At 37.0% G+C, this 123,070-nt stretch overlaps 2 protein-coding genes across 6 annotated transcripts; one reads left to right on the top strand and one right to left on the bottom strand.

Moving 5' to 3' along the window:
* Nucleotides 1–4,716: 4,716 nt before the first annotated feature.
* On the bottom strand, nucleotides 4,717–104,583 carry asic1c (acid-sensing (proton-gated) ion channel 1c). 5 transcript variants are annotated; one of them, XM_067434998.1, is made up of 13 exons: nucleotides 30,518–30,699; nucleotides 29,352–30,056; nucleotides 22,798–22,948; nucleotides 20,808–20,935; nucleotides 17,700–17,850; nucleotides 15,643–15,699; nucleotides 15,328–15,481; nucleotides 15,145–15,236; nucleotides 14,949–15,028; nucleotides 14,774–14,845; nucleotides 11,800–11,852; nucleotides 11,588–11,623; nucleotides 4,717–7,117 (listed from the first exon to the last, which is right to left on the bottom strand). In XM_067434998.1, exons 2-13 carry the CDS (start codon nucleotides 29,997–29,999, stop codon nucleotides 7,039–7,041), a joined length of 1,701 nt encoding a protein of 566 aa, XP_067291099.1. In that variant the 5' UTR covers nucleotides 30,000–30,056; nucleotides 30,518–30,699; the 3' UTR covers nucleotides 4,717–7,038. The 5 variants fall into 5 exon arrangements, with proteins under 5 accessions (XP_067291099.1, XP_067291101.1, XP_067291102.1 ...); XM_067435000.1 differs by lacking the exons at nucleotides 29,352–30,056; nucleotides 30,518–30,699 and adding an exon at nucleotides 103,215–104,583; XM_067435001.1 differs by lacking the exons at nucleotides 29,352–30,056; nucleotides 30,518–30,699 and adding an exon at nucleotides 50,102–50,646.
* A 13,175-nt stretch (nucleotides 104,584–117,758) lies between these two features.
* On the top strand, nucleotides 117,759–119,631 carry zgc:92591 (uncharacterized protein LOC436997 homolog). Its single transcript, XM_067435003.1, has 2 exons — nucleotides 117,759–118,030; nucleotides 119,292–119,631. Exons 1-2 carry the CDS (start codon nucleotides 117,914–117,916, stop codon nucleotides 119,526–119,528), a joined length of 354 nt encoding a protein of 117 aa, XP_067291104.1. The 5' UTR covers nucleotides 117,759–117,913; the 3' UTR covers nucleotides 119,529–119,631.
* Nucleotides 119,632–123,070: the final 3,439 nt, after the last annotated feature.

Here is a 123,070-nt window from a genome sequence, read left to right as displayed (position 1 = left end):
AAACTCGATCAGTTTTAAAACTCGAATCCGCCGTAGAACAAATAGTTTTTAATTAACGTGCTCTCAGTGCAGGAAGGTTTGCCTCTGTAATATATCACTATGATGAGAGCCTGAGGGCTTTTTGACAGTTTACACATGGCACATGAAGCTCTGTCCCAAACGCCGCGCAGTCCTTCCTGTGGCCAGAGTGTCAGAAGCTTTCAGAAATCATCTACTTGAAATACTGCAGTAAATGGATGTTAGAGAGTAGCTTAAAGCATAGTTAATAAGGGTGACGGCATTAATATCATACCCACCGGAATACCTCCTAGTGTACCTTAAGACCGCATATGTACAGTATTTATTTGTGTGGGTGTGACGTTATTGAACGAACACGATCAGGATGTTGTTGTCATGACGCAGTTTGCAGTGTTACGGGATTCTGTTTTTTTTCCACACAAGACTGAACTGCGCGAGTGAAACACTTTGTTTTACAGCTGTTATCTTAAAGTTCTGTTCAAACAGTCTGGGGTCGGACTGTGCCAGGTGCTATATATTTGTATATTTAATTTGTTTCGATATTTGTCCTCTTTTTGTTGGATTTTGACTTTTGTCGGATCGAAATAACACTATCAAAAAATAAACCATACCAAAACCCGTATTTGTTGTCTTGATTTATCTTTTCAGGCACCAGAGCTATTTTAGTATCCCTTTTATATAATTAGTATTTATTATTTTCCAATTCACTTTTATTTTTATATTTTCAGTTTTTAAATCTATTTAGACTTTTTTTTTAATGTGCTTAGGGTTAGATTGTCACTTTTAGTAGTTTTTATGTAGAATTGTATTTAGCTTTTATTTGGAAATAAACTATTTAATATTTATATATGAATATTATTGTATTTCCTAATATTTTCAATTAGCTTTTATGTTTTTTTTTAATGGTTATACATTTTTATTTTTATTTGTATGTAGCTTTTTTGGCAATAAACAAAAATAACTTTTTCCCCATCTAAATATTTATATATTATAGTATATTTTCAAATTTAAATTAAGTTGGTAATTTTCTTATGTGCTTAGGGTAAGTTAGTCATTTTTATTATCATGCTTATTATTTTGGATTTCTATTGAGCGTTTATGTTTATTTCAGTTTTAGTAATTTACAACAACAAAAATGTCAAAATACTTAAATTGCCTTGGCTATGAACTGAAAAAAGTTTAAGTTTTTCATCTAATATTTATATTTTAGCTTTATGTCAATTACCGGAAATGATTTTTAATATTTTTAGCTGTTAGTGCACAATTGCCATCGCACACCTGTAACTAATAGATGGGTGCGGAGGACGAAGGATAGCCAGATCCAAAATTCGAAATAACCAAACACACGGAAATCCCGCACACTATCAATACTTGCAAAAATCAGAAACTTTTTATTAGCAACGTTTCGGTCTCATGACCTTCATCAGGCATGTATGATAATATTTTTAGCTGACAGTATCATCACTGTCAGGCTAAGACAGCAGAACATCAACATATAAACAGATATAATAGAGAATCAGCAGACAGACAACATGTTAAGAGATGGTTAAATATATTGTTTATTATACTGGATCATTTACAAGTCACAACTCTCCATTTTAAAATTGTGATATCTGTACTAGAAATCCCATTGTAGTTTATATAAAATAATACAATAATACCTTGTTACTGAGTGCAGAAAACATGATGGAAGATGATATCTTGCCTTTTACCATATTGCAATGCACTGTAGTGAAGCTGAAGCTCCAAAAATGTACTTGGACACTTAAATTACACTTCACATTGTCAGTAAAATGTCACCGCATCAGAAGGAACAGGACTACTCCGAGCTGCTTTTAAACCAACAGGCCCGAAGGGGAGTCACATCAGCTGTGAACATGATCCACTAAGATTTGAAAGATCTTCATTTTGACCAGTATCAAACTCATTTTGTGAAATGTTTTGCTTTGAAAGTGAGTTTGTGCTTTTTTTAAACAAATAAATGCCATTTGGTTTGATATTTTGTATCGGTAAAGCTTTTTCCCGACTGCCCATGCTAGACATTCTACTAACTATATAAGTAACTTTGCAACTACGTGTCAACTAGCCCTCATTAGCAGATATTAAGCAGACAGTCTATTAACACTAACACTTCATTTTGATGCTCCCTAACACACACTATACTGACTTCAAGTCAGTAGTTGTAGACTACTGTAGACTACGCATAGCCAGATGACTGACGACAGAAGGTCCGGAGTCTATGGTGGATTTCATTGACCAGAGGCCATCTGACTGACATGTAGAGCAACCAGTCACAGTTCGTTTTGTTCCGTGTCATGCGTGACATCCGTGTCATTAGGGGCGTGAAAATGTAACGTCAATGTCCCTACAATAACAGACCGGCGTGTTAAGTAAACTCTTGGATGTATTTTAAAACTTCACATACTTTTGAAAATGCAGCGTTTAGTTGATCCTGATGAACGCTCATGTCACAGCTGTAAGCACGATGGCGTTCTTCTTCCATGAGGAGGTTTGTCGTCACAGTGGCTTTGTTTCCAGGCGGACTGTTAAACAGGGTTCCTATGCATTTAACATTTCTAAATTCCATACTGTTCCAGACTCAAATTTCCAAACCTCTCTGTAGATTTTCATAAATGGTTCATACAGCAATATTTTCAACTTTATTATATAGTATAGTATCATAAATATGAGTATTTTCTTAATTTTTTTTAATTGATTTTTTCAAAGTGATAACATGCAGTGCCTAAAAAATAGAGACTTTTGCATGCACACAAGAAAAAAGATTTTTTTTGCATGCTTATGCAGTGCAATGTCTAGTTTTATATACAGTCGTGGTCAAAATTGTTGGTATCCCCTGGTAAATATGATCAAATATGGCTGTAAAAAAATTATCTGCTTTGTTTATCCTATTGATCTTTTATTTATTTTTTAAATCGCAAAAATCCAACCTTTTATTTAAGTAAAATAATTGACGAGGGGGGGTAAATCACATTATGAAATAAATTATTTTCTTTAAAACACGTTGGCCACAATTGTTGGTACCCCTAGAATTTAAAATGAGTAAAATATCTCATATCTATAAAATAAAAGTATATTAAAATGAATATGTATATTTTTTTTTAGCACACCAAGGTGACAAGGAACCTGAAATTGTCCAGCTATGATGTCTTGTTTCACAGGAGTATAAATATAAGGAGGCATAAAAGCCAAATTCCCTTAATCATTTATCACAACGAGTGAAACCAAAGACTATAGTTCTGATGTACAGCAAAAGATTATTGAGCTTCACAAAATAGAAAGCGGCTGTAGGAAAATAGCTAAAGCGTTGAAAATCCCCATTTCCACCATCAGGGCAATAATTAAGAAGCTCAATTTAACTAAACATGTTACAAATCTGCCTGAAAGAGGACGTGTGTGTATATTGACCTAATGCACGGCGAGGAGAGAAGTTTGAGAGCACAAAGACTCTCCAAGGATCACAGATGGAGAACCGCAGAGATTAGTTGAGTCTTGGGGTCAGAAAGCCTACAAAAAAAATTCAAACGACCCCTACATCACCACATGTTGTTTGGGAGGGATTCAAGAAAAATCCTCCTTGCTCATCCAGAAACAAACTCCAGCACATTCAGTTGTCAGACACGACTGGAAAGTCAAAAGGGACCCGGTTCTGTGGTCAGATGAAATTATAAAATAGCTTTTTGGCAGCAAATCTACCAGATGGGTTTGGTGCAAACAGCGATAAAACTACCCCATGCCCACATCTAAAAATACCACTGGATCTTTAATGTTGTGGGCCTTTTTTTTTGCTGGAGGTCCTGGACATCTTGTTCAGATACATGGTCTCATGCATTCTAGCTAATACCGAAAGATAACATCAAAACCTGATGGATTCTGCTAGAAATCTTATAATGGGCTGTGATTGGATCTCCCATTAGGACAACGATCCAAAATAAACATCAAAATCAACACACACGTGTGTCACTGAGCACAAAATTAAGCTTCTGCCATGACCGTCCCAGTTTCCTGACCTGAACCCTAGAAAAGATGTGTGGCTGAACTGAAGAGAAGAAGCACCAGCATGGATCTGGGAATCTGACGGATCTGGAGAGGTTCTGTATGGAGGAATGGTCTCTGATCTCTGGTCAGCTGTTCTCCAAACTCATCTGGCATTATAGAAGAAGACTCAGAGCTGTTATCTTGGGAAAAGGAGGTTGCAAAAAGTATTTCATAAAAGGGTTCCAACAATTGTGGCCAACGTGTTTTGGAGAAAAGCATTTATTTCATAATGTGATTTAACCCCCCCCCCCCCCTTTCAATTCCTTTATTTTTTTTAATAAAAGATCAAAAGGATAATCAATGCAGATTTATTTTTTACAGCAGTATTTGATTATATTTTCCAGGGGTACCAACAATTTTGACCACGACTGTATACTATAACACTGCCATCTTAATATGAAGAAAACAAGAGCATGGATGCGCATGAACAAATAAAAATCTATTTGTTCAAAATTTGGCTTTCTTTAGGGCAGTACCTCTAATATCGAGGTCTAATGTCTAATTTAACGCAACCTCTGTGGCGGCGGAGAAACTATGATATGAAATAGACTGATAGCACAATACCGCTGTCCTTTTTGCCAAGTTCAAGGGTCTATAAAAAGACAGTAAAGTAAACTTACAGTACAGTAGTAAAAAAGTAAAAAAAAGTGTTCAAAATCTGGCTTTCGTTAGGACAGTACATCATATTTCAAGGCATTAGGTCTACTTTAACACATACTCTGTGACAGCCAAGCGAAATGAGCTGATGGCACAATCGGTGGCTCAGTATGCATAGTCCTATATGCCAAGTTTAAAGGAAGTGTATGTAAAATTGTGACCAAAACTGGTACTGCAATCACTTTCAAATGACTGTAGAGTGGAGTATCCTCGCTCCCCTCCACCCTGACTCAAGGGTCGCCAGATATGCTGCAGGAACGTTTGTAGCTGGGACGTTAGTAACTAGAGCAGAGCTGGCAACCCCGATGCCGAAACACTACTGACTTTGTGATTGGTCAATAGGTGGAGGGCGGAGCTTCAGGCCAAAACACAACATGACAACATCAACATCAGTTGAGGGCTGCAACAACAACTTTTAAATGACAATATCCTGGCCGGACTACTGTACTCAGGGATATAAGTATTTGAACATGATTTCTTAATGTCTAGTGACAGGGACATTTTATGATTCATTGAAATACATTTCTTACATACAGTTCCTTTAATGGTTTCTTGTGTGTACACAAAAGTCTGTATACGTATTTTTTTGTTTTTTTGCAAAGGTCCTTTTAGACGTCCTTTTAATGCCATTATATATTATCCAAAACATTTATAATGCATTTTTGCATAATGGTGCCATGGTGCAAGTGCAACAGGCTTTTAAAGAGAGTGGGAGATGAGACTCAGACTGGTTTATTGCACATTACGCCTAAAACAACACCCATCACTTACTAAGGGAAAACCCTTTTGCACCATGCGCCTGGTGCAGCAAACATTTTTTTTCCGTTGTTAAATTAGCGAAAGTGGACTTAGACCACTAAGTGCACCTGTGCTTCAGAAAATGCGCTTAGATCATTAAAATAGGGCCCTAAGTAGATTTGGACCTACATGGTCAACTCATTCTATTAAACCTAACCTAAAAGTCTAATACTGTAAAACAGTTAAATGACATGTAGTTAGTAAAATGTCTGAAGTGGACAAATCGAAGTAAAGTGTAACCTTTCTACCAAATGCAATGACATTCAGAAATGTTTAAGTGTCGCTTAAGTGTCCAAATACTTTGGGGTATTTTTGAACATGTATATAGCCTATATATATGCCAGAAAAAGGAAGACACCTGTAACTTCTAGGTACACCCCCAAAACATAAAAGAATCAAATCAAACTGATTTCCTGTAACGCCATGTTTTAACTGAATATTTCCTAGTGGATGGGGAATCATGATCTATGAGCTCATTACACTTAATACGAGTGTGTAACTCCTCAAGAGCTTTTCACATCAACACGTCGCGTACAGTCTTTGCCACTTAAAATAACGAATCATCTCCCAGAGGAAACAATCTAATGAATGGCATCACGTGTTGCTTGAATTCATGGGATCGGATGGGAAGTTTACACATAATTACACATAAAACGCATCATTCATAAATCTAAATATTATTCAACATCCCATCTCGTCACTGCCTAGTAGATGGAAGTCGAAATAAATAGAGTAAGATTAGCGTGTCGAAATAAAACAGCATGAAGAGCAAATTGCTGGTAACTCAGGTTGTACCGAAAGCATCTCGTTCCTTCTGTTTACCTGACAGCTAATAATTAAGACTTGAAGGTAAATACGGTTTTCATTAACACATTATGCATATTATTGCACTTCTATATATACACAAAATATGAACAGAGACAAACATTCTGAATGATTACACGCTTTTGAGTACTATCACAGGGCTGAATTCAGTCAAACCGCAGTTAAAGCTTACATGATTATTGTACAAAAAAGTGCCAAAATAGATTAAACCTTGGCCTAAACCGACTATCTATAACAATTTTTGTGCAATATTAAAATGCTCTCTTTTTCAGATTTGTTTAAGGCGGCTTGATCAAATTAGTCCCACAGTGTTCATTCAGGATTCAAGAAAAGCACAGAGGAAAATAATACTCTCTCGGATGAAATACCCTCACAGTATTTGTACGTTTGAAATCGCTCGAAAAGAAATGTCATGAAATCTACCAGGATTTTCCACAATGTCAAACAAACAGTGGCTGTGATGTTAATAAAACCTGAGTTTTGTTCTGGAAGTGTTGTCTATTTGATGATGATGTATTTAATTCTATTCAGGTGTCACATTGTTTGTCTGTTTTTTAACTATTTAACATGTACATATTCGTGGACTTACACTTCTTCTGGAGTCTATCCGATATATTTCACAGTTTTCTGTCCCCTCGGGGTCCCGTCGCCTGCGTCATCAACAAGCGAATTCCTCGAAGTTGCCTATAGCCGGGTGACTAGGTAGCACGTTCGGCGCGAATCCGAGACTGTCCGAGTGACTCCGGAGTGTGTCGCATGTGCTCTGCAAGAGAGGAAACGGAAGATTTCGGGGGGTGGGAGGGATACGAGATCAGATGAGGGGTTGAGATGAGTTCATGTCAGTGACACCCAAACGCATTTATAACAACGGAAATAAGTATGGGAGTGAAAAAAACCCCCCAAGGGAATGGAAATAAACGTGGGAATAAGCAGGAAACAGAACATCAGTAACGCAATAATGAGGAATACATGTCAAATTTGATTTAAAAAAAGGATAAAGATATGGATGAAGGGGAGTGGGGAAGGAAGAAGTTTTCTTAGTCTCGATTCAACTCAGCAAGATGCATGGCATTAATTCAGTGTCATTCCAGTGAACCTCGTGTGTGACTCATTGTATGAAGACCTGTGATGATCATGACACCACCAAGCGATGCATCTAGTGATGTTATTGCACACAGGTCTCATTACAATAACACGACGGAAGCCATTTTAGCCTTTCAGGCTCAAATTGTGATACTCTGGATAAATCTTTGGATTTATCTTCCCCACTGAATTATAGTGAGGTCACTGTTAAATATAATAGCAATTAATATGTATGTATTCATTTTAGCTATGTTTATAATTGATTCTAATAATAAATTAAATATTACATTTCTATATTGTAAGGTTACTGATTGCAGTGGTCATGCTGCTGATTTCCACAATGATTTAACTGGTTCTTCAGTTTGTACAAGCTGGAATATAATAGCCTATAATATAAAATATAATATAATAGAATTATCACAATTTAACTGGTTCTTCAGTTTGTAAGCTTAAACTGAATAAAACAGAAAATTAAAACAAAGAAAAGGAATTAAATCATACAATAAAATTAAAAATGTTCAGCATGTATATTTGTTAAAGCCTTCTATTATAATAACTGTATAAAAGTTTATCATTTATTTTCATTATATTTTTATTATAAATTATTATAAAAACTGATTACATAATCATTTAATTAAAAAGCAAGGCAATAAAATAATATATACAATACATAATATATGAATAATAAAAAGGATAACATTTCAATGAAATGAACAATGTGCAGCTTGTACATTTGTTAAGCCTTCCGTTAATTCATCTGTATAAAAATGTGCTTTATTTAAGTATTAAATAATTTGTAAATTATATTAAAAATAAAATAAAACAGCAGTAGTAATTCCCCTTGGCAAGTAGGCTTATTTTTCATATTTCATAAGCCAAAGCTTGTAGACAGACTTGAAGGGTGTCATTGGGCAAAAATAATTACTCTGACTGAAACAAACCAATAAAGTTGCAGCTCTGGGGCGCTCGTCTCTTCTTTGCTTAGTATTTCCTATATCATCATAACATTTCTTTGCTTTGTTTATGACTATAATATTCAAATGAGTTCCTGGATCACAATCTAATACATTGTGACTACACACAAATTTATTTCATGTGGCTGTGTTAAAAATTCATGCGATGAGCCGTATTCAAAGCAAAAGCAATATAAATGGGAACTTTCTCTTATAAGACGTCCTTTTCAATCATATTTCCACCTCGTTTCATCATTCTGTTTATCATAAAGTCCTCCAAAACAGCACAAGCTTCTAAAATCTTGACCTTTCACTTAGACAAACCTTTCAGTGTAGTAATGTTGTTGCATGTTGTTGATGTTATTGACAGAATAATGATGCCCTGGTGTCGTCATTATTTAATAAATAAAATAGAAAATCAGAAGTGGCCAAAAAGCCACATCATTTTAGCACGGCATTTAACAATGTCAACAACTGGAGGATGGAGGATGCCATGATTGGAGCTGGTGTTTCCGTTGTGTCATGGGTTTCATGATACGGAGATGGAATATAGAAGTTATGCGATTTAAAGTGCAAAAAGGAGGGCTAAGAGACTGTGGGCCAGATTTGCTAAGAGGGCAAAAAAGCGCGATTCCAGAAAAGTGCAACAACAACAACAAAAAAAACTGTGTGTGATCTTCTGACGACACGCAAATTTAAGAACACAGAATCAGCCTGATCATTTTGATAATGACCCGTGCAATCTACCAGTTATCATCTGGTTTAAGACATGCTTTTTGGACAGTAAAATAATGGTGCAAATACCAGTGAATTGACAGGTGCAAACCTTAGTAAATCACTTTGCATTTATACTCTACTCCCATAAATTTGGCGCCTGAAAGGGAAACTCCTACAAATACATGTGCAATAAGGTCAGTCACAAAAATAACAACTAAATCCTGACAGTAGTCTTTTTTAACGTGCAAGCTGTTAGTAAATCTGGCCCAAAATCTCCTTCGATAACTTACAGTGCTATATATCGAGGCTGAGAAAAGAACACGACTCTCCAGAAAAAAGGCAACAGTTAAATGTAATCGATCGCTGCTTAACATGTTTGTGCAGCTTTTTAGAAATATTGCGGGTGCTGATGTTTCATACGACATGCGTTCAGCCTATCAATGTACACTTTATCACATCATTGATAGTTTCTATTGTGCTGGGCTAGACCCTACTCTTAAATAGATAATTTAGGGTATGTTTACATGACAACGGTGTACTAAAAACAGACAGCGACGTTGTTGAAAATGATCCCCGTTCACAAAATCTGCGAAAATGACAAAAAAGGCTGTATTACACATGTCAGGCCAGTAGTTGGCGATAATGAACACGTAATGCACATGTGTGAAGCAAGCGGCAACCTCCCCCAGCCAATACGGAAGTGACTTGAACTGCAATTAATCGACTGGTTTCCAGAAGGGAGCAGAATCTCATTGAAACATGTTAAAATACTTTACAGCAAGAAAAAAAAAAACATGTTTACAGCCTGGTACAAATTGTGGTTTTGGTCTATACGGCTAATTTTGCCCTTTATTACAACTGTGAGGGAGTGAACTCATTTGTTTACATTATATTAAGCCTCAAAGTTCTGCATAATTAAGGGCGTGGCCACTTTGAGTGACAGGTGGATAGCCTATGTCTGCTGTCTGTTAGTCATCGCATCACATCGGCTCCGCCCACGTCCCGCCTCTTTGATTATCCGGGAGTGATGCACTAGCTGCCAAGATGGCAACGGCCGACTTGAGGCTTCAAAACTGCTCTTCAGAACCCTATGGGTGACGTCATGGACACCTACATCCATATTACTTTTTACAGTCTATGTAGTGTGAACACATAATATGGCTTGACGTCACCATTTTCACATATTCACGTTTTTGTTGTTTACATGGAGACAGTAAAGGCATCATTTTCAAAACTTGCACTTTCAGTTTTCATGCCCCTAAAACAACATTTCAGTGTAAATGAATGGCCAAAACGCATAAAGGGTTTTCCGTTTTTAGTTGAAAATAGTGTCGTGTAAACATACCCCTAGTTCCCCCAAAAGCTGTTCCTAGAACTAAAACCATTCCCAGTTCCTGAGCTGTGAACATGCTAAAAAGCAGGAACTATAAAAACATTCATCTGGTGCAAAAGTCCCTATATAAGCCTGAGAAATTCACAATTAATATACACACACACGTTTCCACTAAGGAATCTTAACATAAAAACACTAGAACTAATAAATACATTTCAGTCATATAAAAACATTGTGTGTGAAGATCACTTAGAATCAACGCTGTTTTGACAATGCAAAAATCACTGGAAAAATGTTCCACTCTGGACACGAATATGGGCTAGATTCAGATCCTTCAAACATTATTGTTCCACAGAAAAACATCATGAGGGTGAGTAAATAATGACAGAATTGTCATTATTGGAGCAACTAAAAAATTATGTTTTCAAAAGACCTTTCTATTTTTTTTCCCTTTCCTTAAAGTTTTGATGAGGTTTCATATCTGCGACATGATGATGTGGATGTTCAAACATTTTTTTGCAGGCCATATTTACACACCACTATTCAAAAGTTTGGGGTCAGTAAAATTTCTTTCTTTGTTTTTAAAAAAGAAGTCTGCATTTATTTGATCAAAAATACAGTAAAAATAATAATAATGTGAAACATTACAATTTAAAATAATTTTCTAATATACTGTCCATTAAAATGTAATTTATTCCTGTGATTTTCAGCATCATTCCTCCAGTCTTCAGTGTCACATGATCCTTCAGAAATCATTCTGATATGATGATTTGATGTTTAAGAAAAATGTTAACAGTCTAGTATTTTTGTGGAAATGTGACACTTGCCTTTAGGATACTTTAATGAATAAAAAGTTTAAAAGAACAGCATTTAGAAATCTTTTGTAACATTATAAATGTCTTTACTGTCACTTTTGATTCATTTAATACAGACGATCAAAATATTACCCATTAAATTCATTTAAAAGCATGAAATCTTACTGACCCCGGACCTTTGAATGGCAGTGTAATAAGACACATATATATTTGATGTAAAATGGCATCATTTTGGTGAAAGAGAACAAAAGATGAACTGTTGGGAGGAAAAGAAAGAAGAAAGAAGAAAATACTCAAATAAAAGCAAGTGAAAGCTACAGGTGTTGTTTTACCTGAACTTCTGCAAAACATCATCTCCATCTTGAAAGCTACAGGGTTTTGAAAAAGGGATCTTAGAATGCGTAACAATGACATTTGTTCATGTCTAGAACTACTGACATTCAATGTCACGAAGGGAAAAGACTCTAAATGGCGTGAATAATGCAAGGATTTTAAAGAAGGACACAATGAAATGCTTCTGCAATATTATTAATGGCGGCGCTACCTGGGGACATGGTTAGGCGTGACACCAGGGCTGGTGGAATTCTCGGGGAAATCCTGGAATAAACATGATGGAAAGAGATGAAGATGACCAAACCCAGGCTGAGGCCAATTCAGCTCCAACTTACTGTATATACAAGACTGAAATTCAATTAATTATTTTAATTTACTTAAATATATTTACTACTTAAATATATTTAATTATATTTATAGACAAATAATTAGATATATCTGAAATATTTCACATTTATTTGATTTGAAACTGAATTGACCTTCACCAGATTTATGACAAAATAATACAGTGCTGAAAAAGCAATGGTTCAGCGGTTTAAAACATGTTTCTCTAAAATATACATTTTACATTGAATCTAACTAACGTTGGATTGTTTATTCTATTTTAAAGGATTCAAATAACATCAAAACAATAATGTAAAACAAAACGGCACTATAAATCATGTGCATAATTTATTGTGGTAAAAGTTTTAAACTAAACAATATTTCACTACATTACTTCTTAAGTCTCCAATGTTTGCTAATCATCTAGTGTTGTGTGAGCTTGTTAGTGTATCTTAAAATAACTTTACATTTTTAAACTTTTTTATTCAAAATTAGCTAAATTGACATAATGAGTCAATGCATCATCAATCCTTCTTCACGGTATGGTAAACCTACTGTAAGTGTTTTAGTTTTTAGACCTGTCAGGATGGTTTTTACTGGGAAACTGTGTACATGCTGCTGTTCAAAAAGGGGATCTGTAAGATTTTTAATGTTTAATTTTTTTTTATCTTCTGCTCACCAAGGCTGCATTTATTTAACTAAAAATACAAAAAACAGTAATATTGAAAAATATTATTACAATTTGAAATAGACTGGAGTAATAATGCTGAAAATCCAGCATTGATCACAGGAATAAAATACATTTAAATAAATTATTTAAATTATATTGAAATAATTTTTTAAAATAATATTTCAGAATATTACTGTTTGTTTTATATTTTTAATCAAATAAATGCAGCATTGTTGAGCATAAGAGACTTCTTTAAAAACAAGAAAACATACGGATCCCAAACTTTTGAACAGCAGTGTATGTCACACACCCGTGCGTGTCTTATCATATCCGTAAATAGAGAAAAGTTGCTCCGGCTACTTTGATGTGTCTGGTGTGGGAGTGGCAGAGGTTAGTTGTCAAAACGAGTGGAAAAGCTTGACATGGAGCAGATAAATCTCCAACCCCCAGAGAATTACCCAATTTAAACAAACGCCGAGCAGAGGAGAGTCTGCTGGCCAAAAAAGAGAACGCACACGAGCTCGTAATAAAACCCGAATCAACATTGGCTCTGCTTTTCAGAGATGCTGAGGGATTTTAAATGTTGTTAAAGCGAGGCGGAGATGACGTTTTTATTTCTGAACAGGTGAGGTTCAGATAAACAGATAAATTGACATATAGCTCTGTAACAGATATCATTGTAAAGCAGTATCTACTGGGAAGGGTCAATCATCTGTACAATTCTGGCAGTCGAAGCACAACCAAAACAATGTTCTTCTGCAAAATGGATGTAGTTTTGTTTTTTAACCGCTAGAGGGCCAAAAGCTACATAATTTAACTTTTACCGTTTGTTCAGTGATGTCCTGGTGCATGCTGGGAAGGACTCAGAAGGGAAAATGATGGATTGTTTTGTCTGCTATGGTATGATATGGTCCAGTAATGGTGAATGATGTTGTGGTATTTAAATGCCATATTTTTATTTTCTCATATCAAAATGAACAATTCGGTCATCATTTACTCAACTTCTCCAACAGCTCTTTTTATGCAACATCAAAACAGCTGTCATGTTTCAAACATGACAAAAACACCATCATCAAAGCACCATAAGTCCATATGTCACTGATGTCTGGAGGGGATATTTGCTTTCAATGACCCACTAATATGAGGAAAATCACAACAATACACTTTGTTAAGGTATTTATTGTTAAGGTATTTGGGCTGAATGATTTGTTAAAAAAGGCAAACTACAGCTACAGGTGTTTTATTTTATAAATTATGTCCACACAATTTTATTGTGTGATCACAAATAAACCAATTGACTCAAAGCACAACTATCCAATATGCTTAGAAAATCTTTAACACAATTTTTAATACTATTTGATAAGATGTCAAGTTTCTTAGGCCGGACTTCACTTTTGGCCACTACTGTAGTAGTATGAAGCACTTTTAGGTGCATTTTCTTTTTTAACATTTTGACAGCGTTTGATGATTAAACGTTCTCGTTTTATGTAAAAGAACATTAAAATCCTGCAGGATTATCTTTCGTGTTCCATGGAAGGAAAAAAAGTCATACAAGTTTGGAAAGACATGAGGGTGAGTAAATGATGACATTTTTGGGTAACTGACTTCTTGGATGAAATATTATCCTGTCATAGAAAGAAACTTAAATTGGAAATAAATTTCATTAGTGTTGTAATCCAGAACAGGGCATGTGGGAACTCTGAAACAAAAATGCAACTGTCTTAAAAACAAAACAAAAAAAACCCCAACAAATTCACTAACAGCTCGCAAAAACGAGTCTCTGCCCTACTTCTCCATCTATTCGGTGAACTTTTCATATGCTGTAAAATAAAGGCAAAAATCAAATATAAAATTTTGTAGGTGACATAACTCTCACTCAGAAATGTATTTATTGAAAAGCATAGATCATTGTCAGAGCTAAACCTGATGCAAGGTTTGTCACAAGCGAAGGGTGATAGACACTTGACGTTTCTAAAACTTATCCATCTCTGGTTTTGATATTTGTTCATATTCAAATAGTAAACCGATGTCTTTTGTGGAAAGGCCATCTTCATCAATCATTTCCCAGAATTTGAGCCAAAGACAAAAAGCAAATGCATGCAGCATTCGTGAGAAAAATCCAAACAAAGACATGAACAAATCCAACATGCTCACATTCAGAGTACACCAAGAACACAGGAAGCACAATTACCAGATTGTCACTAGCGCTCCGATGTGGCCGTCTCTTGCGTAGAAAATACCCCAGCACTTTGGCCTTAAAAACCTGCACAATGAAAATTGGTGCCACATTCTTTAGACATCATATACTGTCTGAAAATGATTTGTAATCTTGAGCACATTATGGACAAAATAGACACACAACAGACCTCATACAAATAATCAAATATCTCCAATATTGTCAAGACACTGGCTCCTATAAACAGACCCATCTGACCACCAATATCACCTGGAAGAACATAAAAACAATGACATATCGAAGGGAAGGGAATAAAGAAGGGAATAAAGAAACAAGGACGTTATTTTTTGCACTGGTGTAGCATTTGTTCATTTTTCTGCCCTCACCAAGTAATCCAGCGACTTCATACGCCTTCTTTTGTTCAATTTTCTCGTAGTTCAGAGCCTCAAAAAAGATATCCAGCACTAATATGTTGTCCCTGTAAAATTCCACACAATGAACGGCTAACTGTTCAGGTAAATCAAATCAAACTCAGTGTGTAACTAACTTGAATTTAAATGTGAACTCACGCAATGTACTGCTCCGTTTTGTTGAACTTCTTGGCAAGATATTTTGCAGAAGCCTTGCTGGGTATTTTCACCATGGACAGCTCTTTACCGTAGCGAGTCATGTTGCATGGTGTTTCGCAAACGCAGTAATCATTGTCCTTCTCCACAAGAAAATCTGTCAATTATTTTTGTTGTTATTATTAATAAGGGAAATTAGCGTAAGAAATCATGAAGCATATTTTAATTACATCATCCTATAGATGTTGCAGAAGTCTGACAAGGTCATTATTGAGTAGTGATAGAAATACAGTCACACGATGCCATATGATCTCTTACCTAAAGCTGGATCAGCGCAGTCTTTGTACTGCTCGGGTGTGCAGACGGTGGAGGTGCCTGTGACGGATATTACAAAAAAGAAAAAACTTTATAAAATAGTTTCTCACTTCTCACTGTTCCAAATAGTATAATAAAATTAAAAAATTGTGTGAATAAGCAAGCATGAGGAAATATTTTACATTTATAAAATAAAACCAATAACTAAAATATGTAGGTTTAAAATATGTCTTTCCTGTAGCTCAATGAGTAGAGCATGGCGCTAGCAACGCCAAGGTCATGGGTTCGATTCCCAGGGAAAGCAAGACTTGACAAAAATGTAAAATGTGTACCTTGAATACAATGTAAGTCGCTTTGGATAAAAGCGTCTGCCAAATGCATAAATGTAAATGTAGGTTTGAGTAAGTATGAGTAGTGATTTCTTTAAAATAAACAAAAACTGAAATAAAACTAGAAGAGAAACAATTGGGAATATAATTCTGCAGGTAGGAATAAGATAGCATGAGGAGTGATGTTAAAAAATTAAATTTATTAAATAATATTTTTGTTGAAATCTGATGGCTCAGAAAGGCCTTCATTGACACCAATGACATTTCCTCTCTCAAGACCCATAAAGGCACTAAAGACGTTGTTACAAAGCCCATCTCACAACAGCGGCTCTACTATCATTTTATGAAGACACGAGAATAGTTTTTGTGCGCAAAGCTTCAAATGGTTATAAATCAGTGTATTGATTCATGATTCGGATCGCGTGTCAAACTGTCAAACTTTCAATTCATAACGGTTCGAGTCTTTGTTTTGAAATCGGCCCACCACTATATTAGTCGTTATTTTTTTGTTTTTTTGCGCACAAAAACTATTCTCGTCGCTTCTTAAAATGATAGTAGAGCCACTGTAGTGAGATGGGCTTTGTATCATTTGTGTTCCGAAGATGAACGGTGGTCTTACGGGTGTCGAACGACATTAGGGTAAGTAATTAATGACAGAACTTTTGGGTGAACTAACCTTTTAACAATTACGATTAAGATTAAGAATACAATTCTGTGGGTGTGAATAAGCAAACGTGAGAAAAGATTTTACATCTATAAAATAAAATGGATCACAAAATATCTAAGTGATTTTATAAAATCACATTTTTTATAAAATACATGAATGAACAAAAAAACTCGGTACAATTGAGAATAACATTCTGTAGGTGAGAAGAATAAGGAAGCATGAGGAGTGCTTTTATTTTTAAATTATAAATAAAATAAAATAAAAACAGTTAATAAAACTGCATATAAAAATCTATCAAAGAAAAACATGTTATAATGGGAACTGAAATAAAAATGCACTACTTTCACATGTAATCCATCCAAAATATGAACATGACAAAATCTTCTTGCAAGGCCGTAACCATGTCTTGGGGGGAACTTATAAGTTTTATAAAGCATAAAGAAACAGAACAAAATTGTAGGTCTAATTCTAGTTGGGAAATAATCCTTTTGGGACTATTTGCAAACAATATTTGCATTAATTTGTGTCAAATATATTAGCCCTGAGAGTCTTTGTGTTAGTAAATACATAGATAGGCGATTGAAAAAGTGAAGAGTTAAGACAGCGTTTAATACTTTCTTCATTAAAATCAAAGATGTTCATCAATTATTGTATATTAAGAGCAGGGACACGTTTGTGTATTTTGTTTTGTGATTTCACTGGAAAGAATATAGTCTTTCTCCACAACGGCATTGGCGATAGATTGATGCGCTCGTCTGTGTGCACGAGCCGAGAGAGAACACGAACCCCGCCTCATTTTGATATTGACGAGCAGCGTTAGACCTGAGGCAAACCAGACTAAAATGTATATTTTAAACCTTTTTGTCATCCCAACAACAACATATAGAGCCCTGCATAAAGAAGTGCAGCAGAGAAGTGCAAGAATTTCTAATAAATGGTAATTTGGCCATTTCTAATTATTAGGGGGGGGGCTTGTCCCCCTCATTGTCTATGGTGGTTAAGTCCCTGTCTTCTTGATTAATTCTACTGTGGAGCAGTGAAGTTCCGGTCTGTTGTCTCCGCACCTGGCATGTGCACCATCCTGCAGTTGCAGTTTTCCAGCAGGTAGCGGGTCTCGCAGTCGATACGACAGGCTGTGATGCTGTAGGTGGAGAAATATTCAGAGTCCATGGGGGTGGATCTGCAGTCGCCCCATGGCGGAGGAAGATACTGGAGCTAGAACATAAAGTTTTATTCATTACTGGCAGGATAAAGCTGTTCAATATCAAATCAAAACACACTAAGCCGAGCCAAAGAGCACAGCAATCAAAGGACTAACAGCAGAGGACATCAGCTGAATATAATAAAACCCACAGTGCAATCAGACACTTTTCACACTCTAGAAAAGCATGTGGGATGTGAACGCAATATTCCACAGAAAGAAACATGCTGGAAATCAGTGCAAGTTGAAACCTAAAGAAAACCAGACTTGCTGTTGCACACTCAAATGTTCTTTATATATATTTTAATGTACTTTATAGTTTTCTTTTTTATTATTAGTTGTTGTGGGCTGCAATGAAAGGGCTCATTTGAAAGTTATTACACTCTTTAGTTACTCTCAATTCTGAAATGATCATAACCGATATGCACATTAATTTTTAAAAATTAATCTGGTCAAGGGTGCAAATTCACCTTATTTATCATATTTGTGGCTCACTTGCATAAAATTGCACTTAAAACGATGCAAACACAGATCCCTTTGATAATTGCCGTCTTTACAGGCAATCGGAAATTTGATAATTCCCACTTCTGAAGTCGTGATTACGAGTTCATGCCATTCAAATTTTGAAATGTGAGGGCGTTCATGTGCAATTTTTACATAGGAAACTCGTATATACGATAGATTCCGAGAGCACGTGAATACAGCACATCAAACAAGCTTGTCTAAGGCAAGATTGCTCAGTAACATTTTAAGGCGGGCTTAGCAACATTAATGCTCATTTCTGAAGTCATTAAAATTATATTATCGTATAAAAATATAATTGGATTTTATATCATTTTGCATATCTAATGGAACAAGTAGAGAAGATAATCCTCCCATTAAATTAAGTCACTTTTTGAAGTCCACTGCAAGCAGCTTCACATAATGCATGCGTTTATGATGGATTCAGTGCTTTGATGTTAAAAAGGAAGAGGAAGTAGAAAATGTAGGTCAGTAAACTGAAAGCAAGATTAGGAGCGAGCAGTTGCCTTTAGCACTTGATTATTTCAGCTAATTGATCTATAGCTAAGGGTTGATGAATGAAGGCGTATTGATCTTGGCAGCGAGAGCTGCTTTTGTCTTTGATCCACTGAAGGCTGTAAACGAGCGCTTTTCTTGACCTCCTGCCAATTAGTTCTCCCAAGAAACTGAATTAGATACTCATGAGGAGTCACGTGACCTCCGCGCACACCACACCACCGTGCAGAAAAACAAACACTGCTTGCCTGGCTGTGACAAGCTCAATAACAAACCCTGTGGAGGACTAGGAGAGGCACTGGAGGTGCTTTGAAAAGCATAGCATTATTCAATGGGAAAGAAGACAGGACGGGACATAATCAAACAGCTCCTCCCCTTTTTTTAAAATAGCCAATAGCGTTTAGTTTATGTCACGGCTCGGCCAGAGCTGTTGAGCTTGATGAAGCCACAGTTTCCTCCTAATCTCCTCCATATCGATTAAACTACAGCATTCTGTGCAGAATTCGAATGTGTCCGATACGTTTTGAGGTCTGTGTCGACTCGCTGATATGATCCGCTCTGTGCTATCGTGTCTCTGGACCGGAGCTCCGGTGGTTTGTGTGACACTAACGTGAAATCAGACTTTCGTCCCAATGGAAAGCATATTTACACTCTCTCCTCTATATAGTACACTGTGTGCCATTCACCAGAAAATAATAAATGTGTGAAGAAGTGACAGATTTCAGCCCCAGCTTCAGCATCTATTTATAATGTAGGGGGGCGGGGCCTCGATTCTAGAGAGCATTTGATTGGACAGAAAATCTGATGAGAAGCTGAAGTGCAGTGATGTCATCACAATCAATGATTCATATTAGCGGAAGAGAGAGTTTGTAAGTTTTGAACGCTTGTATCTTCTAAATGTGAATTTTGTCTTATAGATAACAGGAAGGCTAACATTCATAAAAGCCAAAAAACTTTAATTTTGATTTCATGGGGAGTTTAAAAATGATATATAAATGAATCAAACTTAATTTAAAACTAAAATGTATATATCAATATGCTCACATAAATAATAAAACACAATAAAATCAGTGCATTTTTAAATGCACAAATTAACAGACATTATTATATTATATTATCTTATTATATTTAATTAATATTTGTTTTTTAAACAAAATAAAACAATGTAATTCCCAATTAATTGAATTAATACATGAACAAATGAATTGTTTTTAATTGCATTAAGAATATTTTCCAGTCGATTTAAACCATGCCCTTGTTTTTACCTTCTACTGTCCCTTTAGTTTAGTTCACCAGATACATTTTAGCAAATAATGAGATAATTGTGTCCAGTAAAACTTAAAAATGTCCTTGGTATATCAAATCTTTGTATGTAAGAACATGTACTCGTCAGGTTGGTACAAGATAATCTACCGTTCATAGGTTTGGGGTCGGTAAGACTCTTCTGCTCACCAAGGCTACATTTATTTTATTAAAACAGTAATATTGAGAAATATTATTATAACTAAAACCAAATAACCTTTTCTGTTTTAATATATTTAAAATGAAATGTATTCCCTGTGATGATAGTTGAATTTTCAGCATCATTACTCCAGTCTTCAGTGTCACAAGATCCTTCAGAAATCATTTTAAAATGATGATTTGCTGCTCAAGAAACATTTATGATTATTATCAATGTTGACAACAACTGCAGTGCTTAATATTTCTATGGAAACTTTTTTCAGGATTCTTTAATAGAAATATCAAAATAATGGTTAAAAACCCACACATAAATCTCAATATCCCCAAACTTTTAAACACTACTTTTTTTAAAGTAAAACCTGACTGACTTCTGCACAAAATGTCTGTTTTTCTCCAGGTTTAAAGAGATAATGGTGTGGATGGAGATCTTAAGCAGGTCAGCTGATATACAGTAAGGACATGTGATAAATGCAGTATGTTTAGCATTAGGTACCAGTTGCTGCTGACAAGACACAAAAGTTTGAAAACCAGGGGCCACACCAAATCCCAGCTGATCTATGAAGGGCGGCTCGTCCTGGCTGTGGATCTGAACTTTGATGCCTGCTTCGTATGAGGTTTCGTCTGTGGGGAGACATTAAACAGGATTATTTACAGAGCGAGAGATTTGATGTCTACTGCCTCGAGGCAAAGATATAATGACTTCATAATGAACTTTATAATTACTTTATCCAGAATGTTTCATGTTTCTTTACTGCTTCCATATTGCCTCTAGATATAAAGTCTCCTCTAGAGCCATTAAAATGACCAAGATTAATAGATTATAAATACATAATCTTCACTAGCATGCAAGTACATCAATTCTGAACACTGACCACTTGTCATCTACAGCTGATTAAACTGCACTTTGATATTTGTAACTCGTTCAGTGTGGTATTTATTTTCTGTGCATGATTATGCTGAAAAATTGCAGCATGCCACAGAAAATGAATGCGCCGACTGACACAGCAGTAAGGGTGGAGGTGTACTCAGTAAAAGAAATAACCAAAAAAAAAAGAGTCCTAACCTTGTTATCTCGGCATCCTAATGTTCTACCACAAGTGAAATCATTTTTGTACGCCCACTTATGGGGAAATTATGCTAATGTGCAATTCCTTCAGATATATCTTGTCTTTCTGAAATATCATTTTTGGACAAAGTTGGAACATAATTCAACCAAGGAAACTGTTCTGTAAGTATATTATTTAAAATGTGGCAGCATTTCAACCCCAGAGTGATGCATATTGTTGTATGGGAGCAGTGTGTAACATTTATGAGGATCTATTGACATAAATGTGATGATTCAGTGGTGTATAAAGACCTTACATAATGAACCGTTATGTTTTTATTACCTTAGAATGAGCCATTTCTATCTACATACACCGCGGGTACCCTTACAGTGAAGTCCCAATTTTGCGGCGCCATGTTTCTACAGTAGCCCTAAACGGACAAACTGCTCTACAGAGTGCTAGTCACTCTCTGCTGTCTCAGACCACGGCATCTTTGTCCTGTGTTGGCCACCGTAGCTTCTCTATGAGCTTCAACAAGGAGGGGTGAGCGTTGCCACTAACATTTACACAGTGCACCTTTAAAGTGCCCATATTATGCTTTTTCGAATATATCCTTTCATGCAGTGAGTAATAGCTGTTTGTGAATGTAAAAGGTCAGCAAAGTTTTAAATATCAAAGTGCAGATAAATAAATGTATTGTCTGCCAAAAGAAAAAAAAAACAGATTCTGAACAGCCGAAGTGAGTCATCCGCAATTCCAGTCTTACTTCCTGTTACAAACATGATGCCACATTTGCATAATGCCATTGCCAGCCTTTATGTGCTGCCTGTGAACTATGTCTAGTTTGACCCACAATCACAGCAGTTATAGCTGAGATTAGAAGAGTTTGAGTCATGTTGTCGACATATTGAGAAGACACCGTTTTCAGTGCTGCAAAAGCAAATCCACTTTGCATGCATTTGATGAGGACTCTGGTTTAAACTGATATAGTAAAACCGACGCCATCATTACTGTTCTTCTGACTGTATATCAAGTGCCGAGGATGATTCAGAGTAGAAAATCAGATATTCTATATAATGGACATTTAGTTTCTGACATGCGCCGTAAGAGGTCGACCAATCACAACAGAACAGACTGGGTCATCTGACCAATCAGAGCAGAGTAGGCTCTCAGAAAAAATTGGTTTAGAACAAATCTTTTATTGAACCCTTTCAGACAACGAAAAAAGAGGTGATATAAGAGGTAATGTGTACCATTATACATCAAAATCTTTAATATAGCATAATATGGGCACTTTAAAGCATCATTTTGCATATTATGTAGCCTTCTGTCTGAAACTTTTGAATCGATACAATTATTGAAGAAACACTGATTTACATAAACATAAATTATGCAAAACACAACACTGATGTGTTTTATGTCTAATATATTGCTTACCTGTGTCACCCCACACTGGCAAGTACTCATCCTGTTGAATATCCAGCATGATTTCCAGCCCATTTCCTGTTCCGCCTTTTAAAGTCGTCAATAAGGGGTTTCCATCTAGACCAGAGTTGAACGTGTAACATTTCCCATATCTGGTGTAAATCTGTGGGAGGAACAAAATATAAAAAAACACAAAAGAACAATATTATAATATATGAAATATACTTTTTTGTATCCTGTACACACACAACCACACACACACAATTGTTCAAAAGTTTGGGGCCAGCGAGTTTGTTTTTGTACTTTGATTGAGAAAAAATGCATTAAAGATGCAACAAATAAATGTTGTTCTTTTAAACGTTCTACTCATGAAAAAAGGTGTCACAATTTCCACAAAAATATAATAAGATAATAATAAATGTATCTTGAGCAGCAAAATCATCATTTTAGAATGATTTCTGAAGGATCATCTGACACTGAAGATGATGCTGAAAATTCAGATTTGATCACATAAATTACATTTTTAACATATTTTAAAAAAAAAACAAAAAAAAAAAACAACCACTACTGTTCTTTTAAATTGCAATTGTATTTCACAATTTTTATTTTTATTAAATAAATGCAATATGGGTGAAAATAACGCCCATACTTTTAAACAGTAGTAACTGTAATATACATGCAATATACAGCTCTGGAAAAAATTAAGAGACCACTTAACATTGAGAAATCCATGTTAAGTGGTCTCTTAATTTTTTAATCTAAATAATTATATGATATTCTGATTGTAATTCCTCAAAAATCCAAAATATAAAAACAAACAACAAAAACGGTTGTCGACACTTTCACTGAAAGGAAATCCAATTAACTGACAGCAATTTAAAGAACAGGCTTCATCCTCTGCAGATAATAGCCGTCTGAAATATGATGTTCTTGGCAGTGTTTTGACAGTGACGAAGCGAGAGAAACTGGCCACACAGATGAGTTCAGTCATGGTTTCCTGACCCCGCTGTGACACTAATGAGCGGTAGATCTTTCAGCTCTAGGGCTTCAACAAGGACTGTCTCACTCTCACGCTCCCTGCTCAGCTTTGAGACCACGGGAAACGAACTAGACCTTGACAGCACACAAAATACTGAAACAAAAAGGTAAAGCTACATTTGGCCTGTTTCATCCCTGTGAGGGGTTTCAACAAGGAGGATAATTAAGGGCAAACAGTGCAGTTGAAGATGAACATCTGATGCAATAAAGATGATGTGTTTAATTTGTTCAGTGTTTAAGGAATAGTGAACTAAAATGAAAATGAAGTCATAATTTACTCACTCTTGGTGTTCTAATGTGTCTTTCTTTTATGGACCACAATGTCCCACTCATGCTTGTCTATATAATGGGAGTGAACAGTGACCAGCATCAAGCTTTTAAAAAAAAGATGCAACAGTATCACCAAATTATCGTATGTGTCACATGCCATATATACCAAGTGTTTTGGGGGTAAACACCGAAATTGAATGTATAATTTCATGCAAATCCTGACCATTGTTGTTGGTCTTCTGTGCTTAAATGCACATTTATGGGACTTTGTTAGAGCCACAGTTCACTCCGTCTCTTCCAGAAAGGGTTATGATTAACAGAAATGGAACATGAAATATAATCCATGTACCCTCTTCTCTGAGGTGAATATATCCAATGTGTTTATCGTAACAAGTTGTCGATGTTCACGTCTGTAGGAATATATATATTCCAGCAGTGAGTCGACACAACAAAGCATTCCAGAGACCCCTTCTCCAAACCCTGAACAGATCATAAAACTAATCAAGGATGCCCAAACGGCCCAGAAACAACAGCTCTCCGCCTTTACCTGTGTTATCTCAAAACCAGCACAAGGACAAAATGAGTTTTGCCAGTTTTCCCGTGCTCTAATCTGCCGCGAGTGTCATCTAGCAACTCTCATTACACTTCTGAGCTGTAAACGTCAAACTCTGGTCAGGCCAATCACATCGTGTATAGAGTCGGTGTGCGGGGCTTAACATAATGACGGCCGAGTTGCGCTTGCGTGCTTCTAGTAAACACATAAGCTGGCAAACGGCGGCGGTCTTTCGAATCAGCTTTGGCTGCGACTCTGGAAGACTTGGAGTTAAGCTTTTCTCTTTGAAAAGAACAAAGAACGGCACTGAAGTCATTCTTAAAAAGGGAAGATGTGTTCAGAGTTTTGCCGACCGGATACGGCGAAAGTTTAATCTATCAACGAGCTCCGCTTCCCCATTCGTTGCTCTGTATGGTGGTAGCGATATCCTATCACGTGCAGAGGGAGTTTGAAAGACAACCGTTTATCCCGCCCCTCAGATTGAGCTGTCAATGGTGAGTTTCCAGACCAAACATCTTGATGTGGGTCTGGCTTGTCAGGCTATATACCCCATAGACTGTAAAAAATACCCTCACGAAGAAGGGACTCATTTATAAACGACAGGCATACATTTAAATCGTTATCGGGACACAAGAGGAGTCGATAAAAGCTTTCTGGCGTGCCCAGAAACAACATGGACATTAGACAGACATCTCTCCGTCCTCGACACGCGCATTCCAAAGGCTCTTTGAACATCACACAAAGACCTCACACCAATGCAGACACGAGGAGTAAACCATAGATTCAATAATATGAATTATTCCACCCAACGGCGCCTTAAACATATACTAAGGTATAATGTATATTTTCACGTAACTTGTGAAGTTTCTCTGTACGCTAGACACGTATGAAACTTTATTATCTTTTACTCCCATCATGGGAATAGTAAACTGTTTGATGTTTTTGTGATGGATAAATGATTCTCATCATTTTGATGGAAGGTAAATTTGTGTAAAATGTACTGTGATCACAATAGGAAAGTTGGTTTCCTAAAAGTGTTTAATCAGACATTACATTAGTGATATGCAAGAACAGGAGAAGTGGGCAGGACACCCGCCCACAACATTATCTCATTGGCCAAAGACGCCCCCAAGGAGGGACCTTGGGGCCCGTTTAAAACTCCTGGGCAAACAAGATATCTTTGCTTTTTGTTTTGCTTCGTTTGATCATGCGGGTTTGATCTCGTCGCGTAGCAACCAGCTAACACAATCCAGGATCCGGCTTTTCATCCCGCAAAACCAACTATCTGCCCCTCTGACCACAACAACTGACTATCAGCCGAGCAACGCCGTGCTAAGAGTAATATCCCGATTCAAGATTGATAATGTACACTAATTTCAACATAACGCTGGACGAATAGTTGATAAAGTGTTAAATATAAATTTTCATAATCATTTAATATGTATTACGGTTCCTTTCACTGTAATTCAATACTCCTTTGAGTTATTTGATCCGAATCAATTCCTTAAAATAGTAACACCCAGACAACCTCAGAGCACACAAACAACTGCATAATGCATTATAACATTTCTTTAAATTCCTATGCAACTGTATAGAAACACCCTTGCAAATGCATAAAAATACATTAAACTACTCAGTATTCTTTAGCAATTGCATTGCATCACCCCAACAACCACACACAAACATGCTAAACTCTGAACATCTTAGCAAATTATCACAAGGAAAAACAACTGCATAAAACATTTCTTTAAATTCACATGCAACTGCATAGGAACACCCTAGCAAACACACTAAACTACTCAGTATACCTTTGCAATTGCATAGCAACACCCTAGCAACCACAAACAAACACACTATGCTATTCAGAACACCTTAGCAACTGCAACCTACCAAAACACCCTAGCAACTGCATAAACACACTAAACTACTCCAAATATCTCCAATAACCTCCCAAAAAGCACCCTGGCAGTGTGTTGCACAGGCAAGATGATGTTAAAATCCATTTATTTTTGCAATTTTGCTCAGTGCCAAAAGATTGTACACTTGACCTTTAAAAAAGGACATACAATCAAACGAATCAGCCTGACACTATCACACCTATGATCGCTATGCTCCCACATTCTTATCAAGCATCTGAAGAGATGTGAGGCAATGATTGATTATCTCAACATCTCAATTAAAAAAACTGAAGCGCTTCGAGCTGAAATGAAACATTGTTGTCAGCATGTGGATGCATCACAGAGGATTTGTGTTTGCCATGCAGAGTTCACGGTTTACCAAAACACACCGAATGAGCACATTGTTTAACAACAATAGTTGAAGCCTCTCTCTCCTCCCTGTTTCCCAAGTAATTAACTTCATTCTTTCTGAAGGGAAGCGTGCCACATCAGGCGAGAACTCATTTAGACTGATGATTCAGAGCTTTGTGCATATGTAATCTGCAAGTGAGCACAGATTCATGGAAAGCAGTTATGTTGATTTCACATCCGATTCTAGCTATGCGTACAATTTCATATGCTCAAACACTGGAAGGGATTTGGGGATTATAAGAGGTAGATTGGTTTTCTATCTGATAATGAAGAAAAAGAGGATCAAGATCCTGAGCAATGGAGTTTAGCTGGAGGCAGGTTTTAAGCACATCTGTGCAAAGCACCCGGAGCTTTTTAATAATTCATGCCTCTTCCACCCAGAAATTTGTCAGCCAGTAGATGTTACTGAGATTTTTCACCTCAGGGTTTCAGTGAACATTCCTTTAAACCTGCCCCGAGTTTGTACAAAAAAAAAGAAAACATAAAAAAATACATATTGACGCTGATGACAAATGCGGCCGGAAATTGTGTCAATAAATGATTGGAAGAGAACATTTTACTTATGAAAACATGGTTGAATCTGGGTGAAAACCTGTCAGCATGTGGAGCTCGGCTCATTTCTTCAAATATCTTAAAATGAAAACGATTTTTTTTCTGCTTAAGTTAAAAATGCTCATTGTTATTTGTTAAAAAGTATTTACTTAATAAAATAAATGATCAAATATAAATATACATATGTATTGTATATACATATGTACAATATACGTATTTAGCATTTGTTAATATTTTTTTGGAATATTTATTTATTTATTTTCTCTACCACTTTCACGCAAGTAATATTCAGCAATATTCATACAAAATGGCAGTGTTTATTATGTTAATGAATGCTTATTTTTAGTGCTGTCAAATCGATTAATCACTATATATACACTCACCTAAAGGATTATTAGGAACACCAGACTAATACTGTGTTTGAGCCCCTTTCGCCTTCAGAACTGCCTTAATTCTGCATGGCATTGATTCAACAAGATGCTGAAAGCATTCTTTAGAAATGTTGGCCCATATTGATAGGATAGCATCTTGCAGTTGATAGAGATTTGTGGGATGCACATCCAGGGCACTAAGCTCCCGTTCTACCACATCCCAAAGATGCTCTATTGGGTTGAGATCTGGTGACTGTGGGGGCCATTTTAGTACAGTGAACTCATTGTCATGTTCAAGAAAAACAATATGAAATTATTTGAGCTTTGTGACATGGTGCATTATCCTGGTGGAAGTAGCCATCAGAGGATGGGTACATGGTGGTCATAAAGGGATGGACATGGTCAGAAACAATGCTCAGGTAGGCTGCCCAATTAAACGATGCCCAATTGGCACTAAGGGGCCTAAAGTGTGCCAAGAAAACATCCCCACACCATTACACCACCACCACCAGCCTGCACAGTGGTAACAAGGCATGATGGATCCATGTTCTCATTCTGTTTACACCAAATTCTGACTCTACCATCTGAATGTCTCAACAGAAATCGAGATTCATCAGACCAGGCAGAAATTTTTTCCAGTCTTCAGCTGTCCAATTTTGGTGAGCTTGATTGTGAAATACTCAGAACGGCCCGTCTGGCACCAACAACCATGCCACGCTCAAAACTGCTTAAATCACCTTTCTTTCCCATTCTGACATTCAATTTGGAGTTCAGGAGATTGTCTTGACCAGGACCACACCCCTAAATGCACTGAAGCAACTGCCATGTGATTGGTTGATTAGATAATTGCATTAATAAGAAATTGAACAGGTGTTCCTAATAATTCTCTAGGTGAGTGTATATGTACAATATATATATATATATATATATATATATATATATATATATATATATATATATATATATATATATATATTAGATGCGATCGATTTGACATTAATTTAAAATATTACTGCATTTAGAGTAGAAAAAGTAAATACAAAAAGTAAAGAATTACTGTACAATATAAAAATCTGATGAAAACTGCCATTGAGAATTAATAACAACTTATTAAAATTAAAAAGCACATAAATAGAATTATATACAATAATATAAATATATTTTTACCCATGTGACGTTTTTTGTGAGATTTACACACACACGGTTTGTGATGTTAAAATGAGAATCGTATTTGTAGTCCAATTAAACACCTTGCCCTGTGCTTTTTCTAGAAGACGCAACTAGTAATTCTTAGAAACACAAACCCCCTCAGCTAGATTTATTCAGGTAGTCTAATTAACTGCTTTGATTGATTACAATTGTGACTTGCTTTACTGGTTTGTGGAATGTGGAAAAAATCTCAAATATGGAAAACTATTGTATTGATGATGGTAAGCTGTCTGAAAGTGGAAAGTGTGACGGATGTTTACATACAGGGGTGAAGTTCTTGTAAGTGCAGTTTTCACCCCGGAACCTGCATTCCAGCAGCATGTCTTCTAATTGGTGGCCCAGCCTGTCAATCAACTCTGTGGTGTTGATCTGGTGGTCAGGAGGTGGGCTGTAGTTGGAGAAGTCCAGAAGGTGCAGCAGCCTCTCACCGTGCCGACTGTGTTTGAGCATAGAAACGCTCTGTCGGTTGACCGTGTGGTTCAGGTGCATGATGTCCATCCAGTAGCCGCTGTGGAAGATGTCCGCTTTGGTGAGGTTGGACACACGGAAGAGGTTTTGGTTGCAGAACGTAACGGCCGGAAACATCATGCTGCGAGACCAAACCATGTAGATCTTGGTCACGGCTGGGTAAGAAAGGAGATAGAGGATTCGATTCCACGACCACGTGAAGAGGAGCCCCAGGCAAACAAACAGGGCCAGGAGCCAAAACAAGCGCTGGATTTTAGATTTGTGTGGGGAAAATACGTGCTTCAGCCCGTGGACTTTTGTTCTAAGAACAAACGCGGTTGTAATGTCCTTAGCACTGTGGGTTAAAGTCATTCTGAGTGTCCTCCGGCTGCTGCGTCTCTTGGCATCATCCATCAGAGTGTCTTTGTTTATTGCCTCCTGATTGGATGCGGACACCTCCTCCATAGTGCGGTTAAACTCTTTCAAAATGCATCAATACGGTCTTGATGTAGAAACATGATCCTGTGATCGATGATAATCACATAAATCAAACCAGCAACAAAAAAAAATCAAAAAAAAAAAAAAATCACAGAAACAATTGACATATTAGATAATGCATTAACTACCATTAAGCAACACATTAGTTATAGTATCTTTTTTAATGTTATTTAATAATAATACAACTGTTAGTTGTCATTTCATGTAAACTCTGATTCATTAAGTAATAATATTAATTTTAATAATGTATTAGTAAATGTTGACATTAATATTAACTAAGATTATGAAATGCTGTAGAAATCATTGTAGTTTTATTGTTAGTTCATGTTCACTAATGTATTTAACTAATGTTAACAAATGGAGCAGTATTGTAAAGCAGTAGCAAAATCCCAATCAATTAATTAAGCTTTACTATTCTGTCATTGCCAGTCTATGCAAAGAAAACCTATATACATAAATAAAAGGAAAAATAAAAGGTACGTTACCAAGCTGTGATCCAACAAAGCTCATTAAGATAAATGCATAATGTCAATCTCATTAACAGCGTAGTTTCTGCAAGATCCTCAGGTTGATTTGTCTTTCAGCAAAGCCGTCTGAACGGACCAGATTGAGTTTTTTCTCTCATCTTTCACCTCTTCTCTCTTCTTCGGCTTGATTTTTTTTTGTACAGAACAACTATGTGAGGCGGGCTGCAGATTCTTGTTGCTTTCCCCTTTGTGTGAGAGCGCTCGGCCCCTCCCGCTCCGCTCAAATTATTCTGTCGATGGATTTGCAGCAGGCATATAGATCCATTTGTCCCTGCTTCTTGCATTCCTGAATCAGGAAACCCACAAGCTTGAATATTTCTTGTATTAAAGTAGAAAAATGGCCATCTAAGAGAGCGATTCCTTGAGGCCATGTTATTTTTTTTTCTGTCTTCATTGATCCTTTTGGGGGCCTTTCACAGATGTTTATTTGACATTAACATTAATAGTGTTCTCATGGGACATATATCTGTTATCATAGTATAAATGTACATGTGTGTTAATGGGTCAGATGAGGTAAGGTAAACTGTTCATGTTGAGCATGACGCGCAGCTGATCATTACTTTACAAAATCCAACACCTGTAGAATATCATAAACTGCTATTTTATGTATGATACATATTCACTGTAAAAAAAGTCATGATTCATTTTCACATCTTTTTAATATTTTGTCAAATATTATTGGATAATGTGGTTTAGATAATACAATGGAGATGTGTTTAATAAATAGAAACTCAAAATATGTTAACTATTTTTATTTCAATGAACTCAGAATTGTAACTGTGTCTATATGTACAGTAAACTGCCATTGTATTAATGCAAGGTACTTACTGTAAAAACTTTTATCTTTTGTCAAATCAAATTAGATAATGTGGTTTAGATAGCAATATTTTGATAGTTTTTATTGACTAAAATAGAAAAACTATTTTGAGGTTTTTATTGACTAAAATTGAAAAAAGACTATTTCCTCAATTTTTTTATTTAAATGAACTCAAAACTTTAACTTTAGTGTATATGTACTGCAAAAAGTCTGTACACATTCAAATTTGGGATTTTCTCTCTCTCTCAATTCAATCTGATCTTTTTCCTCACATTATGGTGATAATCTAATTGGTGACAAATAAATAAAAATAAAATAAAAAAACATACAAAATGCATACATACATTCTATGTTTTCAGGCTGTTACCTGATTTAAAAAACCCATTAATATTTATATATATTCTCATCCATATAAACACTGTTAAATTTCTATTTATGTTTATGCTTTACTATTTTATTGCTCAATCAACTTCCTTGCCTTCCTGAAAGGAAATGCCCATAAACATGACCTATATAACAAAGTTAATTTCAGGCATCAGTGACATTATCAGCTTTAGCTGCATGTGTTATTGTGCTCTGACTGAACGGCATCAAAATAATACTCATCTGATCAAGAACTGCTTCAGGTAAATAGTTGAACGCCAAACAAGGGGCATTCAAAAGGCATTCTGGAGCATAGAAATCCCCTCCCTTTAACTATTTATCATCATAAATAAAAATAAAACCTTTTTGAAGATTCGCCTGTCATTACATCTGTTCAAACCAACCCAGTTTATCATGCTCCTTACATCAGCCGCTGAGTATCTGCATAAAGAACCGCCCACTCGGACAGAAAGAGACAGATCATCTGACCTAAATGTAATATGACCATGGGTTTGCTTTGAGTTTGTGTGCCGTTTAGAGGATGCCACAATTGTAAACTGAACACATCGTAATCAGAATTTATACAAAATACAGACCACTTTATCTGCATAACTTCGAATGTGGCAAATATTAAGTTATACCCTTGGATATCTAGTTCACTTACTACATGCCCCAAACAACTATATCTTTCAAATACCTGACCATGCATCCTTTGCAGTGATTATTTCTTCCTAAAATTCACTCATTATTAATAACTCCATCTAGCCTGCTACTCCAACAGCTGAAACTGGTCCAGTTCCTGAAGCTTGAGCTAATTAGAGCTGAAGAGATTCAATTAATCTCCGATTCAATAAAAATCTCTACAGCTTTAAATCTCAGTCAAGGACAGAAGCAGTGTTTCAGAATATTCCAGCTGTAATCCATAATATTCCATTCCTGTGTTTATTTGACTAATCAGGAATGAAGAACTATCTGTATTTTTTGCTCATGTAACATTTTTCAGTGAAGGCTGATATAAATATAGATTGAGACTGAGAGTTGGGATCTCTGGGGCGGCTAATTTTCTCCCAGTTGCACTGGAGCCACAGTCAATATTTCTCCGTCTAGGGTCATTAAACCTTGTGGATTAATTCGTCTTTCAGAGGCAAAACTGCAAGAACTTCAAAAACCAGCCAGTTTTGTGATGCATCGAATATGTATTCACATAAACTAAGATCGTTATCTTAATCCTGTGAGCTCAATTTCTAAAATAATAATCAGATGGAAAACTTATATTTAGGTAATTTAAAGATGCTTTCTGACTGCCAGAATTCATTCTGACTGAAATTATCAGTTCTCAAACAAACATTAACTTTCTTAATGCCATTAGTCCAAACATTTTTATAATAATCATACTAATACTAATAAATTAAGGGATGTATATGGTCATGCAGAATGAGGCATTAATGTGCTTTATAAGTACTAATAAACAGCCAATATCCTAGTATATGAATATGCATGCTATTAAGCAAGTTAATAGCGAGACCGAAACCCTAAAATGATATCACCTCTTGCAATTTTACAGAAACTGAAATACATCAAAGTTGTTGCATTTTCATATGATTGCAGAATTGGATGCTTTTGGTCTTCCAGCATAACAATTTCCAAATAAAGCAAGCATTTTGTAATGGTTAAAAAACAAAACAAATCATTGGCATTTTGTGAAATGGCAAGCAATAAATCCAGACCTACATCCCATTGAATACAAATGAAGAGACCTGCAACAGCAGTCAAAAGGTGGAAGCCTTTAAATCTGGAGCATTTTGCAGAAGAAGAATGACAAAACTGCTCGAACGGAGATGTTTGAAGTGTTTAAAGGGATAGTTCACCCAAAAATATGAACATTTTATCATCATTTACTTGCCCTTTTGTCATTCCAAACCAGTATTCGTTTCTTTCTTCTGTTGAGCACAAAAGATGTTTTAAGGAATGTTGGTAACCAGAGCTGACGGCACCCATTGACCCATCGGTGCGTTCAACTGTCTGATTACCAATTTTTTTTTAAATATCTTCTTTTGTGCTCAACAGAAGAAAGAAACTTTTGAAGAAAGTAATACTTGGGTGAACTATCCCTTTAAAGGAACACTCCACTTTTTTTGAAAATAGGCTCATTTTCCAAGTTCCTTAGAGTTAAACAGTTGAGTTTTACCGTTTTTGAATCCATTTAGCCCAGTGGTTCCCAAACCTGTCCTGGAGGACCACCAGCCCTGCACATTTTGTATGTCTCCCTCATCAGACACACCCACTTCAGGTCTTGCCATCTCTACTAATGAGCTGATGAGTTGCATCAGGTGTGTCTGATGAGGGAAACATGCAAAATGTGCAGTGCTGGGGGTCCTCCAGGACAGGTTTGGGAACCACTGATTTAGCCGATCTCTTTATCTGGCGGTAGCACTTTTAGCATAGCTTAGCACACATCATTGAATCGGATTAGACCATTAGCATCACGTTCAAAAATGACCAAAGATTTTTTTTTTAAAGATAATATTTTCCAATGTAAAACTTTACTATTCTGTAGTTACATCGTGTACTAAGACCAACGGAAAAAGAAAAGTTGAGATTTTTAGACTGATTATAGATAGGAACTATTCTCTCATTCCTGTGTAATAAGGGAACGTTGCTGCCGTACCATGGGTGCAGTAGCGCAGTGATATTATGCAGAAGAAGAAAAAACCTTTTCATTTTCCGTTGGTCTTAGTACATGACGTAACTACAGAAGAGTCAAGTTTTAAATAGGAAAATATAGTGAGTCTTTGGTCATTTTTGAGCGCGATGCTAATGGTCTAATCCGATTCAATGACGTATGCAAAGCTATGCTAAAAGTGGTACCGCCAGATACAGAGATCGGCTGAGTGGATTAAAAAACGGTAAAACTCAACTGTATAACTCTAAGGGACTTGAAAAATGAGCCTATTTTCAAAAAAAGTGGAGTGTTCCTTTAATAGCAGTTATATTCCAAAGGCAGAGCAATCAAACATTATGGGATTTATTGTAACGATCTGAGCGCATGGTGCAGGTGCACTAAGGGCATGTCCGAACCCATTTTTGGACCAGCATGACATGGGCGAACAGATGTGCTTTTGCTATTTAAACAACCTGGTGCTGGACATGAAAATGATAACTGCGTCAGGCTGAAACTAGCAAAAAACGTGTTGCGTCGGGTGTATAACAGGGCCCTTAATCTAGAGTGTCAATATACTATATATAATAAATACAATAGTAGTGTGTTTTCGGTTCACTGCTCCGAGGAAAAACATGTGTTGATGAATTACTTGAGAAATATGCCAATATTTTTGGCCATAAGGGTGCAAGGATGATTCCCTCTACAACAGCTCAGGGTTAAAAGCCTTGTTTATTGGTAAGTGATGACAGCTCATGAATCTCCCCTTCTGGGTCTTAAAAGGCAGATCTTTAACCACTAAACTACACCACTACCACATATACTCCTCTCCTCAGTGAAAGAGATATGATGATGGCTGAGCAATCGTGCAGACGAGGACCGTTTCTACCTGTCCCGCTGTCAATTTCCATATAGCAGGTGATCATGGACATTTATGACAGCACTGGGTAATTACAGCTGGAACACTGCTGAACTGGATCAGTGAGTGACAAATCATTCTGTTACACAGTCCTGGATCACAATTTGGATTATTTAACGAATCAATGCCCTAATGCCAAGTGCAAGATTGACATTTACAATCTGTAAACGTATGCGATTTACAACCGTTTGGTAATATACCACAGTGCTACAAACTTTAATTATCAAGGAGTATCAGGGAGTAAAAGTCACCTGACTAACCTTTATAGAACATCTGTGAATTACAATCTTCATTCCATTTCAAATTAGTACCTTTTACTCAGGGTACATCTTGTTAATGTCCCGAAGGACGTCTGCTGGTTCTGTAATGCATAATTCCATTAAAGAGGCACTGTGAACTTTATATGAGATTTCATTCAATAAAATACATGTGCTTAAGCACTAATTTGAAAACAGAATTTTAATGAGCTCGAGTGGAATAATGAGCACTACTGCTGCGGTGCTATAGAGCAAATTACTGTTTATGTGTATTATAGCTGAGAATATGAATGTTTGAAAAGGCGAAACTAATAGAGCAAGCAAGTGCTTATTCTACTAGTTTCCCTTTTTTAAAAATTCATAATCACAAGCTAATATACAGTTCTCAAAAATTAGCCTAACATAAACAACTAAGGAATTTATTTATGGTCCAAGAATATATATGACATCATTAGGATTTAATAATAAATACAACAAATTTGTTCAAAGAATGCAGAAGTTTAAAAAGATTATAAATATTTTTTTAAAAAGGCAGCTAAAGGGATAATTTACCCCAAGGATGGATTAAAAGCCACCAGGGCAAAAAAGCCGCCATGCAGGCAATAGTGAAATATGTTACAATAGCAATTAACAATTATACATCACTGATAAATTATTTAATACTAAATTAATAGTAGTTAATAGGATTAATGTGGTTTGGAATTGGTAAAATGTGCCTACATTTTTTTTTTTTTTTTAATAAAATAAAAGAGAACATCAACTTGCCTAATAATTCTGCAGGCAGTGTATACATGCACTGATCAGGCATAACATTATGACCTCTGTCGAGGCATGGTGGACTCCATTAAACCCCTGAAGGTGTGATGTGGTATCTAGCACCAAGATATTAGCAGTAGATTGACTACTTTCCATATAAACTGTAAAAAAAAAAAAATCAGGTCTCCAATTAAACATTTTCAAGTGACTGATCACATCTAAATTTTTCAGTTGGCCAAACTGAATTTCTGTGAATTAATTTGCATCAATTCACAGAATTTCAGGTCAGCCAACTGAAAAAAACCACTAGAAAATGTTCAATTGGAGACATTTTATTTTTACAGTGCAGTGCATCCTGTTGCCATGTGTTTCCCAGGTAAGCAATGCACACACACCCATCCATCCACGTGATGTAAAAGGAAAACGTGGTTCCTCAGACAAAGCCACCTTCTTCCATTGCTCCGTGGTCCAGTTCTGATGCTCACGTGCCACTGTTGATGCTTTCAGCGGTGGACAGGGGTCAGCATGGGCAACATATGCATCAAACTGTGATACATTTTGTATTCTTTCTATCAGAACCAGCCTTCACTCCCCACGTGCATCAATGAGCCTTGGCCGCCCATGAGCCTTGGCCGCCCATGACCCTGTCGCCGGTTCACCACTGTTCCTTCCTTTGATCACTTTTGATAGATACTGACCACTGCAGACCGGGAACACCCCACAAGAGCTGCAGTTTTGGAGATGCTCTGACCCAGTCACCTAGCTATCACAATTTGCCCCTTGTGAAATCACAAGACCCATAATTCATATTTACAGCGATATAAATAAATCACGTGGATGGCTGGGTGCGTGTGCATCACTTAGCTGGGGAACACGATGCACTATGGGTAGAAGTTCATTACTTTGACACCTACCACTTACCTAAGCATTGTTGCGGAACATGTACACCCTTTCATGAACATGTAATTCCCTGGTGGGAACGAGGAGTTTAAGGTGTTGACTTGGCCTCCAAATTCCCCAGATCTCAGTCCAATCGAGCATCTGTGGGATGTGCTGAACAAACAAGTTCAATCCATGGAGGCCCCACCTCACAACTTACAGGACTTAAAGGATCTGCTGCTATAAAAAAATATAAATACTTTTTTCTTTAATTAAAATCGCACCTACCATTAACATGGCAATTATAATAATAATTTTAAACTGTATAATTTCACAAAATAAATTTAGAAACGCATAAAGATGGAATATTTTAAATATTTGCTTCATTCAATCCCTTTATCAAGTATGAATGAAGGCCAGTATCACAGATACTAAATACAGCTGATGTAAATGGATTTCTCTCATTTTCTGGGAATTAAATTACTAATAATAGCCATTCATCATTAAAGTGCGATTGATTTTCAGAGGCATAATTTTTCAATATTTAATAGGCTTTAAAGAATAACAACTTTTAATTTAAGTGAACTTCGCATAAACCTTTTATAATGCACATTTAGCTGTGCATTGATCAATGTTAAGGATTTTCACCTGCTCTGATAAGACTAAGACTAATGCCAAACCAGATCACATCTCAAAGTCCTGAAATTAAATTCTTCAGTTTTTTTTATTGTCCCAAGCACTATATTTCAAGACTTTTATGGAATTCATCATAGCAGTTTTACTGAGTGCATCAAACCAGTGCACATGTGTGAGAGATATGAGCGGTTTGACAGAAGCAGTGCTCACATTTCAACAGGCGGTCCGTACCGCTGCACATCACTAAATCATGTCAAGTATCTGCGGTGGGATGTCTATGAAATTTTAAAGTCACATCCCCATTCGTGTGTGAGCTTTACAGGGAGACTGCGGTCAGAGTAGTGAAGTGTATATAAGAATGAACCCGAGCGAGCGAAAACTGACAAGGACAACCCGTCCTCTAGTGAAGATGATCAGATTTAAGATGAAAATGAATGGTCTTAAACCTGGGGATCACTGCAGGGACCACAACTGATTTGTCTCTATGTACAATTAGCTAAAGGTGTAAAAAAACAAAATTTGTGCCATCTTTGCAGTTTGTGGCCTACAGTGGAGTTTATCTGCAATTTTATCAAGGTTCAAAAAAGAGTTGTAAAGAGTTTTTAGGCCCCTTTCAACTAGATAACCAGGTAAACCAGATCAAAAAGGTTAGGAGGAGACCAACTTAAAACAACTAAAACCAAACCATAACCTTATGTCAGCTTCCCTGCTGAACCTTATGGTCTATAAACCGAGTTAAGAAACAGATCCTCTTGGCTTGCACATCCTTTACAACTCATCGAAAACAGTTCAGTCATTTTGGATTTTCCCCCTTTGTCAATATCAAATTGTTTTAGTACACTTTTGAACAAACAGGATTTTTACCCAAAAATACTACTGTTAAATCAACTTCTTTATAATCCTCACATCTCCATTGTTAAAACAAGTCCAGAAATTAGGCTAAAGTAGCATTTATTGTACAGTTAATGTATCTAAAATACAACCATACATTTGTTTGCTGTGTAAAACATTCCATCTCTTTGCTGACATCGCCATCTTGTGGCCATTGTTCTCTCTTCACAGTAGGTTACGGCTAACTTGTGTGGTAAATGACTATTGTTACTACTATGTGTAGTGTATACTAAGTATAAAATATACTTTGTGAAAGCCTCCTTTAAAAGCACAGAAATCAGATTAATTGACCCCGAAAACATCACAGATTCAAACCAAACAAGCGTGTTCCCCAAGCGCTAACTGCTAATAACTGCAACATATTAAAATGTTGGTTACAAACAGTGATCAAAGCAGATAGACATTTTAAAGCCGTTAAAAGAAGAAGCGATTCAGCGAGTCAGAAGCCAGAGGAGAAATCAAATGAGTTGCATCGCTGCCTGGCTGCTTCTGTATTCCCCAAACGCACAGTCTGCTGGGAGACGAGTGTGTCTGTCTGTATCAGTAAATAACAGATGCTGTTTTCTTCAAACCTAGGGCCTTGTTCTGCGACTGCCGAATGAGAGAGCAGCAGTGAGCACAATCAGGAGAAGAAACGGACCTGTTCTGTCACTCACACACCATGGACAACCTGCCTCAGGTTTATACTCATGCAAACTCAAGATTTGGAGTTAGTCAAGAATGGCCAGACTCGCTTCAAGGATCAGCTCACCCAAAAATGAAAATACTGTCGAGTCTTCCCCAGCCTGTATGACTTTATTCAGAGCATCATATTTTGTATTTTATGTACGAAATAATGTGATGGTCATTGTTTCCTTATATACAATTACAACTAATAAAGCTTTAAATCTTAAATACCAGTCTGTGTGCTATAGCCTATATGTAAAATCTTCAGAAGCCATAATAAAAATGTCAGTTCATTTATCTTAACAGTGTTGGTGTAAACTCAACATGGCAAACGGACTGCATTTATAAAGCGCTTTCAACAGACCCATGGCCACCAAAGTGCTTTACATATTGCCTCACATTCACCCCTTCATACTCTCATTTATACACCGACGGGGCTGTTAGCCATACAAACCATTTTACTGCCATAATCTGGTTTATTTCTGAGTGCAACAGGATATTCAGAAACAAAAATGTTGAGCTAAACTTGCTTTTATACATAATTAACTGATTGGACTCTGGAAACTGCATTACATGCAAAAAAAAAGAAAAAAAAGAAGAAAAAAAAAGGAAAACACAATATTCCCACATAATCTGGTTTATTTATATATACTCCGATTGTATTTGCAAGGAGGGAAGGAAGGAAAAGTAGGAATTGTAAATTACACACACACACAAAAAAAAGGTAAGATTTGAAATTATTTAAAGCTTCAATACTGACATATTTTATGGGCTGGAATTCGCTACCATTATACAGCTTAGAAAAGCCATGACACATATACATATATATATATATATATATATATATATATATATATATATATATACATATATATATATATATATATATATATATATATATATATATATATATATATATATATATATATATATATATATATATATATATATATATATATATATACTCCGATTGTATTTGCATGAAAGAATAACATACCCCTAGGTTGGCCTGAGGGTAAGTAAATCATGGGCGTTAATTTACATTTTTGGTTGAAATATTCATTAAAATAGATAAAATATACATTATCCACAAATATAAATAAATAAATATATATACATAGTTATATAATTACCTTACCTATCTGCCTACCCACCCATCCATCCATCCATCCAGGTTTATATAAATATAATATATATGATAAATATAATATAATATATAATGTGCACTGAAGAATTGTGCACAATAAGACTAGAAAAAAACATCAAATAAGAAAAAAAACCCACATTAACAGTAAATGCAATTTGCACAAAATTAGCAATCTTACTAGTCTTATCAAAACATGATGTTTCAGCTTTTGGATATCATTTCAACAGTGTGTATTTAACACTTATCCCCTACTGACTTCCACTGTAAGTCCATCACATATTTACAATGATCATATTTATAAAAAAGGATTTTTAACATTTATCCACTACTGACTTCCAACCACTGCAAGTTTATCACTGTGAATATGTTTATGATTTGAGAAAGAGATTATTTTCTGCCACAAATGTGATCAAGAAAGCTTTTATTGAAACAATGAGAATCTTTTAATCTGCCGCATTTGTGTTTGTGTTGGCAAGTTGTGAAGTCGGCATATCATTACATTACCGTCTGTGCCAGAGCATAACACAACATCATGACAAATGTTCAAAAGGCCCATACCACAATATTGTACGAGAAAGAGCTATTGATCAAATTAGGCTCTTGTCCATTGAATCAGACAGACCACAGCTGAGCCTCGGCGTATTCATTTCACATAGCGACACAGATGCTCATATGATCTCATCTGAAATGACCATCAGCAGACTATTATATCCACAGCCGGGCTGCATTAACATCCCAGGTTGCAGCAGACACAAATTAAACATCATTAGGTCACAACATAATGGCCAAATGTTCGACCCAGGAGTATTAATCACAATCTAAATTAATTACAGAAACTTTCAAAGACATTTGAATGTTTGCTCAATTACTGGTTAGACTTTCACACCACAGAAAGTATTACAGAAAAGATACCAGACCAGGAAGTGAAGATTTTAATCAGCTATACGAAAGGGACGCATCATTTGGGGGAATCTCGGTTTACACTGAAGTGGTAACAAAATCCTGGCGTGATAATGGAGGTGCCTGAACACACTGAGATTGTGCTTTAGATCTGTTACAGCATTATGGGAAACAGAAGCCTTGCACAGGAATGTAATACGAGACACAAGGTCACACTGTTTGAAACTGATGGAAAGGCTCTGAGGCCTCATTTGTTATTCGGGGGGGGGGGGGGGGGGGGATATATTTTTAAAACAACAACCTCTAATGTGATGAAATCCTTCAGAAAGATTTTGTCAAATGTTTTTGTTTTGTGACACCAGCTGTCTGATAGATGGATTTATTTCCTGACGATGCGAAGACATTTCCTGTGTATTTTTCACTACTGTGAAACAAGTGGATGTTATTTTAGGTTCACAATGAAAGGAATCCATCATAATGATCCAGTGATTTATAACACAATTTTGAAATATGGCATTAATAAAATAAACACTCTCTGACAATTTAACATATGGGTAATAAAGTGTCAGTGGCAGACCCTGAAACACAGTGTTCAATTTTAAATTAGCATGATCAATCAAGTCAATAGGAAGCATTTCACATTGATCTGCAACTCCAAACTACCTATAAATGATTTAAAAAATATGAAATATGAATCTGTCTATCATTTAAAAATGAGAATATAAGTACATTATATTATATTTAAATATATTTTTAAAAGTTAGTTTTTTTTAGGAATATTACATATTATTAAATATTATACACCATTTCACAAGTTTGTGTTTATATAATATAATATTATATATATATATATATATATATATTGTATATAAAATATATAAAAATTATATGCATTTATATTTACAGTATATATATTTTTTGTGTGCGCATGCATATATATAACTATACACACACACACACACACACAATAAAAAATGTTATGCATTCATCCATCTTCAAATTACACATGCTATTTAAATATATAAACAGGCATCAATCCAAATTGCTATACATTACACACACAAAATACATATAAACATGTACATGCACACACACTACATATATACTGTACATATGAAAACCTGGCTAACCGTCCACCTTGATATTTTATTACGTTGCCAATATTGCATTTGAGGCCACCTGGGCCTTTTCTCAAACAGAGATGGAATCTAATACTGCGAATAACAAACTTCTATTAGAGGGACATCATTTCAGTTCAAAAGAAACCTGTTGTTGGTCTAATAAAGGTGGCTTCCTTGATGCACTTTGGCTTTCAAGAAGAATTAAAAAGAATGTGTCTATTGAAAGCCATTTAAAAGTATCATTTAGTCCAGTAAAAGACTTTAGCCTGGGAAATTAGATGCTTTTGGTTTGCTGTTTCTGTTTAGAGCGATTCAGACTCCTGGCTGGCAGAAACAAGCTCATTAGTGTGGGCAGCTGTTGGGTGTGTGACAAAGATGGAAAGGAAAGGGGCTCAGTACATTCTGCTTCTGCTCGCTTCATCTCTCCCTGCAGCACTAAATCAATGCCACATCCATACATTTCATTCCCAAATCACTCCATCTCATTTCGGCTCACCCCTATGCTACTCAATCGGAACCGGGAAGGCCCAGAGGCCCATCTTTACACCCATCTCATGCCATAATACTCCATCTAGTACCCATCATCCTGAATTCAACCCCATGCTTTTGCCACCGCTACAACCCATCATGATGAGATCTGATCAGACATGCCTTTTCAAAACAAGCTCATGCCAGACCAAAATGCAATACCATTCCCATCTGCTTCTGTAAGACATTCACAATTTTTCCTTTCATTCTAAAAATGAAACAACTCCAGCATGTCTAAATTCATGTTGTATTTCGCCCTGGGATTGCTGATATTTTTTTATAAAATGAAACTAAATGAAACTGTTCTAATTTAATGTTTCAAATGTATTTAATTTTACTGTATTTTTACAGTAAACTAAATTGTAATTTTTTATTGTATTTATTTTAAATAATGTGCCCTGAAGAATTTTGCACAATAAGACTGGAACAATTTTTAAAAAGTAAACATGGACTTGGGGACTGGAGTAATGGTGCTGAAAATTCAGCTTTGATCACAGGAATAAATGACATTTACCATAAATGAAATTACCGTTTAATGTATTTTTGATCAAATAAATGCAACCCTGATGACCATAAGAGTCTTATTTCAAAAATATTTGAAAAACAGTTATATTTACATGCACTATATAATGGAATTAGCTTTGTATGTGCAAAACATGGATACACCCCTGACGGTGGCATTGCCATGGTAGTCCAAAAGCACTTTAATAATGTGGTACAGTGTTTGTCCTGCAAGATGACTCTAGTGCCTGAGGAGACCTGAGTATCTAATGCTGTTATGAAGCAAAGCATGCTATCCCATTATTAGGCAGCTCGTGTGATGTGGCTGTAAAACAGCTTATGTGTCAGATGCACTGCAGTCACACTGTTTTCCTTGCAAAATTACCCTGGAGTGACCAGAACATAAGCCATAATACTCTTTCCGCTGTTGCCTTGGGTACACTAAGTTGGCAGGGAGCTAATATTCTGAGCCGTTCTTAACTGACTAGCTCATTTACGCATTATACAAACAAAAGAGTCCTGCTGGGCATGAAAGTTCACGCTGAAGTAAAAGGCATCCACACCAACACGTACCGTAATGCCAAGCCTTATTTTAACCTACTACTGCTGGCCAAGCTACTGTAGGAACGCAGAAGCTTGTGTTTTGCAGTTTCTGTTACCGTTTTTAGCTTAAATAGAAATTATTTCCAACACACTTTTCTAAACATGACATGAGACTGTGTTCAAAACTGCATACGTCCATACTTCATAGGCAAACAACAGTGTGTGACAAAAGTAGTATGTCAGAATTCACATACTCATAAGCGAGTAGGCAAATGTAGCTGGATGACTACTTCTGGCGTGATTCTGGTGTGCACATATACAATGGCCACTTTACATCCCATGAGGCCATGGGAAAGGATTTGTGAATGGCAGTGAAACGATGCAATTAACACTGGGTCACATGATAATGACAACATGATGAAAACTATTCATACTATATAGAACATATAATTTTTTAGCAGTCGCAAAGTAGTTACTTATACAAAATAAGTATCAACTTAAGCATGCTATTTCGGACACAGTCCATGACAGTTATTCGATTTTTAAGTTGGCATGGCCTTCATAGCCTAGCATTGACATGTCAGTTCTATATGGCTTTTTTGAGAGTTAACATAGTTACATAGTGCGTATGTGTTTGTGTGTGGAGTTGCTGAAAAACAACTCCACACCATAATCTCCCTTCCACCAAACTTCACACTTGGCACAATGCAGTCAGGCAAGTACCGTTCTCCTAGTAATAGCCAAACCTATACTTGTCCATCGGATTGCCAGATAGAGAAGAGTGACTGGTCACTCCAGCGAACACGTCTCCATTGCTCTAGAGTCCAGTGGTGGCATGCTTTACACCACTGCATCCGATTACATTTCTTTTATACATTTTTGGCCATGGAAATGATTGGAACACCTGAATTCAAATTAAAGTAACCCTAGCCCCCTCTGAGCTAAAACTAAATGGACACATTTCTGGGGACACCTGAGACTTAAATTATATCTTGTAAAAAGGGGCATAATTAGGTCCCCTTCAAGGATAAGAACGATGGCAAATAACAAAAATACTTACAATATTCCTTAATTTAGTAATAGTTATGAGAGCGCTGTCATAAAAACATTGAGACAACATTCTTATTTGCTGCATTGATCAGGCCGCACCACATACAGATAACTGAAAGACAATCCTGTGGTGAGAAACTGCACACTTCACTGCTAGATGAAAGACATTATGTAGACATGTCGACTGCCAACAAAACAATTAGTCTCAGGTCTGGACAGCAGCTTGAGAGACAATTTCATCATGACACAAGGCTGACTTATAGACGATCAATGAGGCTGTGCTGGTGTCTCTGTAAAGTAATAGAAACCAGCCACTTTACGCAAGGCATCAAATACAAACACTTCTAAAATGATCTGGTGCGCAAGCTCTGAAGTAAATTACTTTTTGGGATTGTTTTACACAAAACTTATCAGCTCATCGACTGCTTTTTTGATTGCTTTTGTTTCTTTTTATTTTATTTTTGAGGTAATGAAATGAACAGCCAAATATTACAGTTGGTTGTGTCAAAAAATGATTAAAAAAAAAAAACATTCAATTTGTTGCGTTCCTGCTTGTTTTTGTGTACTCGGCTGTATTAATGCAGCAATTAAAAGTCGTATCATGAGCTGAAACAACTCAACAGCATTAGTGGCTAACTGATGGATATATTTCTTGTTAATGATCTCTGCCAGACTATCAGACCACCGTGCCTAAGGCTTGGGAAACATATGCACTCGATGAAGGCATTCATGCATATTTAATCAAATCCCTCTAAACTTAGAGCTGACTGCGCAGCTTGAATTACCGATATTCAGCTGAAATCGAAATTCTAGGGAAAGCATGGATGTGACAAATCCATCATATCTCCAAACCCAAAAGCAGAGGCTTTGGATCTTGACGTCAGTGTCACCCTGAACCTGCCGATTATAAAAGCAAACCTTCTTCTGATAGTCCAGCAGCAGTTCTGCGGCTTCTGCTACGACGGATAAGATGGAGATTTGGATATGATGCACAGACACTTGATCAGTGCAAAAGGACAGATTCTTTATAGAGCAACAGACCCTGTGCACTGCTCCACTTTCATTACTCAAATCAATGGGCCGTATCATTGAAATGCAATCCTTTTTTCTCCAGGCTTTGACAGCCATTTGCTGGCAGACTAAGATTTTTTTTAGCACAAGTTCCTTTAACAGAGAAGAAATGTAAAGGTTATATGAACACACTTTCTAATTGCCTAGAAGGTTCCCATTTTTGGTGATATTTAAAGCAAGTGGTATTTCAGAGGTAGCTGAACAAAATTGATGATCTTGTCTCATAATTTGGAATAAACCATTTGCTGATCAGGGGTCTTATTGTGTTTTCTTTATTTGATGTTTGCACACCCTCAGAAAATGACTATAGTGATGCAATAAAATAATGTATTTAGTTTTTTTAAATACTTAATTTAAAAAATATTATATTTGATGGTCGGTATTTTATATATATATATATATATATATATATATATATATATATATATATATATATATATATATATATATAAACACACAGAGAGAGCGAGAGAGAGAGCGAGAGTGAGAGCGCGAGAGAGAGAGAGAGAAAAATAAGTATTTGAACACCCTGCTATTTTGCAAGTTCCCACTTGGAAATCAGGAAGGGGTCTGAAATTGTCATGTCCACGGTCAGAGATATAATCTAAAAAAAAAAAAAAATCCAGAAATCATAATATACATGATTTTTTAAAACTATTTATTTGTATGATACCACTTCAAATAAGTATTTAAACACCTGCCTATCAGCTAGAATTCTGACCCTCAAAGACCTGTTAGTCTGCCTTTAAAATGTCCACCTCCACTCCATTTATTATTATAAATTAGATGCACCTGTTTGAGGTCGTTAGCTGCATACAGACACCTGTCCACCCCATACAATCAGCAAGAATCCAACTACTAACATGGCCAAGACCAAAGAGCTGTCCAAAGACACTAGAGACAAAATTGTACACCTCCACAAGGCTGGAAAGGGCTACGGGGAAATTGCCAAGCAGCTTGGTGAAAAAAGGTCCAATGTTGGAGCAATCATTAGAAAATGGATGAAGCTAAACATGACTGTCAATCTCCCTCGGACTGGGGCTCCATGCAAGATCTCACCTCGTAGGGTCTCAATGATCCTAAGAAAGGTGGGAAATCAGCCCAGAATTACACGGGAGGAGCTGGTCAACGACCTGAAAAGAGCTGGGACCACAGTTTCCAAGGTTACTGTTGGTAATACACTAAGACGTCATGGTTAGAAATCATGCATGGCACAGAAGGTTCCCCTGCTTAAACCAGCACATGTCCAAGCCCGTCTTAAGTTTGCCAATGACCATTTGGATGATCCAGAGGAGTCATGGGAGAAAGTCATGTGGTCAGATGAGACCAAAATGTAACTTTTTAATCATAATTCCACTAAACGTGTTTGGAGGAAGAATAATAATGAGTACTATCCCAAGAACATCATCCCTACTGTGAAGCATGGGGGTGGTAGCATCATGCTTTGGGGGTGTTTTTCTGCACATGGGACAGGGAGAATGCACTGTATTAAGGAGCAGATGACTGAGGACATGTATTGTGCGATTTTGGGGAGCAACCTCCTTCCCTCAGTTAGAGCATTGACGATGGGTCGAGGCTGGGTCTTCCAACATGACAATGACCCAAAGCACACAGCCAGGATAACCAAGGAGTGGCTCTTAAGAAGCATATCAAGGTTCTGGCGTGGCCTAGCCAGTCTCCAGACCTAAACCCAATAGAGAATCTTTGGAGGGATCTTAAACTCAGCGACTGTTTCTCAGCGACAGGCCAGAAACCTGACTGATCTAGAGAAGATCTGTGTGGAGGAGTGGGCCAAATCCCTCCTCCAGTGTGTGCAAACCTGGTGAAAAACTACAGGAAAAGTTTGACCTCTGTAGTTGCAAACAAAGGCTACTGTACCAAATATTAACATTGATTTTCTCAGGTGTTCAAATACTTATTTGCAGCTGTATCATACAAATAAATAGTTTAAAAAATCATACATTGTGATTTCTGGATTTTTTTCATGGACATGCACCTACGATGACAATTTCAGACCCCTCCATGATTTCTAATTGGGAGAACTTGCAAAATAGCAGGTTGTTCAAATAGTTAACCTCCATTTCTGTTTATTTTACATTTTAAAATTTCTCTGTTTAAATGAAAAAATAATAATAATATGCATTCGTAACAAAAATAATTTATAAGGAAAAAAAGGTAGGCTATTATAACATGACATGAGGGGAGAATCCAGTCATTGTTAAGCTATTAGCCTCATTTGAGAAGTGTTTTAGTGTACGCGCTGCTCTAAGTCCTTAGCATATATACACACATATACACATTTCATTTATTGGTATTGGTTACCAATATTGGATAATTAAACACACCTAATTAAAAGATAAACATGTATTTCAAAAGCCTAAACCCAAGTATTTTAGAATTGATAAGCATTAAAAAAGTTGTAATATCTAAATTTACTTAATTGATTGAAGTTCTTCGGTTAATATTGGTATTGGTTGTGCTTCTCCCCCTTTTGCTGGCCAAACAGCCCTGACCCGTCGAGGCATGGACTCAAGACGTCAACAATTGGCACCAAGATGTTAGCAGCAGATCCATTAAGTCCTGTAAGTTGTGAGGTGGGGCCTCTATGGATTGAACTTGTTTGTTCAGCACATCCCACAGATGCTCGATTGGATTGAGATCTGGGGAATTTGGAGGCCAAGTCAACACCTCAAACTCATTGTTGTGCTCCTTAAACCATTTTTTCCTTGTGGCAGAGCGCATTATCCCGCTTATAGTGGCTACAGCCACTAGGGAATACCGTTTCCATGAAAGGGTGTGCATGGTCTGCAGTAATGCTTTGGTGGGCGGTACTTGTCAAAGTAACATCCACATGGATAACAGGACCCAAGATTTCCCGACAGAACATTGCCCAAAGCATCACACTGCCTCTGCCGACTTGCCTTCTTCCTAATAAGCCCATGTGTTCCCCAGGTAAGCGATGCACATACAGACACACACACACACACAGACACACACAGACACACACAGACACACACAGACACACACAGACACACACAGACACACACAGACACACACACACACAGACACACACATCTTCGTGATGTAAAAGAAAGCATGATTCATCAGACTAGGCCACCTTCTTCCATTGCTCTGTGGTCCAGTTCTGATGCTCACGTGCCCACTGCGCTTTCAGTAGTCATAATGTTAATCAGTATGTGTCTGTGTAATGTAATGTAATATACACACATACATTCACATATACATACACATTCATATATGTGTATACGCATTTTGGGTGTGAGCACAAAATCTGCGGGAATGAGAAATTATGCGCAATGCGTGCAATCCCACGCCGAAATTCAAGCCCTGTAACAACAACATCCATTCAGAGCAAATTAAACAAGTGTCTATTCTGAGTATTGGAAGCATTTCAAGATATTTCTGTATCAATGTGTATTGAAAAAAATATATTTTTGACAACACTACATTGCACTTAGTTTACTGTCTCAGATGCCATTTTAAAAGACTACAATTGAAGAAATAAATTAGACTGTTAGACGCCAGAGCTGAAATACACAATGGGTGTTAATGTCAAGCCCTGAATAAATGTAGGAAAACTGGATATTCATTTTGAGATTTGCGAAAGAGTAAGATTTCAAACTTAAAATGAATACTTAAAAGTAAATATACACAATAAAATGTCCAATAAAGGAAAAAAAATAATAATAATTGTATGATTCATAGAGTATGTGCATCCTTAAAAAATCCAAAGGAAAAGCCAAACAGCTTTACAAAACTTCAATCAAAAATACCTAAAAACTGTCCATTCAGTGGCACTCTGTCCACCTTTACTCACAGTAGTGAAGTTCTCCGGACCGCAGTCTTTTCCCCGATACTTGCAGTCCAGCAGCATTTCATCAATGCTGTGGCTGGTCCTCTGTACAAACTCCAGCATGTTGAAGGTCTTGCTAGGGAAGAACTTGCTGTCGTCCGGCGGCTGTCCCAGGGCAGCCATAAAGTCATCAAAGTCGCTTTGCTCCACTCCGAGCAATCCCGCCATCCAGAAGAGATCATTGCGGATCATTTTGGAGCGCCTGAAACTGTTGTAGTTGCAGAGAGTGATGGCGGGAAAGTACATGACGGGACTGTCCATTTCATCCAGGATGGTGACGTGAGGATAGCTGAGGTAGTCCATCACGGCTCCGGCCACCTGGTAGAGGAAGATGGACAGTGAGGAAAGGAACGCTGCTGCCCAGAGCAGACGTCTAATGGTTACTCCTCCGGGCAGGAAGATGTGGCTCAGCCCATGAAGGGTGCAGTTGGCTCCGAAAACGGTGATGTCTGATGGCCGAGGCTGCTCGTCCTCTTCAGCGGAACCCATTGCAATGGACTAAGCGTTGATCTAACTAAATCGAACCTCTACAAAGACTGTGTCGAAGTAAAGCTGGTGCAGTCCAAGCGAGCTCTAGGTCATAACACCCTCGTGGGGAGGTTCGGAAACAGGAGACGCCCGTTTTGATGCTGACGGTGGTTTCCGTTTTGTGCATTCTTGGAGGGCAAAGAGGAACAAAGATTGGGTTTCGTTGGGATGAAACTTAGTCCCTTAATAGATAAAGGATGAGGAGAAGCCCATGAGAAACCATAGAAATTAATCAATAATGAAGTAGTCAAAAAAATCCAATAGCTGGCAAAGGAATGTCAGGCAAGTGGTCTATAGGTAATAAGTAATGCTTCTTAAACTAAAAAAAAATTAAATTCATCTCACACTCTTTGTGCTATATACAGACATGCATGAAACCTCAAATTGAGTTTGTGTGCTGTTATTCTCAATAGGATTTTCACCGGATGGATAGAAAAACATTCCCATAGACCAAAGCAAGGACTGAGACAGTATATCAGAGATTTTTTTTGACATGAGCCAGTAAGTAATCACCAAGCAACCACCCAAAACACCTTATTGACCACATAGTGTGCTAAAAATCCCCCAGAACACCTTAGAAACCATATAACCATCCAGAACACACTAATATAGTGATGGTGAGACAACACAACACACACACACACACACACACACACAAAAACATTACAATATGTTTTACATAAATATGTACAAAATCTAAGATACCAGTCAGAAAATACATTACTTTCATTAAAAAAAAAACTAAAACTAAATCACATCTAATAAAACAAACACTACCATTCAGTTTTGGTCAGTAAGACTTTTTAATGTTTTTAAAAACATTATTTATTTGATCAAAAATACAGTCTAAAACTGTTAAATATTTTACATTTAAAATAACTTTTCTATTTAAATACATTTTTAAAATGTAATTTATTCCTCTGAGCAAAGCTGAATTTTCAGCATCCAGTCTTCAGTGTCACATGATCCTTCAGAAATCATTCCAATATGATGATTTGCTTCAAGAAAATATTTATTATTATTATTATTAATTAATTATAAATGTTGAAAACAGTTCGTATTTTTTGGAAACTGTGGAATAGAAAGTTACATTTATTCTATATATATATATATATATATATATATATATATATATATATATATATATATATATATATATATATATATATATATATACTAACATTATCAAATCTTTACAGTCCCTTTTGATCCTTTTAAAGCTTCCTTGCTGAATAAATCATTTCATTAAAAAACAAACAAACATTTGAAGAGATGAAATTGGCAGTTGAGAGCTCAGATGAGAGCTCTGTGATCTCCAACAAAAATGCTGATAATTATTGAACATTGTATGCAAATGATTGATAATACACAAATCTGGCATTGAGGAACAGAGAAAAACAAACAATTTGTTGCATGGCTGAATGAATGCAAGCTCAGCGTGTACTTCAAACGTACACCTAAGAGGAACATTTACAATCAACCAGTCGCAATTATTGTTGTTTATGGGATCTTTTATGTTGAGGGCGAGTAAATGATGAAAGAATTTTCTTTCTTTTTTTGTGTGGGTGAACTATCCCTTTAAATACCCTCTAATAATGACTTTAAGCAAATACACATTCCAAATTGATTGTTTTACCCATAGACCGTGTTTTACCCCTTAAAAACCCAACAGTGTTTTGTTTAAAGTGTCATTGTTCCCAAATTGCACCTATCCATTTACTTATCTAGCTATTGTCTTCTGTCTCTTATGGATCAATCGATCTTCCCGGATAGCCAGATACAGAAACACACACAATTTCAAAGGAGGAAAAAAAAGGACTAGGAAGAAAACAAATCACTCCAGCCGCATGCGTTCAGCAATTAATCTGCAGCGCCGTTCGGTCACTGCAATTCTGAAATCAGCGGAGCACAGAAGACTCTCCTAATGCAGCCTCCAATCGGAAGCCTTAACACGCCGCTTCCTCCACATCAGCATTTCAGCGTGCAGGGGCCCAAACGAGTCTTCACCCTTTCAACATCGAGAGAGCTGCATTCACACGTGTTCAGATTACTGATCTCAGCCTGCACGCGCTTTCATATCCTGAGCCCCGTTTCCCAGGCATGCAGGAAATGTCAATGTTAGTTTATGAAGACTGCCAAATCCACTTAGCTCCTATAAAAGGGAATTCTTAAAACGCCGGAGTGCGGAGGAGCCATGCAGGACTGAAAATCCATCATGCAGTGGAACCCGAGAGACAAGGAGCTCAAAATGAGGATGGCTTTACATTTTAAAGCATTCGATTATGTCATAAATTACCACAGAATACTACTATACAAATCAATAAGACTAAGTATCATCAAATCCAATGATTTGCTGCTTTAAAATGTGGCATTTGGCATAACCTACGGATGTTCAATACTGCCTCCTGCTGGTAATTTTCCCTGCTGAGTCAAGCGTTTCTCTTAATTAGAGCACAATGGGCCGTCTCTAACAGCATGAACCAGACCTTTCAAACACTGACCTGAATGTGAAATATGACACACATTAAATCGGCCCCAAAAAGCATCTGGTCAATATCTGCGCGAGCCACACAAAATGTTTTAATGTCGTTGCATTAGACAATAAAATGTGAAAGCAAGTTGTATCTGCAAAGCACGATGTTGGAGGTTTTCTCAGAAAATAAAACATATTTGACACTTGAATTATAAGCATTTTCCTACTTACAAAAATTGTCAGTATAATGCTAAACATCAATGGTTTTTATCATTTTAAAGCATAAAAAAATAGTTTTTGTTTAGTGAGATGTTTTGTTTGATATTTCCAAAGTTCCCAAATATTTCAACCAGTATACTTTCACTTAATTTCTAGTTGACTGTAATGACTGGCTTAAAAAAAACAAAAACAAAAAAAACTTGCAAATTAAATATTTTAAAGCAGGGCTAAACTAGAAAAGTTTATAATTCACAACAGACTGTTCCATACTTTCCCATCATTTTGAAATGCACACTTTCACTATACTTTGAAATATCCACTTTTTGTATCAATGGGAACCCTGTATTTTATGTAATACTTTTATTGTATTACATAATGGAGTGCCTGAAGTGCTTAAAATGATGTTTGAAGTGCATCAAAATATTTTTCGTAGGCTATGCAGACTACAGTTTAAAACTAGATATCGTTTTGTTTTGTTTTTGAAGTCTCATTCTCACAAAGGCTGCATTTATTAAATTAAAATACAGTAAAAAAAAATAGTAATATTTTGAAATATGATTATAACTTAAATGAACTCTTTTCAATTTTAATATATTTTAAAGCTGACTTTTCAGCATTATTACTCCATTCTTCAGTGTCCCATCAGAATTCATTTTAATATGATGATTTGCTGTTCTAGAAACATTTCTTTCATTGTTGAAAACATTATGCTGTATAATATTTTTTTTGTGAAAACTGTAATATATATTTTTTAGGCTTCAGGATTAATAGAAAGTTCAAGAGTTCTTTCAAAAGTTCACTTTAAAAGTGCATTTTAAATGTCTTTACTGTCACTTTTCATCACTGTAATGCATCCCTGCTGAATAAAAATTGGGATTTCTTTAAAAAAAAGAAGAAGAAAAAAACCATCCCAGACCTCAACCTTTTGAATGGTATTGTATATTATATTTGTATATGAGCCATACTTAATTTAAGTGAACAATTTGCATTCTGTTAAAATTATATAACTTGCTATGGCATTATCTATCCTCCAGGTAGTAATTCATAAGAAACAAAAAAGGACACAAAGGACACACGTGAATCCCTCTCAAGCTGAAAAATTAATTAGAATTTGAAAGGGGAAAGGTGACTTATCCAGTCCCTGAGGTAACTCTATGATGAGCCATATTCTGTGGGAATGACCTGAGAGCTAATGAATCTGCCTTCTGTGTGAAGTCGCCTTATCAAAAGACATGGGGAAAGCGAGATTGCTGTCCTTTAATGAGAATGTAGAAACGGAGGGCTGGATTTGGGACACTTGTGCTCCCTTTGATGTCTACAATGAACAGCACAGCTTGCTAAAAGGAAATCAAACATGTTTGGGCTCATTTCAGTCACAAATTAAGCACTTAAAAGACCAAATTCTGTCATTGTTTACTCACGCTCATGCCTTACTCTTATTTTGATCCCTACCGTAGACATCAGCGTTTATACTCAAACTACCCTTTTATACCCAGTTATTTAAATGTTTGTAACACATAAATAATGTGTAGTTGAAAAGCTTCACATTGTATATTTAAATGGCAGCTGCTCTCCCCAGATTTGAATGTTGTACTTTCAAAGATTAACCGAAGTCCCTAGTCTTTGGTTTAAACATTATCATTATCAACATAAAACATTGCAAACATCAGTGGAGCATGAACATCACGTGTTTTGTCGCTCTCCATATCCGTGAATAAGAGTGCTCTCATTCAGCAGCTATTATGCTTCAGGGTAGCATGATCAAGAAATCTTTCTAATATGAAATTATTAAACGTGTAAAAAAAAAAAATCGTAGTTTCCAATGTTAAAATAGTAATGTAAATAAATACATTAATAAAACACATTTAATCCACATATTCAACATAACATTTGTGGGTTTTTAAAATATATATTATTATATATTATGTTGTCTTATTATATTTTATTATATTATTTTTAAAAACCTGATGCAACCTGATCAGCTGCTCATGCTGAAATCCTCTCATTCATTAACATGAGCAGTGTAAAAACGCGGTGTTTCCGCTCCGCTGACGCTTGCGATGTGAAACATGAGTAACGGAATAAGTAGCGGAAAGGTTGTGATTTAGAAATAAGATTGCGTAGGTGTTTTAATGATTAATCGTGCATTAACTCTGCATTTTCATTGGCCACAATTTTGACATCGATACCATGGTGGAAAACTGTCAGATATTTTTTATCATAATTTGGCAGTAGATATATTAGGTGCTGTCCCTTTAAGACATGACACACGGATCCGTTATACTGTTACACATCACGTACGGTTTACGTTCACCTAAAACAGTCTCAGACGTCACGCCCACAGACCGTTGGCTGAAAAACAGATATTTCAGAAGCCTTTTTTAAAAGGACAACTGAAAAAATGATATATTATAAATAAAATTCAACCTGCCAAAGTGGCTAGTAGGAGTGACTGCGTTATACGCCAGTGTTGAAATACACCCGCATTAGGCGGGTTGGCGGGTGTTAATGTCAAGCCCTATTGTGATTTTTTTTTTTTTTGCATATTCCTGGTCTGGATGTGTAAATAGGATAAAAACCTAAGTGGACCGGACCGATACTTGTAGCCAGTCAACAGTAAGGGGTGTAAACACATGATGGGGGAAGAGAGAGGGAGATTTGTAGAAAGAGAGATGGCTGTGAAATTACCAAAAAGGTAAAGGCCAGATTAATATAATTGGAAGAAGAAGGGTCACGACTCACGATCAGGCAAGAGCTTTAGGACCGGTGTTAATATTAGAGAAAAATGATAGCACTGGAGAGATGTTAGAGAGCAGGAAGGCCTGCACACGGATGGCAAGGTTGCTTTGTTTCTGCTCAATATGCAATCAACATTGGTTTTTGCGAAGTTTCACAGAAGCACTATATGCTGTTGTTGAATCACAGCTGATTCATCCATACTTGTGCGTGCTGTGTGATGCGTTTGTTATTTTAGGGGCGGAGCGATAAAGGGATGTGTGTGTTTGAGCATCGATTTCTAATATTAAAGCAGCACTAGGTAACTTTTCAACCTTCATAATATATTTTTTAAGACTCTTGTCATGATAAATCAACTTACAATAGGTTGAATGACACGTCTGCCATAGCCTGATGGGGTCTGTATCGTTTTTAATCGTACTTTTAAACTTCGGGTTTCGGGTAGTAACCCGAGAACAAAAAGAACTACAAAATTCGACTGCTTTACGGCATATACGTCACTTCCACCAACACCCACACTTCCTTAAATTCAGACGTGCGAGCCCAACTTTGTTCGTCGGATAATATAGTCATGTCCGAAGCAGCAGAGACACATAAGAAAGAAAAGGTTTTGTTGGAGGAAAGCAATAAGAGGAAACGAAAAAGTGATGGGATTAAAGGCAGGACGAGGATCAAAATGTGACCAGCGTTTGCTCGTCGGCGTGAGCTGAAGGAGGCGTGCCCGACCGATGCTGTCCTGCTTGTTACGGTGAGCTACCACTTAAACATTGAACTGAAGTATCATATAGATTCTGTAAAACGGTAACCAATAGACTACTATAATGACGCTGGCTTGTAAACGTGAGCATCGTGATTATTTGGCATTTGAAAAAAATAAAACCCATGAAATTATATTCATATGACATGCTGAAGCATATGCCACTGACTGTAACGTTACCTGGGATGAAGACATTTCACACGCGACGCCAGAAGAACTCTTACTCCTCTTGCAGTGTTCAGGGGAACTGTTAGTGCTGCACCGACCCGCGGGACGCTTTTATGAAGTTATTTGGCCCGCACCGCACCACTGTATATATTTTTACAACCCGCCGCGCACCCGCGACCATTAAATAGACATACGGGGTCCGCGGGTTATGAGACGAGCCACGCATCACTAGTTCAGGGCTATCAGGGTTGTCATGTCAACAAATGCATGCGCGATGGCATCCCCTGTTGTAGGATTACAGAGCTTACGACAGTAGTTGAGGACATTATTTTTTCCAAACTGTAGGGGGACCCCGAGAGGAAAAGTAGCCAAGTGGGGCTTTAACACAGTTTCTCAGATCTCTCATTACACCTTTAAGAAAAGGTTCTATACAGCACCTTATGGCTTGTTTGCACCGAGTAGTGCGGTGCGGTGCGGTACGGTTCAGTACAGTACAGTACAAATTTGGGACCATAAACCCAGATCTAGCTTGTGTTTCTACCACCAACAGTATCCTTATGATAGGCGTGGTGTAGTGATCAATGTAATTCTTGTGCAAAAAAAGCAACACCGTAAACAACAATGGACAAAATACAGCAGATCTTGTTCTTGTTTCTCGGCATGTGACTATTTGTCACAAGCTTTGTTTGAGCCAAGACTGCAAGGAAAAACACAGCCGAAAAAGCATGTGCAAATGGTAAATGGACTGCATTTATATAGCGCTTTCAACAGCATGGCCACCAAAGTGCTTTACATCTTGCCTCACATTCACCCATTCATTCAGGCTAATGGATGGAACCACTGACCTTCCGGTTTGTAGACCACATACACGAACCACTGAGCCACTGCCGCCCCAACCAATCAACGTTCTGCAGTGAGTCTAGCTCCACCCTTTAGTACTGGACTACTGTGCTAGGTGCCCCAAAGGAAGGGTGGCAGAAAAGGGTTATGGTACAGTTTAGAATTAGGGTACCATTCACAACTTCTGGCAATGGAAACAGCAAAAATTCAGCACCGAACCCAACTGTACTGAGCCATACCACTCGGTGGAAATAAGCCATTAAAGGGTTCTGTCAGGGACTTCAAATAGAACCTTTTAGGGGTTCCCATCATAGGATAATTTTATGGATTTCATACAACTCAAACACCATCTCTAGAAAAAAATGATAAATACAAAGTATTAAGATATTTAGATACACAGAACCCTTACCCCCATTGAACCATTTTATTCAAATATAGAGAAGGAATAAACAGATAATTTATTTTTGGCCGAACTATTCCTTTAACTTGCTAGATAAATGATAATTCACCATTCTTTGACAAGCATCAGTGATCGCTACAGGGATGATGATGCTGAACTGAGACAAGCAAGTCTCTTGGGCTGGAAGTGGAGAGCTTGTTAAAAGGAAATGGAGGCAGGTGTTAATGTATTCGCTCTACTGTACCTTACTGTCTACAGGAGAGTAAACAGCCCACGTAGTCATTCAGCACAAACAGCAAGGTTTCAAGGGCCATCAAAACATAACCGCACGCCCTCAAGCATTGAGCGGGGTGGGAAAATTCAAGCCGAAAGCAAATAATGCATCATAAATAACACAACATGGTGAGTAAGAGTCTCTTTGACATAAAATGGTGGTAATTATGAACTTCAGATTTAAAGTAATTCCAGGGTTTTAATAGAAGGGCATAAATCTACATTCATAAATTCATAATCTCTGATGTCCGACGTCAGTCTTTCAACACGAACGGCCATCTGAATATGCAAATGTGCATTTAAATCCCACTTAACAAGAAGATCTCGCTTTTTGAGTTCTGACTCACAGATCCCGAAGGACGTTTAGACTAATGATCGTATCATGTGGTGAATAATTTCTGACCTTTTAACTCTTTAAGTCTTTTTTTGCATGTCTGTCCAAGGAGAGAACTCATAATGGAGTCGCACGCAGCTCTTCTCCATACAAAAAAACCCCAAAGACTTTCAAGCTACAAAAAGAAAGTAAATGAACCATAAAATAGTACTTTTTAATAGTTATTTACCAATAATCTTTAGATTCTAACTCAAGTGGCACAATCATTGCAAAGACAATATAAAATATAATAAGACAACATAATATATAATAATATATATTTTAAAACCCCACAAATGTTATGTTGAATATGTGGATTAAATGTGTTTTTAGTTATGTATTTATTAACATTACTATTCTTACATGTAAGAGTAAGATTTGTTTGTACACTTTTAATAATTTCATTAGAAAAAAATTCTTGATTATGTTACACTGAAGAATAATAGCTGCTGAAATTCATCTTTTATGGATAAATTGGACTAAATCTAAAAACGGGAATAAATTGATTTTTAAATTATTTTAAAATGTATTAAAATAGAAACCAGTTATTTTAAATTGTAATAATATTTCATATTACTAGTGTTTTGAATGTATTTTTGATCAAATAAATGCAGTCTTGGCGAACAGATACATCTTTTAAAATTAAAATTTTGAAGCTTAAATGTATTTACTTATTTTATATTTATTTATTAAGTTACCTAATGAAAAATCCTCAAATTAAAAAATCCTGTATGGGATATGAGGGATAAAAAGAATTCATTTTTAAGTGAACTATCCCTTTAAACCACCCCTTTCATTGTCACCCTAACATGAGTTGATGACGTCTGCAGTTCTTTTCACACTCCTCTGTTTTATTGTTGAATAATAGAGACATTCAGTGTGAGAGTTGCTGATTTATAGCTGTGCTGCATGAACCGAGCACCAACTTTTACACGGATCATTTATCAAGGATTTCGTGCCCACATTTACAGTTACATTTGATCTCAGCAGACATTTTTTATACCCAAGTGACTTAGAAGAAACATCTCTTATAAGTGGCAAATGCTCAAGCAGCTATAAGAATGTAACTCAAGAGCTGGGGTCAGACTTTATGAATCAAGGAGAACGCCATGAAAATTATACGACTGCATAATAACGGCAAGTACATCGTTCAAATTGGTGAAGTCCAGAAGGCTATCAGATCAGCAAAAGTAAGTTCAGTCAATGCACACTGTGCAAATTTAGTGCTTCTCTAAATGAAAGCACTTTCACACGTTAAGATAACTATGCTGCAACCAGCAGGGAGTTAAACTGTATATTATATCACATCATATAGCACATGATATATATTAAGTTTGGAAACATTACTATTTTAATGTTTTTGAAAGAAGTCTCTTATGCTCATTATGATCATTATTTGATTTTGAACAAAAATACAGAAAAAAGCAGTAATATTGTGAAATATTATAAAAATTTAAAATAATGGGTTTTTATTTTAATATACTTTAATAAAATGCATTTCTGTGATGCAAAGCTGAATTTTCATCAGCCATTACTCCAATCTTCAGTGTCACATGATTTCTATTTAAATGCTGTTTTTTTCATGAAAATTTTATAATAAATCAACATATTACAATGATTATCATGAAGGATCATGTGACACCGAAGACTGGAGTAATGATACTGAAAATTCAGCTTTGATCAAAGAAATAAATTATATTTTAAAGTACACTAATACTTGATATTTAATAAATGATATTTATAAACAGGACACTTTTGTTTTTTCCCCCATTTGTCATGAGCTGAACTCTAAAGACTCTTTCTATGTACACAAAAGGCCTATTTCTTTCAAATATTGTTCACAAATCTGCCTAATTCTGTGTTAGTGAGCACTTCTCCTTTGCCGAGATAATCCATCCACCACACAGGTGTGGCATATCAAGATGCTGATTAAACAGCATGATTACGGAAAAGGTGGCTGGCCACAATAAAAGGCCACTCTAAAATGTGCAGTTATATCACAAAGCACAATGCCACAGATGTCGTGAAATTGTGAGGGAGTGTGCAATTGGCGTTCTGACCGCAGGAATGTCCACCAGAACTGTTGCCCGTGAATTGAATGTTCATTTCTCTACCCTAAGCCATCTCCAAAGGTGTTTCAGAGAATTTGGCAGTACATCCATCTGGCCTCACGACCGCAGACCACATGTAAACACACCAGTCCAGGAACTCCACATCCAGCATCCTCACCTCCAAGATCATCTGAGACCAGCTGCTGCAACAATCAGTTTGCATTAGGAAAGAATTTCAGCACAAACGGCCAGAAACAGTCTCAGGGAAGCTCATATGCATTCTCGTCATCCCCATCGGGGTCTCAACCTGACTGCAGTTCGTCGTCGTAACCGACTTCAGTGGGCAAATGCTCACATTCGATGGCGTCTGGCACCTTCTCTTCACGGATGAATCCCGGTTTTCACAGGGCAGATGGCAGACAGCATGTGTGGCGTTGTGTGGGCGAGCGGTTTGTGAGTGACCCATGGATGGGTTTATGGTATGGGCAGGCATATGTTATGGATAACGAATACAGGTGCATTTTATTGATGGCATTTTGAATGCACAGAGATACCGTGACGAGGTCCCGAGGCCCATTGTTGTGCCATTCATCTACGACCATCACCTTATGTTGCATTATGGTAACGCACGGCCCAATGTTGCAAGGATCTGTACTGGAAGCTTCCCAGTTCTTGCACGGTCAGCATACTCACTGGACATGTCACCCATTGAGCATGTTTGGGATGCTCTGGATCGGCGAATACGACAGCTGAGGCAAATGGTGGTCACACCAGATGCTGACTGGTTTTGCGTTTATAATTTTTTTCAGTGTATAAATATATATTATAACAGCATTATAAATTGTATGTAATATATACATATATATATATATATACACACACACACACACACACACACACACACATATATATATTTTTTTACTTTATAACAGTTGAACTTAATACTGGTAAACATAATATTGTGAACAACACTGTTCTTAATCTTTGAGGAAACTATATTTTATGGACTATGATTTAAGAATTACATACTGTACACCAAGAGATGAAATTAAAGTTCTAGGGGGTACAACGTAACAAAATAACTTTTTTCATCTGTGATGAGTCATCCACATGAAACTGCTTCTTATCACCAATTCTCAGAAGGCACATAATCAAGCGGCAGCTCTGAGCTTGAGACAAAAGCTTTCTGTGATTCAAGGCCCTGGAATAAAATCACATTTTATGAAAAAGGGAAAAACACCAAATTGTGTTCATTCATGACCAGAAAGGAACAAAGACTGAAAATTAAATTGGGGTGAAAAAAAGTAATGGTAGTAACTAAATAAATAAAAATAAATATTATTTGGCTATCATTGGGTGACTATTCATTTTATGTACATAAAGGTATGAAAATATGAATATAAAAGTGATTTTTGTGATTCATGTTTTGATGAGGGGAAAGCCAGAGGACTCAAAGGAAGAAACCAAATGGCCTTCCCCAGATGTGCATAACTTTCTTTACAATCACACTGACACTCATTTCCATCCAAACAGCTCAATCTTAAACAGTATTCAGCAACTACCAACATTTCACAAGTAGCTATCACAACAAACCTGCCATTTTAGAAGACAAGACCGTCTGAATTATAGATGTCAACCGTCTCATATAAGACCTGCATATGTGGTCCTGCATTTCGGTATTCATATGGTACACAGTTTGTATTTTAACATCTTACATCCAAGCAGTTGAGGACAGCTGAGTATTTATTGCATATTAGTCCATTTCTAATACAAGTGTCAATGTGAAAAATACACATTAGCATGGGAAAATTAGTATGAAAGATGTAGATGTAAAGTTGCTCAAGATCCCTGACACTACATTTGACAGCGGGAGGAGGATCAAAGAAGATCAAGGAAGAGTAGCTCTATGAGCCAACTATTATTTTGCACTTTTGGACGCACTGTTCCTTAATGTTTTTCTGTAAAATGTTGGCAAAAACAGCCAGAACATTGATCAATTTTTTGCCATGTTAAAATCAAACAGAGTTCATCCGAAATGACGTTCCAAACCTCTATGACTTTCTTCTGCTGAACACAAAATAAAAAATACACTTAAAATACTTTTGGGTTTAATAAATTAACACTTGTATTAAGCAAGCGTGCATTATAATGATATTTAAAGGTATCAAAGGGTTTTTATATTGCTACAAATACTGTATTTTTGAGCATAACTTTTCAACCTTTTTTTTTAATCTAAGCAACCACAAGCTGTTGAACTGTATTTTGTTAGTATATTAAGTTAGCATTCAGTACATGGGGAAAATAATTAATAAAAAGACTTAATAAAACTCAAGCAAAAAAAAAAAAAGTATGCACAGCACGAGTGTGTAAATGACCATTTTCAGTTTGGGTGAACTATCCCTTTAAAAGGCCTGAAATAAATTTTGGATTTGTTCATAAAAAATGTGCGTGTGATACCCATGGAATGCATGAACAGATTTTTTTTTGTTTGCTTTCAATGCAAGTCACTTTGCATAAATGCATAAATATAAATAAATGTAGACATAAAATGTGTTTAGCACTTAATTAAGTCTTTTTACTATACACTAAGGGCCCTATTTTAACCATCTGAGCACATGGTCTGAAGCGCACGGCGCAGGTGCACTTACGGTGTGTCCAAATCCACTTTTGCTAGTTTAAGGGTTGTACCTAGTCTATTTTTTAAAGGAATAATCGATTTTTTCCTCAATATTTAAATGTTAACAGTAAAGCTGTTGTGCAGCACTTTGACAAAAAAACTTTAAGTCATGGGTGTGTTTTGGGCGTAATGTGCAATAAAACAAACAGAGTCATCCCGAAAAAATGCTGCTCTATTGACTTTAGACCAGGTATTTGTTGGTCAACGGTGCAGTTGTTTTCAGATCCTCAAAATAGCAACACGCCAACAATGCACCTGAACACACCTGGTTTTCAGACCAGCATGGCCATGGGTGAACAGATGAGCACGAGGGCATTTGCTATTTAAACAGTGTAATAAAACAGGTCCTATGTTCATATATGTCACATATTTGAGGACTAAATAACTACATTCCCGGCCCTATATCACTGTAAAACAACAACCAAAAAAAACACTTGTTTCACCTTAAAGTCAGTGTTCATGCATGCTGCATTTTTTTTAATCATTTTACTCAACTTGACGTTAAGTTGTACTAGGTTTTAAGTATATTTAAGGTCACTAAACTTAATTTTAAGGCAGCACAAACACTTTTCCAAGGTGAAAACAACTTCACAGTTGTCCTGATGGTTTACTTAAATCTAAAATGGCATATACGTGTATATGGAACATATACTGTTTTACTAAAAAAAAAGAAAAGAAAAAAGAGCCCGAGTGTCCCTTATTCTCTTGTGCAGATATTGGCAGCCTGCATCGGATGTTTACTTTCAGAGGCATGCAATGGTTAAGCAACCACTGGGAGCTGAGTTGATTGAACTACTGTCGCATTCTGAGCTCTTTGTACACACTGTTGGCATGAGAGATAAATGGACTTCATAGACCAATGGCTATCAGTCCTTTACGCAACATTTAGAGGCATCCATCAAGACCTGCTTAGCCGCAGCAGGGTTTCGGAGAGTATATTTAGTGCTTTGGTCTTCTCTGAGAAATATTTCCCCAACACATCAGGTAATGAGCTCTGCAGATCAAATCTGCTGAGGCACACGTGAACTCGTGGGTGTATGTGCTAAAATTCTGTATTTTCTTGTGCTGTCATTGGCTATTTTTAGCTGGCTAACGTTAGTGAATGGAGCTGAGGTAATTACAGCTATTTCATAGGGCTCAGGTCTGCAGCGCAATAATAAAGGTGGATGCTGCGTTTCTCTCTGGTGGCCACCAGTAACAGCCGCAGATCTGCGGACGAGTGAGTCATCGCCTCTGATGAGGAGGATGCCTGAAAATGTGAAATGTGTAGTGCAGGGAAGCTTCCAAGAATAAAGAGCGGATCATTAAACAAGTTGGGAAAGGGGTGAGGTTATGCTTAGATTTTTGCAAGTTTTTAATCATGCGTTCGATTCAAAACATTGACCTCCATCCTAGCTGTCATGGGCTCTAATATCATGTCTGAGATCTTGTCTGGAACTTGTTAGAATGAATCTAATTGCACTGAATGAGCTAAATTATTGAAATAATTTAACATAATTACAGCTTTTTGTAATCTGCATCACTTTTATAGGCATGTCATTTTTTTAAATGCATAGTTGACTATTTAAAGGTGGGGTAAGTGTTATTTTAAAACCTTTTTAGAAAAAGGACACGGGCTGAGTGGAATAACAAACTTGTAGCCAATCAGCAGGTAAGGGGCGTGTCTAGGGTGAGAAGAGAGGCTCAGTGCACGTCATTATTCAAAACACACGAGTCACACAGGACGGACATTAGCCGAGAACTAGCCTAATATATGCTGGCTTTTGCTTGACTATGCTCGTGTGTCGCTTGTTAGTCCATTTGCGATCATACTGTGGCTCACTTCAGCGATGATAAGACCCGTTCATTTCCACACCGTATGGAGCATCTAAATCTCCTCACTGTGTGCTTCAAGCATCAGCTCACACAATGTCTCCGGCAAGTAAGATACTATACTCCTAATATACGTTTGTTTCCTCTTTTCATGATCTATATAAGCCTTATCCGGTCATAATTGTAATATGTTGTTAGCTGGACTGTCATGCTTGTGTTCTATAGAGTTGTTCATGAGAATGGTTTGTGTTTTTGTGATCGCTATAACTCTAATTTTGTCATAAATATAATATGTTCGTTAGTTGGACTGTCATGCCCGTGTACTATCGAGTTGTTCATGAGAACGGTTTGTGTTTTTGTGATGGAAGGGGTGACTTTTTCATTGAATATTCGACCTGGATTAGTAACGCACATTCTGCTACAGTCATTGCCTGGGTGGGGCGGAGCTATTAAAATAGGGCTGAGGTTTCAACAACGGTTTCAACTGAGGTAACAACGGTTACCAGAAAGCACTTACCCCACCTTGAAAGGGATAGTAAGGGGAGAGATCAACTAAACGAGTGCATTACCTACATCTGATTGAGCATTGATTCTTAAGGTCAACATCCATAATATTATATCCATTATAAAAAGCCAGTTTGAATGTCCGCTGAGGAAAGCGATATTTTTCTCTTTTTGTCAATGACAGCACTAAAACAACTTCCTTGTTCTGACTCTCTTAAAAAAGACAGTCTTTGCTACTATTTAATGGCATAATAAATGTAACTTTCACGGAAGTCCTTATTACAATCACTAATGGACTCGTTCTCAATTCCAAATATAGCCTATTATTTATATAAAATAATATGTATTGAACAATATACAACAATAACCATTATAAAAAACAATAGGAAATAAACGAGCAAACATCGTCAGTCAAACATAAAAAGCAGCGCTCTAATACAGGATTTAAGGTAAATATACACCAAATATAAAGTTATGAAATTTAATTTTACCCTTAACCCAAATTTTGCCTGTTTGCATAACCACTTTCTAAAGCCCCATTTCCAGCAACATTTTCCACCAATTTTTCCCAGGACCTTCCCCCCCCCCAGACCTGCTGCTGTCTGTGTTTCCATCGCGGTCTAAAGTACAGTGAAGATGAGTCCGTCCAGTGATGTAGGACTGTGCGCGTGACTTTTCAGTTCCCACTGAATTTCCTCGTCAAACACACCCAACATCTCCCCAAAGTTCCTGGGGAAAGTTCCTGCGGTGGAAACATGGCTTGACAAGAGTCAGCAGCAAATTCCCAAAGGACTGGCCGAGATTAGGCTGTTATTGGCGGGTACATGAGACCTGAACAGCCACCGTCTGACAGTCTGGAGCTCACATCTGCGAAAGTCTAAACTAACTGTAAAATAGGCGCTATGTTTATATATGTCATATTTGAGATCTAAATAACTACATTCTTCACATCACATGGCTAAAGAAGGCTCTTAGCCAATCAGATTCGAGAACCAAAAGTATATAATGTGAACATTTTGAAGTGTGAGTGAAAAGAGTTTTGAATAAGTTTGAATGACATGAAAGTAAGTAAATGATGACGATTTTCAGTTGCAGTTGAAGTCAAACATATGAATTCAAACCTCATTGTGTTGGGAAATGGAAAGCTGTGCACCCACTGGAAAAAATTACTCTTCTGCACGACACATCTGATACTGATACGTCTACAATAATTCATATCACTTTTACAGTTCGTCTCAAATGAACCGGTTCAGCTCTAAGACGCAGCATAACCTCTGAGGGCTCTTCGCAGTGCATTCCACGTTCAGGCATTCAGTTTATGAGAGCGCTCTCTCTCTCCCAACACAATCTTATCCTCCCAGCAAGAGCATTTTGATGCATGTTTCTATTAAAAGGGAACACTGAAAAACAAAAGCATGAAAGATGTTTTGTAAGGCATGTGGAAGATACAGAGAGATTTGCAATGTAAAGTGAGAACGGAAAAATAGACAACGCTCTCCAAGTCGTACTGGCAGTGTCATTTTTTTCCGCTTCTAGGAACTGATGTCACCCATTTGACATATTCATTTCCACATTTCAGCACAAATCACAACATGTTGCTTTTCAAAGATTTGTAAATATGTATTAAGTCACGCACTGGTACTTTGGCCTTGTTTTTCAAGGATTCTTGACACTTTTTGCTCCCTTTTGTTTCAGAATACTAATTAGATCTCATAAATCAGGGCTTCTCAATTAGCAGGTCGCAACCAAGAAGAAAACTGACAATTGTTAGCATTCAAAACCACCCAAAAACACAACACGAAACTAGCAATCTTTGCTCATGACACCAAAACTTTCCGGCGCTGTAAAATACAATGTGACAATGAAATCTTGACTGCATGACAAAGGTAGAGGTCTTGCTTATATTTTTCTAGCCCCAACACTGTGCACTGATAAACCATACTGAATTATTATGAAATATTAGCATCAGAATAGTCTACTTTGGAATGAATGTCAAACTGAAAATAAACTAGAACAGTTACAGTAGACAGGTACCTTTAGTAATTTTTGTAAACTTTGTTAATTTTATTACTTTCATACATCTACATATTGGAAATATCATGTAAACAGGCAGATTTCCAACAGATCTTCAGTTTAGTTTGTCATAATCCTCTGATGGATTGGTTACGTCATTAATTGGTTGCTGATCGAGATCACTCATTATGATGGACATGGAATTGGACCAATCATCTACTGCGCTTTACAAAAAAGGACACCTGGTGGAACGGAAGAGGGAGGGGCGGAGCCTGTGTGTTTGTTGGCTGTGCCATTTGTTTGAAGCTGCTGACTTCGTGGTGGTTCGCTTTGTTTTTTGTGCCTTTTCAGAGAACATTGTACCTGTTCGATACAGTGCCAGATCGGAGAGTTGAGAAAAGGGAAGTACGCCACGTGACATACATCTTGCACACACGTAGAGTAAAGTTCTCTGTTAAACAAATTAGGTAAGGAGCGGGATCTATACATTATGGACATTCAAAATTAAATAGAATATGGGTAAAACGGATTATAAAAACAGGAGAAATTAGCTAACAAATAAATATCTAATATGGTTTATGTACACATATCAATACTAATAAAAAAATATAAATAGTCTACTGACAAAAATATAATATATACAATACTGATATATTTAAAAACAATGCCTGATCTGACTTTATATATTAGATGTCTTGGTAACACTTTATTTTAGTGTCTATCCATGTTACATGAACTTACCATAGCAATAACAGTAAATTATGCATTACTAAATGCAACTACCCCTCAACCAAACCCTAATCCTACCCTAACCCTATAGTAAGTACATGTAGTTAATTCATATTACTCCGTCTTTAATTACACTGTTACTGACTCATTTGTATTAATCATTGATACAATACAAATGAACTTCCAAACCTCCCTCTGCACGCAATTGGATATCGCTACAACCAACCAGAGCAACGGAGGTGAAGCGGAGCTATTTGACAGATTAAACTTTTGCCGTATCCGGTCGGCAAAACTCCGAACACATCTTCCCTTCTTAAGAATGACTTCAGCGCTGTTCGCCAGCTTTTTTATTTTCAAGTAGCACGCAACTCTGCCGTCATTATGTTAAGCCCTGCCCACCGACTCTATACACGATGTGATTGGCCTGACCAGAGTTTGGTTTTTACAGCTCAGAAGGGTATTAACAGTTGCTAGACGACACTCGCGGCAGATTAGATTTGCTGCCGCTAGGGTGTGTCTAGATTTCTAGGCTATAAATCATCAAATCTGAATGCTTAAAATGGGTCATAAGCATATTGGCAGATCTGTACTTAGAAATGCTTAAAGGGGGGGTGAAACACTCAGTTTCAGTCAATCTCATGTCAATCTTGAGTACCTATAGAGTAGTACTGCATCCTTCATATCTCCGAAAAGTCTTTCGTTTTATTATATTTGTAAAAGAAATATGGGCTGTACCGAGTCTTTCCGGAAAAAAACGAGCGCCTGGAGGCGTATCGAGTGGGCGGAGCTAAAGAATGACATATGCGCAAAGCGGTGACGTCCTCAAGCGTGGAGAAAACCATCTCAGCTATCTCAGCTAATAGATATGATCCAGAATCTAATTCGGAGGCTGAAATAGAAACAGCAACAGCAGGACGTCCGTCTCTGTGGTAAGTACTGTATTTAGAGGCCTGTCAACATGACATGTTTCGGTTTATGGACTATTGTATGCGACCAAACCTTAGTAGCAAGCAAAACGGTTTTGCACGTCAGAGTAGTGTAACGTTATAAGTTACATAGAACAGCAATGAAGTCCGTTAGTGCACTTGAATGACGAAGCACGCGATCGTGTCGTTTACTGATGTTTACATACGCGACGATAAGCACAGCACAGACATTTGAAGCAGTTTTACTTACCGGCTGCTTCCAGGACCGAACCTTTATCGCTGGGACGGCTCCGTCAAAAACGCGCTTCTTGGAGTGTGGAGATCCACTTTGCGATGCGACTGAAGCATTTCTGCGTTCAAATCGGTTCAAATGCAGCGCTGCCTTCCCGGAATGCTGTGCTGAAGCGTTGAAGTCGCTTAATGTCAAAGTGGAGGAATGAAGTGGAGCGCAGCGCGGACTATTACCGACATTAGTGTTCACGGACGACTGGATCTGCAGCTGAGAGCAGTTTACTGTTTACAGCGTGCATTTCCTCTCTCGCGCTAGTGACGCGCGCGCGCACCCTACCGGGAGAAGAGCCCGTACGGCCCATACAAGGACCTTCCGATCTATTAACGTCAAGTCGATCCATACTCGAAAAAAACTCTCCGAAACTTGTGAAAAACCGGAAGGAGTATTTTTGACACAGAAATACTCTATCAAACGTCCAACATTAGTTTTTGAAACTTTGACTATGTTTAGGATGGGAATCCAAGTCTTTAACAGTGTAAAAAGCTCAGCATGCATGAAACAGAATTTCACCCCCCCCCTTTAATAAAATGTATAACAAAAATAATACCAGAAACAATTAAAGTTATTAATTGCTTCATTTTATAATTCATAAGACAACGATAATAATAATAATAATAATAATAATAATTATTATTATTATTATTTATTAGCAGAAGTATTTTGTATTTTTATCTTTTAATATTTCAATGAAAAAAGTATATAATATGTAATGTTCCAGCAAAAAAACTCGACACTTATTTTGAACCTGATTGTTCAAAACAGGTCAAAATCATATTGCTATGGTCTCATTATTGATGCTGTGAAATTTCCCTTTTATTGGTAAAGACTAGATATTTTGTATTGTGACAAACCTACTTCCTATAATCTGTTGTTGACATTAAAAGCTGTTCGTCCAGACAAACTCTGTTTTGATGCAAATTCATCTGTCATTTGGCAGAAGCTAGCTAAATGAGGCAGATGCCAACGTGGACAGGTTCTGATTCTGAAAGCTTGAACAAAAAAAAGACAGAAGGGAAAAGATCATAATCAGTCTATGCAGCTCAAGGCAATATATTAAGAACAAACAATGTTGGTACTGTGTTGAGTAGCACTGTTATAAATGAAGGTACGGCGTGTGTGAGAAACGTGTATCTTTTCAAACAGAATGACTGATGGTGGGAATATCAGGCTTATAAAGGAAAGTAGTCTGTTGTAATTTAACAGTCCTCTTGTGAATGGATACTGTGACATTCAGACCGTCATGTTTGTCTCATCGATCTGCGTCTAGCTCAAAAGGCATCGTTCATTCCCCGCAGTATCCCTCTTTCCCATTCCGCCGCCTCCCCTCGGAAGCTCACAGACGCAGGACGCAGAATACCAATGATATGTGATATTTAAATGGTTGTGATATTTGTGCTATTCAAACAGGCGTCTCTCTCACAGGGGTCGCAGTGGTGACAAATACATGCAAATTACCTGTGCAGAAAACGTGGTAGTGTCATCTGTGGAGTTCGAAGCGCTGATCTACTGAGCAGTCTAGTGCTCTGCAAACCTCTGATTCTGATGGAAATGTGCAAAATAAAATCAATTGAACAAATAAACGATTTCGTCAGTGCAATGAAGCAAAAATAACCAAGTGAGCAATCAAAAAAGTGCTCAATTTCTTTTTGTATTTTATTCCATTAATGGAGAGACTGCCTGTTTTAATATGTGCAATAAAAAGAACCAGATTTGCTCAGCAATTGAACCTGGCACCTATATTATGTAATGATGTGCTTAATTGTGTATTAAATATATGTAGATTAATATCCCAATGCTATTTTTCTAGAGTCTTAGAGCTATAATTCCAGATTTGCAATTTGAGTCTAGAGCCTATATTATGATCTACGCATTTGTTTATTAAAATAAAATAATACACTTTGATAAGGGCTGATAAATTAAAAATCGATTAATCACAATGAAATCACACCTAACATAAAAGTTTATTTTATATATATATATATATATATATATATATATATATATATATATATATATATATATATATATATATATATATATATATATATATATATTACACACACACTGACACACAAAAACTCACCTAAAGGATTATTAGGAACACCAGACTAATACTGTTTTTGAGCCCCTTTCGCCTTCAGAACTGCCTTAATTCTGCGTGGCATTGATTCAACAAGGTGCTGAAAGCATTCTTTAGAAATGTTGGCCCATATTGATAGGATAGCATCTTGCAGTTGATGGAGATTTGTGGGATGCACATCCAGGGCACGAAGCTCCCGTTCCACCACATCCCAAAGATGCTCTATTGGGTTGAGATCTGGTGACTGTGGGGGCCATTTTAGTTCAGTGAACTCATTGCTATGGTCAAGAAACCAATTTGAAATGATTCAAGCTTTGTGACATGGTGCATTATCCTGCTGGAAATAGCCGTCAGAGGATTGGTACATGGTGGTCATAAAGGGATGGACATGGCCAGAAACAATGCTCAGGTAGGCTGTGGCATTTAAACCATGCCCAATTGGCACTAAGGGGCCTAAAGTGTGCCAAGAAAACATCCCCACACCATTACACCACCACCACCAGTCTGCACAGTGGTAACAAGGCATGATGGATTCATGTTCTCATTCTGTTTACGCCAAATTCTAACTCTACCATCTGAATGTCTCAACAGTAGGGCTGGGATAAACGATTATTTTTTAAATGATTAATCTAGCGATTATTTTTTCGATGCATCGATTAATCTAACGATTCATTTTTCCTGTCCAATTCGGTTACGATTCGATTCGATTATCGATTATCTCCCCATTAATTGCCTAATAGCAATTTATACATGTTGATTTAATTATCTGAATGAAAAAAACTAATTCCTTAACATTGCAATATATGTTTATTGCTCTTAAAATTCCAAAGTAAAAGACTATACAAGAACAATGCATTCAATAAAATCATAAAGTGCACGCACGCACGCACGCACGCACGCACGCACGCACGCACACACACACACACACACACACACACACACACCCTATTTTGAAGTTACTGCACTCTGCCTTTGTATTGTCTGCAAAAAATGTGGAGTCATGCCAAGGCAAAAGGCAGTAACTTCCATATTATCAATATTTGGTTGCTGATCACCTTTTACAAAATCAATAAAGTAACACCTGTATAAAATCTAATGATCATGGCATTTATTTTGGATGATTTACAATTAATTATAGCCATCTTCTTATTACCATCATGTGCTTTGGTTGCATTCTGATGCCATTATTAAGGACACAATACGTCTTGTAAAGAGTATCTTCATTGCTGTGCAGCAAAACTTACAGGTTGATAGGTGACACTGAATTATATGAACAAGATAAGATTATTTCTTATGAGTAAACATTTGCATATATAATGCAAAGATATAAAAAATAGAACAAATAACAAATCATGTAAAAATGCATGGGATTGGAATAAGATAAATAGCAAATAGTGCCGCTGGTTAATCAAGGGTTAAGTTTGGCTATCACGCTCTAATGACAGCGCTGACTGGATCGGATTGCCCATTCATAGGCTAAACAGAGTAATTATTTATTGCAATATGTTTTTAATGTTTTTATCTAGTAAAAAAAAATGATACAATAGGCTACATAGCTTAATTACTTTTACATCTTTGAATGAAAATCGCCTATAGCCTAAAAGGACAACTTTTAGATTGATGTGAACGACAAGTAGGAATAATTCTCAGAATGCTTGTGGATTAAACATCCCCGATGACGTTCATTGCCATGGATTTTATCGGGTTTACAAGAAAAGGTAGGATATATGGATATAATTGCGAACTGTTACTACTGATTGTATGCGTGAGCTCACGCTGTCAAGGCATTCGAGTGCACACAGTCGTGGGCAGCCCCAAACTGCCTGACAGCGCGCTGAGTGAATATTCTGCATTATGAAAACATGTATGACAGTACACAGGCTACACCGTAACTTAAACGCGGCAGACTTTAATAGACAGTAAAACAAAGGCGGGACACCATAACTGGATGTTGGTACCGTAACTTAATTTAAACATCTGTCTTCCTGTGTGCAGAAATTTGTTTATGTAGCAGTGACAACAAAACGCGTGCATGCGCACCTGTGCTCCGTTCGCGCCGCGCGCCAACCCGCAAGCCTTGCACTTCTGAAAGTCTGAGGAGCCACTCGTGTTGCTACCATAGATATACATAATAAATAATATACTTAATTACATAATATACTTTATTATGTATATCTATGGTTGCTACTACTCTCCGGCGCCATCTTTATTTTGAGTCTGACGAATCGACGCGCATATTTTGCGTCAACGTATTTTTTGCGTCGACGTCATCGAGACTCATCAGACCAGGCAACATTTTTCCACTCTTCAGCTGTCCAATTTTGGTGAGCTTGTGCAAATTGTAGCCTCTTTTTCCTATTTGTAGTGGAGATGAGTGGTACCCGGTGGGGTCTTCTGCTGTTGTAGCCCATCCGCCTCAAGGTTGTGTGTGTTGTGGCTTCACAAATGCTTTGCTGCATACCTCGGTTGTAACGAGTGGTTATGTCAGTCAAAGTTGCTCTTCTATCAGCTGGAATCAGTCGGCCCATTCTCCTCTGACCTCTAGCATCAACAAGGCATTTTCACCCACAGGACTGCTGCATACTGAATGTTCTTCCCTTTTCACACCATTCTTTGTAAACCCTAGAAATGGTTGTGTGTGAAAATCCCAGTAACTGAGCAGATTGTGAAATACTCAGACCGGCTCGTCTGTCACCAACAACCATGCCACGCTCAAAATTGCTTAAATCACCTTTCTTTCCCATTCTGACATTCAGTTTGGAGTTCAGGAGATTGTCTTGACCAGGACCACACCCCTAAATGCATTGAAGCAACTGCTATGTGATTGGTTGATTAGATAATTGCATTAATGAAAAATTGAGCAGGCGTTCCTAATAATCCTTTAGCTGTTTGTGTACATACATACATACATACATACACACACATATACACACATATATATATATACATATATATATATACATATATATATATATATATATATATATATATATATATATATATATATATATATATATATATATATACACATACACACACACACACTATATAAACAAACTGTTACATGCTGATTTTCCAATAAAGCCTATATGTAATATTATTTCTAGTCAAAATTATATTAGCACTGACATAATATAAAATAGCATAATATGCTAAATATATATATGCTCCCCCCCACCCCCCACCATTCTCCTTCAAAGAATAATTTTTTTTTTGTTGGCATTTTCGTTTGTTCCTTACAAAGTTCTCATCCAGCTTCTGAAGACAACAGTTAATAATCACTTTATAAAACTTTAAAAGGTGTTTTTTTAACCATTCACCTTTATTATATACAAAAGTTAACAACTGCTTGATTTCTTTTGTGTTTCATGCATTTGGAAAGACAGTGAATGTGTACTCTTCCTTTTGAGTGAACTGCTCCTTTAAGAATTGGTCTCAGATTTTTTTTTTTTTTTTTATCCAAACAGAAGAGAATCTTCCTGGCTAGCAAAATGATGTTATTTTCACATTCATTTACTTGAATGCAGGAGGTGAGAAACGCTCCGCCACAGTGCTGTCAAGGCACCTGATATACACTGCTGTGACACCGCAAACTCTCCCCCACCATAATCAACAAAGCTGCGGACACTGTCAAAGTGGTTCGCAACGTAGGCCGCACAATTTTCACCCGCAGTGCTCGTTCTCAAACATGACCCACCCACTTCATTTCTGTGAAATTAAACAGAGTAGCTGTTGCTTAAAAGGTTATTGATCGCCTACATGTCCAGACGTTAAATTGTTTGTAAAGGAATCATTTCAAAACATCTCACATTACCGAAATAGAAGCCGGCATTGAACTCTGGAGGAATCTAACCGTTATTAACACAATAACACAGCTTGAGATAATGGAGTAGGAAATAAATGTTAACACCCAAGACATGGATATGTTCTCTTGTATTACACAGATGAGAGCATCTTATGTGGTTTGTAATTTGCTATGCTAATAGTAAGCAAGAGACTCTTTTGGCTACTTGGGTTGTTTTTGCTAATAATGTATTACCCTTCACCTAAATCACCCAATGCATCCAACTGACCCTAAATCTGCTGACATTAGCACTTGACAAGCTCCGGTGCATATATATTATGTGTGACTGTTAATGGCTCTTAGTATCTCAGAAAGTGTGCTTCAAGGTAGGAGAGACGCTGCTTAATTTATGGTCAGGAAAAGTTCTCCCTTTGGACCAGAGTCAGCGAGCGACTGGTGAAGCATCAACTCGTGCAGTTTCTTCTCATGCTGGCTGCACTGGATTAAGAAAATCTCAAAAGTGCATTGCTGAATTTATCTCAAATGAAATGGATGACGACGTTTAACCACAACCAAGCGGTTCTGTAATTTATTCTAAATGCGTTTAGTACCAAGCAATAAATTACACTGATAACATCTGAAAACCACTACACTCTAAAAATAATCAGTGCTATATAGTACTAAAAGTGGTTCTTTGGCTTGTTATCATAGGGGAACCACTTTCAGTGCTGTATAGCACCGATCTTGGTGATTCAGTAGTTCTTCAGCAGTTCTTCACCAGTTCTTTGGGATGACTGAGGTGCTATATAGCACCGTTACTATAGGGTTAGGTAATCCCAGATTACTTGTTTATTGGTGTTTTCAGAACATTCACGCACGAGAGAGAGCGCTTGCGTTCGTGCGGTTGCCAGATTTCAGTAATTAAATCCCCCAAACAGAGCTTTTCTGTGGAAAAAAACCTGTATGCATCCGGTGTTTTACCTAAACATGTCCAATCTGGCAACCATTTGCACGCGAGCTCTCTCTCTCTCGCGCACCGGTGAACTGAAAACACCAATAAACAAGCTAGCTGCATTTTATCAATCTCAATTTGAGAAGTTCTGCTTAAAGTGTCATTCAGCCTACATTTTAGACTTGTCTTTTTTCGTCAACTACATTGCATGTTTATATAACATTAGTCACAATGCAGGCTAACGTTACGCAGTGACTGTGATGTAGCCTAATCTGAAATACAAATAGGCAGAAACATCATACGAAACACCATACTTTAGTTCTCAAAAATATAAATATATAACTTATATTTTTACAAAATGAATAGCCTTGTCAAATGACTGTTGTTTTAACTTATATGGTGGAAAAGGTGACGTTTGCTAGAAGGATCGAGTGAACGATCTGTAAGCAATGTATCTACGGTTGTATTTTGTAATACAAAATAATATTACCCTTTGTCATTACACACACTATTTAGTTTTGTATGATACTAGCATCTTGCATTATCTAGACAATTCTGTCTCTCTAAGAAACTTTCAATTTAATCAGAAATTGTTTAAACAGTCAATAAGTGGATAAATCGCTGCTTACTGCTTGCAGGAATACAGTGTCCCCTTTTTTTCAGTTTAAGACACTGAGCGAAGCTTGCTTGAAATGTGCCACACAAACGAACGATCTTGAATCATATTGTTGTGGTATCGGATTATAAACATCAACCATGACTGTTGACATTTTTATCTGTGGGAAGGGCAGAAAAGTCTCCTGAACAGCCTGGAACATGAAGTGTGTCCATGCGAGCAGCTTGTTTTGATGATTCGCTCCATTTCCGCCTGACAATGAACATGTTTGGACAGATGCAAATGTTGGGGGCGTGCATATAAATGATCCCCAAAGCTTGCGTCACTGTTGGGTTTATGTTGAGAAGCACTTTTTTTGATTCACGTGATTTACATAAGAAGTAGAAGGCAATGATGTTTGAGGCTCACAGTATGTGATGTCCATGTTTTGAACTCTTATTATTTCACTATGGCAAGGTTAATTCAATTTTTCATTCTAGGGCACCTTTAATGTTAACAAGATTTTTAATAATGCATTAGTAAATGTTAAAATTAATACTAACAAAGATAAATAAATGCTTTTTAAGTGTAGTTCATTATTTGTTCATAGTACACTGTAAAATAAAGTGTTACCCAATGTTCTTTTGAAATGATCTTTTTTATAGACATGTTTTCACCTGTTTGTGTTCTTTTCATCATAACTACATATCTCTTCAGATGTCTCAGAGTTGCCTCATTACATTACAAACATTAGAACATTGTACAGAAATGGTGTGTGTCATTAGAGATCCTGCAGGCAGAGCAGAAGGGTGCTATGGAAGCACGTCCTGATTTTGTCTACATATTTTGTTGATTTTGCAAACCCTAGCCATAAGTGGGGGATTATGGGTGAATAACACTGATGTAAAAGCACCTGACCCTGATTGTAAGCCTAAACTTGACATCAACTGTAAACTTATACCTCAAATTTGATAGGTTAATAGGAATACTGTTCCAGAATCAATAAAGATATTGATCCAGAAACATGTTGCACTTGGTGAAAATCAGGTTCTACGCTATATGGAAAACCTTCCAAAATATGGAAGTTAAACTTGCTCTATGCCCAAAATAATTCCTTAATTTAAAAAAAGAAAATAACATTGTTACTCTGATAGTTAAATACAATAAAAAATACAGTAGATTTGAAATAAATACATTAAAAAAACTACAAAAAAAAATAAGATAATTTTTTTTAATTAAGTAAATAAAGAAAAAGCAACAAAAATGTTTTTTTAAAGTAAATAAAATAAAATAAAAAATTAAATAAATTAAGTAAATTAACAACTTCAGCTCTGCGCCCCACATTTGGGTCCAAATTTGCATATGTCAATTATTCAGGGAAAAACAACAACAAAGCAAAACACAAATTAATAAAAATTATTAGAAAATAATGCAAAAAAATATACATTTAAAAATATAATAATAATAATAATAATAATAATAATAATAATAATAATAATAAAAAGATAAAATGGAAAAAAGGAAAGAAAAGATGAACACGTTAGCTAAATTAATAAATGTAAAAAAAACAATAAAGCTTAAGGTCAAATGCATTTATTTATTCAATTTTAAAAAGAACATTTGACGATACGGTTATCAATGTCCCTTCAATGAACTGTATAGATTGCACTCAAGCTAGCGGAAACAAAAGAAAGAATTAAACCGCATGTACTATCTGTACGCCTCATCAACAGTCACAGCAATTATAATTGCACATTTGTGTACCTGGGACAAACGTGGGGCTGAAATCATTGCAATGATTTTTACTGTTCTCATGGCAACATTATATAAGCTGATCAGTATGGTCTCGACCACAATACAAGAGACTGATACGCTCCATTTCATTCATGTCACGATCTACGGGATAAAATACAAAATCTACTATATGCTCACCTTACATGCAGACAGAAAAATCAAAAATATTCAGTGACCGGCTGAGAAATTGCCATCGGATGTCTTGTTTATGCAGCCTGATATATGCTCGTACATTAAAGCAGGATGTATATACATTTTGAAAATGCAACTTTTAGTGACATAAATCTATTTTATGCTTCACCTCAAGTGGATAGAAATATCCCCTCGAAAGGAGCCTTTAGCACCATTAGTATTGGTTTTAAACTCTGTAGAATGGCGATGAATGAGGGCCATTGGAGACTATCGTAAGCCGTGTGCCGTTGCCGAGGCAACCATGTACCTCAATGTACTTGATTGTTATCTGATGATTGAACCATGGGTTGTTGCTACATGAGAAAGCAGGCTTGGCTGTTTCTCAATGCAAGTGCTTTGAGGACATAAATAAAGGCTGTACCTCATTCAACATATCCAGCATTCACCGTGACCTTGCAGTGAGCAAACCGTGCTCATTGTTCAGACGTGCATAATTAGCACCCTCGGTTTGATACGCATAAAGAAATATTCTGCCATTTCAACTGCTAAGTTGACACTTCTTATCATTTTCTGTCGCGTGTTTAAACACGATAGCGCTTCGAGAGTCAAATCGCTTTTGTGAAGCCCATGATCAGCACTGGGAGGATAAGTTTTGACAATGCACACGTAAAAACTAATCCGACAGTCCGCGCTGGCTTCCTTATTTCAGTATAGTGTACTTTTCTTATTTGCCTGTATTTATGCAATATGCTTTCCGAGATAAAGGCATCTGAGAGGAAAAGCTGTCTTCTTGTGGGATTTGAGGTGTTTTAAGGGTGTTTATATTGTGGCAGTTTAAGCATTTAAATGTCAGAATATGTTTTATGAATTCACTAAACCTATATTCGAGGCATTCTGAGTGTTTACCCCAACTGTATTGAAGTAAACAACATCTCCTTGTTTCAATTCTGACAAATAATGCATGACTAAACGCAATCAAATATTCGTTTTGAAAGCATTCTTAAGACCTACCGCACATATTCAATGACAAAATCTGCATGAAATACTCCTCCACATTTATAAAAGATCACACTGAATGTCTGTGAAGATCTACATTAATTATATATCCATATATCAATGATAAGAACAACAATTTCAGTGAAGAAATATGAATCAGAGGAACAAGATTTTTTACTCTAATATAATAATATATATATATCACAGAAATGAATATATATAGATATATATATATCCTAGCTTTAACTACAGTTTTCAGTAGTGTCACTGTAGCTCAGCAACATACTATTTAATTTATCTTTATTTGATAGGGACAATGCTCATTGATCAACAACAGGTTACTTGCTGTAAACAAGCCAGAGTTAGCTACTACAGCTAATTTCCATCTGTTGTCCCTAGCCAGATCTTAAAAGGCACCCTAAGATAAAAAAGTCAAAAATACATATAAGAATTAACAGATGCAGTAGTAAAGTAATAAATACAACAAAACTTTTAAAACAATGTAAGAAAATACTCCAACAGACAAAATATTACTCCTCTCACCCTCAAAAAGAGGGTATTCTCTTCATACATATGTGTACACACATACATACACACATATATACCTATATACATACATACATACATACATACATACATACATACATACATACACACATATACATAAGCAAAATGTATTTATGGACCTAAGTATTTGGTGTATGGTTACAATTGTAATTATTCCTAATCCATAATTTAAGATGTATTTTAAAAGTGGATAGGCTATTGCACTCCCTTAACTCAGTGGGAAGACTATTCCAAAAGATTATGGCTCTGATAGAAAAGGCTGTGTTTCCAAGCCTACTTTGTCTATATTGTACTATACAATCTCCTCTGGTGGTTGCTCTAGTTACTCTAGTAACCTTATCTTTCTGTTTTATAAACTGGCACAGTGATGGTGGAGCAAGCCCATGGAGTACCTTAAAGACAAGACAGGCATCAGCATAATTTCTAAAGTTTTCAAAGCTGAACATATTATGTTTTTTGATAATGTGACAGTGATGGTAGCTATTACCCTTACGGTCCAATGTCTTTAATGCCTGTTTATAAAGTGACTCCAATGGTTGCAATGTTGTTTTATTAGCTTGTGACCAGCTAGTTAAACAGTACGAGAAGTGTGAGAATATCATAGCATGCAAAAAAAGCTTTGCGGCCTTCATCGGTAGATATGATCTTATATGTTTAAAATGTACCAAATTAAATTTGACAATATTTGCAACCTTTTTAATATGTTTTTGAAATGATAAATGCGAGTCTAGGATGATTCCCAGGTATTTAAAGTCAGATACCACTCTAACCTTCTCTTGGTTAACAATTACCTCAGGGTCATAACTCACTGTTATTTGTTTTGTAAAATACATACATACTGTTTTACTTATGTTCAGATGTAAACAAGAATTTGATAGCCATACGGATACCTTGCTCATGGCCTCAGCCAATTGGTGTGCAGCTTGTTGTTTATTTTTAGCATGCACATATAGTACTGTGTCATCTGCATACATTTGTAAATGTACAGATGGACAAACAGTGGGCAGGTCATTTATATAGAGACTGAACAAAAGGGGGCCCAATATAGATCCTTGAGGGACACCTATTTTACAGTTTAGAGATGTAGAGTGAGTGTTGTTAATACGCGTAATCTGTTTTCTGTCAGTTAAGTATGATTTCATCCATTTAATAGAATTTGCACAAAAATTAAAATAAGATAGTTTTGACAAAAGAACATTATGATCGACAGTGTCAAATGCTTTTTTTAAATCTAAAAATATTGCCCCCACCACACCTCCCTTATCGAGAAACATTTTGATATTCTCGATAAAAAAGCAGTTGGCAGTTTCTGTTGAGTAATTACTTCTAAATCCAAACTGCATAGGATGCAGTGGTGTATGGCCTTTATTAAGATGAGTAGTTAGCTGTTTCGCCACCCATTTCTCTGCTACCTTGGATACTACAGGTAGTATACTGATGGGCCTGTAGTTCTCCACCCGTGTTTTATCACCGGCCTTAAAAATGGGGGTTACCACAGCTTTTTTCCATGCATTTGGGAAAATACCTTGCCTAATTGACAAATTTATTAAATGTGTAAGAGGTTTAATGAGAAACTGTTTATAAGTTTTAAAAAAAACAGAATCAAGACCAAAGGCATCTTTAGCTTTCGAATTCCTTAGGGAGTTTATGGTATTCTCTACCTCAAGGTCATTAATTTCCTCAATTCTAAAAACAGGTTTATCATTATCAACAGGAATGCTCACTATATTACTAGTAATGCACTTCTGAGCCAATTCCTCAACTGATTGAATAAAAAAGTTGTTAAAGGTGCTTGCTATAATGTCGTCTTCTCTGGTTATGATTCCATTTAATTTTATTTAAAGTGCTGGTGCGCAATGCTGAGTTTCTTTTCCAATTAATTTATTAAGATTATCCCAGATTAATTTCCCATCTCCCTTTGCATCATCAATTACTTTTATATAAAAATCTGCTTTGGCTTTCCTTAAATTTCTAACTACTCTATTTCTGAGTGATGTATAGCAATACCAGTCACTGGTGAGTCCTGACCTAAGTGCAATCTTTAGTGAGGAATCTCTGTCCTTCATCTGTTTCCAGAGGGCCTCATTGAGCCAGGGCAGAGAATTTTTCTGTCTTGGTCTGTGTATCATTCTTCTGCTATATGAGGATATCGTAGTACTAACAATGCTTGAGAACAGATTGCAACTGTCCTCTACATCTTCAATAGTTAGAAATTCAGTCCAGTCAATATCATCTAAAGCAGACTTGAAGTTATCTACATTATTTTTAGGAATACTTAAATGATATTGTTTCACTATAGTTGTGTTCTTAAAGCGTTTTTTGGTGAGTTTCCTTCCCAGTAGTGTTATATTATGGTCAGATAGCCCTGTTAACAAATTATATGATTTTATTATCCTTTCCGGTCTGTTTGTAAACATTAAATCAATTTGAGTCTGAGAGGAGCGAGTGATACGAGTGGGACCAAGAACTAACTGGGTGAGATTAAATTTGTCTGTTATGTCTTTAAGTTTTTTCCGATCTGAGTGATTTTCCCAGTTTATATTAAAATCACCCATTAAAATTACCTCCTTTCTTTCTTGACATTGTTTTAACAGTTTATATAAGTTATCATAGAAAGCAATAGGAGATGAGGGGGGACGGTACAAGCAAATTAAAATAAATGACATTTCAGGGGATAACCAAACATTCAGTACAAGGTATTCAATATCTAATACAGGCGACCATTCGATCAGATTGCATTTGATTGTGTCTTTCACATAGATTAATACGCCTCCCCCTCGCCCTTTAACTCTGTCCTTTCTGAAAACATTATATCCAGATACATTAACAACTGACTCTGGCGAATGTTTACTTAACCACGTTTCTGAGACACCAAGAAAATCCAAGTTGGAATTATTTAGTAGATGTTCCATTTGATCGCTCTTTGAGAGCATACTACGAATGTTAATATGTCCACCTAGTAATCCCCTTGATTTGGAACGTGGGTCCCATATAATTTTTGCATGGTTCAAAGTTCGGAAAAATTTAAACTTACAGTGTTTCCTGATAGCTGGATTAAGATCAGTAAGTTTTCGTTTACCAAGAACAAGTCGCTTTACCGGTGTAGAGATCCCCAGCTTCGGTGGCAGTGATGAAAGCTCACCGCTAGCGTGCGTCAAAGTTCCGGAATATTTTTCACGTGTCACTCCAGAGGCCGCACATGGATTCAGTGCATCCAATGAAGACTGCAGCGCGATGTCCATCGATGCCATCCAAGAGCACCCGCATACTCCCCGGCCTCCTTCCACACCCAGACTCCGACTGCCGCCACTGTCCCGCCGATAATCCAGGGCAGGTCCCAGGCAACAGCCATGTGTGTTCACGGCGAGGCCGGCGTCACCAATATCGGATCCGTACGGACCAGGGTTAGGCTCGACATCTCCAGCCAAAAGAAGGATTGTCAACAGCAGAAGGACTTTCTGGTAAGGTCGTCTTGATTTAATTTTCCTTTGGATACCTGTACTATATCCTTTTCAAAACAAACTTGAACTATGAAACAAATCTATGAAACCCATGCTTATAATGAATTAGCTCCATTTATACTAATTTATAAGTAATTATTACTATTTTATAAACATTTATAAACACTCATTAAGATCTATATTGCATGAACCATTATGGTCACATTTATATTATTTTTATAATTATTTATAAGTCATGTATTTTTTTTTCAACGTCCATGCTCATAATCCATTGTACATGGATTTATATTAATTAGTCAGTTGTATGGTTTCATATATGTATTAAATACTTATTGTGAAGTTACTAATCTCTATAAATGCATCATTGATGGCTTTGAGTAAAGTGGAAAAAAAAATCCTAAAGCAAACGTTAAGAAATCTTGAAGATGGGCTCATTGCACATTTTAAGAAGTTTACTTATTGTTCATTAGTTTCTTTTATAATTCCTGTAATAAAATAATAAAGAAGAAAAAAACTGAAATAATTAATACAAACATTTGGAAAAAAGGTCTGAGGTCAACTAATGACATTCGTGTGGTTTTAACTTTCAAAAACATCATAACTAATAAGTAATAGGCTATTTTCTACACTGTTTTTGAGGCTCCCCTGTAAGTTCAGTTCACATGAGGGAGGGAATGTTTGGAAAGTGGCAACCAGAATGATTCTCTCGATCACAGGGCTCGTAAACGTCTTTATCAAACAAACACAATGATTTATTTCTCATCCACCCGCGATTGATTGGACTATTATTTTTGTATTACATAGCCCGAACGATCGTTCGATATAAGCGCAAACCGCGTGCGCATGTCAAGTCAAGAGAAAGAGAACAGCGCAGAACAAGAAAGGAATATTTTGAGATTCACCGGCCTGCCGACGGGCTTCCGTTTTGGTAGCCCGTCTGGAAAACACACAGCCCCGGGACATTGGGCTTTACGAGCCCTGGCCCATACATGTCAAGTCCAACCCAAGTCCAGCATGCTAAAGGTATGGTCTGTTAGACACGTACACAAGCAAAACGATCTATAACAATGCAATACTATTACATATAAAAAAACACGTTTTACTCACATAAGTGTGTTGCACCATTCCTCCTGTCGGATCCAATATAGAAGACACAGCGGTTGTGTTTTAATCTCAATGTGTCTACAAATCCAGCTTGACCCGAGATTTGTTTTACAATGATACCGCAGTGAAACAAAGTGAACATGCATATAATGTCTTCGCCACATCAGCTGGAACATCATTAAAAATTAAGTTCAGCCACACATTCCTAATATTAGGATCCGAAGGAAGCTTATGCAGCGACTGTTCTTCCGTAACCAGGAAAAGCATAATATCTTGCTATCTTCTTCGGCATGTTTATTGCTGCTGGCTACCGTGATCCGATGAGTCGGTGGGCGGGGCTACTGAATTAAAAATGCGTATTATTCTGTAGAGGCATGTTTCGTCAGTCGATGCAGTCAAGCTGCGAACAGGATCGTTTTCTGAGCCTGGTGTCTATAAAAGCTTTTCTTTGACTAACAAGGACGTTTTCAGCTCTGAAGCTTACAGGATATTCTTATTACCATGAACTTTTATATATTAAAAGCTCAGGGGAAAGTTGACTTCTCAATTCATCACATCTTTAAAGCTACACTGTGTGATATTTTCCCCATCTAGCGGTGTAAAGGTATATGACCATCCAGTGAATAATAGTTTCTGTTCCTCTAAATTCCGATTTCGTTTTAACTCCTACGGTGGCCGATTTAGTCCAAGATTAACATGGCGATCCCCCTCTTTACATTCGACACGGTGCCATCGAGTGTTAAAACGCGAAAGGCAAAGCTTGAATTTACGGGTATGTCCCTCTTTGACTAATATACTTTCAAGATGGAGGAGCCACATGGCGACCGGCACTCGAACCCCTCACCCGTATGTGTTTTCAATGCCATATTATAAACGATTTCTAACGAGAATACTTTATTACTTGAAAGAAGTAAATACACATTAATGAGCACATATATTTTTGAAAGAACTAAGTGTTTTTAGCTAAGAATAAACTAAAAAAGTTACACAGTGTAGCTTTAATGTTACATACTAACAAAACACTGAAAATATACTTTTAAAAATATTGTGTCAAACTGCCATAAGCAACAACATGCATATGTCTGAGAAGATATAGACTTTAAATCATAATAACCATTCATGAGCTCTAATGCAAACAATACTCATTAAAGACAATTCTCTAACCATAACTAATTGATACAGCAAACAAGTGTCTTTGTAACAATTTAATATTTGATCATTTATAAATCGGAGTATAATGGATTATGAACATTAAAAAAATCAAATCCATGACATAAGTATAAAAATAATATAAATGTAACTATAATGCAATATAGGTCTTAAGTCTTATAAATAAGTATGAATGGGGCTATAACTGATTATAAGCAATATTTTTTTCCTTTTCTTTTTTACAAAATCAGCAGCATAGTGTTATTGTTTTCGTGTCACAATTTGTGTACAAACTGAATTTGTAAAGAAAAATCTTTGTAGATGCTTTCTGGGATACGCAAACATGCACGCGCACAGACACACACACACACACACTGAGTTTTGCTATCTTTGTGTGGACTCTCCATAGACGTAATGTTTTTTATACAGTACAAACAGTATAATCTGTCCACTTACAGTAACCATACACCTAAACCTACCCATCACACACAACTTTCTGCAAAAAAAAACAAAACAAAAAAACTGTATGATTATGGTTGTTTGTATCGGTCTGTGTAAATTCAGATTGAAGTCCCCATCGGGATACAAAAACAGGAACACGCGTTTTTTTTACAAAAATGTTTTATAGAAACATTGCAGAGACATGTTTTTATACTGTACAAACTGTATATTCAGTTTGATCTATCTCCCCCACCCCCACCACACACACACACACACACACACTACACACGCACGCAAATGGCTGCATTAATTTTTAAATAATCAGGCATTATGCATCTCACAGATGAAAATGAGGCTGTGAGGGAAAGACTTTACAAATGACAAGCACTGTATAAAGTTACTACACTGTAAAAAATTATTTTTGATTTTTGTTTGTTTAACTTAAAAAAGCAAGTAACCTGGTTGCCTTAAAATTTTGAGTTTAATGAAATTAAAAATTTGAGTTGATACAATGAAGGACATTTGTTTAATAAATAGAAACTCAAAATATTATTGTATCTAAACCACATAAATTTGATAAATCATGAAAATAGCATTATTAACATGTTTCACTGCATCATCAGAAATAATACACACAAAATGACCCAATATGCTTACAAAATCTTTTAATAATATTTTAATAAAGGTTGTTGAATCTCAAAAAATGTTCATTGTATTAACTCAAAAAATTAATTTCAATGAACTCAAAATTAAGGCAACCAGGTAACTTTTTTTCTAAATATTTTTTTACAGTGTAGATCACACGCAATTTTCAAAACGCAAAACTTTAAAAACCGTTTTATGGAGTTTGTCTACCACAAGTTTTTTGGAAAGATTTTTAATCAGCTGAACAATTAGCATGCTGTTAAACACGCTGTACTTCTATCGTTTTCATTCCTGTGCAAATGTTAACATGGCCCTCACTATTGTGAGTCATTGACGACCGTGCAGCGTAAATGAGTTTGATGTAGTCATCTGACACAATAGGAGTTACAGCTTCATCAGCGTAGTGACAAGAGCTGGGAAAGCAAGTGCAGATAAGCCTTGGCAGAGACGATTCCCTTATGTTCATCTGCACTCACACATTCCCAACCTCACAGAAAAATCAGACCGTCTAATCGCAGTAAATACCATCGATGGCATTGATCCAGCACACAATGTGAGAGTCTCCATCTCCCCAAACCACAGCTAACAGCCTGAAATCGTTAAATCTGCCGCTAGAGCTACTTGGTAACCTTAAAACACAAAAGGTCAGTCTCAATGCATTAAATATCACTACTGTAACACTTCAGTTCTTGCCTATTAATTCTATTTTTTTTTAAATAGTTGAACCAAATGCTGTTAAATTTAGCCTCATACAGCCGACAGGTCAAAAGTCATCACATTTGCACTACCGTTAAAAAGATTTTTAAATCGGTTAAAAATAATTTGATCAAATGTGACTGTAATTTTTTTTTAATAATGTTACAAAATATGTGTTTTCATTTTCAAAGAATCCTGTAACAAATGTAATAATCAGAAACGTCTCCAGAGCAGTAAACCAGCATATTAGAATGATTTCTGGAGTAACGATGCTGAAAATTCAGCTTTGCCATAGCAGTAATAAATTACATTTAAAATATAATCAAATAGAAAACAGCTATTTTTAAATTGCAATAATATATTGTTTATTGCATTTTTGATCAAATAAATACAGCCTCTGGGAGCAGAAGAGACTTTAAAAAAACATTCACCCTAAAACTGACACCGATCTTTTGAATGGTATAATGTACTTACGCTGCTTTCCCGTGCTATCGGAAATTTCATAATTCCCACTTCCAAAGTTGTAATTATGAGCTCATTCAAGAGAATGACTTCAAAGGCTGTTCATGTGCCTTTTTTTTAACTAGAAAACTTATATTTACGATAATTCCGATAGCATGTGAAGACTTTAAGAAATTAAACTAGAACCAGCCAAGGCAACACATTACAAGATTCATCACCAGGTCATCGGCACAGATTTATTCATGCAAAACCTATTGTTTTTGAGCCTGAAATGACTGTGCAGCATTAATTCAATTTTAAATGTCATTTGGAAAAAAGCATTGTCCCCTCAATGTAAGCATACACATGCTGCTGCTGCTGCTGCTGCTGCTGCTTAAACCTAGCATTTACACTTTATTTTGTGAGGAAATGGGCATGGAATGGTGAAAAAAGGGTAACCTAAAAATGATAACATCTGAATTAACGGAAAAGTCCAAAATATAATTTAACATCACTGAACCAACCTAAATACATCAATACCAATAAAATTGTTGGTAGTTTTATGGGTTCAATCAAGCTGAAATAGCTCTTATATACCTCTTAATTGCAGGTCACCACTTTTTAAAGTGTACTAACAAAAAGCACTTTTTAAAAAGGTAGAGTCTAGATAAAACACTTTAAATTAGGAGTAGGCTGTAACTTGGCAAGCAACAGTAATAGTCTCAATGTAGTTTCCCAACATAAATAAATGGATAAGAGTCTTCTCTTATCCCAGAGCCTTACATAACCAAAATACACCTACAACAGATCAATTCCAAAGGAACGACCGACGTGCTTTTGGATACATTCAACAGATTACTCAAGCATCAGTTTGTTCTGAGTTACTTACTCAGAATTTACTTTGCTGTAAAACCAGTCTTCATGATGTTTCCAAGAAAATAACGATTTAAGGGTTCCAGCTTGAAGGAGAGATTTTCACCTTCATTACGAAGCTAATCGTGTTGGAGACAAAGCCATAACAGCTCAACCTTCTGAACCATTGATGCTTTTTCATCCCACCTCTGTATCCTTTTTAGCTCATCTCTGTGAAGGTTTTAGAAACAATCCTGGTTTCATGCACCGATGGAGCACAGCATATCAATACATGGTTCATTGACAATTTCTGACTTCCTAGATTGGGGCAATTCCAATGTCTAGGTAGCACAATGACATTTCGTGAAAGAAAACACTTTCACACAGTAGCCCAGAGAGCCTTTATGGATATGCACAGGCAATTATTTGCACACTCATTTCCATGGTTCTGTATACGGTCCCTTGACAAAACATTATTTCATAGCCTTCAGTTTTAGAAACATAACAACTCTTGAGAGAACACAATGTAATAGTTCTCACAGCAAATAATATAAAATGAAACACACATGCGTATCCCATACTGCTCATGCCCTCAGAGCAAAATGAGTCACAGACTACAGCACAACATATTTCTTACTTCAACTCCATATAAATTACTCTTAGATTCATACATTTTCATCTTACCATGAGAATAAAAGTGTTTAAAATCAATACAAAAACAAATCATTTAAAGCCACAGTCTTTGCTTGTAAATCAAGTCAAAGCCAGAGCCCATGTCTAGATAAGAACGAATGTACAAGCCCAAAAGGTTAAGAAAGTATATTAACTAGTGCTGTCAAATCAATTAATCCAAAATAAAAGTTTGTGTTTTCATAATTGTGTCTGTGTCTGTGTGTGTGTCTGTGTGTCTGTGTGTGTGTGTGTGTGTGTGTGTGTACTGTTCATGATTAACCGGGATACGTTTTCTCAGATAAAAACGCTTGACTAGTAATTGTTCATTAAAATGAAACATCCTAAGACTTTCCCTTGACTGGCCGAACATGCACGATCATACCTTTACAAACCTGACCTAACTTTGAGTTTTTTAAAAGATTTCACACTTACTTTCTGACTTTACGCCCCAAGTTCATCCAATTCAATTTTAAGCGGATTGGTATGAAACATGTGACACAGTCTCAAATGTGAGATTTTGAAATCATCCTCTTTAAAAAGGCGATATTCTCATAGCCACATCAAAGCAGGTCTCTTTTTATCACAGTCTCTTTCTTATTTCCCATCACAACTTTGTCCCCTCGAGTCACCGTATGGCCTCTCCAGCAGACAATAGACTAGTTCAAGCGAGACTGAATCTCTGCCTTGTCTAATTTGATTGGCGGCTGCTTCTCTGGCAGTGGTGTGAGTTCACAAAATCATCCGATCTCTCGGTGGTTATAATCCAAACGTGCTCTTTAAATTGAGCGGAGATGTCACTGATTGAAACAAATGAGTAATTTCACACTTCAGTGGATGCAAATCATCCTAAAAAATAAATATCGAGATTGAAGCAGGTCGACGCAAAATGCTTTGTTCAAAACAAAATGGACTGGTCAGCAGGATTTAATCGATAAAGATAGGCATTTAAAGGACATTTAAGACACAGTCTTTGCCTGGAAAGATAAAGTCAAAGTTGGAGCGGCCCTTGTCTAGATAAGAACAAATGTACAAGCCCAAAAGTTATAGGGTTAGATCACCCAAAAATAAAAATTCTGTCATTAATCACTTACCCTAATGTCATTCGACACCCGTCAGACCTCCGTTCATCTTCAGAACACAAATGAAGATATTAAATCCGACGGCTCAGAAAGGCCTTCATTGACACCAATGTCCTTTCCTCTCTCAAGACCCATAAAGGCACTAAAGACGTCGTTACAAAGCCCATCTCACTACAGCGGCTCTACTATCATTTCATGAAGCCACGAGAATAGTTTTTGTGCGCAAAACCCCCCGAAATAACAACTTGTATAGTGGTGGGCCGATTTTAAAACAAAGCTTCGAACGGTTATGAATCAGCGTATTGATTCATGATTCATTCATGGATCGCGTGTCAAACCGCCAAACTGCTAAAATCATGTGATATTAAAGATCTGAATAATTGAATCGATACGCTGATTCATAGCGGTTCCAAGCTTTGTTTTGAAATCGGAGCATCACTATCCGTCGTTATTTAGTTGTTGTTGTTTTTTGCGCACAAAAACTATTCCCGTGTCTTCATAAAATGATTGTAGAGCCACTGTAGTGAGATGGGCTTTGTAACGACGTCTTTAGTGCCTTTATGGGTCTTGAGAGAGGAAATGACATTGGTGTCAATGAAGGCCTTTCTGAGCCGTCGGATTTCAACAAAAATATCTTCAGTTGTGTTCTGAAGATGAACAGAAAAAGATTTTACCTTGCCTTCTGTTAGGAGGATAGTATTTTAACAAAAAAAGAGATTTCGCAAAATACAAAAAAATATAGGGATAATAAAATAAAAATATCAAAATAATACAAAAATTATTAAAGGGGGGGTGAAACACTCAGTTTCAGTCAATCTCATGTCAATCTTGAGTACCTATAGAGTAGTATTGCATCCTTCATATCTCCGAAAAGTCTTTAGTTTTATCATATTTATAAAAGAAATATGGGCTGTACCGAGTCTTTCCGGAAAAAACCGAGCGCCTGGAGGCGTATCGTGTGGGCGGAGCTAAAGAATCACAAGCGCGCAAAGCGGTGACGTCCTCAAGCGTGGAGAAACCCATCTATCTCAGCTAATACAGATAATGATCCACAATCAAATCTGAGGCTGAAATAAACTGAACAGGAGAAACGGCAACATCAGGACGTCCGTCTCTGTGGTATGTAAGTTACTGTATTTAATGGCCTCTCCACATTTCTGTGTCTTTACTCGCAGTGTATGAGGACATGATTCGGTTTATGGACTATTGTATGCGACTAGACCTTAGAAGTAGCAAGCAGAAAGGTTTTGCACGTCAGACTAGTGTAACGTTATACAGAACAACAATGGAGTAACCGTTAGTGCATTTGAATGACGAAGCACGCGATCGTATCGTTTACTGATGTTTACTCATGCGACGGTAGCCAATAGCAGAGACATTTGAAGTTGATTTACTCACCGGCATCTTCCAAAGCAGGACCGCTCTGTCAAAAACACACTTCTTTGGTATGATTTGGTGAAGTCCTGTGACAGCAGTGACCGTGGAAATCCACTTTGCGACGCGACTGAAGCGATGCCTTGAAGCTTCCCGTCATTTCTGCGTTCAAATCGGTTCAAATGCAGCGCTGCCTTCCCGGGGCGCGACATAAGTGTTCACGGAGGACTGGATCTGCACCTGAGAGACTGTTTACAGCGTGCATTTCCTCTCTCTCCCTCTAGTTACGCGCGCGCGCACCCTTCCGGGAGAAGAGCCCGTACAGCCCATACAAGGACCTTCCGCTCTATTTAACGTCAATTAGACCCATACTCGAAAAAAACTCGCCGAAACTTGTGAGAAACCGGAAGGAGTATTTTTAACACAGAAATACTCCATCAAACGTCCAACATTAGTTTTTGAAACTTTGTCTATGTTTAGGATGGGAATCCAAGTCTTTAAAGGTGTAAAAAGCTCAGTATGCATGAAACAGCATTTCACCCCCCCTTTAAAAAAAATAAATTAATGTATTAAAAAAATTATAATACACAACCTATTCTCCCTCACCTTCTATTAGGTTGCATAGCATTTAACAAAAATGTGGAAAAAAAATATTTTAAATAAATCTTCCCTTATGTATTTAAAGAACTGATTTGCAAAAAAACAATTCTTCTACAAAAAAAGTGACATTAATTCGAATATTTTTTCTGTAAATGTGATGCTTAAAATAAAATTAGCTAAACATTAACCTCTTTCCTAGCAAAATGGCAGCACCATCCAAAATAAAATCCTGAAATGACTGTATGAACTGTAGCGCGTTAACACATTTAGACGACCATGTCATTTATTTCTAGCACCGCCACCATCTTTGGCAGTTTTAAATACACACAATCTTACAGCAGAACCATGTGTAGCATGATTAATACGCAAGAATCAATTAAATACTGCTTACTTAGTAAATTAATAACATCTCTGTACAACGTTTGAGCTTTAGACATGGAGAGAATCAGCATAAAGTCTTAGCATGAAATCCATTAACATTACCACCATGAGTGCTGAATGAACAGAGACTATCAGACGGCACAGTCAGGCATCCGCGAGCAGGACGGATGAGTCTGAGGAGGGAGATTACACCAGGCAGCTCAGCTCAAACTGCTTATTGCCTATGAATATAAAGACACCAATCTAACAACATCTACAAGACAGCGGTTCTTCTTAAATTGTGACAAACACGCATTTTGACGAGTGCAAAGTTCTATAGAGGGCATGCGCATGACGTCACCATCGGTCGGGGTGACTGCATTTCTCATATAAGCCTAAATTTCAGCTTACGTTTTAAGTTTGGACACTATAGTGAATCCAAAATTTAGTTTAAACCGATAATTGTTCGTTTTACTCGTGTTTTTGCAGTTTCCTCTATTAAATCCATTCATACAGCCGCTCTTCTGCTACTCAGTCCAGCTGAGAATGTTATGGCGGGAAAGTGACGTCAATGCATATCCTCTACGGTTTGGAAAATATAGAACTGGGTTTGTTGATATAGAACATGAATCCAAAGCATTTTCTCCCTGAACTTTATCGTATATTTGACAATACTAACACTTTGGCAGAGAAAGAATGGCATAAGATGTCATGTATTAAAAATTTGGAGGCAATTTTCAGAGAAGCTAGCATTAGCAAGCTAGCTTTGAAAACATCCCACCCTCCTTTCAGAGTGTCTCCAAAGCCATGCCTCCTCAGCAGGGAGCAAAACAAAAGCGTCACAAAACTACCTCATGTCTCAAAGTACATAACATAACGGGCCCTATCATGCATCCGGCACAATCTGACGGCAGGCGATTTTTGCTAGTTTCAGCTCGCTGCAGTTATCATTTCCACATCCAGCACCACGCTGTTTAAAAAGCAAATGCACTCACACAAATCTGTTCACCTATGGGTGTGCTGGTCTGAAAACCAGGTGTGTTCAGGCGTATTGTTGGCGTTTTGCTATTTTGAGCAATATAACATTGTCATAGTTGTGTTTATTAGTCATGTATGTTTAATCCAAGCGGTTAAATCTTCTGTTTATTTAGCTACAGCGCTAGCATGATGCCTATAGGGATTTCCTGGAATGATGTGTGCTATTGTACTTCTGCAGCACATATTTGGAGGACCCTGCGCAAGAGCGCCCTCTGGCTTTCAGATGGAGCAGCATTTACTACTGATCACAGAACCGTGCTTCACTGATAAGCAGTCGGTCTCTATTTGCACTTTGAATATTGAGTACTTTGATTATGGATATTGTTTGCACTTAATATCTATGATCAATTTGTAGGAAGGAGTTCAATTAGGAGGTCAAAAGAACCTCATGTGCAGTTCTAAGGTCTGAAGAAACAGTCATTCAAGAAAGAATACAGTAGGCTACTGCTGTTTTTTACATTATATGATAATTAAAGAAGGCTAGAAATTAAATTAAATTCATCACAAGATGATTAGTTAAAACATTTCAAAGTCACCTGCAAATTATTTTTAATTTCTAGTCATGTATTTCATCATTGTGGATTTCTTAAAAATACTATGTAAAAATCTTGTCTCATTCTTGTGAACCCAATCTCGTGTCTCGTGAGATTAGTGTCTCGTCACACCCTCGTCCTACACCTTCCACAGACGATATTTAGACATATAAATACATGTAGACTGCTTAACTTAATGATTGCTATCAGGATGTAAAGAGACTTTCAACCAGCATAAAATATTTCTGGAACAAATCGCCTACCCTGCCTTTAACCAATTCTAACAGATGCTTCCAAGACAAATCACAAGACATTCTTCAAAAATGAAATTGCAATTTCAACAAACCTTCAACCTTTTCAGCCAGCTAGACAATATTTTCTTTGACACACGACTCAAAGGGCTACAACAATGTTCAGTTTATAATGAACATGACATGAACAGAACAATGTTCTGTTTCTTGGTTAAAATAGCAATTCTCTCACAATTTACAAATAGTTGGAAACATCTGGGATATTGTAAGTACTCAACTGAAATAAATATATAACACTGGCATAGTGTTTTTTGGTTATTTTACTGCAAAAATACTACATAGTGCACCTTTAAGGGCCACATTTAACTTATGCTCTTGGGAAAAAGAAAAAAAAAATGTCTTCTAAAAAAACATTTTGGGTAATGCTTCATTCAATACCTCATATCCCATCTTCTGCCAAAAAAAGTAATGGATTTTAAAATTCACGAACATGTATTAAATAAACAAATAAATAATTTTAAAATAAATATAAATACATATAAATACATTAAAAAATTACAATAAATTACATGTAACAAATACCAATAATTTTAAATAGAAAAATATATTTTTAAATACAATTAAAATGTAACAAACAGATCATTTAAAACTTATAAAAACACATAATTATTTAAAATAAACAGAAATTTAAAAAAAATGTTAAAAAATATATAGGAACATTTTAAAATTAAAATAAACTAAAAACTATATAGAAATCATTTTAAATACAAAGAAAAAAATTATAGACCTGGAAACATTTGCTTTGACCAATTCTGACAAAATGTACTAATAACATAGAAAAGAAAACTGTTGTTAATCTTAACATATAATGATAACTGTATATGATAGGCTCCGTCTAAATATACGGCCAAAGGGCAAAAATAATGCAGTTTACTGAGTAAAAGGGTGGCACATCTGTAACTAGTCCTGCACACGCATGTTAATAAGCAGAATTTCTGTAGATCGATGCTGAATTGTTTGGGAAAGAATCACAATGCATCAGAGAATCAATTCCCCACACCAAGCCAGCTTTATTATTCACACTGCATCAGAACGGAGATTTCTGCATAAACCAATACAATGAATGAATAACCACACATCCCAAGAAACATGTTGACACACAGCTCAGCGTCCCTTTCTACAAAATCGCTGGAAAAGTGTGAACATATTTTAAGGCATCCTGACCTGGCATTACCTTTAATAGTGGTGGCATTCGTTTTCCTGCCAAAAACACTGGCCTTTGACTCCCATGACTCATTTATAAGGCAGCCTTCGAACACTTCAAGGGAATGATAGCGTCAGGAAGCTCTTCGAAAAATTGTGCCGCTTCCCAAAAGCATCATAAAAGTTATTGATGTAGTCTGCATTGTGACACCACTTCTGGCAAATCCCCCTCAAGTCAAATGATGAATATCATAAGGCGACAATCACGAGAAAAGTGGAGTCGTCTTCCGAGGTTTCCTCAGCCGTGTTGGCGCAAAAGACATTGCCTTTTATTGCTAACAGCCACTTCAATCCGTTCAAGCCTCTGGGGCTCGACAACGGTTCGTATGAGAAAAAGAAAAAGTGAGGCAAACTTCATCTCAAAGAGAACCGAGCAGCAGGTCAAGATGAATATTGATCAAAGAGCGTAAGAAAAAAGGATCCGGGCTCAAAGGAAGTACCTGATTAGACTTTAGCAGCTTTAGTCAGCGCAAAAAAAAACGCTTGAAGAGAAACTTTGTAATTGGCGACAAAACAAAAAGAAACACAAATATCTCGAGACTCCAAAGTCCATTTGTTTGACGCACACAAGCTAATTCTGCTCTAACGCAACATGATAATGAGTGTTAGTGCAAAGGCCTTTCTTTGTTTACACGGTTTCTTTAAGCACTTTGTATCAAACTTAGAAATACAACAGATGTGTGAACAATAGTGTAATCTAGAGTGAATTCCATCATGTGGGCTTGAACTGAAAGGGCATGAAAGTAAATTACCATAATTACAATCATAGGCTGTTAGGATGCTCTAGCTGCTTTTCCGACATGAAACGAAATGCAGTGTTATAAAGACAGAAGATGCTTGAAAGGCAGTGCTCAAAAGGCATCCATTATGTGATTTTTAAGTTTATCCTCTCACCCATTGTATTTTTCTGACCTCGCGTGAACAAGGCAATTAGATAATGCGTTTCCTGTAGTGCAAAGTGTCTTTTCTTCATTGTGCATTGAATTAATGGAGGGTTGGTGTGGTACATCAAACAAGAAAAGAGGGTGCGTAAAACACTTTGACGACAATCAGAGACTACAGATGGTTTTAATGCATTATGGATCAACTTGTGCAAAAAATAATCTCCAATTTGAGCACTCAATATGTTGGACGATATGAAAACACTCACCAATTTTGTGCTGAGATTGAGTATGGACAAAATCGAACTCTATCTTAAAGGTTGACCATGACTTTCACCGAATCATCTTTTGTTGGTCCTAGTCTAGAACAACATTTCTTGCAAACAAACAAAACATTAACCCTAAAGCCCAAAAATAGTTCAGTTATGCATACGCAAGCTTGGTCCACATACAGCACGACGCGGATTTCGTCACCAGAATAGAACATAGCACATTGCCTTTCTTATTTTGAAAGAATAAACCTACAAATAACCCCATTTGGTGTGACCAGAAGAGCTTGTGCCTCCAACATTCCTGTAATGTCAATGTCATTATACATATCAACCACAATACTTCACTGAAGCAGTCATGAACAATTCAGCCTACATTGTAAATAGTTTGTCTCAAACTCCAAAGCAATTCCATTGACTGAAATAACTTTTAATCATATTCTATTCAGCACCTGGGTAAAAATCCTATAAAATTTTAATAGACATAAATATATTGCCAAAAGGATTGGGAAACCCCTCCAAATCAAATGTTCCAATCTCTTCCATGGACACGGGTGTATAAAATCAAGCACTTAGGCATGAAGACGCTTCTACAAACATCTGTGAAAGAATTGGTCGCTCTCAGGAGCTCAGTGGATTCAAGCGTGGTGCCGTGATAGGTTGCCCCCTGTGCAATAAGTCAAATTGTAAAAATTTCCTCACTACTAAATATTCACTGTCAACAGTTAGTGGCATAATAAAAAAAGTGGAAGCAATTGGGAACAAAAGCAACTCGTAAGGCCACATAAAAATCACAGAGCGAGGTCAGCGGATGCTGAGGTCACCAAATTTCTGCAGAGTTAATAGCTACAGACCTCCAAAAGTCCGATTAGCTCAAAAACAGTGTTTGAAGAGCCTCATGAAATAGGTTTATATGGCTTGATTACATCAAGTGCAATGCAAAGCGTCAGATGCAGTGGTGTGAAGTACGTCGACACTTGACTCTAGTGCAATGGAGACGTGTTCTCTGGAGTGACCAATCACTCTTCTCTTGCCTGGCAATCCGATGGATGAGTCTAGGTTGGGCTATTACTAGGAGAACAGTACTTGCCTGACTGCACTGTGTCAAGTGTAACATTTGGTGGAGGGGGGATTATGGTGTGGGGTTGTTTTGGCTTGGCCCCTTAGTTCCAGTGAAAGGAAATCTTAATGCTTCAGCATATCAAGACATTTTGTGGGAACAGTTTGGGGATGTCCCCTTTCCTGTTCCATCATGACTGCGCACCAGTGCGCAAAGCAAGGTCCATAAAGACATGGATGAGCAAGTTTGCTGTGGAGGAACTTGACTGGCCTGCACAGAGTCCTGACCTCAATCCAAAACTCAGAACACATATTACCCTTTTAAGAACTACTTAAGTGCCGGTCTTTGTTCAGAGAAAAGCTTAACTCCAAGTCTACCAGAGTCGCGGTCAAAGCTGATTCGAAAGTCCGCCGTTTGCCAGTTCCTGTGTTTACTAGAAGCACCAAGCGCAACTCTGCCGTCATTATGTTAAGCCCCACCTACCGATGTGATTGGCCCGATCAGAGTTTGGCGTTTACAGCTCAGAACTGTATTGAGAGTTGCTAGAAGACACTCGCGGGCAGATTAGATTTGCTGCCGCTAGGGTGCGTCAGATTGTCACTAGATTGTCACCCCTTTGTCGATATGCGCCCTTTTCTTAAGCCCACCTGCAGCAGACTTCTTCCCAACAGTCAAAGTGCTGTTACATCATGAAAGTGCATAGGAAGACTCATAGGAAGACAGCAAGTGTTTAGGGTCCCATTTGGGATAGGCCATTAATGACAAGATAAAAAATTAATGATGGACAACCCAGTCAGACAGACCCAAGCCCATTATTATTTGTAGCCCAACCTCTGCACCCACCTGTCCCAACATCCCCCAAAATGGTTTAAAACTCGCCAGAATTTAAAACATTGTGAAAATAAACACACACCCATCACTGAAGTCATTGTGTCGCTTGAAACACCTTACTAAACCCATTCAAAATGAAGCTATTTAGAATGAGTCACTGGGTGGACAAAAAAACCTGGTTGCAGCTCAAAGCCCTATGGACTTCAAGGCCCATAAGCAAAAGCCAAATCAGCCCTATGGTTAATCTGAGGCTGTGTGTCCCACATGGGCATTACCACTCAATGTGTTCATGCACATGTGCCAAACTCTGAACCCCATTTCAGACAAGGCAAATTTAATAACACAGGCTAATAAGTCACAGAATTTAAATCAATTATGTGTCCATGAAAAATTATTTAGTATAATTATAATATTTGTGAATGTTTTAAGCAAAAGAAATTATGTAATTGTAATGCATTGTAACAATTTTAGGGCTGCAATCATTATCCGACACATACACGATTGTAAAAAATGTGTTAAAACAAATGCATGCAATTTTAGTGCTACATGCATATAAAAAAAAACAAGTGTGGAAAAAATGCATCCAAATTTAGTGTTCATTATCAGCTGCAAAAACATTAATGATGCCACAAAACTTTTACTCTGAAAAAAAAAAAAAAAAAAAAAAGGTTTTATGCACCAACTATGTTTCAGTACGCTGAACAAAGACGTGGCACCTCTTGCACCTACGGTAACCTGTCAGAAGCACAAGCACTAGAATACATAATGTGCAATGTTTGACTATGAAGACATAAATGCATAATGAGAAATACACAGAAGTGTTTCGTTTCAGGGCAGGCAGATATGGGTACATGAACCCTTAGCATGGCTGTTTGTGACCAACAGTAATCTGACAGCTATTAGAGTACTTTCACAAAACAGTTATATACACAAACATTCATGCACATGCACATGCACACATAAATGCACACAAAGTGACGGCTTTCAAATCATCTCAACTACCTAGCGAGTGTTTGTCATCACGCACAACAATAGCAATTACCCATGAATGATTTGCTGTGCAATGCAATGCCTTGTTGCCAGGCAACACTCATGTTAATGAAGAAAGCCCATTCTCTAAGTAAAAAAGTATAGGGCACGTTACTTGCTTGAAAACGATCTGGATTACAGCGATTCAGCTGTGATGCTCAAGCAGCTGAAAACAGATGTAGGTAAGGGTTGTGCTTTTGAATGCAAAAGACCAGGTTCCAGCCCTTGAGGGTTTCAAGAACAACACTGAATGTTAATAGGTACTTGGGTTTTCCTAAGTGTGCTTAATTTTCATTAAGAACAGATTTCACCCTAAACTAGATAAGTGCGCAGTGGGCCCAGCCCCAGAGGTTTTACACTGGTACTCAGCATTGATGTATTTATTGTCAGGAGGCCATATTGTAGATACCTGATCGCAACACTTATTTTCATTAGAGTCAATCAAAAGCCACTTTAGAGAGAATTAGTGTAATGTTTGCACTATGAGATTATGGCACTCATCGTCCAGATAATGACCCCTCATTTATTCATTTGGTCATTTAGGATACTTATGTTCAAAATTAAAGGTAAATGATACAAAATGAGAAGGTGGGTAAGCTGAACACACAAAATATCTGTCTGCTAAGTACCTTTATATTAAAAGGCCATTATGTTAAATTAACTTGCACAACCTATTGACATGTAATCGTTTATCCAACAATGAAAATTCTGTTATTTACTCACGCTCATGTTGTTTCAAACCTATATGGCTTTATAACATGAAACAAGAAAAGGAGAAATATTTACTTTCATGCTATTACTTTCAATAAGAAGTAATAATTTTACTATGAATGGTGTCTGAAGCACTCAAGTTTCAAAAAAGCATGAAAAAGTCCACACGACTAGCTTTACACAGTCTTCTAAAGCCATATGATATTTTTGTGAATAAAAACCTACATTTCTTTTTGCTTCTCACATTATTGCATGACTTCAAAGGACATGGCATATTGTGCATAAATCATATAGTCTTGGTGTAATTGTCGGGTCATTTTGGAGCTTTAAAGTCGTCATTCTCTTTTATAATAACATTTTGTTTTCTATGTAAGAAAGTCTAATTAGGACAGGTTAAAAAAAATTACATGAGGTTGAGTAAATAATGCTTTATTTTCTTTTGGGGTGAATTATTCCTTTAATCGTGTTGTCTCAAAAATGAAAAAAAATGTACACTTTGAACAACTGTCTTGACTCTTGAGGTATAAAGAAGACTTCTCTCACTTCCTACACCATCCATGTCTGATGGCAGCAAAAATCGTATTATGATTGCACATACTGATATTTTAAGCATGCATAAAGCCTCCTCCTAGGAGGTGAGGAATTAAATTAACCCTAATGTTCAACACCACCTTGACTTAGACCATTATGATAGCGGAAGTAATTTGTTCCACATGTCCAAACCAGGATCCAACAATACATTTGAGTCACAGGATCTCTCTCAATATCTGGTAGATAAATCAAATTAAAATATGCAACAGGAACGTATCATCTAATAGAAACTACGGTAATCAATCATTAATTGCTGTGCAATGCATTATGCCATAATACCACTTTCACATCTTCAGAGCAATAACTAACTGTTTGCCCTCAGCTGTGTTTGTGTAATTTCCGTATTTGAACAGGGTATGTATTATCCTATGATCACAGATAAGGCTTAGCTAAATTGACAACTGGAAAAATATTAAATAACAAATGCTTTTTGCCACAGACAAAAAATAATAATAAAATAAAATAAAATAAAATAATCAGTCTATAGTTCTGAACTCCTAAATTGTATGCCAATCTACATGTGATGCATTTCATAGGTTGTGATCATATTCATGTTTTATTTTGATCAAACTAATCCATATCGTCTCTATAATCAATTACATCTTTTATATATTTAGTTCTCTTTAGATTAGAGCTGCTTGCTTTTCTCACTGAATAATATTAGCATATTATATACACACACACACACACACACACACACACACACACACACTGAGAGAGATAGCATGTGTATTCTTGTAATGTCTTAGATTAGCCAGTGGAGAGTCATTCTTGAGTTTTGCTACCCTAGCCATTGATTCATAAGTGCAATTGCATATTTCATTCAACCTATAATTTTTTTCTGCTGAAAATGGATGTGAAAGAAAATCTATCCTGCACAAGCTAAAAACTGAGAAGTCTCTTGTCAACAAAGGAGTAGTGTGAACGAAAAAGATTAGTAGTTTGCGTAATTCGATACACACAGTCTCAGTCAATGGCCCAGTGTACCTCATGTCAAGTGGTATTTGCCTACAAACCAACAGTGCTTCAGCTTGCCACAACTGCAGTAGAAGAATATAGCACCATGGTAACTTACGGTGGAAAAGTTTAGAGGGATGCAATCCTCCCCTCTGAAGGTGCACTGCAAGAGCATCTCGTTGATATCGTGGCCTGTGCGGTTGTAGAAATCCGTCATGTTGAACAGCTTGGGCTTGAAGTTGGCAAAATTAGCCTTGTCCTTTAACAAAGCGAGGACTTCCGGCTCGGCCAAGTGAGGGTTAGAGATCTGATAGTTCTCATTGAGCAGTGCCAGCAGCTCCCCAACGTGGTACAGATCGTTCTTTGTGATCTTCGAGAAACGAAACTCATTGAGGTTGCAGAAGGTGATAGCCGGAAATGTGAGGTTGGGCGCCGCCACCTCATCAAGTTTGGTAACGTGAGGGAACTCAAAGTAGTAGTACACTCGGTCCATGCAAACATACATCAGCAGACCAAGAGAGCCCAAGAAGGACAGTGACCAAAGGAAGCGACGGAACGTCATGTGCCCGTAGGCGAATATGTGGCTCATGCCATGTAACGTAGAGGAGTTGGCGAAATCTTGAAGGCTAGTTGGCCTCGTGCTTTCGATGCTGTCTTCGGAGTCTCCCTTCATGGCTGTCATTGGTATCCAATACAAACTAGGCGAAACAAATGGCAGAAGTGTGCAAATGAGGCAAGTCTAAACAATTGAAAGAGCAGCAAGTCTTTGAAGAGGTTCTTTAGGTAGCTTTCCAATTAGTGGTAGTCCTCACTCCATCTGCGACCTCTTCTACGGTCTCTGAAAAAGCAGCTGTCATTCCATGCAGAACCAAACACAATGACAGCTCCAAAAAGACCAAGTAACATGAAAAGACAGGAGTGACGCTGTCCGGTTTCTGAGGGACAAAGCACAAAGAAGTGAAGGGAAACCGAAAGGCACAGAGGAATTGTGGAAAGGTAAACACAGTGGAAAGATCTCGCTTGGCGAGAACAGTTGATTGGAGCGTGCCTCCTCCAGTCGGCACAGAAGGGCTTTACATCGCTATGACAATGCCATGGAATGGATTCGTGAATGGGAAGATTACAAGAGCCGAGCGTCTGTTGCTCGTCGGCAGCTACGTCCCCCTCTGCCACTCCCCTGCTGAAAATCAAGGGTCATAGACCTCCTCCTATCCCACCTCTGTGCTTGACAGCCTCAGCCGGGTTCCTAGTCTCTCCTGGATTCACGGCGAGCTGCGGGGAGCGCTGCCTCCTGATGTTTTGGAAAGCCAATGTGGTGGACTCGCCACAGACAGCAAACGCTTCTTCCTCCAGATCTGGAAATGAGGATTTATGCACCTCTGCCGGCTGCCTGCCACCCCTCCTCTCTCTCCGTTGCTCTTTAGTAGTCAGGATCCATCCCACTGCTGAGCGTCTGCTTCGCCACAGCCTGTATGCGTGTGTGTATGTGTGTGTGTGCGAGATGCATGGGGGAGGGTGCTAGCGGGGCTGGGGGTGCGTCGACTCCAGGTTTTGTATGAAAGGAAAAGCTCTCAATGTGCAATGCTGTATTTCAGCTACAGGTAGTTGCAGAGAAGCAACCATCTGTGCCATGTGATTGTATCTGAAGAGATTGGTTTTGCATGGAAGCACATCCTCATTTTCCCTACTAAACCTGCATCTTAATTTAGCTGGAGTTTAACAAGAGATTTGAGGTGAACTCGCATGGTTTTGTATCTTTTCAAGATGCCATTTGAGAGACCAGTAACAAATGCGGCGGTCATTAGAAACCAACACGATTTATGGACAATGGTTCAATCGATCAATACCAATGTGCATTGTATTTTGAGGGTTAATAGGGGATCAGGGATCCCTTCAGAGCACACTTGCAAATCCAGCCTTAAGTGACAATAGATATACGTCCACTATAATGATCAAGGGAAACAAATTACCATAACAATGGATGAACAGTGAGGTTTAGACATATTACCTAACCAAATGAAATCAATATTCGATCAATGTCACAAGGGAAGGTTGGTCCTAAAATACATTAATACTGTCATATGATATAGTACATTCAGATCTGTTCACGTTGGAAATGGAGTCTGTGTATGTGCATTCATATTTTGACTTTTGCAAATATTGTAATGTCTGGATCTTGTTTACAGGCTCTCCATTATTGCAAATATGCTGAGTGTGAGGATTAGCATATTATTCTGCATATTTCTGCATGTAAATTACTGAACGGCACATACTCTGAATCCACTGTTATGTTTAGACTGAGCAAGCTTGCAATGTGTAAGTAGCAAATCCAAAACAAGTCCTGGAATAAAAGGCAGACGGATTATGCAATACCTTAAATCGGTTTATATTTCACATACCTCTGCATGATTGATTACCAGACATTCCCGGATGCGACAGGCGCGGTTTAGCTATTTGTTAACAAGGCAATAAATTGGTAACAAAGAAAAGCATCAATTACCATTGATACACACTATGAAGAAATTCAAGAAAAACACTGTTAGTGAAATAAACTAAGATTCAATCTGGACTTTAAAAGGAGAGAGGGCACTCCAAGCATCATCATGGAGATTTTAACATGCCAATGGCCTGACCAAATGTGCTAATCACTTTATTTTCACTGCTGCACTCTGGGAGTTAGTGATTGCTGTTTTGAGGATGTTCCTCCTATCACCTGAGGGTTGAATGAATAAAAGATTGTACATGGTCAGCAGTGATTGACAGCCGAAATCATATCTCACACACGCAGGCACAAACTGAGTCACCAACAAAACAACCATAAAACGAATTTGCATGACGAAACCATCCAAAAATAGCTAACTACTAGCGGGTTTAACCCTTATTGGCAGGAAATCACATGCAGGCTTTTTGTCTAATTGTTTATTGGTCTCCTACTTCGACCAAGAGAATTTTTGCTTCGACTTGCTAGAACAATGTCATTTTAAGAGCTTTCTTACTTGCACTGGTAAAGATAACTCACTTGACATCTTAACCTTTTAGACAACCATTTCTGGATTTGCTTAACTACTTTGGGTCATTATACTGTTACTGAATACATTTGTGTCTGATCCAGTGAGTTTCACTTTATATATAGAAACATACAAACAATGAAATAAGTCACAATCAGTAAACACATCAGTAAACAATTAAATCCAATAACTTGGTAAGATGCACAAGACATTCTGCTGCCCATTTTGGACTATGCAACAAGACTGAATTCAGAAGTGAAAACCTGGCACCCTTTCAATTCATGAGTGTGAAAGTGAATTGGCCACACCCCACAGGAAGTTTAAGTAATAACATTGTTGGGGAAAGTTACTTTTAAAAAGTAAAGCTTAACAATACCGTGTTACTCTCTAAAAATGTAACTACCTGCATTACTTGGTTACTTTTTCTGGAAAGTAATGTGTTAAGTTACTTTTACATTACGTTGTCCTGCTTGTTGTTTTATAATAATATAAAGGTTTTATTTTTTGCAAAACTAAAGGCACCATAAGTGAAATGAATAAGCCTCAGGCTGAAAGTAATGCAAATTCCTACCTAGTAGTACAGTAGAGGGCGCAGCTCAAACAAACCTTTCAGCTGTGCTTCCACTCTGGATTGCAGATTAATCTGAAAAACAAAAATTAAACAAATGTGATGTTTATGTAGAGCCAATTTTACTTATTGGAATGGTTACATTGGCTTGTTGAATGTCAGCAGCAAATACGGCTAACAAAGTGAGATTAAATAAAGTATATTTGTGCAAATGAAGATTTAATTATTTCCGATAATATTCTGTGTTTGCATTTCACTGTTTTGAGGAACACTGAATCTGTTTTTGTACAAGTGACGGGAGTAAATGCATGCTCAAGTTTAGTTTACAACTAGAATATCCATCATATTTACTCTGCACACCTAATACTTCTGCACTTACAATTTCTTTCAACATGGAGACAGAGGAGGAGTCAGTAAAATAAAGATATTGTCAGTATTTAAAAGTAATGCATTACTTTACTAGTTACTTGAAAAAAGTAATCTGATTACATAACTAAAAGGTTTCTAGTAATGCGTTAACCCCAACACTGTGTATTAAATATAAAGTGCAAATAAATTAAGCACAAATCTCCATAGATGACATTTCAAACATCTGTTTAAAAGAAGAAGAAAAAAACTTGTCTGGAAGTTTTAAAAAGTTGTCATCATTCAAAGTCTGTCTTGACAAACATTCTCTTTCTAGTTTAATTGCAGTTATATGAATTTTTTTTTTTAAATTCAGGAATTTAATTAAAATTTGAAAAGCATTTTCAATTCAATTTAATATAGCGCACAATCCTGATATGCAATAAGGAACATATGCAATGTTGATTGATTTGTTTGTGATCAATGTGTTCAAAGCTTGATTTGATACAACCAAGCACTTGGCATCTGTCAGGAAAAACACAAAACCTTGTCAATGCAGAGATATCTTGGCACAAACCATGAGATTAATCCATCAGGGAGTCGACCTCTGGTCATAAGAGGCCATGAGGAACAGGCTTACTGTCATTCATACACTGCTTTACAAGTACTGGACTATTTGCTCTCTGCTTTTCTTGTTTTTGCAATACAACAACAAACAAATACAATTTCATGACAATGTATTTAGACAGAATATGAATTTTAAGATAAACAAGGCTTCACATAGACAGCATGTTGAAATAGAAAATTAGATTTGAGAGAATTAAAAGATGACCACATTTATGATCTTTTTAGGTGCTTTTTGAGGGTTGAACACTATTAAAATCCAGTCTGCTATCAATAAATTATAATTATTTTCAAGTTATGGACAATAACCATTAATAAAAGATATTACATTTATATATGGTTGTCATCTACATAAAATAAAACTAGAAAATAAATGAAATACAAATAATACTATTTTAAATATAATTGTATGAAATGTGAATTCAGGCATCACAACATTATAATTTACCTTGTAAAAAAAAATTTTCTCAAGATTTTCAAAAGAGTACATTTAAGAACAGATTTAAATCATAGACTGTAAAAAAATATGGACGTAGTGTCCGTGACGTCACCCATAGGATTCTGATAAGCCGTTCTGAAGCTTAAAGTAGAGATGAGCTGGGCGTTGCCATCTTGTGAGCTAGTCATCGCGTGTCACTCCCGGATAACAGAAAATGGGCAAAAAGGCGGGATGTGCGCGGAGCTGAGGTGACGCAGTAACTATAGACAGCAGATAAATGGCTGTCCACTTGTAACCACGCCCTTAATTATGCAGAACCTTAAGGCTTTATATAACGTAAACGAATGAGTTATAAAAAAATTCACCCCCCTCAGAGTTGTCATGAAGATCAAAATTAGCCTTATAAGCCAAAACCACAATTTGTACCAGGCTGTAAACATGTTTTTTTCTCCTTTAAAGTTGAGAATTTTAACATGGGGCTCAATGAGATTCTGCTCCCTTCTGGAGCCTGTCCCTAGTGGCCAGTTGAGGAATTGCAGTTTACATTACTTCCGTATTGGCTTCAAGAGAGATCGCGGGAGGTTGCCGCTTGATTTAAATATTAATTTTGAGTGACGTTAGATGATGGAAAAGGTAATCCAATTTAAAAAATAGTGGAATGAACAAATACAATATGTGATTATTATAATATCTGATTATAACAAATATATTGTGTATCACAAGCTCTAGAAACAATTGAACAATTAACATCTACTTTTGTGTTCAATGGAACGAAAAAAACACAATGGGTTTGGAATAGCCTGACAAGCCAGACCCACATCAAGATGTTTGGTCTGGAAACTCACCATTGACAGCTCAATCCGAGGGGCGGGATAAACGGTTGTCTTTCAAACTCCCTCTGCACGCGATAGGATAGCGCTACAACCAACTAGACCAACGAAGGTGAAGCGGAGCTCGCTGAAGCTAGTAAACATGTGAAGATTAAACTTTCGTCATATCCGGTCGGCAAAACTCCGAACACATCTTCCCTTTTTAAGAATGACTTCAGTGCCGTTCTTTGTTCTTTTCTCAGAGAAAAGCTTTACTCCAAGTCTTCCAGAGTGGCGGTCAAAGCTGATTCGAAAGACCGCCGTTCGCCAGTTTCTGTGTTTATAAGAAGCACGCAAGCGCAACTCGGCCTTCATTATGTTAAGCCCCGCCCACCGACTCTATACATGATGTGATTGGCCTGACCAGAGTTCGGTTTTTACAGCTCAGAAGGGTATTGAGAGTTACTAGACGATACTCGCGGCAGATTAGATTTGCTGCCACTAGGGTGCGTCTAGATTTCTGGGCTAGGTTCGGAACAATATGATAAGGAGAAATTATGGCAGTTTTATGCTACATGAAATATATTCTCCATGCAGTAGCGAAGACATTATTGCTTATGTGTCTCTGAATATAAAAAGCAAATAAATAAATAAATTCTACTACCCAGACAAGGAATGAAGGTCAAGACGGGAGAAAAAAAAGTGATAAAGCAGAGGGCACATGGACATCCACACATATAAAGGCACTCACCAGACACGTGTCATTTACCAGATAAAAAAAGAATAACTACCCATTGTTTTATGGGCATGGGAACACATTCAAGATCTCATTCAGCCGAGAATATCGCTGAAGTCAGCTCAAAGGCAGGAGTGAGACGTGCACACACTCAAGTACGATGCCTTAAGACGGATGCTGCAGCTAATATGAAAGTGCAAGCATCTTAAAACTGAGACAGATTATGTACCGCCATCTCATTTGAAACCACTGAAAGAGCATCAGGATCGCTTCTCATACGTGCTGAGATATGCTGCAAACATAAAAGATCATGAAGCTTAGCAGTTTTGCAGCGGCCTCTCGTGAGACTGCTTACTGAGAAGCGACGGTGATCATAATGACACTGGCCGCACTGCTTGACCCAGGAAATAAATCATCGGACATCAGCGGGTCATCTAACGCAATCTAAATCTGTGCAGCATATAACATCAGAACATAGCAGTCTGATGAGGGTAGAGGACGGCCAAAACACTTGATATTTAAAACCGAAAATAAATGAGTTTAGGGTTTATTTGAAACCATTTTGACTCAAAAAAGGCTTAAAGGAGTCATATAATGGTACATGCACTTTTACAAGTTGATTGTACGGAAATGTGTGTTGGCAGTGCCTGTACACAACCATCCTATAATGATAAAAATCCATTGTTGATACAGTGGAGCAGAATGGCGTCTAAACGATTGTGGGGTTCTGTTCTTCGGTGTAATAATGAACACAGCAGTCATTCTTGTGTTCCTAAATCCAAACGGCTGAGTTTTGTTTTTGAAGGGAATATTCCGCCCGATCAACATCAATGTTTTCATGTTTGCGCAAATCATTTCTCACCAGACTGCTTTATAAACGAGGGTCAGTATAAAACAGGTTTTGCTAAGAAGCTGTTGAAAAAAAGGATCAGTATCAACTATTCATGTTCCTGCTGCACCTCCAGAAGAAGTCTGTGTAGTTTGAATCGCTTGCACGCTTCACGATGAATGCGGCTAAAGTTTACAGGGTAAGCTTCATTACGGCACGTATAATTCATAATCCCACGTTTATAATGAACAACTCGTTATGGTTATTGTGTTATTACAAACTGTGTATGCTGGTGATTAAGTTAACACTAACATTACACTAAGCTTTGTAGATGGTTTATAACGGTGGCTGTTACTGTAAAATAAAAAGAATCATGTAGTAACAGTTATTACGCTGTATAGATAACATTACACATCACTGACAAGCCTACATTTATTTACTGATAAAACGTTTTTATTGGCATTAGCTGTAACATCCAACTGTCAATGAACTCACTAACGTATACTACATTAGTAAACACATAGCATTCGTATCCGTTGCAACGGATTCTTCAAGTTTCCTCTTTTTTTTTTTTTATTAAAAATTATATCGCTAAAAAAAAAAAAGTCAGTCTAATCAGAATAAACATCACAACTCCATATACGTGTTGTTTTTGTTAACTAAAACGGTAACACTTTACAATAAGGTTGCATTAGTCACCATTAGTAATGCATTAGTTAACATGAATAACACCTCTGTTCAACATTAATCTTAACACATATATTAATGCATCTGTTCAGGGTAACAGTGCAATTAGTTAACATTAGTTAATGCATTAGTTAGCATGAACTACATGACCAATGCCTGTAGCTTTACTGTTTTTGTAAAAACATCTTACTGTACATATTTACATTAGTTTACGTAGCAGTTGAGAAACATTAAGAATGAACATTTCCAACTCACATCTTACTGTAAAGGTAAAAATGCTGTAGTGTACCTTAATATTATTTAATAATAAGGCATTGATTTGGGCTGATGAACACAGAGAAAAAAATCATATGAACAGAATAAAAAGGACTGTAAGTTAAATATTTCACTTAAATACTTAAAGGGGTGGTTCCGGGTTTTTTCCCCCAGTCTTAATACTTTTTTTTTAAGCGCCATATTTTTCTTATATTTTCCCTTTATTCCACACCGCTGTCTCCACTGTCCTTTGAATGGCTGGTCTGCTTCCTGCTTCTATGAAGCCCATCCCTCCAAAAAACCCCGCAATGGTCTGAGATTGGTTAGATGGCCAAATGTAGTTTCATGTATTTTTATTGGCTGAAGTGCCAAGCACAGGTTAAATGCCACACCCCTTACCATTACGGGCAGAAGTCACATCTGCGGTGACTAGCAAGGGTTTATGATGTCACCAACCCAGGAAGAAACTTGTTGTAGTCCAAACTGGCCGTTTTTGTAGGCAATAAACTGCCATAACTTTACAAGATAATATCTCCGTTTGTGAACTTTTAGCGCTGTAACTTTGCAGATACAGTTTTTGCTCAAGCAGCAAAATTACACACTAACTAAAGTAAAAAAAGTGAAATCGCATGCAACCATCCCTTTAACAGATTAACAAAATTAAAGCTAATTATAATTGCTAACTTAATGTCGCAGCTTGTTCATTTTTAAAATAGTCAAAACCTTTTAATAGTCCGTAGCCTACAATCTGTGCCATTCATTGTGTTATGCCAAGCATATTTTTGTGCATGAACAAAGTACAAAGCCTAGTTCACATAAGAAATCACAGCGTAGTATTAAAATACATAGTGAATATGGAAATGTTTGGATTTGAGCCAAATGAGGGAGGTAGGAGAGCCCAATGCCAGTTTCTGTTTAGCCTGAAATTAATTTGTTTTGGCTTGACGTAATAGCCTACTTATATTTTTCATTCTTGAATACCGTTAAATATAACAGATTTGTTGTGGAGTGAGGGGAACTATAAGATAGCCCATAGCTACGTTTATCTGTATTTTTGTAAACATTTAGCTTATGTAATACTTATACGCTCTTTCTCAAAATATCTTGAAAAATTATATTTAGTGGTGCCCTCCCATAAAACGAAAATACTGCATGATTGGTAACGTTTTTCTTGCAAATTTTGAGGCTCAAGAATAAAAAAAGTCTGCTGTAAATAGATAAAGGCATACAAGAAAGGATAAACCATGTTTCTTGGGAGTGGAAAGAAGCCTTAAACCGGAGGCTGTACATCAGTCTTGACGTACAAAGAACTTGTCAGATTGGAGGGACTGTGAAATTGAAAAATATCAAAAGGTCTTGTCCAGTAACAAAAACGTGAAATTGAACACAAGTTGGAATACCCTACAGCACACAAATATCTGGTCACAAACTGAAAAGCAGAGCAAACATTTGTGTTCTTCAAACCTAAAGAGGTTAAGTTAGAAGACCTCAAAGTGCTAATATTATTAAAGTCAATTGTGCAAATAAATGCACACTGAAGTACTAAACTGAGACATGCACACCTACAAAGAAATGAAAATGTATAGAAATAGATATGCCCTTTAAAGTAATAAATATTATAAATATAATTCTTTACTCAGCCAGGCAGATGAGTGTGATTTTCTTATTGCTTATTTATTGCCCTGACTTAATTCAAGCAATTCACACTGCAATTTCATCAAACTGTTGGCTGACTGCACAGGATGACCTTTTACAGCAAACGGCAGTCCAAACATGAGTCACTTTGTAATCATATACATAACACTCACACTTATCACTCAGGGATGAAGGTATAAAAAAACTAGATAATAAATGGCTGTTCTACCAGCAGCCAGTGCCAGCAGAACCAGATCTTTCTCTACATAGTCTCTTGAGAGGCAACGATTTTAGGGAACCTCCCAATGCACCATCTTTGGGTAAAGTGTGCCATAATTACAATCAACAGGACCAAGAGTCATTCCACACAGTTCTGTGATTTGTATTGATAGTTTATTGAGTGGGTGCCACGTCTCCTGCTGATGTAGCGCTACATAGGCAACAAAACTGGATCAATGGTCATGAACATGAAGGGAACACTAAACAATATATTTAAAGTGGCAATTTTATGATGTTATTTGTGCCAAATTCTATTTTGGATGAATCATACAGTTTACATGGTTCCAAGGTCATAAACACACATTTTTCTCATAATATATACATTACATGTTTTCCCAGTGTAGAAAACGGTTCAATAAAAGATTCAGTCATCGATCTAAACCACTTTTTTCCAAGAGCCTACTCTGCTCTGATTGGTCAGATGGCCCAGTCTGTGATTGGTCCACCGCTGACAGCATGTGTCAGAAATTAAACGCCTATTACCATTAATTACAATTAATTTCAGCTCCAGATTTTCCTCAGCACTTGATATACACTGATAAGAACAGTAATGATGGCGTTGATTTTACAGTATTAATTCAAGCATAAGTCCTCATCCTTTGGAAGTGAGTGCAAAGTCGATCTGCTTTCACAGTGTCTTATTTGGGGTAAAAAAAATTGTCTTTGAGTCAAAAATTGGAGTTGTTTGTGCATGTTCTTTTTACTGTCATAGAATTGCACCCCATTGACATGCATTATATGACTGGCACAGAGCAACAGTTGGAGTTAAAAATCTTCATTTGTGTTCTACTGAAGAAACAAACACACCTACATGTTGGGTGACCTGGAGGTTAGCAGATAAACATCAGATTTAAATTTTTGAGTGAACTATTGCTTTAAAGCTGCATATCTTATAAACAAACTGTTGTATATGAACAATTGTATGTGAACATCTCACACACACAAATGTCATCAACTGTTACACACGTATTGGTTCTTCCTTAGACAGCCACCGTAGGAGCAGCAAAATTACTGAAACTGTGAGAACTTCGAAAAATCATGACTAGGGCAAAAAGCCTTCAGCAAGCCGAGCATGTCACATTAAAAGATCCAAGACTGACGATTCTGACCTATAACAAAAAATCTGACACTTTCGAAAATTTGTCTCAGACGGCACAACTGTACTATGCGGCAGGATTATGAGAAACTGCAGCGCTCCCTTTGTGTCAGTTCCAAGACCTACAATATATAAATGATTCTTGCTTTAATAAATATAAAAAATAAATATAGTGCAGAAAATTAATGTGTGAGGAGGACAATTAATTTCAGCATGTAATACATCTCAATTAAGTTAGATTATCTGAATAACATCAGAATTATCACCACCTCTGAAAAATCCATAGCAGTTTACCTATAAGGTTACGGACTCTAAATCTTACCCACTTAAAGACAGAAGCTTATGCTGCGTTCCACTCGACTTTTAGACACACACACTTGTGAACTTCTCCTCGGGGGAATCCCTGCCACCATTTAAGGGTACTTTCACACTAGCACTTTTGGTGCGCACCTGAGTTCGATTGATGATTAGATGATGTGAACGTGAAAAATCTTCCGAACTCGGGCACCCACTCGCGAACCGCACCCGAGTCCGCTTAAAGAGGTGGTCTAGGGCAGTGGTTCCCAAACCTGTCCTGGAGGACCCCCAGCACTGCACATTTTGTATGTCACCCTAATCAGACACCCACTTCAGGTCTTGCTATCTCTACTAATGAGCTGATGAGTTGGATCAGGTTTGTCTGATGAGGGAAACATGCAAAATGTGCAAACCTCCAGGACAGGTTTGGGAACCACTGGTCTAGGGTTCAGTTCATGTGAACCACTATTAATGACATATGAGTAAATAAAAATGTGTTTTGTGTGTGTTTCACTCATTTACCTGACGAGCGTTACTGACATACTGCTAGCAGAGAGCTGTAGATCTCATCTCTGCTCGTCTTCAGTGTTCTTTAGAGCATTTGCAGTGCATTCACAAGATAGACGCAAGTGTCATTACGTCCAGAAGCTTTGGTAACAAAAGCAACGGTTCAAAAACCAAAATATAAAAGTAATGGGAGCAACGCTATGCATTTCACCGCCTTCACGCTCACTGTTGTTACTAAGCAACCGTGTAAACAGCTGCTGCTTTGATTACGCAAACGAACCCCGGTTCAGACCCGAATAATATAATGTGAACACAGTCCAGCGGGGGCAGGGGGATCAATCGAAATCGGGTTCGGTCCAGGCCAACGAACCAAGTGTGAAAGCACCCTTAAAGTGCGTTCCACTTCATGAAGTGGATGAGGGAAGTTATGGACAGACCCTCACACCCTCGATTTTGACCGAGGGAGCGAGTGTACTTCATATGTACACTTCAGGCATCTTTATACACAACAATGCAACGTCACCGCACATCACGTTTAATTTATTGTCCACTAATTTATTGTTAGGGTGTCACTTGTCCCAAATGGCACCCTAAACCCTCACGGTGTTCCTCTGAGTCCGCACTTTTCACAAAGTTATGCTGCTTTGACTGCCGGGAAGAAGTCCGCTGTGTAACCCGCACCAGTGTGGACTTAGCAGAAGTGCACATCGAGGGCACCCTTCTGAGACCTAAAATGACAAACGGGACACCCTGTGGTCTTGTGGACTTAACGGACAGGCGAACGCAGCTGCCATTGTAAGTCCACAAGATCAAAAGTGCACATAAAGTGTGCCATTTGGGACAGGGCCGATATGATATTTTAACTCTTTTTAAAAACATTTTAAACAAACACAACTACATACATATAAAATGCTGCATTAAAAAATCTTGTAAAGAAAAATAAATAAACTCCATAGTGGCATTATAGTGATCAAGGGCTTAGGACGTTCCGGTTCAGTCCATTGCAAAGGCTCCACCAGTAGTGGGCACTCAATGCAAGCAATGACACATCTGAGTGAAAGAGATGGAAGGAAGCGAGCAAGCGAAGAGGGCATAATAAAAAGGAACTGGAACACAGCACTGGTTTCACATACAAGGCATGATTCAAATTGTTGCTATCAGACAGTTGATGGTAGAAAAAAGTAGTATAGTCATAGCAGAGAAGAAGATAAAAAACACTATGGTAGCTACCATCAACTGTCTTATTATTGATTCTTTAAAATGTCTTTTGTTCAGAAGAAAGAAACTCAAACAGGTTTGAAACAACATGAGGGTGAGTAAATGATGACAGAATGTTTCTTTTTTGGTGAACTAACTAACCCTTTAAACCTCATCTGTGAAACCGGTGGATGATATTTTAACAATGGCACTTGATTGACAACATTTGCAAATAATACACTCTACAAACAAATCACTATTTACCAAGTAGGCTTTCCTGAAAAGCATTGAGTTCAAAATGTTAAAAGTAGCACAGATATTAGCCTCTCTCATTTGCTGTGCTGTAATGGGTATCTGCAGGTGCAGCTCTTTAACATAATTGGCATATTATGCCGGAAGCTAATTAACTGTAGGCGTGACAAGCAATTTGCATCCTTTCAACACCTGAACCTTGTCTCTTCTCTGGCCAGATGTTTTATGAATTTCAAGTGATATTTGGTGAGAGTACGGTTGAATCTACAGAAAACAGAAATACAATATGGCAAATGAAGTCCTGACTGCAACTTTAATTGGAGTGAAAATTTTAAAATAAAATCATACAAAGACAAAATACAATGCTCCAAAACTCTCAGCAGAAAGCAAAAAAACACTGTACATCCAACTGCATACTATTCGTAGGACTTGTGTATATATTTATATGTGTGTGTGAGTATGCAAAAAAAAAACTATAAAATATGCAACATACTTCATTTTGAAACATGATGTCACTGGGTTGAATGTTTAATCTGTAACTAGTTATATCACCTTGGAAATTAAAACATGCATTTTTAATGCAGTTTTTCAACAGTGTCTTCTCTCTAATCTAACCATTTAACTACTTAAATCACGGTTTATATTATTCCTGAGTTATTCATCACATTGTAAATGGAAGATCAAGTCAAGCTCATTCATGTGAGATGTCCTTCCTATGACATACCGGCATTACCTTAGTTTTATAAACACGGAAAAGAAACAAGTGTTATCCTCATATTTCTTTAGTTCACCCATCATTTAGCCTACTCATTCTCATGTTGTCCCAGGCCTGTATGAGTTTCTTCTGCTGAACACAAAATAAGATATTTTGAAAAATGTTGGTAACCAAACAATTGCTGGTAGCCATAGACTTCCATTCTATGTAGAGGGGAACATGAGGTCGGGTAAATTATGGAAACAGTATGTTTAGCAGTCAAACGTTTTTTTGGCTGAGTTAACTAAATGCAACGTAACATGATGTAGCAAAATAAAAACGACTTGAACGCTTACTGAATATCCTGAAGGCTGAGTGGTCTGATCTGACTTCCGTTCGCCACGCGAGATTGAGAGCAGACTCTTTCCAATTAGTGCACACTTCCGTATACGTACGTCATAAATGGCTGGTGAAGGCCTGCCGAAGACCTGCCAAAGTGGCAAACACGTAATTGAAAGAGAAAAAAATTGCACAGAGTTATTAATATAAAGAAACCCAGTATGTCTAATGAAGGAGCAAAAAAGAAAGGAAAAGTACCAGGGGACAAAAAAACATCTAAACGGAGAGCAAAGAGGAGGGAAACTTATGCAGTGTATATCTACAAAGTTTTGAAGCAGGTGAGTTATCATAAATAATAAAGATTACAGAAGAATACTTACAAAACGTATGCTTCCTATTTCCTACTGTACATTATGATTGGATGATCTGCGTTTGACGCCACGTGCAACAAGACGATTCATTCACGAATCCATTCTCATGAGTCGAATCTTTTCAATGTATTGGTTGAGTTGCTACGAGTGGTTCTCTCGAGTCATTGACTCACTGAACCAAGAATCATTTGTTTCGGATCTGTCCGACTCGGGAACCAATGTTTACAACTTCTCAATTTTGTCAATAAATACCCACACGAAAACGAAATGTATTGGTGGTATATTATAAGAACATTTTCATCCAATAAATGCAAGTATATTTTATAGTGTAACTTCTCTGATGGCATTATAAGGAGAATTGTGGCTGCAAATAAACACCTTTGGCATATTCTACAAAACTAGGATAAGGGATTAAGCCGGGATATCTTGGTGAGCGTGTCGTCTGTATGCAAAATTTAGTACACCGTTGTCTTGTTAACATAACCTGAAGGCACACTCACACCAAGAACGATAACGAAAGATAACTATATTAGCGGATAAATTGAGCCAGGATCACCAAGATATCCCGCCTTAATCCCATATCCTAGTTTTAGGCCCCTTGTCTAATAAAAATATAGACAAAAAACATAAACACCCTACCATATGATTACGTTAAGACGTAAAAGTTGAATTGTTCACTGAATTGTTTATTAACTGCCATTTGCGGCCCATAGTAGGCCAAGGAGCTGACGGAAGAACTATTTACCCTCATTAATAAATGTGATCCTGGAACACAAAACCAGTCATAAGGATCATCTTTTGATATTGATATTTAAACGTCGCATGAAAGTGGAATAAATAAACTTTCTTTTATGTATGGTTTGTTAGTATAGGACTATATTTGGCCGAGATGCATAGTAAATCTGTGCCAGAACAACCACTAGAGTTGTCTAAATGAAGTCCTTATATTACTACTAATAATACATTTGATATATTTATAGTAGAAAACTTACAAAATATCTTAGTGGTACATGATCTTTACTTAATATAGGCCTACTAATGATTTTTGGCATAAAGAAAATCAACAATTTTGATCCATACAATGTATTGCTGGCTATTGCCACAAATATACACGTGTGACGTATGACTGGTTTTGTGGTCCAGGGTCACAAATGTTTAAATGTATTATTTTGATCACAGAACTTTTGTCGCTTATTGCTTGTGTGTGTATACATCCTTTCCACCATAGGTTCATCCGGACACTGGTATCTCCAGCAGGGCGATGAGCATCATGAATTCATTCGTTAATGACGTGTTTGAGCGCATCGCTACAGAGGCGTCCAGGCTTGCGCACTATAACAAGCGCTCGACCATCACAAGCAGAGAGGTGCAGACTGCAGTCCGGCTCCTGCTGCCAGGGGAACTCGCCAAACATGCCGTGTCAGAGGGCACCAAGGCCGTCACCAAATACACCAGCTCTAAGTGATCACCTGGGCGCTGCCCAAGGGGTGGGAATCTTTTCAACAAACAAAAAAAAAAGTAAAGTGAGCCATGTTTGCAATCACCCATCAATATTAATAAATGCACATAGAAAATTTGGTGTAGCCGGTATTCGTTATTCTGGCCTAGAAAGCAATCGCTTTGCTCAGGATTATTTGTGAGCACAGAAGAACCGCATAAGGGATAGAATGGTATCGAATGATTTCCATGTAGGGTGAATGCAGGTAAAGTTGGAAACTTTTTGTTAAATGTCTAATTTAGATGCCTAGATGTTCATTTATTTCTTTTTATTACTTTTATAATATTTCAGTTTGAATATATCATAACATTTATCAAACCCAAAAAAGCATATAGCCTAGGCTATAAGTAGAATTCATCAGTTCACTCAATGCATGTGTAAAATTAAAAACAAAATGTTGTGTTGATATTAATCAACTATACTTCATAAATTTTATGAAGTCTGAAAATCAGAATGTTCAGACATCAGAATATGGATGAAAATAGATCTTTATATTAAAAATGGGACTATAACATAGGCTAACAAAAATTTAATAACGAACGAACCTTTAAAATGGTGACTATAATGTAAAACTTTTTGGGTCTGGTTTCTCTAAACACTTATCTATTTAAATTGTGTTCCAATTTTAAAGCTTGATATTGGTCTACATTATGCTCCTCTCATCGTTTCTTCACTCCAAAGATCAAACTTAATGCTGCGTCTTATTTTCTAAAAAGTAGACCATACATGTAAACTATAAAATAAGCAATGAATATCAATTCATGTAATGAATTTGAATATATTTACTGAAGGTAAAAGGTCAACTACTTTACCGGAAGCCCACTAGCCCACTTTATCTAACACATTCAGCCGAAGTGGGCCAGCAATATTTAAACACCTTAAAGGTGCAGTGTGTAATATTTATAAGGATCCATTGACAGAAATGCAATATAATATACAGAACTATGTTTTCAGTGGTGAATAAAGACTTTGCTAATGAACCGTTATTTTTTTATTACCTTAGAGCCATTTCTATCTACATCACCGCGGGTCTCCTTACAGTGAAGACACAATTTTGCGGCGACATGTTTCTACAGTTGCCCTAAATGAACAAACTGCTCTACAGAGTGTTAGTCACTCTCTGCTGTCTCACACGATGGCATCTTTGTCCTGTGTTGGCCACCGTAGCTTCTTTATGTGCTCCTAACGGGAGAGGAGAATGAGGAGCGGTGTCAATTCACAAGCTCACCGGTAGAAGATGCCACTAAGAGTTACAGTGCACTTCTAAACACATTTTTACAATTTATTCTCTACATTTTATTTCCTGGTAACTGTAGTAACAAACATAACCGGCACTGTCACAATTATATTTGTTTACATTTAGTGAGCAACCTTATAATTTAAAAAATAAACCTTATGTCCGAGGGTTTTCTACCTTTAAATTAAACATGAGGGTGTCCTTCGTTATGGTGTGGCCACACCTACCAGTGTCATATTGCATTGACCAAAACTTTTATCGTTTAAAGAAATATTGTATCTTTAATTGAAAACCATTGTAATGCTTTGAAAGTGTAAACTGAGCACAGTACAATCAAACTTAAATGGCCCACTTTACCTGCATTCACTGTATATATAAATATCATGGTACAAAACATGGGAACACCTGATTTTTGCTGAAGTTTACAAAAATCTCCACTAGTGCTGTAACCATAGCTCTTCTGAATATAGACTACATGAAGGTTAGTTTGGGATTATTCATCTCAAATATGTACTGGTTGGGTATAATTGGGTTAAAAAGTCACTTTAGTGGCAAAGATTTTATAACTGTTTTATAGCTTATAAATTGTGAATGCATAATATAGAATATCTGAATTTACCCTCAGGGATCAATAAAGTGCATCTTTCTGTGTCTGCATTTACAGTGATGTGCAAAAATCTTTCACACCGTAGTGTTGTTGTGTCGCCACTAGATGGGGTCATTTTAACACATTTGGGACCTGAGAAGAAATACTGTGGCAATACTATATTTTGACTTTTTCATGAGGTAATGTTAAAGACGTTAAAGAGTCACAGAGTGGAACGACACTTTTATCTGTCACGTGTATGAGTAATATTTTCCAGACTGGATTCATTTTATATCAGATAGCTAATTCTTACAAAAAATTAACAAAAATATAATATAATGAAGTTGCTTTGTTAAAATGAGAATGTTTGTGCTCAGCTTTGTTGTTTGCATTTTTGCAACAAAGTTACATGTAAAGAAAGGATCAGGACATTTCTTTCACCTGTATATATTCTGCCAAAATGATTGCCAAACATATAACTAACGTATGACTAAACGGCACCGTTTTCCAACTAAATGTATGGGAAGTGCCCAGCTGTAGCTACAAAACCAGTCACGCATGCCATAAGGTGTTTAGCAAATTGTAATGAAAAACTTTTACATAAATGCTGACAAACTTTCAATTTGAACTGCAGTACTTGGATTTTCCAACATGACTCCCTGTCTCTGGGAAGCATATTTATGTCATTTATGGTGAAAGAGAGAGAGATGCAAAGATACGGGTCACATGCATTGTTGAAAGACGCATGCATTTGATAAACCAGAATGAGAGGCTTCAAATAGGCCTACAATTTTATTTTTGTATTTAAAAAGCTCGTACTGGTGTAATCATTTGTCCATTTTACAGTCTAGTAGCTGACCAATGAAGTATTTCACAGGAGGAATCTTTGGTGAAAACAAATCATGTTTTGCCCTTCATTAATCAGGGAAGTTGTATTCCCAGCCCTCCCTCTCTGGCTCCTACGATAAGCCTTACTGATGATCTTATATATGCTAATGATGGCATGTCTATGGACATATTACAGCGAGGGTGATGGTGTCATTAATGACAACGTCTTAAGCGTTATCGTCATCATCACCATGTTCCCCTTGATCTTGCGGTTCCCTCATAGATCCCCATGCGCTCATTTCATTTTTGCACACACAATCTCTCTCTCTCTTTCTCTCCCTCCCTCTCTCTTTCTCTTTTGGGTGGTATAAGCACATTACGGATGGGGACATTAGTAACTAATGCAGGCGCAGGGCCCCGCATTGTTTTGGTGCACAAGTACATCATTAGAAAATGTTCTACTTGGCAGGGAAGCGTGTATTAACTCGGCTCGCAATAAAATGAGGTTGTGATCAATTGTTAAAGTTATCGAGAGCTATTAGGTTGAAATATGAACCTCTCAATTGCCATAATGAAGAGGGTGCCCGGTCGTACACAATCAACAGAGCAACATACACCATGCATTGCGGGTTCAGGGCGCTCGAAAGAACGAGAGAAAGCAATTTTGCAGAAAGAAAATGCAACCGCGTCGCCCTAACCTCATTACAAATTTCAGCTCATTACTAAATTTCAATAATCTACTCAAAACGTTAGGACCAACCGGCTATAAAACAGAATTGCAAGCTTTTTTTGAGCAACGGGACAATGCGGCTATCACAAACGCTACTCTTGTGAAGAATTATGAGTCGTAATGCCAGC

Source organism: Pseudorasbora parva, chromosome 24 (assembly GCF_024679245.1).
Source record: "Pseudorasbora parva isolate DD20220531a chromosome 24, ASM2467924v1, whole genome shotgun sequence".
In the NCBI taxonomy this organism is placed as follows: Eukaryota; Metazoa; Chordata; class Actinopteri; order Cypriniformes; family Gobionidae; genus Pseudorasbora; species Pseudorasbora parva.
This window is presented reverse-complemented; position numbering and strand designations above follow the sequence as displayed.

What these genes read in the sequence shown, in the direction of transcription:
- asic1c (XM_067434998.1), bottom strand. Translation starts at nt 29,999, where the DNA reads ATGGAGGAGGTGTCCGCATCCAATCAGGAGGCAATAAACAAAGACACT. An exon ending in AAAACGGAGCAGTACATTGC is followed by an intron (nt 15,237 to 15,327) that starts GTGAGTTCACAT and finishes GGAATTTTACAG; the next exon opens with GGACAACATATTAGTGCTGG. An exon ending in TGAAGTCGCTGGATTACTTG is followed by an intron (nt 15,029 to 15,144) that starts GTGAGGGCAGAA and finishes ATGTTCTTCCAG; the next exon opens with GTGATATTGGTGGTCAGATG.
- zgc:92591 (XM_067435003.1), top strand. Translation starts at nt 117,914, where the DNA reads ATGTCTAATGAAGGAGCAAAAAAGAAAGGAAAAGTACCAGGGGACAAA. An exon ending in TCTACAAAGTTTTGAAGCAG is followed by an intron (nt 118,031 to 119,291) that starts GTGAGTTATCAT and finishes TTTCCACCATAG; the next exon opens with GTTCATCCGGACACTGGTAT.